This window comes from Lissotriton vulgaris, chromosome 4_1 (genome assembly GCF_964263255.1).
Source record: "Lissotriton vulgaris chromosome 4_1, aLisVul1.2, whole genome shotgun sequence".
NCBI classification, from domain to species: Eukaryota; Metazoa; Chordata; class Amphibia; order Caudata; family Salamandridae; genus Lissotriton; species Lissotriton vulgaris.
The window spans coordinates 1,541,788,393-1,541,932,571 of NC_141691.1; positions in this window are offsets into that span (position 1 = coordinate 1,541,788,393).

Genomic DNA, 144,179 nt, shown 5'->3' on the forward strand with positions numbered 1-144,179 from the left:
TGATGCAGCTGGTTTTGAACATGATGCAGCAATCAAGTGGAGCCAGTACCATGCCATCTGGGTGGAGTTGATGTGTTCACACTCCTAGAAGCCCTTGATGAAGCATACTGCATCAGGTAGTGAACTCATAAGGGGAACCAGTGTAGACTCTGGCAGACTGTGGAACAGGGATTTGTCACCATCCATATCTGAGAGTACCACATAGACAGTGCCGATTAAGCAATTATGAAGATGGGAGACAGTCAAGAATCTTTCAACAATTCAAGAGCAGGTCTCAGGAAAAACTATGGTTGCGCACAAATTTGCATATTTTGCTTTTGCATAGTTAAATAACATTTCAATAAACTCACACAAAACGATGCCTAATGGTGCAAAATGAAAACAAACATTTGGACCCATATTTTTTTCAAAAAATACATCCTCACATTAAACATGAGGATGCTCTTCACAGTAAGAAAAATAGTGCAAAAAATGATGGAACTGCGGGCAACAGCTGCTCACATTCTGTTGTTCACATTATTCTCAGGCATTCACTATGAATTTTGACCGTGATTGCAGCATGTTCAGTAATTTGTTTACAGGAATTCCAGTTAATTGCACAATGTGGTGTAATAGTAGAATTTAGTATAACATGAGAAATGCAAAGTTAACGGAATTACGCTAGGTAAACAAAAATGTAAACTGGACCTAATTAAGGACACACCAGTGGCAGGCATGAACAATATAAATATCATTTATTAGTCTAATAAAATGTAAATTTAGTATCAGCATGGAGAACCCAACATCAGACCGCATTTGATATCACCTATTAGTGATTATCCACTGCTGGTACTAATTGACCACCTCTAAACTGTTTGCATTTTTCAATGGTCTAATATTCTACTCCATCCAATAAATGCCCCTCTTATCAATAGAGAACTACAAGAGATACATATCCCTCAGATAATTTTGCATGAACAGAATATTTTCTTATACTAAGATTTTTTTCTTGAATCAGCATTGCTTGTGACCTGGAAGGTACTTCATAGAAGATAGTTTATGACTGAGAAGCTTAGCACAAGGCAGAATTCAGATTAGAACCTCACCTATAGCTGAACCATGTAAAAACATATCTGAAATGTAAAATAATTGATTATGTACCTTGGGTAGACTACATGGATAAGAACCTTACCTATTCACAGAGAATGACAGTAAAAGGACTTGAAGCAAATAACAACACCACAGTAAATCTACACACTGAGAATTGCATAATAGTGGTCATCACTAGGGATAAATACAAGAGAAGAATTCAGAGCACCTCAACAAAAAATAATAAAAAGAACTCAATGGTTAGCATACTACAGAGTAATATAAAAGATTGGAATAAAACACCAAGATCATGCCTAGAAATGTTATTTGGGAATACATTCTATATCTAATAGTGATTTAGCAATCAAACATCTGGAATGATCTGTATTCTCACAAAAAAGTGATAAGCTAAAATATTGTTAGTTCTTGTGTATTAAAGTTGACCATTGTTGAAGTTGAGCATCTTTTAAGTAGTATACCCCCAGATTTTTGCCTCCTTTTGCAGAGCGTGTTTTTGCTGCCGTAGGACTCTGGGCACTTTATTATTGCTAACCAGCTTAAAGTGATTATATTCACCTCTCTAAACATTTTAGAATTGGCATGTCCCTAATTGGCACATTTAATTTACTTATAGGTGAGTGGCATGACATGCACCCAGTGCCTATAACTTAAATGCTATTAGTGGGGTGCAGCATGTATTATGCCACCCACTAAAGTAGCACTGTGAAGCATGTCTTGAGGCCTGCCATTGCAGCCTGGGTGTGCGGTTGTAAAAAAAACTGCCATTTACTCCTGACAAAAAAAAATTTCTCATGCTGAAATTTACCTTTTCAATACTCATAAGTCATTCTTAAGAAATGCCTTAAAAGCCCATAGGGCAGGGTCCATGTTGTTTAAAAAGTAGAATATATTTTATGTTTTATATGCCCTAGCAGTGAAAAACCTCTAAAGTCTTTTTTCACTGTGGCAAGGGTGGCTTTCCCATTGGTTCACACTAGTTTACATGATTACCTTTAAGTACTAGATCTCACATTCGAAAGCACCTATCTGTGCAAACCTCCACTCTTTTGCTGTCATTGTTTTGCTCTGTCCAACAGTGATATGAGGATTGGCTTGTTTGGATCCATAAGCTTTTGTATTGTATGTGGGGACAATATAATTTCCTAATTACAGGACATTTGTTGAAAAGAATATGACTGTATTGTGTCAACATTCTGTAATTTACTCTTTTGCTTTTTGCAAAATGTTGAAAAGTGAACCTACATAGCCTTTCTTCAACTATGTATTATGTAATTGTCGTTCAACAATTATTTTTCACTATTGTACATGTACCTTTGGCATTTCACTTCCAGCTTCTCGTGGCAAAGTACCACCATGTTTCCATTCAAAATATATTGACAGTGCGGTGTCTGTCTAACTGAACTTCCACCGGCATTCTTTCTGCATGCCACTATTCTGCCATTTGTTTGTCATTCAGCATGTTTACACACTTTGAGATGGCCACCACTATCACTGAGCTGATCATTTGACCTTGTCCCTCTTCTGTCAGAGTCTTCTCGAAAAGTGCGCATCTGCATGTTGTTGATAGATTGCGCACAGGATGGCTGTTCACCAACTTGGCTGGCATCTTGATTCTGAGGAACCTGTTAGTATAGGAAGTATTAGTATAGACATTGATGAGGGGGAGCCAGAGAAAATGGCACTAAAATCTCATCTGCACCAGTACAGTAATGTACATGATTAGACTTCAGTACGTGCCCAATGCTTCAAGATAATGAATTACATTGGACGAGCTCAGAGAGAGAACAGCTGCAACCTATGATACATACTGATGGTAGCTGGAAATCAATAAAATAAACAAATCAAGAAGTCTCTTGTACATCAAACAAACCAGTATTGACAGTTTCTCCGGAGAATGATCGTGCGAGGTGGTGGTACAGGGGAGTGATGCAAGTAAACCAATCAGCTTTGAGGTCAATTCAGTAGGGAAAAATAAGACACAGCACTGATCAAAATAAGTTGCAACAAGAACAAGATCAAGCACTCTGTCAATGATGAGGTTGTAGAAATTAGACACGTAGTCATATTGCATAAATCAAATAACACGCAGTCAGATCATGCGTTCTGCTTGAGCCGAGGTTTTGGGACACATAAATTCCACAAGCCAAATAACATATAGGCAGATAGCACATAGAACATGTAGTCAGGAGAGTGGGAGTAATTGAACTAATGAACATAGGAGGGTGGGAGGCTTGGCTTTAGTTGTGTAATGTTGCTCAAATATGCCATATATGTCCATTGTCGGTCACATGATTAGTATGTATGATACAGCTAAAATACACTAAATAAAGAGCTACCTACTGTAACCAAAATGGGAGTTGGTCGGCAATTCTTCATGGGCTCATTACTCTCCAAGCCGCTGTAAAATAATGCATTTAAGCTTTATCACTTACTCTTGCGTGTTTTTCTACTTCAATTAAGGTCTAACCAACATTCTGTCGAGCCAGCCAGGAGAAGTCACAGAGGTCTGTAGGAAGGTATTGAGACGCCTGTTTGATAAAAAGTCTGTCTCTTCTCATGGGTAATTCCCCACCTGTGGTGGCGGCTACCATAAGGTGATGCTATTGCTGACTTCTTGAATTATAAAAATGTAAGTATAGTTGTGATAAAGGAAAAAAAAATTATGTTATTGTAAACATGCACAAGGCATCTAGGGAATGCATAAGTGAGCTGCACATCTCAGGCCGGTGGGCAAAGCAGGTCTTAGAGAATAATTGGGCCTAAAAGTGTAAACCAAAACCTCATTCTAGGGTTAGAGAGTCAACCCCAGATCAGGTCTGAAAGATCTGAAGAGAATGTAAATCTAAAAGAGTGAGTTGATTGAGGACCAGAAAACTCATGATACCACTATGCAGATATGGGTCATATCAAATGTAGTATAGAATAAATAAGCAAGTATATTGAAATGCATAAATAAAGGCTCATCTACCAAATACAAGATAAAAACATCTTAAACACACTACAGGTAGAATGTTACACATTTTACAGGTATGAAAAATGAATAGAAAAATTAATGATTCCTGCAATTCTATTAAAAACTGTATACATTCAGAGGTGAAAAAGGGTTCACAAGTAAACAAGTAAAGCCAAAAATGGTACAAGAATACAACACAAAATTCACATGCATGGCCAAAGGAAGGTTCATTTGATGAACAACTTGTAGTGTACACATTAACATTTATCAGGGCTAAATATAAAAGACAGAAATTAAATAAAAGAGAGTACATTCTTAGCTTATGGTCTATATTTAAAAACTGCTCTGGAAATAAAAAGGAGCTGTCAATTAAGATCCCCCTTGAAGATAGGAATAAAGACACAGAGACAGAGCACAGGGCAACACCCCACTCCCTCTGCATATGTAGGATTTTACCCACATATTTTGCCCCCAGCAGCAGGATATGGAAACCCACCAAAGGTACACAATCCTACAACAATTAAAGCCAAAACGGGGTACAGGCAAAAGGGACAGGGTTAGCTCAAGTAAATGTGGGGACTGGAACTAAAATTGGAAGGTAGAGAAAAGGGCACCTTTCCTTTAGAATAAATAAAAAAGGACATTACAAAATAAAAGATGCAGCACATAATTGGGTCCAGTATAAGGAACAAACAGATGATGCCTCAGAAGCAGAATGAGACACAGAGGAAGAAGAGGAAGAACTAGGAGACCTAATACAATACCAACTACAATATTCCTCTCTGCCCTCATCTGCACACACACTCATGTCAGGGAATATACATAAAAATAATATGCTACCACTACCACCAGTACAAATATCACATACGGGTACAGTAGGAGAGAAAACAGAGACAATACATCACCAAGGAAGACAACTGCAGAATTCAAAACAATAGCAGACCGGTTATTGGCACATTTAGTAGAGCAGGTAAAAAGACCAGGAATGACTATTAGAAGTATGAACGTAACTGCCGATGCTGCATTGATTGTGAGAAAAAAAGATAGAGTAAGAAGTAGAGATCTCATACTAAAACAGATAACATCTGAAAAAGAAGGAGATGTATATGCAACCTCTTTCTGTGATTATTTAGCCGGGTGGACAGAAGGACAACCCCACAGAGGAGACCATTTGACCCAAATGCCATGGCAATAGCATAACGATGCATCAGGAGTAAGGAGGGGGACCCAGACTTGGATTAGGATTATATGCAAAAATGTCTAACAGTTTAAGAAAAGTATTCAATACGACAATCAAGAAGCCAAATTCAACAAAGAATTCATGGCAGGAACCAATATAATGATATTGACACCCATGCAATTAATAGTAGAATAATGCAGTTACCACTAAATCAGAAAGGAGCAGGCCTGTTAAATATATCCCATGACCACAAATGGACAAACAAGGACTTAAAAATAATTTACCACCCCTGTCAGACTGGGCGGATAAGTGAATCAGTAGCTTTGAGGGACATACTGCTGGGATGGCCTTAACTATTGGAGATATAAAAAGTCAATGTAAGCAGGTTCATTGGGAGACAAACTGACAACATTTTCAAAACAGCTAGAATTCCAGGAGTAACACTTACAGAGGTTTGATGAATCTTAATTTAACAATTACAGAACAGAAATATGGAAAGCACTGAAGAAAAAACTATCCCAATTAACCAGATATAGGATGCAATAACTGATTATGTAAACAGAATGAAAGAGAGGGAGAGGAAAGAAACAGGCAAAGCCTGGGAGAATGAAGGAAACAACACTGTATTCTTTTATAACATAATAAAAAGGGGGTTACCAACAGGTGTACAGGCCAATTTAGAGAATACAGTGGGGTTCAAAAGAAAGTCCTGGATGGAATCCTGCTGCATATTGTACACGTTTACAAAAATATGGTGGAAAAGGAGAAAAAAAAGATGGAAAATGAAAGAGCAGCTGCCAGACTAGTACAACATATATTAGAAAGGCAGCAACGGAAAGGGCAGTATTGGCTGCAGCGGCAGCGCAAAATGTAACATCCCAACCACAGCAGCAATATTAAAGAGGGAACCAGTCAAGTGGTGGAAGGGGAAGAGAAAGTTTTATAAGAAATATGGGCAACCAAAAGGCAATAGATTGCTTCTACTGTTATAAAATGGGCAACAAGGCAAGAGAGTGCAGATACAAGAAAGAAGACATGCAGACAAAAGCAATGCAGATACAGGGCAGGGACAACAGATACAGAACACAACCCAGCCAAATAATTTGATACAAGGACAACACATTCTGAGCCCACCCCAGCAAAATAACTTCCAAGGTTATCAGAATCGAGGTCCACAAATCCAGCAGCAACATAGCAATCCCTTAAAACAGCAAAGAGAAGGAGGAATTGTGTTGATGGCAGGAACAAATCCATTCTATGGATATATGGTAGACAATGGCCAACAACAACAACAATACATACAATGAAGAAGCTCACAGAGCATTCCAATGTTTCCAGTTTTATCGCTAATGCATAGATCGGATGAGGCACCCACTGTGATAGTTGTCATAAACAAAATTCCATATACCTTCCTGGTAGATACGGGGCAACAAAATAATGTATCAAAGAAGGAAAAAACCTAATATCAAATACAGCTATGGGCACACAGGGATTCTCTGGGGCAGTAAATAGGGTTCCATTTACAGAAACAGTTGAAAGGGAGATATATAGGAGGAACTTTAGTAGATCGAAAACTGTTATACTTACCATCATTTCCAGCCAATCTCTAAGGAAGGGATTTGATTTCCAAATTAAATATGACAATACATTTCGCCCAGATGGCACAATGGTCTGCACAACTCCAGGCATTTTTTAAAAAAGAGCAATGATGTTACTTATGAGAGCAGAGATAGGAAACCAATACTTAGCCAGGCCCACTGATGAAAGAAGGTTTCTAAAGGCAGGATATGCTATAATAGCAAATGCACCCCAACTGAAGGGCAGATTAGTCGAAGTACCAACAGAATTTGTGTTCAGCTGCCAAGGAACACCCCAATCACAGCAGTTGCAGGACATCATAGCAGTTAAAGGATACACCACTCTTGATAATCATAGATGAAATTGAAATAACTCCCACACATCGTACAAAATTGGCGACTGACAAGCACCATACAACATGGGCATTTGTAATATACATGAACCCCAGATTAAGATTATGAAACCTACTTGATAAACAACTGTTTGAAGATAGTAAACTAGCAACTTCCACTGTGGTATTAGACATACAGTTATGATTCAGGTAGAATCAGAGATAGGATCTTCCAAACCCAAGCCATGTCCCAACTCTATGAAAGATCAAGGTTTAGCAAAAGTACCACCACAATTCTGGACAACAGGACCATATGATGAAGGTTTGATACAGAAAGCAGCGCCAGTAAAAATAACCATAAGGGCAGGAGCACTATTACCAAGAGTTAAGCAGTATACTTTGTCAAAAGAGGCAGATGAGGGGATAGCACCTACTATTGCAGCATTGGTGCAGCAGGGAGTACTATATCCAGGAGTTTCACCCTGTACTACTCCTATATACCCTTTACCAAAATCAAAGGGGTGAACTTGGAGAATGGTACAGGATTTTTGCCCACTCAATAATATAGTGGTTCCCAGTGGTCTCTGATCCATCAATGATATTGACAAACATCCCAGCTGATGCGACACATTTCTCAGTAACTGATTTGAAAAATTATTTCTATAGTGTCCCTCTGCACCCTGAATGTCAACACCTAACATCATTTTCCTACAGAGGAACCTGGAATCTGTATACTCGTCTGCCACAGGGCTACTGTGAGTTCCCTATTATATTTAACAGGGTAGTAAAAATGACCTCTCAAAACTATAGTGTAACAGTGTGCTGCTGCAATGTGTGGCTGATATCCTAAGTAACAGGTCAGAAGAGCAGTGCGGACAAGATACCTCTAATTTGTTAATCATCTTATTGCAAAGAGGATACAGAGTTGAAAAGGATAAAGTACAATACACAGTTCCTGAAGTGCATTATTTGGGAACAAATATTATCCGCCTCAGGACGAAGTGTTACACCAGAAAGAGCACAGTGTATCAGGGAAAAGACAGAGTCTAAAACAGTGAGATGCGACAATTTTTAGGCCTCTGTAACTATGTCAGACAGTGGGTGTTCAGTCAGTCAGTATAGCTTTATTCGATTTTGGTTTGAAATCATAAAAGCGTACAATTAAAATAGATAAAAACATACACACAATAACGCATAATATCTGAAGTTAAAAAACGTATTCCCGACCTTTGGGGATAAATATCTTAATTATAACAAATTTTTCGCAGGTTGAGCTTAAATCAAACAGTAATTAATAGGGATTCCAATAGTTAGGACTATAAAGCAATGATTCCTGTCTGGTATAGCTGGGAAAGCTACGGCTGCTTGGTACAAGGAGTCGTCTGCCCATTGACATGTTGCAGCCTACCTTTAGGCTAGATGTGGGGATGCACGGCATTCTAGAGTAAAAATCATGCAAATCCCAGACGGAGATTGGGCCGTTTCCCACTTGGGGTGCACAGGTACGCAGGTATGGGACAATGTGCCTCTGCTGAAATCTAACGAGTACTAGGTCACCATCGATGTCTTTTGGGAGGGAACCCAGCCAACCCATCCTTCTGACACTCAGGTTTGTACCCTCGAGGTTAGGTGGCAGGGGTCTATGTTTTGACAGCCAAAATTTAACCTTGTTCAACAGATCATGTGGTCTCCCGGTTTTCCCCGGTGTAAGTGATGGTACTCCCGCGAGGACACATACAAAAGGAGCTGCCTCCGGTGGGAGTTGGATAGGGGTAACTTTATTATACTGTGCTCTAGGAGCAGTTAGCTGCAGCAAGACGGCTTTAGAAGAAGTTTTGCGGGCTATTGGGGTGGGTGCATTAGCGACTATTGATTGGTTTGGAGCCCTTTTGTCTTGCGTAATTGGCTTGGGGTCTTTGGGAGTAGTTGATGGGTGGGAACAATTAGGTGTTATAAGGCATTAATTGGATAGCAGGTTCGACTTGATGGTTTCCTCCATTCCAGTCAGCCTGTCCCCTAGTGTGTTTATGTTTTCTATTAGTGGTGATATAATAGAGCTGACCAGTTGTTCAATAAGGGATAATAGATCCAGCTGTGTAGGAGATGCTAGGACGACTAACTTCTCTGCAGCCTCAGGAGTCGTGGAAGAATTACTGACTGGGACTGTGGGGCTTGAGCACAATTTTTAGAATTTTGGTTGGTTCCCAATGTGATTAGCCCCAGTACATTTCCTTTTAGCAGATAAGAACTGGGGAGATGCGATCCTTTGGGTGTTTTCAATGTTGGCATTTTTGGATGATGGGAGGAGTTGCAGGGGGCTAACAGAATCAGGTAATAGACAGGAGCTTTTGGCGGGAAGCAGTGATTCCACTAAAACGTGTATAGTTTTACACAGGCTGTTCAAGTCATCTAACCATGCAAAAGCGTGCTCTGTGTCTGCTGTTTGTATGGGCTGGGGGGATATGCTTTTAACGACTTCTCTAGTAATGGAAAATGTTGTACTATTAATATTATCCCCCTTGCGAGTCATGGTGTCATTTGGATGTAACAAATTAGTTATCGACAAATCGTACGCGTCGGAAGGAAAAATGTCCTTGGAGAAGGGCAAAGTCAGTAAGCGGAAAGCCAAAAAGGAAGCAGATGTCTTTTGTTACCTTCTCTTAACAAAGAACCAAGGGATGGTAGCCCCGTCCCATCCTCCTTAGGCCTCTGAGGGCCACAGAGGGCCCGCCCTTTGCCCGGACTTAGCCCGGTGCAGACCCGCACGCGATCCCGCGACGTGGCATCTATGCAGGGATTTATGCGCCTCCTGGCGCGCGATTTGAGGTCGGCGGCGTCTTCCGCCGCTAGGTAGTCTGGGGGTGTAGTTCCTGGCCTCCCTCCACACAGCGGCCGCTCGAGATTGAAGGAGCGGCGGCGGAAGGGAGACAGGCGGGACACGGAAAATTCAAGAGTTGCTGCTCCACAAGGTAACCCCCACTGAAAAGTTTGTCCCCCGGTGGGTGTTTGATTACAGCTCACTGATAGCACCATTATGGCAGTTAATGAAAGAAGCAAAACAAACAAAAGAAAAAGTACACTGGACGTAGAAAATGACAGCCATGTTCAAGAAACTAAAAAAACAGATAAGTGTCACTCCTGTGCTTGGTACAGAAGAGAACAATAAGGAATTCTACCTGTTCTGCCATAGTAATGGTACAATCATGACAGCAATACTAACACACACATATCCTTTGGGCCATAAACCAATCACCTACTGTAGTGCATTATTAGATCCAATAATGAAAGGACACTTTCCATGCAAACAAGCACTTGCAACCACTGCCTTTGCTGTTGAACAAAGCACACCTATTGTGATAAGCTCTTCTCTAACTTTGTATGTGGAATATGCAGTGTTTGCAAAGGCACATTAACCACACAATGATTTTCAGGATACAAAATAAGATTATTCTTACCTTCATTGAGAATAGTGAGATGTCACACCGTAAATCCCGCCACATTCATGGCACACCCAATACAGGAAGGAGATATACTTTGCTGATGGCTCATCCTTAATTGACCAAGAAACAGGAATATGACAAACTGGTGGAGCACTAGTGGAAGGATTAAATGCATAATGATATGTTCTGGAAAATAGAGCAAATAACACTGCCCTCCTGTTATTTGACACAGGCAGTGGAGCTCATTGCTCGGTTGGCTGCTCTGGAACATGGGAAGGGAGATAATATTACAGTGTATTCAGATTCAGCTTATGTCACCACCACAGTGCATTATAGTATCTCTAGGTGGAAAAGAAGCGGATTCCTAAAAAGTGATGGTACATCAGTAGCACATTGAGACATTTCAGAACTTATCATTGGAGCACTAGAATTACCTACTAGAGTGGTGTTAGTGAAATGTTCATCACACACAGCAGCACATGACTTTGTGTGCAAAGGAAATGAGTCAGCAGACCAAGCAACTACAGAAGCAGCTAGAGGCACACAACTAACACACCAAAATCTCTATGCAGGACCAAAAGAGGAAAATGAAGAAAATAAGACAGATTAGATAAATATATCCACAACAGCACCCTATGTTGAGACTTCCCAGCTACATCTCAGAGAACTGCAAGAGGCAGCACCTAAAAAGATCTCTGGGAACAGAGGGGATGTCAATAATCTTACATTGACAAGATATTGAGACAAAGTACTTCAGGTAAACCAGTGATGCCCCAACAGCTATTGATCATTGTTTTATGTTATGTTATATGTTATGTTATAAACATGTTTTAAGCGCTATCTGTTCCCGAAGGTGTCCTGGTGCTGTCTGAAGTCTTACCCAAAGCTCAGAGCAGGGAGTGGTCCGTTATCTTGTGAACAGCCAGGTTTTTAATGCCTTTCTGAAAGCCAACAATTTGGTTGTGCCTCTCAGGAGGGGTGGAAGATCATTCCATGCTTTCTCTGCACCAACTACAAAGCTTCGGCCACCCCAGTTGGCCTTTTTTACAAAGGGCACATGTACCAATTTAGCATCAGAAGAGCGCAATGATCTGTTTGGTATATACCAATACAGCGGCTCTTTTAGATAAGCTAGACCCGCCCCATAAAGGGCTTTAAGGGCCAGACACATGGCTTTGAACTGGGTCCACTTCCTAACTGGCAGCCAGTGAAGCTTCCGAATCTCATTGGAGATTGGAGTGTATTTTGGAATACCAGACAACAGTCTGGTCGCAGCGTTCTGCAAGAGTTGCAATTTATGCATGAGTACTTCCTGGATATTAAAATAAAGACTATTACAATAGTCAAGCCTAGCCATTTTGAAAGCTGTAATGACCGTATGTTGACAGTCTTTAGGTAAAAGAGGCATGATTTTCTTACAGCACCTGAGAGCATAGGATGTAGCAGAGGCCACTGTGTTTACTCGGTCCCTGAAACTGAGATCAATTAAAATCAAATCAAAAACATCACCATGCGTACACTGTCATTACTCCTATGTGCAATGAGATGCAATCTGAATGCTTTATACCAGCTTTACATGAGATGGTGACTATACATTCAAGTGAGTGCCAAACCTGTCATAAGTATTCCCTAAAACCAACTCTAAAAGTGATCACTTCAACAATACCATGCCACAGGGTCCTTTCTGAGCTTTGCACATTGACATTATAGATATGTTAGATAAGTGCAACAACTACAGGTATCTGTTAGTTGTAGTCTGTCTATTCTTAAGATGGATAGAGGCAGGACCATGTGTACTTAGTGATGCAAAATGAGCTGCTAATTTCCTCGTAAGAGAGGTTTATTGAGGTGGGGAGTCCCAGAAGCAATAACATCAGATAACGGTACTCATTTCTCAAATGATATCTTCAAGCATATCAGAGAAATGTTAGGAATAGAGCATAAATCGATTTCAACTTATCACCCACAAATTAATGGAATTGCAGAATGCCTTCTGAAAAACGAAATTAGCTAAATATCAGCAACCTTAAACAAGAAAGGGTTACACTGCTTTCCCATTGCATTATTATCCTTACAAAATCAGATCAAGTGCTGATCATCACCTCACACCCGATCAGATTGTGACAGCAAGGACTACTGAAATGCAACATCCTCCATCCAGCCAAAAAACTGATAATAAAGCAAGTAGTGAGGAAAAGAAATGTATGGCTATTTGTCTCTACTAACAGAGGCAACAGATTGGTTTTCTAAACAGGTTTTACGGTACCAACAAAAGAGCTCCAAGGATCTTTCAGAAGCAGACCCAGTCCCACAACCAGGAGACACAGTGTCCATCAAGAAGGTCATCAGGAAGTGGAACAACCCTAAGTTTGAAGGACCTTACACAGTCATTGACTCAACAGATACAGCGCTTAAAGTGAAAGACAGAACACCATGGATCCACCAGTCATATACAACTGACAAACAAAGCTGAATAATAGTAGATGTAAAGGAAATAAAATAGGGGAGTCTGAAGAAAGGAGAAGCAACCAGAGACATCCTCCCCTTCAATGTCGCATTTGGACTTTGTTTCACCACAAAGACCAATGTATTTTGTGAATTTTTCTGTTATGCACGGCTGGTTTGTGTATGTATATATATATATCATGTTCATTCACCTAAAGAATTAATGGGCAACAATGATAGAGGTAATAATAGCAATAGTGACAGTGATGGGGTAAACAAATACACACATGAGGATACTAGAGAAACTGATAGCGTACACATGGTATGCACATATGAAAAACATTGGTGAACAGACCACAAATACATCATGTTACGTGTGTTCATTAATATCTACCCCAATTTTATACTTAACAAAAGAGGAAGACCCATACATCACCTTCTACTTGATACATTTGCTTGCTGTAGAGTCAAATACAGCCCTAGTAATTCTAAGCAACAAACAGATTTGTGAACGCCTCTGCCTATGAAAGAAAGAACAATTTAAACAAAATCATAACTGACAGATCCATGATACGCAAAGAACCACAAGAAATGGAAAGAAGAGGATAGATTTTAGGATGTTATAAAAGACATGAATTCCTGAAAGAATATATGATACAGCAGGGAAAGCTAGCAGTATACAATCCCAATCTTAGATGAAATTGGATTTATAAATGAAATGAAATTGGATTTATAAAGCGCATGGCTGCCCGTAAGGTTCCCAGCGCTACCATGCGAAATTAAGAGGCTCTGAGGAGGGGCAAGGGAATTTTAAGAGGCTTTGGGAAAAAGAAAGAATTTAAGACATTTGCGGAATTTGCTAAGGGACGGTTCCGTGCGAATGTGTCTAGGGAGGGCGTTCCAGGTCTTTGCTGCATTTGCCGAGAAGCGACGGCCTCCCGAGCGAGCTTTTCTGACTCTGGGGACTATGACCAGGTTTTCAAGGTCCGATCTCAAGGCTCGTGAGGGTTTGTATGGGCGTATCAGGCTGCTCAGGGCTTGGGGACCTTTACCTTGAAGGGTTTTGTGGACGATACATAATGATTTGAAAGAGATGCGTTCACGCACTGGGAGCCAGTGCAAGGTTTTCAGCAATGGTTTTGCTGATGCTCTTCTTGGGGCACCCAAAAGCATCCTGGCAGCAGCATTTTGTACTCGTTGTAGCGTGTTGATAGTGGCTTCCGGGGCTGCCAGGAGCAAAGCATTACTATAGTCCAGTCTGGACAAGATCAGTCCCTGAATTAATAGTTTTCTGGATTGGAAGGGTAGTAGTGGCAGGACTTTCCGCACAGTTCGGAGCAAGCCGAAACATGTGCCTGCCACTTTCTGGGTATGTGCCCTGAAAGTTAGTTCGGGCTCAAACCATACCCCCAAGCTCTTGATTTTGTCTTTTGGTGAGGGCACCTCTCCCATACACGGGGGCCAAGATGTGGTAGGTAGAGAGGAGAGTTGGTGACCCAGCATTAAAATCTCGGTTTTTGCTCCGTTTAATTTAAGCTTGGAGTTGGTCATCCAGGAGAAAATTTCCGAGAGGCAAGCTGAAAGGTTGTCTGAGCATCCCGAGTTTTGCGTCAGCGAGACGACTAGATGCAATATTTACACAAACATTGATGAGACTCCCTAAGATGGGTGTGAAATAAGGCCACCGATGCTAATAAATGGATCCATTTAATCACAGGAGGGGTGGAGTCAAATTCCCTTAATTTCTTGCCAAGTAACATTTCTGTGGGAGGAGGGGCTCAACTGTACACACACTAAAGGGTGTAAGCCAATTTCAAATACATATGTCTCTAGCTACATCCCTGTTAGCTCTACTCCTAAAAATATAAAAGTGATTAAATAATACATTTGTTTTATGTCTTAAGGCAATGGTACAGTTCCAGGGGGGATCAACCATAACTGCAGCACCACTAATAATCTAGCAAGTTTACAACAAGACACCTCTGGACGAATGGATTACTACTGGCAGTGTGGAGAAAACGTCTATGCCCCACTGCCACCCGGATGGCACAGCGTCTGTTCCCTGGTGACTCTGCGTGCCCCTGTGCTAATAATTCTAGGGGAGGATATTTCAGCATTGATCAAACACCCACTGAGCAAAAAGATTGCCCTTCTTCACCAGAAAAGAACAAGAAGAGAAACAGAATATTTCGGATGGAACATATACAAAAATATCCCACACGACTTCCAACTTTTTAGTGAAATTTGAGAGAATGCAGGACTTTTATTACCATTCTTCACCTTGCATATTAAAGCAAATGCAAGGCTGTTGCAGATCACAAGGTGGGAACTTTTAGAAATGGTGAACAATACTAAAGACTGCTTCAATTCAATAAAAGAGAAACTAAGATCCATGAGAATGATGATAACACAAAACAGATATGCATTGGATTTTCTCATGGCTATCGACTGTGAATTTTGTGCAACAATAGGAGCTGCATGCTGTACATTTATACCAAGAAATTATGCTGAAATTGCTCTCTAACTAAAGGCATACCGATTTTAAATAGCTTACAACAGACCATGCATGAAGAAGGAGGTGCCCCAGATGAATGGTCTTCAAACTGGTTTAGTTGGCTTCCAAATTGGGTATCCAAACAATGTAAACCCTTACTTCCAACAATAGTGGAGCTGCTAGTTATCTGTTGTATCTTCCAATTAATATTACATTGCTGTAAAACACAGTAACAAAATTGGGAAAAGAAATGTATGTTAACAGACAGTTTTAGGTTCAAGATAAATGAAGATATGACAAACTCCTAGATAGTTGAAGAATCAAATAAAGGCTGAAATCTTATGGAAAGTATTGGTATAGACATTATGGAGGGGGACCCAGAGAAGATGCCACTTAAAACCCTCACCTGCACCAGTATAGAAATGCACATGATTAGACAGCAGTATGTGCCCAATGCATCAAAGAATGAATTACAGTGGACGAGCTAAGAAAGGGAACAGCGGCAACCTTTGATACATACTGATATTAGCTAGAAATCAATAAAACAAATAAATCAAGAAGTCTCTGGTACATCAAAGAAACCAGTATTGACAGTTCCTCAGGGAATGATCATGCAAGGAGGTGCTACAGGGGAGTGATGCAAGGAAACCAATCAGCTTTGAGGGCAATTTAGTAGGAAAAGTTAGGACACTGGGATGATCTCAATACATTTCAACAAGAGCAAGATCACGCACTCTGTTTATGCTGAGGTTGTGGAAATAGACATGTAGTCAGGTTGCACAAATCAAATAACACAGATCCCGCGTTTTGATTGTGCTGAGATTTTGGGACACGTAGATTGCAAACCAGAACCAAACGTAGAACCAAATAACACGTAGTCAGATAGCACAGAGAGCATGTAGTTAGGAGGTTGGGAGTGATTGCACCAATTAATGTAGGAGGGTGGGAGGCTGGCTTTTATTGTGTAATGTTGATCAAATATGGCATATATGTCCATTGTCGGTTACTTGATTAGTATGTATGATTCAGCAAAAATACACTATATAAATAATTACCTGTTGCAGACAATTTGAGAGTTGGGTGGCAATCCTACTAGGGTATATCACTCTCCCAGCCACTGTAAAATAAAACCTTTTTACTTTATCACTTACTCTTGCTTGTTTTTCTTCTTCAATTAAGGTCTAACCAACAAACCCAAGGACACTAAGTAAGTCTCTATGACCAGGGACGGCCTGTCACAGATCGTCCCCTGGTCTTTGATTAATCTTGTTGTTCCTCATGAAGAACATAGAAACCTTCTCAGGGGTCTCACTGATACTTGGTCCTTTTAAACCAACAAAGAAGAAATTGGCACAGAAGCTGAAATATAAAAAGAATGCATTTATTCACCTCAGATGAGGGAGACTACATCACACAGAAGCCTTAGCAACTAAATGAGGCAGTCCAAGGAGTACAGAAAACGGAGGCCGTATATATGCTTAGGGTTACATAGTCAGCAGAAGATCAAGGGGCAGTCCTGGCTCATGTAAGCATGCAAAATGACTAATATGGGCATACAAGATCTGCTTGCTCAACAAAGTGGGAGGAGCTAACAGTTGCTCATTCTGGTGAACACATCCTGACATTTACAGACTATGAACAGCTGCAAGGACAGCTGCAAGCTCAACTGAGCATGTGCGAAGGTGGAAGATGCTAAATATAGTTCGTTTCTAGGCAGATTACAAGAGCAGTCAACACTGAGGGACGACAGAGCACATGGCGAGCACGTGGCAGCACATGGCAAACAAGATGGCTGCCAGAAATACAACATGGCTTTCAGCTCATGATAACAAATCCCTCCAACCTTTAACAGATGGTCCTTTTAGCATGAGCTAAAGACATTCCTATGATCCAGTAAAAACACAGAAAATATTTGCACATTCATTTTCATAAATTTATCAATATCCTAATTCATTGCTAAGTGGCCATTTTCCATTCTAGATTAACAACAAAGGAGTGACTGTGACAAAAAGTGCTATCAAACTTAGATAGTGAGGTGTGATCTTACTTCGCTCTGTGCTGCAAATGTGATCAATACTCACACACGTGCATGTACAGAGCGAAATCCATCTTTCTCGATTTGAACGCCCCACAGGTTCTCCTCTAAGGATGAAACATAATGGGCTTAATGGTCACCCAGTGTTGAAAAGGGGAAAAGAACCTTGCTTATTAGAAGGACCCTCACTCACCACTAGTTGGTGACATGCTTCATCATTGGGTCCCCGCTGGGGTGACCGAATGTCCCCCCAGCGTGCTTCAACGCCTGATTACAGCGGAGCAGCATGTGGTGAGTGTAACAGTGCCCACATTAGGAGGTGACTATACGTGAATGTGTAAGTGTATTAAAAAATGCGAGAGTAGTGCCCCTACAAAAATCTTTAATAATGGCCAACCTGCAATGGATAAAAACAAAGTGGATGGACTACTCAAGGTTCTGAGTTATGGAACCGGAGTCCTAGTAAGAAAAAAAATTGGTCAACATGTTTCTGCTGTAAAATTGCGTTTTGCTCAGCATTCGTCAGGACCTACACAAAAGTCCTCCGGTGGTGTGCGCGCGCTAAGGCGTACCCTCCCGAGAGGCTCGAAATGTGAAAAATATATAAATAGTGATAAAGTACAGGATACTTTCCGTAGTTACCCACTACAATATTTAGTAGGGATACACCAAAAACCTGTAGGGAGAATAGAGACAAACAAAAACACACATGAGGGAACTTAAATGATTCCGTTCTTCAGTCAAATGCGTTAGTTTTCATTGGACTTTAGCAATGTGGGTTATGGCGAAATGCATGATTCACATCCCACCAACCATAAGGTGCTCCTCCAGGCTATGGGGTAGTTTACACCTAAATCAACCTGATAAACCAGCCTTAAAAAAGGACCGGCCTCAGGTAATTGCTCAGCTATTCAAATCAATTCATTGTAAGATTTGGCGAGCAATATGCTAATCGGTTCGCAGTTTAATTTATGCAGTGTTTGCAAAACATCATCATACATGTATGGTTAGGATCAAGACAAGGAACTAACACGGAAACTCCCCTCTTAGTGCAGGAGAAAGTTTAAGCAACAGTCGGGAAGGCCTGTAAACTCACTTCCTTTGAGGCATGGTCACGCCCCTTCGTTAAAGACAGCGCGGGACTCCTTCACGCGGGGTCTATCTATTGATAGAAAAAAGCACAAGGAGTAAGCACACGAAAATGAATCTAAAGATCGTGCTGAAGAGGGAAAGAGGGAGGAGGGAAGGAAGGACTTACTTCGGCACCCGCGACTCCCCGCTGAATAACTGGTCTCTCGGCTGCTGTCTTCTGGGAATACCGGAAAGCGCGAGGGATCAGTATAAGTAATGGGATGGAGTGATTGGCCTGACCAGCCCACATTGGTGGGTGGCCTCACACGGTCTCCGACGTGCCCAACGTCTTAAAGCTGTATGCGCCAGCAAAAATGATTGAAAGGTATGGGTTCGAAACCCGATACAATAAAAATCCAAAAAGGGGTTGGTCCAGGGAAAATATCAGACCATGAGTAGTAACCCTACTTGGGGAGTAGAAGTGATTTAATTAATTTAGAACCCTGTCGGAGTGCGATCTTTAAGAAATGACGGGCAGCCTGTGGTTGCTCACGCATAAAGCGTGTGGCATGCATACGGGGAAGAATAGACCATCCACAACAGTCGGAGGAGAAGGGCAAGGTGTAACTTATACCATAGTTTGCCCACAGCTGACAACAAATTCCAAGTCAGTGGATGGACAGGCGGTTCAAAACATCCGCGAATGGGTACTCAAGTGTAGGGTCCATATCAACCACTCTAACAGAGACTGTCTATCTATGCACGGGGAAGTGAACAGAAGTACTCAGAAGTAGAGGGTTTAGCAACAGGTCAGTAGGTGGCAAAGAAAGAAAGAATGCTAAGGAGCTATCTTCTGAGCACACTGCCCCACGGTATATCATCATTGAGGCCAGTTTTGTTGGTGCCAAGGCGATACACCCAGCGTTGTTCTTTCTCGAACAATGAGGATTCAGAACAGCTTTCCAAGTGCTCCAGAATTGTCCATTTCAGATCATTCGGTGTGTGATTAAGTTGTAGGAAATGGGATGTCAGTTTAGTTGTTGATTTCTTACAACGTATATTGCTACGGTGTTCGCATAACCTGATTTTAATGCATCTAGATGTCATCCCCACATACTGTAGACCGCATCTACAAGTTATCAAATACACAACATTCGAGGTGTTACAATTTGTGTGGCTGCGTTGTTCCCAACGTGTGCCGTCTATCAGATCCAGAAATTTACTATGTGAGGTAAGATGACAAATGTTACAATTCCCACATGGGTGGTGGCCTGTGACTGGTAGTAACCCCCGAGCGTTAAGAACACTTGGTGCTTGATTGTTGATTCTCTCTACCCTAGGTCGCGTATGGACCAGGGCGTCTTTAAGACTTGTAGCCCTTTTATAAGAAAAAAGAGGCTTCTGCCAGTGTGTCTTATTGCTGGTGATGATTCTCCAATTTTTGGAGATACATTTGCTCACTGCATTTGATAGCGGATTAAAAGTTGTCACACACGTTAAGGGGATCTCATCACTGTCTGTAGGGCAATTTTCTTCCAGAAGAACATCCCTTTGTTGGTTTCTAGCCCTCTTATGGCTCTTGTTTGAAATCCCCTTCGGGTACCCTCTATTTTCCAGTTTGACGGTCAATGCATTAGCTTGCTGTTTGTACTTGGACAGATTGCTGCAATTTCGCCGTATCCTGAGGTATTGCCCATACGGTAGGTTCTCCCGTAGGGCCCGGGGGTGGTAACTGGTGAAATGTAGTAGGTTGTTTTTTGCGGTGGGTTTGTAAAAAGTCATGGTCTCCAGACGGTTGCCTTCCCTCCTAATGCTGACATCCAGAAAAGTTAGTTCTTCACAAGAGTGTTCATGGGTGAATCTCAGATGGTCATTGCAAGTGTTAACCCACGCAAAAAAGTCAAGTAATGTGGACTCATCACCTTGCCAATTCATAAACATGTCGTCTATGTAGCGTCGTCATACGGCGATGTTGTTGCCGTATGGATTTGTGGGACTTAGGATATGTTTAGACTCAAAATCAAACACATAGAGACCCGCCACTGATGGGGCAAACGTGCTGCCCATCGAAGTCCCTGTTGCTTGCAAATAGATCTTTCCATCGTATTCGAAAAAATTGCGTTTCAAGGCAAAGGTGACGCAGTCAACTATGAAAGCACGGGTGGTGTTGAAATTCCAAACTGCTTGATCCAGTGCTTCCTTGACCACCTTAATGGTCTCATCCTGCGCAATGCAGGTGTAGAAGCTCTCGATGTCCATCGAGACAAGGAAACAAGGATCATTGGGTAAGGTGATTGTGCTGAGCAAGAAAAGGAAACTCTTTGTGTCCTTGAGATAGGTACTGGTGGATTGTTCAATAGGTCTTAGGAAAAAGTCACAATATTTGGAGAGGGACTCAAGGAGTGAGGCCAATCCGGAGACAATCGGTCTCCCGGGTGGAGGTAACACATTCTTATGTGTTTTCGGTAGTACGTAAAAGTACGGAACTCGTCCCTCCGAAGTTGTCAAAAAGTCTGCCTCCTTCTTTGTGATCCAACCATCTCTTTCTGCCGTTGACACCAGTTCACAGATTTCATCTCTCAGGTCGTCTGTTGGGTCCACTTCTAGGGGGATATAATTGACGACATTGCTCAAAAGTCGTCGACATTCAGTATCATAATCTATTTTGTTGAGAATCACGATGCCTCCCCCTTTATCCGCACTCTTTATGATAATATCCGTGTTCTTTTTTAAGATTGAATGGCCTTAAATACATCTGCGGTTAGATTCTTAAAAGGGGTGGGTTCTTGCAACTGTTCCACTTCCTTGAACACAGCCTGTTCAAAGGCCAAAATTTCCGGTGTGACTGTGTGTGGGGGGGGTGAAAGTCGATTTGAGTTTGAAATCGGTGTCACTTTCTGTCCCTTCTATTTGGTCATTCTCTGTGGATTCAAAGAAATTCTTCAAGCGAAGTTTCCTGAAGAATTGGCTCAACTCACAATGGAGTTTAAAGCGATCAAGCCGGGGGGTAGGGATAAAACCTAATCCTTTTTCCAAAACCTCTGTTTCTGGTTGAGAAAGGCTATGGGAGGATAAATTGACAACTAGGGTTTCACTGAATATTATTGAGCAGCGCACAGCTGTGAGAGTATTTTCTAGCTTTCTTTGCAAAACTTTAATTTGTCGTAGTTGTTGAGTATGTTCATCATAACATGGAGGATAAAGGTCTCTCCTTCACTAGGGAGGAAGCAGATGCAATACTAGGGGATGATTCCCTCTTTTCTGACCCACTACTAGCGCACGCCATCTCACAGACTGGGGACTGGGAAAAGTTGGGTGAACTCAAACGCAGGAGGATCAGGGCCATATTACATGGAACCATGATCAAAGAATACTTGAATAACAATGCAGCACCGAAGGGGTTGCTAGTTACGAATGCACAAGAATATTTCTTTAGGATGCAGTTTTTCGCAAGGAGTGGGCGCAGATTGCGTGGCACTGCACGCGGGATTGGGGCATTCTAATTATTAAGACCGCACTACGCCTTTCTGATGCCCTTATGGTGGAAATACAGACCACAGAAGCCCATTTTAAAACCACCATTACGGGGTACAATAAGAGACTCGATGAGCTCAACAAAGAGCAGAACGAGTTCAAAGAGAATCTGGCCCAATCTAAATTGCAGAAGCTACAGAAAGACCTGAAGAGATGGTTTTACGCTAAAGTTTATCCCTACTCTACTCCTGATTTCACCCCCTCTACGAGTGCAGGATATAATTCCGACAGCTCAGCAGATTCCAACACCAGTGGTTCTAGTACTGAGAGCACCGGGAGAAGAACTAGAGGAAGGGGCAGAGGTAAACGGCGAGGACGGAGTCAACAACCATTTTTCAATGAGTATCACACTCCAAATTGGAGAGCACCATTCCCCCAACAAGTGATGGGTCCATATCATCCTAATCTTTACCAGGCACCATACCCTTCTATGATGGGTTGGAACCCACATTTTATGCCATACCCACATTTCAACCCCCAAGGATACCCGCATCCTTTTCAGGACAGAGGCAGGCGGGGCAACCGGGGGAGGCAGAAAGAAACCAACCAAGTACACTGGGACATACAAGAGGGAACAGGGGATCTCATCAACACTTCAACAGGGGACCAAAGACCGGGCCCCAGCAATGTGAAACCCTAGTTGTCAATTTATCCTCCCATAGCCTTTCTCAACCAGAAACAGAGGTTTTGGAAAAAGGATTAGGTTTTATCCCTACACCCTGGCTTGATCGCTTTAAACTCCATTGTGAGTTGAGCCAATTCTTCAGGAAACTTCGCTTGAAGAATTTCTTTGAATTCACTGAGAATGACCAAATAGAAGGGACAGAAAGCAACACCGATTTCAAACTCAAATCGACTTTCACCCCCCCCCCACTCACAGTCACACCGTAAATTTTGGCCTTTGAACAGGCTGTGTTCAAGGAAGTGGAACAGTTGCAAGAACCCACCCCTTTTAAGAATCTAACCGCAGATGAATTTAAGGCCATGCAATCCTTAAAAAAGAACCGGATATTATCATAAAGAGTGCGGATAAAGGGGGAGGCATCGTGATTCTCAACAAAATAGATTATGATACTGAATGTCGACGACTTTTGAGCAATGTCGTCAATTATATCCCCCTAGAAGTGGACCCAACAGACGACCTGAGAGATGAAATCTGTGAACTGGTGTCAACTGCAGAAAGAGATGGTTGGATCACAAAGAAGGAGGCAGACTTTTTGACAACTTCGGAGGGACGAGTTCCGTACTTTTACGTACTACCGAAAACACATAAGAATGTGTTACCTCCCCCCGGGAGACCGATTGTCTCCAGATTGGGCTCACTCCTTGAGCCCCTCTCCAAATATTGTGACTTTTTCCTAAGACCTATTGTACAATCCACCAGTACCTATCTCAAGGACACAAAGAGTTTCCTTTTCTTGCTCAGCACAATCACCTTACCCAATGATCCTTGTTTCCTTGTCTCGATGGACATCGAGAGCTTGTATACCTGCATTCCGCAGGATGAGACCATTAAGGTGGTCAAGGAAGCACTGGATCGAGCAGTTTGGAATTTCAACACCACCCGTGCTTTCGTAGTTGACTGCACCACCCTTGCCTTGAAGCGCAATTTTTTCGAATACGATGGAAAGATCTATTTGCAAGCAACAGGGACTTCGATGGGCAGCACGTTTGCCCCATCAGTGGCGGGTCTCTATGTGTTTGATTTTGAGTCTAAACATATCCTAAGTCCCACGAAACCATACGGCAACAACATCGCCGTATGGCGACGCTACATAGACGATGTGTTTATGATTTGGCAAGGTGATGAGTCCACATTACTTGACTTTTTTGCGTGGGTTAACACTTGCAATGACCATCTGAGATTCACCCATGAACACTCTTGTGAAGAACTAACTTTTCTGGATGTCAGCATTAGGAGGGAAGGCAACCGGCTGGAGAGCGTGACTTTTTACAAAGCCACAGCAAAAAACAACCTACTACATTTCACCAGTTACCACCCCCGGGCCCTACGGGAGAACCTACCGTATGGGCAATACCTCAGGATACGGCGAAATTGCAGCAATCAGTCCAAGTACAAACAGCAAGCTAATGCATTGACCGTCAAACTGGAAAATAGAGGGTACCCGAAGGGGATTTTAAACAAGAGCCAGAAGAGGGCTAGAAACCAACAAAGGGATGTTCTTCTGGAAGAAAATTGCCCTACAGACAGTGGCGAGATCCCCGTAACGTGTATGACAACTTTCAATCCGCTATCAAATGCATTGAGCAAATGTATCTCCAAAAATTGGAGAATCATCACCAGCAATAAGACACACTGGCAGAAGCCTCTTTTTTCTTATAAAAGGGCTACAAGTCTTAAAGACGCCCTGGTCCATACGCGACCTAGGGAAGAGAGAATCAACAATCAAGCACAAAGTGTTCTTAACGCTTGGGGTTTACCACCAGTCACAGGCCACCACCCATGTGGGAATTGTAACATTTGTCATCTTACCTCACATAGTAAATTTCTGGATCTGATAGACGGCACACATTGGGAACAACGCAGCTACACAAATTGTAACACCTCGAATGTTGTGTATTTGATAACTTGCAGATGTGGTCTACAGTATGTGGGGATGACATCTAGACGCATTAAAATCAGGTTATGCGAACACCGTAGCAATATACGTTGTAAGAAATCAACAACTAAACTGACATCCCATTTCCTACAACTTAATCACACACCGAATGATCTGAAATGGACAATTCTGGAGCACTTGGAAAGCTGTTCTGAATCCTCATTGTTCAAGAAAGAACAACGCTGGGTGTATCGCCTTGGCACCAACAAAACTAGCCTCAATGATGATATACTGTAGGGCAGTGTGCTCAGAAGATATCTCCTTAACATTCTTTCTTTCTTTGCCACCTATTTATCTGTTGCTAAACCCTCTACTTCTGAGTACTTCTGTTCACTTCCCCGTGCATAGATAGACAGTCTCTGTTAGAGTGGTTGATATGGACCCTACACTTGAGTACCCATTCGTGGATGTTTTGAACCGCCTGTCCATCCACTGACTTGGAATTTGTTGTCAGCTGTGGGCAGACTATGGTATAAGTTACACCTTGCCCTTCTCCTCCGACTGTTGTGGATGGTCTATTCTTCCCCGTATGCATGTCACACGCTTTATGCGTGAGCAACCACAGGCTGCCAGTCATTTCTTAAAGATCGCACTCAGACAGGGTTCTAAATTAATTAAATCACTTCTACTCCCCAAGTAGGGTTACTACTCCTGGTCTGATATTTTCCCTGGACCAACCCCTTTTTGGATGTTTATTATATCGGGTTTCGAACCCATACCTTTCAATCATTTTTGCTGGCGCATACAGCTTTAAGACGTTGGGCACGTCGGAGACCGTGTGACGTCACCCACCCATGTGGGCTGGTCAGGCCAATCACTCCATCCCATTACTTATACTGATCCCTCACGCTTTCCGATATTCCCGGAAGACAGCAGCCGAGAGAGCAGGTATTCAGTGGGGAGTCGCGGGTGCCAAAGTAAGTCCTTCCTGCCCTCCTCCCTCTTTCCCCCTTCAGCACAATCTTTAGATTCATTTTCGTGTGCTTACTCCTTGTGCTTTTTTCTATCAATAGATAGACACCGCTTGAAGGAGTCCTGCGCTGTCTTTACCGAAGGGGCGTGACCATGCCTCAAAGGAAGTGAGTTTACAGGCCTTCCTGACTGTTGCTTAAACTTTCTCCTGCACTAAGAGGGGAGTTTCCCTGTTAGTTCCTTGTCTTGATCCTAACCATACATGTATGATGATGTTTTGCAAACACTGCATAAATTAAACGTTAAAGAACTGCGAACCAATTAGCATATTGCTCGCCAAATCTTACAATGAATTGATTTAAATAGTTGAGCAATTACCTGAGGCCGGTCCTTTTTTAAGGCCGGCTTATCAGGTTGATTTAGGTGTAAACTACCCCATAGCCTGGGCGAGCACCTTATGGTTGGTGGGATGTGAATCATGCATTTCGCCATAACCCACATTGCTAAAGTCCAATGAAAACTAACGCATTTGACTGAAGAACGGAATCATTTAAGTTCCCTCATGTGTGTTTTGTTTGTCTATTTTCTCCCTACAGGTTTTTGGTGTATCCCTACTAAATATTGTAGTGGGTAACTACGGAAAGTCTCTGATACTTTATCACTATTTATATATTTTTCACATTTCGAGCCTCTCGGGAGGGTACGCCTTAGCGCGCGCACACCACTGGAGGACTTTTGTGTAGGTCCTGACGAATGCTGAGCAAAACGCAATTTTACAGCAGAAACATGTTGACCAATTTTTTTTCTTACTAGGACTCCGGTTCCATAACTCAGAACCTTGAGTAGTCCGTCCACTTTGTTTTTATCCAATGCAGGTTGTCCATTATTAAAGATTTTTGTAGGGGCACAACTCTCGCATTTTTTAATACACTTACACATTCACGTACAGTCACCTCCTAAGTTGGGCACTGTTACACTCACCACATCCTGCTCCGCTGTAATCAGGTGTTGATGCACGCTGGGGGGACATTCGGTCACCCCAGCGGGGACCCAATGATGAAGCATGTCACCAACTAGTGGTGAGTGAGGGTCCTTCTAATAAGCAAGGTTATTTTTCCCTTTTCAACACTGGGTGACCATTAAGCCCATTAGGTTTCATCCTTAGAGGAAGACCTGTGGGGCGTTCATAGGGAGAAAGATGGATTTCGCTCTGTACATGCACGTGTGTGAGTATTGATCACATTTGCAGCACAGAGCGAAGTAACATCACACCTCACTATCTAAGTTTGATAGCACTTTTTGTCACAGTCACTCCTTTGTTGTTAATCTACAATTGATTGGGGTCCAGGAGTGCCTACTCATGCCCTTTCTCTCTTGTTGGTACTGAAAATTGTCCATTCTAAACATTTCATTAAGCGGGTACATATGAGGTATAAGCAAGAGTACAAAGGGAACAAAGCATTGGGTCATAATTAACATACAGATAGCAGGAGAGAGTAATGACCACTATTACTAAAAGAATCATCATTTTTCTAGTCCTAAGCAAAAGTAAATCCTAAAACCGTTTAGTAAAAACATTTTCAGGGCTACTTGTCCATTTTCCTTTTATGAGGGCTAGAACATCAATTATTTGGGTCCAGGAGGACCAGACAGGGCTATAGAATTAGAACGAAGAGCTGCAAAGGGCTACTCCTCAAAAAAACGGAACAACTAAAGGGGTACATTATTGAAAAAAAGGAAGAAGAAGTCCTTGGGAAAATTGAAGCCGCTGTACAACCAACCAGAGGGGAGTCTTCTCCCTGTGTCCGTTTGAGCCTCACAGGCAGGCTCTTGTTGTTTCCAGGGTGGAGCTGCACAACTCGCAACTCAAGAATCACAGCCCACTTTCAAGGAAAAAATCTCTTCTTTCAGGATAGGGCACTCACCCATCAGGGCAAATGCTCTTAGCAATCCTGTCCAGTGTCTCAGGCAGTGCACCAGTTTTCTTCACTTCAATCTAACAGGCACCAGAGACACAGCACCTGTACCCTAAACTCAAGTCCTTCCCTAACTCCTGTATTGCTCTGCTAGCGCACTGCTCATTCGTTGGGGCCACACATTGCATCCAGTGTATCCAGGTATCGCTTGACCAACAAACAAAGGAGCAAACTTGCATTCACTTTGGGACCAGGATTCAGAGGCCTGATGTTAGGATATCTGAAGCAACCTTTGTTTCAAAAGGGATTACCTCAAGCAAAGCCTCCTCGCCATTCTGGTCGATCTGTGACTCTCAGCTTGGCATTAAAACTTGATCCACAATTTCTCCTTTCTAATTTGTGACCCTGTCTTTCACCCAAGACTCTGGCAGGGGTACACACTTGATCACAGGGCTTCCACCTTCACTGAGGTCCTAGTTGCCAGCAATGCCTGTGCTGGTTACCTTCACTTTGGCTTCAAGCTGGACTGGTGCTGATTCCCCAAGCTGAATCTGATGTCCAGGCCCCTCTGGCACTGGTTGTAAGGCAGCAAATATCTATTGGTGGACAGAACAAAAGGTCTTTAGACAAGGCACAGAAACAGTCTATCAACAGAGAGGATAGTCTCAGAATATTTCCTAGTCTTGGGATGCCCCATATATTAGCAAGTCACCCAAGAACCACTTTCATCTATCTATGAGAGAGTAAAACAAAACAACAGCCTGGACCTATTGGCAAGTATAAAAGGAGCTCTATGGTGAACTGACAAGAGTAATACATCACCCAATCCCAAGCAGCCAAGGAAGTGTGTGTTCATTTACTAAATTCAGAGGAAAAGAGAAAAACAACACAGACATACCCTAAATCCTTACATTGGTGTATTCCTGTGTACTAATCTGAAAACCCTCAAAAAAAAGAAATGTTCTACACTTTTACTCATAAACTTTACATTTCTTGTATAGGACTGCAGACACTTCTAAAACGATTCTTCTCAATAAAAGCACCTACATTGTACGCTTAGGACCATGCTCTCATGTTATAGGAGCAACAGGACAATCTAAAACTGCTAATTTAACAGGGGTTCTTATCTATAAAACAACATTTCCTTCCCAAATTTTTTTTGCTAAGGATCACATGGGCATCTTCCCTGCGTTCTACTTTTCATGATCCAAACTATGCAACATCAGCTCTAATAAGGACTATCAGTTTATTTACACAGACTGGCTAATACAAAACTAGCAATGCCCTTGTAAAACTATGTAGCATGAGAATAACATACAGTAATGGTGTTATCACCTTAAGACTTTTAGAACAAAAACTACCCACATCTAGTTCCCCTTAAAGGTCCAAATAAGGGAACAACAATCTAGACTACTGATCCTGTCATAATTTCATCAAACAGGATGGGCAGTAACATAACATATATTTGTATTCATTTTATTAATGCTAACAATGTTTAAAACAGTATTACTGAATAGCTAATTAAATGTTTCATTGTTATTTCACAGACAGCTTAGACAGGCTAAAAAGAAATTGAGAAAAAGAGAGAGCAACATACATTTTACCTAGCCTTAATTTGCAGAGGAGCTAGCCTCCTTCCCCCATTTTGACAGTAGGAAACCTGAAACAGGTTTCACGTTTGTCAACACTATCAACCCCTATTTGTAGCAACTGGGCAAAAACAAAGTTATAGGAGGTACATAGCACTTTTGAGAGAGCTAAAAAAACATGAATACCCAAACCCCAATCCTATTAGTAAATGTACAAATGTAACATGAGGGCCAATTAATTCAAACTAAATTTCATTGCCTCAGCTTTTGAATCCTCAGACTAAAAGCATTAGTACTGTATATAGGTGGCAAAGTTTATCTGTTAATCAAAGTTCACATATACATTATATATTTTTCGATCATATGAGTACATAAAGTGCTTGCTTTTGCCAAAAAAAGTAAAACTTCTCCTTCTCTCCCCTGTAAAAGTTTGAGAGGTTAAAAAGTCAAAGCAGACCTTGCTCTAAGAGCCCAGCCAGGTTTCTAAATATAGAACTGACATTTAACCCTTCCCAGCTGTCCTATTCTGTGTGCAAAGGGGTTCCATGCAGCTGTCCCAATTCGAAGTCACCCTAGAGACAGAGCTGGAAAGCACTCCTCCCCCTATTTGTCAGTGTAGAGTTTAAGAGAATAACTTCTGCTGGTTTTATATACATATTTTCAATTATAAGCAGCGTGCAATAGATGTGTCTAACAATATAGAGGTCAGCTATTTGTATTATACCTAAATGTATGCATCTACTGAAGCCCAAGGCACTTTAAAAGCTGCTCTAAATGCAGAATTTGTTTTCAAGTTAGTGAATTTTGCCCATTTTCGACTTTGATATTTGGGGCACTTCAAAATGAATATCCTATCATTTTTTTGCATAATAGTCAGAATGCTCTCTAGATAGCCCAGGAGTGAGAAATCAGAAAGACATCATATATACCCTTATAAAAATGAGTTTATTACGCCTGCGCATAGTGATTTCATATGCAAATATCCTCATTTTGTGGTACAACACAACTTACATTTAATTTTAATGCTAGGAGGTCACAGTATGAGTATTAAGCTTTATAAATATTTAAAAACGAATTTAAAAGCGTTTATTTTTGTAATCATTTTTTTCATAATTAATAAAAAAAATTATAAAACCAATCATTTTGATAATTCCACATAGAAAAAGCAAGCTTCATTCCTTGCCTATCATATTTAGACACATTCATTCATAAGCCTAAGCACAGAAACCTAACTTGAAGCATGAAAAGTTTTGCACCACTTTTTTAAAAAGGACAATCATTATTTAACATCAGAACCAAGAATATGTTTATGTAAAAAACCCTTAAGAAAGGAAATCCCTACCTTAAATGTTTTCCTGTTATCTAAAATAATGAACCTCATTTTTGCAACTTTTTTAAAACAGTAGTCTGAAATGCAGGATTTTACACCATGTTTTGTACTGACAAAATCCTAGCTGAGTCAACATTCCGGTCTCTCTGTGGCCTACAAACAAAACAACAGCTGCTGCTCAGGGGCAGTTAAAACACAGCTGTTTTTAGTGTGGGAATGTAAGCATGGTGGCTATTTAAACTGAGGCATTTCAATGCATGTTCTATAATATGTGTTTAGTTCAGCAACATCCAACTTACTCAGATGATGTGTTTGCCTGTTTATATCTAACACAATGTATCTAAGGAAAATGTTGTAACATTTTATAATTGTTTATTTATTGCAAAACACACAATTTCGTTTTTGAGGCCTATTTTATTCCTACTCAATGTAAATTCTAATTTTATCTTTTAAGCATTAGCAGTTTGTACATGTGCATAGTTGCTTGCTCTATAAATTTAATAGTGACATGCAGTTATTGGGAATATCATATGGTTCATTTCTGGATTTTTTAAAATTTTTATTTAATATTAATCAAATGACATTTTGCATAACAGACTGATGACAGCAGGACAACACAAACAAACGCATTGAGCTCATTCCAGACATATACAGAAGGGGTTATACACTCAGAACACATGATACAACGTGCTTAAGGCTAGCCATTATTTCACAAATAGCGCAATCACTATTTACTCACAGAAGTATCATTAATAGGAAAACCACGAACCACATAGACATTTAAACACAAATTTAACCCACAGATCAACACTCAAGACAGAAACAAAGGACAGCACACAGACTATGCTTAAACCAAACCATTTGTAAATACTAGTTGTAAGTCATATTTACAAGAAGAGCTTCTAAATATTAATCCAAAAGAGTGCAAAAAACAGCCCAACAGACTGTTTCATTTTCAAGTGGCCAAAATACACTCAATTAACTAGCTTTGGCTGGCAGAACACCAACAAATCGCTCTGCATATCTCCATTTTTAAAGGTGCACAGAAAAGAATCCTTGTTTGTATTATTGTCATATTTTAATTCCACTTGGGGTACAGAGTCTCTCCTTGGGAGAGAGAAAGTTATAGATGGAGCAGTTAATATTTTTTTATTTACGTCATTTATAAGCGCCTGATCACCCCGAATGGGGTATCTCCGCGCTGAGGACAACTGTTGGGATGGGTAACAAAGTTAGAAAAGTAGCGTTTTGAGCTTCTTTCTGAAGCCTAAGTAATTAGTGGTGAGACGACTCTCAAGAGGAAGTATTCTCTTAATAGTGGAGTAAATTCTCATAGCTCACCTTTTAGCCTCCTTTGTGTGTCCAAGCATGTGCTGCTTCAGAGTGCACCCTCCAGTTTAGTGATCTGAAAGATAGTATAAAAAGTTAGTAATAGTATAGTCCATACAACTGTGTGTTTTTTTTCTTTATTTTTTTGTACAATCAGGATACTATATTACTACAAGTTCCACTGTAAGGAGGTGTCTGTCCGCTGTTTTTCTTCCAATGTAGTATATCCCATGTACTCCCAGTGTATAGCGGTGAGTTCTCAATATTACGTACCTAGACTGTTGCACCCCATTGAGTCACAGAATCTGTGGTGAGTGCTTTTCTTGAGAAGTCAGAGGCAGATTTACAAGCTCCTTGTGCCACTTTTCCCATGTTAAAAGTGACACAAAAGTGGTGCAAGGAGCTTCTAGATCTGTTCCTCAGACTGTTGTAACCTATCTATTCTCACTCCTGAGAGGTAATTGTATATTTCTACGCAGTCAAGCTGCTGCACACTACCCACTCTCCCCTTTCACAGATAACTTGTTGTTGTTTCGGAAAGAAGTTTCTTTGCTCACCTAGTGCCATTGGCGTGATTCAAGGAGGGTGCACTATGTGTTGAAGCAGGCTTCACTATGGCCAATCGAGCTCACCACTTGAACTCAGCTAAGGTTGTACATGGCAGAGTGGACAGCAGCTTCTATAACTTTAAAAGAGAAAGAGAAACAATGTGAGAGAGTGTGAGAAAGAGATAAAAAACAACATTAAAATGTGGGAGAGAGAAAGTTATAGGTGGAACCGTTAATAGTGGAGAAAATCTTCGTAGCTCACCTTATGTCTCCGTTGGGTTCCAAACGTGCTGGTTTGTTGTACACCCTTAAGTTTAGTGATCTGAAAGCTAGTATATAGAGTTAGTACATACAACTGCACACGTATAATTTTGCTTTATTTTTTTTACACTCAGGTAAATATATTTTATCAAGTTCCACTGTAAGGAGGTGTCTGTTGCTGTTTTTCTTCCAAAGTAGTATATCCCATTCACTCCCACTGCATAGCGACAAGTTTTCAATATTGCATACCTAGACTGTTGCACCCCATTGGCTCGCAGAGTCTGGAGGTGAGTGTTTTTCTTGAGAAGTCAGAGGCAGATTTACAAGCTCCTTGCACCACTTTTCCCATGTTAAAAGTGACAAAAAAGTGGCGCATGAAGCTTGTAGATCTGTTCCTCAGACTGCTGTAACCTATCTATTCTCACTGTCCGGAGGTAATTGTATATTTCTACGCAGTGAAGCTGCTGCACACCAGGCGGGCAACTAGAGCCAAATTTCAATGGGGGCTGCAAAATATTTAGGAGGGGGGCAAATTTTTGCAATCATGGACACAGTGGCTGTAAGAAGGAGTGAACATACAACAAAAGCCTCATTTACAAGTAAATAGTCTTTTAAAGACCTGTTAAGTACTCGGCTGCGGCTGCAATTAGATGCTCGACAGTCTTTGCTCACCTTGTGCTATTGGCTTGATTCAAAGAGGATGCACTACATTTCGAAGCAGTCTTTTCAGACGTTGTTACAATGGCCACGCATCATCGCAGAATACTAGAACATAGAGCTTTGTAGGTTTTTTTGGGGGGTGACGCCAATTTGTGAAACACAACCTGTAAGATAAAAAGGAAGTTAACATTGTGTGTAATTTTTTAATCAAAGGAGAGAAGAAGTGAGAGATTGACTCAAAAGAATACTCGTAGCTCAACCTTTTGTCACCAGTGTGTTTTTCAAAAGAATATTCGTAGCTCAACCTTTTGTCACCAGTGTGTTTTTCACTACGTGTCGGGACATAATGCACCCTGAAGCTCTATATCTGAAAGATAGTAAAAGAAAGATGTTATGATTGGTAATTGTAACTATCTTAATGTGGAGTTTCATAACATTGCCCTTTCACACACGTTGCTTCTCACATTTAAAATAACTATTTGTATAGTCTATTTTCCGGACGTTTGAGCGATTATAAAAACGTTCCTGCTATTGAAAAAAAAATATATATACATGTAATTTGATACACTATATAGGACTGCATTCCTCTAAATCGCTGCGTCGCTTTTTTGTATTCAGGCTGCTACATCCCTTCGACTCCCAGGCCTCACTACTCACCTTTTCGTGAACAGGACACCTTCTACATCAAGTAGTCCCAATCTGCCACCAAGAAATCTGACATATGGTGCAGAGTCTTGATATCAGTATGGCTAACGACATACTCGTGCTCCCATGATCATCATCGCAGGTTGTTTACCCGCTCAGTGCTTCGGTGCTTTGTTCGGTAGTTCGGGCCTGCATGAGGCGTCCGAACCACTAGGAAGGACCCTCACAGCGGTGCGGATGAGAGCAACTCTACAATGGTGTACAGCACGTGCGCCTCGTCTTTTTTATAGGTAGGGTCACATGTGTTGTGACGCATGTGCTGGATGGGTGTGGTGTCGGTGTATACCAGCCATGAGGGAGTGTGTGTGCCATTCTGACAACTATACCTGGAACTAAGAAATCACTACAATGGAAATCAGGGACATGTAGTGTTGTCATGTTTTCCTGGTAGTGTAATTGGAGTGGGCTGGCCTGACATACACTAGTACTGCGTAAGGCTCTGAAGCATGATTACGGAGCTATGGGCGTGATCCCATCATGAGCTACATGAAAAATCATGTGATTCAGGTGTCTGTTTTGTAGTGCTGAGGTCACCCGGGTCTTAAAAGTAAATGTGTCACTATATCTGTAAAGTTCTACAACTTGGCCAACATGGAAGGTATGTGGTATCACTGACTGTATATTCATTTATAGTAGCACACATAAAATATGGTAGACATGACATATTTCTGCCACCCCTGAGGCTTCTTTTTTTTATAATAATGGGGGGCTTAGAGGGGCCCCCCAGCCCCGGGGACCGCCACCCCCGGGGTACTAAATTATTAAATTGGGTAGTCCGTGAATGACCCCCCAGACTACCCCTCGTGGCTTTTAAATGTTGGGAGGGGGGCCGTGCGACCCCCACTCCTGGAGGTTTCTGGTGGCCCTGGGAAACTCTGGTGTGTATGCGTTGGGTATGCGTACTGTACCCCGTATGCTACCTGGTTTACAAGGCGTTCCGTACACGTATGGAAGCAACAAAGAGAAAAATATTTTTCAGATTTTTATCAAGTTTATGTGTTTAGAAGTTGGGTGGCTCTAAAAAGAGCCCTTGTATTTATTGAGAGATTTTAGTAGAGAGTAGAGAGTAAGTACCGATGCAGAGTCTAAAGTTCAAGAGGAAGACGCTGTTCCCTTCATCTGTAAAATGTATACCATCTCTCCTATGGATACCATGCATATTGAAACGCATATTGAATAGACAAAGGCAGTTTGGGTGAAAAGTGCCATTAATTCTCCAAAGGTGTCCTTCATAAGCCTTTCCAGACCTACCCCAGTCAAAGTGCCTAGGTCATTGCCACCACAGTGCACAATTATGAGGTCAGGGTGTTGGAGATGTTAAAAGGATTTATCGAAATGTCATTAATTTCTGCAATTTTAACCCTCTCTGTCCTATCCATTTAATGTCTACATTTGGTAAACCTAGGTCTTTGTGAATTCCTTTCTGTTCTGCGTACCTTTGGCTCTAGAAAATACACACTGTAAGCATGTTGAAGAGAGGTCTGGATGCACTCAGATGTTCTCTGAAAATGAAATGGCAGCTTGAAAACTAAGATTTTTCTAAAATGGTGGATAAGATGCAGTTTTGAAATAAGATAGGAAATTATTGGTTGTTTGAGAACATTCTACAGTGAAAATTAGGGTGCATGTTTCTGTTTTTTAAAAGCATGTTTCTTATTGGTTAGCAAAAACTGATTGAAAGGTACATTACATAAAATAAGCTGGTATGTTAAAAAGTCAAGCATACTTGCTGTTTTGATTAGTAACATTGTGTGATGAACTTTTGACCTGTGTGCTCAGTTAAGTCTTTCTATAGTAACAGGCAGAAGGCAGAATGGGGTAGGGTTCAAAGTTATCTCAGTTGGATAGGATTCAAAGTTTAACCAATATAAATGTGTGTTTGCTTTTGAATTAATGTGGAAAGAAATGTCATTTGTTATTTACATGTATATGTGAGTAGTATGAGAGGGAAATCTTGCCATTTGTTGGTTTTCTTAAGAACAGTGAAGTATAGAGATTTTGTATAAGAATATCTGCTGACTGACATTCTTCTTAATCTTCAAATCATTTTGAAAGGTGAGTTGTTAACTTGTAATGGGATGTATTAGGTGCATTTTGTTTTTAATATGAGTAATGTGTTTATCGTTCTAAATTGCAAGGAGTAATTTAGTTGTGTTGAATGACATTCTGAGTTTATCTGCATTTTGATAACCATTGTGATAAAAGCATTTGGTAAGTTAATGTGTTTGGTAAGTCACCTTAGTATAGTAAAGTGAAGTAGTAAAAAATGTAGAATATGTGCAGTTACTTTTCTTGTTGAAGGGTCATTCAGCACCCTGCATCTTCTGGCTGGGCTATGCACCCATGTGCTATGTTGGGCAGAGTGTTTCTAACTTAGATGTGTCGTTCAGCACCCTGCATCTTCTAGCTGAATCTGGTTTAAATAGTCTGGTTTGTTTTCTTTGACGTAAGGTTTTTGTTAGGGGTATAGTGTTACATTTCCTAAGTATTTTGGGCTATGCACCCATGTGCTTTGCTGGGTATAGTGTTTAATTGATGTTGTTACAGATCTGTGGTGAAGTGGCCCGGTTGGCGGCAGTTGAAGCACAGCCTAGCTTCTTCTTTTACTCTCCTCAGCAGTGTCTAAATATCTTTCTTTGGAGCCCCATTACAACACGTGACAGTAAGTGCTTGAGAATGATAGATGATGCTGAATACGGAATTTTACAGATGAAAGATGCAGTGTGGCTGAATGATGGATGAATGTGTGAAAAGGTGGATGAATAATGGATGGATGGATGGATGGATGGACAGATGTATGGATGGAAGGATGAAAGGGTGGATGGATGAAAGATGTATGTAAGGATGAAAGGGTGGATGAATGAAGGATGGATGGTTGGAAGGATGCAAGGGTGTATGGATGAAGGATGATGGATGTGTGAAAGGGTGGTGGATGAATGATGGATGAAAGGGTGGATAGATGAAGGATGTTTGTATGGAAGGAAGGATGAAAGGGTGTATGGATGAAGTATCGATGTATGGATGGAAGGATGAAAGGGTGGATTGATGAAGGATGGATGGATGGAAGGATGAAAGGGCGTATGGATGAAGTATCGATGTATGGGTGGAAGGATGAAAGGGTGGATGGACGAAGGATGGATGGATGGATGTGGGATAGGGTGGGTGGATGAATGATAGTTTCATGGATGGATAAAAGGGTAGATGGATGAAGGATGTATGCATGGAAGGATGAAAGGGAGGATGGATAAAGGATATATGGATGGAAGGATGAAAGGGTGGATGGATGAAGAATGGATGGATGTGTGAAAGAGTGGGTGGATGAATTATAGATGGATGGATGGATGAAAGGGTGGATGGATAAAGAATGTATGTATGGATTGAAGGATGAAAGGGTGGATGGATGAAGGATGGATGGAAGGATGCAAGGGTGGATGGATGAAGGATGGATGTATAGATGAGGCATTAGATGGATGTAGGGATGATTGATTGGCTATCTTAATGCACATTGAAATATTTTCACTGTGCGGGATAAGTTCCTCGTTGTCAGTTTATAAGAAAAATTAAGTATTCATATAATCATATATACTGCGATCTTTTAGCTTTTCTGTGCCTATACTCAATACGCTGTGTTTGAGTTTTGAGTACAGTTTTAGGGGCACGGACATAGGGGTTGTGCTCGTGCTGGGGCTAGTGTGTGTTATTTCGGGGGAAAAATGTGATATTAAAGTATGCAGGGTGTTTGTGTGCGTACTGGTTTTGTTTTGTATGCAATTTAATGGTGGAGAGAAGTAATGGGTTGCGTTGTGTCAGCATGCTTTGTGAATGTGTGTGCGATGGAAAGATGGCGATGTGAATGTTTGCGATGAAAATGTGTGTGGTGTAGCATTATAAATCCACAGTTTCTAGAGTAGTAAATGTGTTTTGGTAAAATGCAAAGTTTCATATTTTTTGTCTAGAATCACACTGTGCGTCATGTGCGTATTTATGAATTATTCTAAGAGAAGCATTTCTGTATGTTTTGTGTTTGCAGCCACGTAACTGCTTAAAAATCTATCCTTTTTTTCTAGTTTTGATAGAATTAGAAACCAGTTATTGCTTTTGTATTTGGAAAATGACTCATGGTGTACAGTAAAATGCTGTATTTATATTTCTGGAATGTGTGCAGTCATATTAGCCCTTCAAGAGTAATTAATAGTGTTGCTTGTCTAGAATGAGACTTGTGTTTAAAATCTACAATTCCCCAGTCAGTATACATACACTGCTGCAGACAGTCTGGGGCAGATTTACAAGCCCGTTGCGCCTCTTTGTGGTTGTAGTGTGTCACTTTTTTGATGTAATATTTGTGCAAATAGTGCAGCAAAATGCATTTGCAAAATGAGTTAGGATTATACAGTAAAATGCAGTAGTTAGATATATACTAGGCCTTAGGGCATGGACTGTTTTAAACCCCTATGCACTATGTATGCAGTCTTGTATCTACCTGCACACTTGTGTTTCACATCTTCAATTCTCCACTCCGTATCCTTACCCTTTCACCAAGCACTCTGTCACAGCTGTTGCACTATTGTAGTGACTCATTCAGCAGTATGTGCCTATCCATTCACTGTGTTAAAACTGAAGCACTTAAAAATTCAGTCAGGCTCTTTCCTTGCAGAACTGTAATCATTCAGTCAGTGTTCAAGTACTTGTGTAACAAAGTAGGTCTTAGGGCATGGACTCCTTCAAATAGCTATGCACTATGCATGCAGTGTTGTATCTACCTGCACACTTGTGTTTCACATTTTCAGTTCCCCAGTCTGTATATTTACACTTCCACAAAATACTCTGTCACTGCTGTTACACTATTGTAGTGATCTATGTAGCAGTATGTGCTTATCCATTCACTCTGTCACTGTCACGATTCCCCCGGCCGCTGGTAAATCACTGCCTGCTCTATCATGCTGAACGGAATGGGAAACTACATATCCCATGATCCTTTGCGCGGCGCGCTCCTATGACGCGGTGAGACTAGCGATTATTAGGAAGTCTCATGGTGAACGCGCCGCCGATTATTCCTGCTTGTGTTTGGGGCCGTGTACTTCGATTCTTCTCTTTAGGATACTTGGAGGTCGGCGGTGGCGAGTATCGGCTCGCGCTGAAAGGACACGCCGCTTCTTGCGCGTGGGTTCAGCGTTCCTTGGTTTTTGGAGTCAGTTTGGATTATCCTGGTGGGGCTTTGGAAGCGCCTACAGCAAAGCGGTCCTCACGAGCTGGCGCTCGAGTTTTGGATTAACCTGGTGGGGCTTAGGAAGCGCCCGTTCCATTCAACATCATTGCAGTAACAGGTTTTTCAGGATCGAGTGGGGCTCTAGCATTTGTAACTCTTTGATAGAACCTGTTGTTGGTATTTTGATACAGACTTTGGGGGAGCGTCTTGCTCCGGTTCGTGCAGGACACCTGGGCATAGGTGCCGCCTTACCATTCAGTGCACATTACTCACATTTGAGCGCTTACAGAGAAGGATCTGTAGAGACGCTATATTCATACTTTAAGCTGGGCATATGATTTAGTTTCCTGAATTATTTGATTTACACAATCTAGGGAATGTATGATATATCTTGGGGTTGACTCTACCTGCAGTACCCTGGGAATATTCTTTCATGCATTTCCTCGGAGGAGAAAGACCTTTTGTTGTGAACTACCGTGTACCAGGAATGTGATCATCGTTTCATTACTTTGTTTGGGCACCATTAGGTTATCTTTATCAATAAATCTGGGTAGGTGTTCTTACAACGTCTCTGTCCTAACTTCAGATTACAGGAGGGGAGGGAACATGGGGGTTTTCTAATGATCTCTGTATTATATTTTCTAGTAGCACAACCAGGGGATTTAGAAGCCGCCCTTTAGATCCTTCCTTCATGCAGGCACACCTGTAGGATATACAGGTGAGGTAACAGGTGTTTTGTTGATTTGTAGTTCTTCCAGCTTAGGATTCTATTGCACTTATCCCTTGCTTCTGTGATTACAGGTTACGGTTCCAGTTGCCCAGCTGTTCCCCTCCGGACACATTTTTTCCCCCGCTTGATCTCCTTAACAGTCTGTACACATTTACAGTCAGACTTGGGTTGATCTAGAGGTGGGCCCCCTTATAGCATCGATCCAATCCTGAGGAGCAACAAAGACAAACCTGACAGAATAATCGGCCTAAGAGTTTTGATCCTCCCGGTTGGGTCGATACAAGGAATGGCCACCTTAGAGGAGGTAATGACCGCCTTAGGCTTAGTACAGGCGGAGTTGGCCGCCTCCCGCCAGGAAACGGCTGCGTTGCAAGCACGGATGGATGCTATGCAGCGGAACCCGTTTGATGCAGGGAACCCTGCCCCTCAGCCTACCTCATTGGTAGTAGAAATGCCCTCCCCGGTTCCTTTGGCTCCTCCGGAAAGGTTTATGGGAGATAGAAAGAAAGTGCAGGTGTTTATGACCCAGGTGATGATGCACTTCACCTGTAAACCTAAATGTTTTTTGACCAATCAATCAAGGGTTTCCTTTCTGATCTCCTATTTAGGTGGAGAGGCAGCTCAGTGGGCTGTCCCTATAGTCAGGAATAATGATGGGATCCTGTATGATTGGGACCTGTTTCGTGCCGAATTTGAGAAAACCTTTGAAAGGAGAGCAGAAACTTTCTCCGCTGATAAGGAGTTGCTTGTTCTTAAGCAAGGCAATTCCGATATAGTGACATACCTGAATCATTTTAGGAGATTGATCGCTGAAACTGATTGGCCTGAAGCCAAACAGATGGTTCTGTTTTACCAAGGACTCACAGACAATCTCAAAGACGTAATAGCACAAGTTGAACCCCAGCCTACCACATGTGCAGCCTTTATTGATTTGGCCTTACGCTTGGATCACAGATTGAGAGAGAGAAAAGGAGAGACTGGAAGAAAAGACAGACCTTTGGTGTTCGGGGAGAAACCAACTAGCGGGGATAAAGCAGAAGGAAAATCAGAACCCATGGACATTGGAGTGGTGAGAGCATCCCTCACAGCAAGTGAAAGAGAACATCGCCGCAAATTTGGGCTGTGTCTTTACTGTGGAAAGAAAGGTCATTTTTTACCAGAATGTCCAGTGAAACCTAAAGGAGGACGCTATCGTGCAGGACAAGGAGTAGTATCCACAGTTGACAAGGGGTCGGAAAACTCCGAAGCTTGAGTTCTAAGGAAGGGAGGGACTCAAGTGCACATTTCATCCCTTCGATAACAGAAGAGGACCGAGTGGGAAACCAGCTGTTCTTTGTGGACATTGAATTATGGATTGATCAAGACCCTAAGCATGTACGTGCCATGGTAGACTCCGGAGCAACAGGTTGCTTTATGGATTTGACAGAAGCTCGGAAGTTGGGAGTAACTCCGGTGGATAAAACTGTCTTTGAAGAAGTGTTTGCAGTAGACGGTCATGTGTTGGAATCCGGTCCTATCACCCAACATACCCCGGAGTATGAGATGTGGTATGGGGGTTATCATAAGGAGCAGCTGTCGTTTAACCTCATCCAGGCCCCCAATTATGGAATAATATTGGGACTCCCTTGGCTAAAAAAGCCTTAACCCACTATAAAATGGAAGGAGCAGACTTTGGAATTCTCTTCCTCATATAGCCAAGACCAATGCATCCAGGAGAATCCACGGCCCTCAAGGGTACTGGCAGTTACTCACACAGTCTCTACAGCCACTGAAAAAGAGGTGGAATTACCACAGTGTTACCAGGAGTATGAAGAGGTCTTTAGTAAAGCAAAAGCGGAAGTTCTTCCTCCGCATAGAGAATACGACTGCCGCATAGATTTAACACCAGGGTCAGTGGTTCCATGTGGCCGAATCTATGCGTTGTCACAACCCGAAACAAAACATCTACGGGAATATTTGGACAACCTCCTTGCTTTGGGATTCATCCGACCATCAAGGTCCCCAGCAGCTTCCCCGCTTTTCTTTATTCCAAAGGCAAATTGGGAATTACGCTGCTGTATCGACTACAGGGCATTAAATGCCATAACCACCAAGAATCAATACCCACTTCCCTTGATACCGGTATTACTGGAACAAGTGAGATCGGCCAGGATTTATACGAAACTGGATCTGAGAGGAGCCTACCATTTAGTACGCATACGATCAGGCGATGAATGGAAAACCGCTTTTAAAACAAGGTATGGGCTCTTTGAGTATCTTGTGATGCCCTTTGGGCTATGCAATGCCCCGGCCTCATTCCAATTTTTCCTTAATGAGGTGTTGAGGGACTACTTGGATATCTTTGTAGTAGTCTACATAGATGACATTTTAATATACTCGAATGATGAACCAGAACATATACAACATGTGAGGCAGGTGCTTGAGGCTCTAAAGCAAAACCAACTGTACTGTAAGTTAACGAAATGTGAGTTTCATGTCACGACGGTGGAATTCCTGGGAGTCATGCTCACTCCATCAGGGCAGATAATGGCCGAAAGGAAGGTACGGGCTATTGTGGAGTGGCCATGACCCAACACTGTTAAGGATATCCAGAAACTCCTTGGTTTTGCCAATTTCTATCGGAGGTTTATCTCGCACTTTTCAGATCTGGTAACACCTCTCACACGATTAACCCGGAAGAACACCCCTTTTTTCTGGGGAATCGATGAGCAAGCAGCATTTGATCGGTTGAAAACCGCGTTCACATCGACTCCAATATTGGTTCATGCTGACCCAAATCTCCCCTTCGTGGTAGAGGCGGATGCGTCAGAACTAGCGGTGGGAGCAGTTCTCTCGCAAAGGAGTGAGGATACCGGTCATCTACATCCCATCGCCTACATGTCTCGCAAGTTAAATCCTGCAGAACGCAACAATACTATTGCGGAGAAGGAATTGCTAGCAATTAAAGACGCCTTCACGGAGTGGAGGCATTGGCTGATGGGTGCCTCGCACCGAATCACAGTTTATACCGACCACCGTAATCTGCAGTTTCTGCGAGCTGCACGCCATCTCACCCCCAGACAACTGAGATGGATGCTCTTCTTTTCTGAATTCCATTTTGTGGTTACCTTCCGTCCGGGATGTGACAACCGGAAGGCTGATGCTCTCACCCGTCAAGAAAGTCACCCAGCATTGATGGAGTCTCCCGAAACCAGCATCATCGAACCTCGACAGGTGATAGGGGTGATCCACATGGAAGAATTTCTCCACAAGGTCAAGAGAGGCATCCAGACCTTTGCTTGGAAGACATGGATTCGTTTACACCCGGAATGGAGAATCCGTCAAGGGTTGCCAAGAAAGGGGTCTCAGTTGCTTCTCCCCACACTTGCATTGAGACAACAAGTCTTTAAGTGGTGCCACAATCTACCATGTGCGGGACACACTGGAGGGAAGAAAACTTTGGAAAAATTGCTACGCACCTACTGGTGGCCCACTATCCGGCCGGATGTGTTTGCTTGGGTTCAACGATGTGACGTCTGTTCGCAGGCTAAAAGCGATCATCGACCAGTGCAAGGGCTGTTACAAACGATGCCCACGCCTGTGAGTCCTTGGGAGAGCTTTTCAGTCGATTTTGTGGTGGGTCTCCCTAAAGATCATGGGATGACAGCTATTGTAGTAGTCGTGGACTACTTAACCAAGATGGGCCACTTCATTGCCTGTAAAGGGGTTCCCACAGCTAGTCAATTAGCCCATTTGCTGCTCATTCATGCCATTCGGTTGCATGGCCTGCCCAAGGTTATAGTTTCCGATAGAGGGGCACAATTCACCGCAAACTTTTGGAGGGTCTGGTGTGATCGATTGGGTATTGCCTCCTCTTTGTCCACCAGCTTTCATCCGCAAATGGATGGGCAGACCGAAAGGTTAAACCAGACCCTCAAACAATACCTGAGGTGTTTTGTCGATACCACTACAGAGGCATGGGTGGAATGGTTATGGTCTGCTGAGGTGGCGTATAATGACGCAGTTCATTCCTCTACTTTGTGTACCCCATTTTTCTGTACGTATGGGTTTCATCCCAGATTTGCCCCCTTGAGTGTGCCGGGTGTTGAAGCACCGATTCCGCAGTTACAGTCCAGATTAGTGCAGTTGCGGAAGACTGTTTTGCAGGCCAGACAGAATCTTGAAAAGGCTAAACTCAGGTACAAAACTCAGGCTGATAGACACCGTAGGCCTTGTCCTGGGTTCAAGAAAGGGGATTGGGTGTGGCTGTCCACTCGGAACATCCGTTTCAAAAGGTACAGCATTTTCAACCCTGGGTTCATTGGTCCTTACCAGGTGATTCGCCAAGTCAACCCCGTAGCAGTAAAACTGAAGCTCCCCTCACATTTCCGGATACACCCGGTGTTCCATGTCTCGCTGCTCAAGCCCGCTCGGGGTCCGGGTCCTGCAGCTCCTGCGCCTGTGAGGGTGGAGCAGGATGTGGAGTACGAGGTGCGGTGCATTTTGGACGCTCGTAGGGTGAGAGGAAAACTACAGTACCTGGTGTCTTGGAAAGGTTATGGTCCTGAGGAGGACTCTTGGGAACCTGTGGGTGCTATTCATGCTCCTAAACTGGTGCGGAGGGTCCATTGGTCACATCCCGGTAAACCTGGTGGCAGTCAGTGAGTGTTGTGAGAGGGGGTGTACTGTCACGATTCCCCCGGCCGCTGGTAAATCACTGCCTGCTCTATCATGCTGAACGGAATGGGAAACTACATATCCCATGATCCTTTGCGCGGCGCGCTCCTATGACGCGGTGAGACTAGCGATTATTAGGAAGTCTCATGGTGAACGCGCCGCCGATTATTCCTGCTTGTGTTTGGGGCCGTGTACTTCGATTCTTCTCTTTAGGATACTTGGAGGTCGGCGGTGGCTAGTATCGGCTCGCGCTGAAAGGACACGCCGCTTCTTGCGCGTGGGTTCAGCGTTCCTTGGTTTTGGAGTCCGTTTGGATTATCCTGGTGGGGCTTTGGAAGCGCCTACAGCAAAGCGGTCATCACGAGCTGGCGCTCGAGTTTTGGATTACTGGTGGGGCTTAGGAAGCGCCCGTTCCATTCAACATCATTGCAGTAACAGGTTTTTCAGGATCGAGTGGGGCTCTAGCATTTGTAACTCTTTGATAGAACCTGTTGTTGGTATTTTGATACAGACTTTCAGGGAGCGTCTTGCTCCGGTTCGTGCAGGACACCTGGGCATAGGTGCCGCCTTACCATTCAGTGCACATTACTCACATTTGAGCGCTTACAGAGAAGGATCTGTAGAGACGCTATATTCATACTTTAAGCTGGGCATATGATTTAGTTTCCTGAATTATTTGATTTACACAATCTAGGGAATGTATGATATATCTTGGGGTTGACTCTACCTGCAGTACCCTGGGAATATTCTTTCATGCATTTCCTCGGAGGAGAAAGACCTTTTGTTGTGAACTACCGTGTACCAGGAATGTGATCATCGTTTCATTACTTTGTTTTGGGCACCATTAGGTTATCTTTATCCCTAAATCTGGGTAGGTGTTCTTACAACGTCTCTGTCCTAACTTCAGATTACAGGAGGGGAGGGAACATGGGGGTTTTCTAATGATCTCTGTATTATATTTTCTAGTAGCACAACCAGGGGATTTAGAAGCCGCTCTTTAGATCCTTCCTTCATGCAGGCACACCTGTAGGATATACAGGTGAGGTAACAGGTGTTTTGTTGATTTGTAGTTCTTCCAGCTTAGGGTTCTATTGCACTTATCCCTTGCTTCTGTGATTACAGGTTACGGTTCCAGTTGCCCAGCTGTTCCCCTCCGGACACATTTTTTCCCCCGCTTGATCTCCTTAACAGTCTGTCCACATTTACAGTCAGACTTGGGTTGATCTAGAGGTGGGCCCCCTTATAGCATCGATCCAATCCTGAGGAGCAACAAAGACAAACCTGACAGTCACAGCTGTTGCACTATTGTACTGACCCATTCAGCAGTATGTGCCTGTCCATTCACTGTCTTAAACCTGAAGCACTTATAAATTCAGTCAGGCACTCTCCTTGCAGAACTGTAATCATTCAGTCAGTATCCAAGTACTCATGCAGCAAAGTAGACCTTAGGGGATGGACTGGTTGAAATCCCTATGCATGCAGTCTTCTATCCACTTGCAAATTTGTCTTTTATACCTTCAATACCCCAGTCTGTATCCTTACACTTTCACCAAATACTCTGTCAATGCTGTTGCACTGTTGTAGTGACCCATTCAGCAGTATGTGCTTATCTATTCACTGTGTTAAAAGTTAAGCACTTATAAATTTAGTCAGGCACTCTCCTTGCAGAACTGTAATCATTTAGTCAGTATCCAAGTACTCATGCAGCAAAGTAGGCCTTAGGGCATGACGTGCTTTAAATCCTTATGCACTATGCCTGCAGTTGTGTATCTATCTGCACACTTGTGTTTTACATCTTCAATTCCCCAGTCTCTATCCTTACACTTCCAGTAAACGTTCTGTCATTGCTCTTGCACTGTTGTAGTGACCCATTTAGCGGTAGGTACTGATTATTCAGTGCACTAGAACTCAAACACTTATAGATTCACTCAGACACTCTCCTTACAGTACTGTAATTATTCATTCAGTACCCAAGTACTCTTGTAGCGAAGTAGGCCTCAGGACAAGGACTACTTCAAACCTGTATGCTGTATGCATGCACTTTTCTATCCACGTGCACATTTGTCTTTCATACCTTCAATTCCCCAGTTAGTTACCATGATGTTGCAACAAATGCTCTGTGTGTCACCTTGTATTGTTCTAGTAATGCATTGAGTACCATGTACTAATCCATTCACAGTTCCAAAATCCAACCATTTATAAATTCATTCAGGTACTCTTCTTGCAGATGTAGTTCTTGAAACTCATATGCAGCATGTATTCACTTCTGTTATCAGTTACACATTTGTTTTTTTAAACTTAGTCATTGTAGATTGTATTTGTTTAGTAATAGAATAGTATATTTTATAGATTTATTTTTATAACATTATATATTTTTTTATAACAGACTCTATTTATCAACACTAATAGAAATTATTCATGCCTAGAAAAAGTGAAAAGAGGAAAACACGTAATAAAGCTTATTATTTCAAGAGAAGTCATCCACAAGATTTACCTGAACAACAGTCTGTGGTGAAAAACAAAAAAATCTCCTGGTAAGAGAACTAAAGTTTTTGTAAAGAAGCTATCAAACACTAGTAATAGTGTGGAGAATGTGAAAAGTATTAATAATGTATCTGCAACAAAAAAGAAGAGAAAAACATAAATGATGGGAAATCATGTTCTAAAGAAACAATGTATAGTAAAAGGAGGAAGAATCAATTTCAGGAAATTAGAAAAAGAATATTTTACAATAGAGTTGTCTTAAACTTATTAAAGGATGCAAAGAAATGTAAAAGAAAATCAGCATTTTACAAGAAAAAGAAACATATTGAAAGTATTGTTGAGAAGACTTTTGAATTAAAGAAAAAATTATTTATTTTAGTAATCAATAGAATTCGATCACTAGATAAACCAATCGATTTAATGAAGGCCAAAAGTAAGTGGAGAAGACTAATTAACAGAACTAATTTTTCTGATGTTTCTTTGGGTGAATGGAAGCACAGTTCAAGTCCTGAGCCTTTTTCTAATGAAGAGAGTTATCTTCAGAGAAATGATTTGTTGCATGCAGTTGACACCGGTGGTCGAGCTAATGAGGTCAGAAATGGTTGTCCTATTGAGAAAGAGAAAATTGTTTCTAGAAATACAGAAGAGGTGTTAGCTGGTGAAGTTTTAGGGAGATGTCCTAAAGCTCCAGTGTACACTTGGAATTGCAGTAGTATTTGTAGTGTACGGCAGGAATCTATTGATTTTTTACGCAATTTCTTACGTGAGTATACTAAGAAAAGTGTTAAACAAAAGATTAAGATGTTGCAAGGACTGGACCCTTGCAGAGTGAGAGAAAATACTGGTTTGCAAGGTCATTCTCTGGCTTGTCTTTCTAAAAAAGTATGTCGAAGTGTTTTTCACCATTTCAGGATGTTAGCAGTACATCATACTTAAATAAGGAAATTAGTCAGAACATTGTATTATGCAAAAAGTCCAGCACTAATGTTAAAAAAGTTGAACAGTGCTCTTTTGCGTGGATTTGTATCAGTTGTAATGAATGTTTGTGAAGAAATTGAGGTTAGTTACTTTGGTCCTGAGTGCAGAAACTGATACATTAATAGAAGGAAATGTGGAAGAGAATGTACAACATTTTAGTAAAAAAAAGAATTTGAGCAAGAAATTATGAAGTTTAAGGTGATTTCAGATGAAAGGACAAAATATTCTTGTATTTGTTGTCGACAAACTCATTATAAAAAAATCAGACCAGGACTGTTGATCTCTATTTAAAAAAGTGAAAGAGAAAATAATAATGAGTGGAAGGAATTTGCAACTTGTTTGTTGGTAGAGAATTGTTTTGATTTGGGTGCTGATCAACATATTTGTAAACATTGTTATAAGAAATTAGATGAGAACAAAATGCCTGCTAGAGCTGTGCAGAATAATTTTGAGTTGGTTTAAATTCCTTCTGAACTGATAGATTTAAATACCTATGAGTCCATTCTTATTCAATGTGTGCATCCCTTTCAGGCTATTGTTTGTATGGAGCCTAAGACAGGGAAATTGCCTCCTTCAGATTTACAGAGAGGATTAAAGGGAAGAGGTGTATATTTGCCTCTAGATTTAAAGAAAAATATTGAAACAATTGGTGTAGAAAATGTTGAAGATAAACCTCTAGTCATTCTAGTTAATGGCGTTTCTACTAAGAGTAAGAAAATCTGGCAAGAATTGGTGGATGTTAGGAAAGTGAAAAAGGCAACATTGTATCTAGTGAAAAATAATCAGTACTATAAAAATGTGTATGTGGGAGAAGAAGATGTAACTTTAGAAGAAGATACTGAATCGTCGACTGGACAAATTGAAAAAGTGGATATGTCCAGAACTGAAGAAATCTATGAACATTACCGCGTTCATCCACTTCATTCCAAAGAAGTGATGGGGAATACTATTGATTTATTACAAATGAAGGAAGCAAAAGGAAGTCCCATGAGTGTATAGGAAGAAAGCTTGGAAGCTCGTTGTTTCCCTCAGTTGTTTCCAACAGGAAAAGGAGGACGATATGATGAACGACCTGTGCAGATTCCTGCATCTGAATACCGGACATCAAGATTGTATGTAGAAGATCCAAGATTTTGACAATATATTCCATATTTGTTTCATCTTTTGTTTGAAAGTGACTTGTCTGGACATTCTTATGCAGTCAACCATATATTGAAAACAGGTGTACATCTGCAAAATGTTTCGGCAAAGGAATTTATGGATAAAGTACACCAGAAAGATAATGTTTTGGAATCTCAGCTGATTAATCTCATGGCATGTCAGTGTGGTACTAATGAGTACTGGTACCGTCGTCATGGAGAACTTAAATGTATGCTAAGGTACTTAGGAACTCCTACATGGTTCCTTACTCTAAGCTGTGCTGAATATGCTTGGGATGATTTACTTGAATTTCTTCGAGAAGAAAATCCAAATATAGTCAATATTGAATATAAGACAACTGGAGAATTGTGCTCTTTGGATCCAGTTAATGTATGCAGATATTTCAATCATAGATTTGAAGCTATGATGTCTTTTATCACCAATAAAAAAATCCTCTTCTTGGAGAGGTTGTGGATTTCTTTTGGAAAAAGGAGTATCAAGCAAGAGGTGCTCCTCACATACATATGCTAATATGGATCAAAGATGCTCCCAAATTTGGAAGAGATTCGGATGATACTGTGTTGTCTTTTATTGAAGAATATGCTACAAGTGCTATACCCAAAAGCACAGAAGAAAAAAACTTAAGACAACAAGTCTTACGATTCCAAAGCTATCGTTGTGGAAAATACTGTCATCGAAAGTTTAAGTCAAAGGAAAAGTTTTATATCAAATGTCGTTTTGGTTTTCCAAATCCTGTAATATCCAAAGGAAGAGTAAACAGTTTTATGTCAGCTATGAGACATTCCATCAGAAGAAAGTCTCCAAAGAATAAATATAATTTGAGAAGTGCAGAGTCAAAATACATAAATGATTATAATCCAGTTATTCTGTCCATGAGGAATGCTAACATGGATTTTCAATATGTTGCAGACAATTCCATTGCTGTTGCTCGATATGTAACATCCTACATGACAAAATCAAAAAAGACGGAATTGACGGAAATGTGGGAAGAGATTTCCCACGAGAAGAGTCTAAGTAAGAAATTATACAGTTACAGTTTGAAGATGTTATGTCATTGAGAAATCGGAACGTATGATGCTCAGATCGCTTATCATCTGCAAGTCTATACTCCAAATCTAGAAGAATCATTTGGGTGAGTCTAGGTCTTGCTGCAACTCGAAATCGAGTACTTAAATCTGTACAAGAAATTGAATATTTAGCTGAAAAAGAGCCAGAAAGTACAGATATTGTGAAAACAAATATGTTGGATACATACTATCCAAATAGAAGTAATCAACATGAGAACATTTGTCTGTATGAAGTGCTGCAAAACTATACTTTTAAACTGAATATTACAGAAAAAATAAATCAGTAATGGAATATGTGCTGTGATTGGTTCTGAGGGATGTTTGGTGAAACAAAGAAAAGGACATTTGACTAATCTTCGAAAACTGAGTTGCGATACTCCTGACTAAAGGGAATTTTTACTATTTAGCTCTTTTGCAACTCTTCAAGCCGTGGCGTTAAGAATTGGAATTACTTGGAGATTTTCAGAGTTACGAACATTCGTTCAACCCTACTAAAGATACTATAGAATGTCCTGTTTTAACTAATTATGTGAAAATGTTGAACGACGAAATTGAGCAAGAAGCTACAATTGCAGCTGAGATTGCTAGAGGCAGTTCTCAAGACAGTCAAACTTCTGATCTGTTGAGTCAGGATCCACTAGGAGAACCCATTGTTCAAAATGAATCAGCAATTGCCATAGGTGAGGTGGAAACGGCAATGTATCAAGCTCAAGAAGATGTAACAAACTTAGGAAACTTGGAAGAACAACTAAATGTTGAGCAAAACCAAATATATGAACAAGTCAGAGAACAGATTGACCATGGATTACTTCATAAAAAGAAAGAGTGCTCATGCACGTCATTTTAACCTATTAAAATGTACATGATTGGACAAGCTGGAATAGGAAAAAGTTTTTTAATTAAAGTAATTACAACTTTTCTACAGAAAAGAACTGAGTCGCATTTGTCTTGTGTTGTCACTGCTCCAACTGGGTTGGCAGCTCACAATATTAAAGGAATTACTTTACATTGTTTACTAATGCTACCAGTAGAGCATGAAAACAAATTGGAATACCACAAGCTATCTGGAGAAGCTTGTTGTGAAGTTTCAAGAGTCTTAAAGAAAATGAAACTTCTCTCTATTGATGAGGTAAGCATGGTATCAAACTTAATGCTTTCCTTTGTGCATTTAAGAATGCAGCAAATTCTTAAAACAGAGTACGACATGTTAGTTGGAGGAAAACATCGTTTTTGGAGATCTACTACAGCGTACTCCTGTAAAAGGACAATCAGTATTTAAAACACTTAGCACATGAAGATACGAGAAATTGCTTGGGTAGCATTAGAATTGTTAACATTTGGTCATATTTTGAATATAAGGAACCTATTACAAATATGCGACAGGCAAGTGATGCTGATTATGGAACTATTCTACAAGATATAAGAATTGGAAAGGTGACTGAACATGGCAAACAAGCTTTACAGAGACGCTTACTTTCCAATTTATTTCCAAATGAAAATATTGTTCCTGAGAAAATATATATGAGAATTGCAGAAAACAAATCTGTAATCTGCTTAATACCAACACTGCATGAATGTTCGATATTTCATGAAGGAATTTTAAAGTTGGAAAATGAAGAAATTATAAAATTGGAAGCTATTGATAAAATAAAGCATGAAGGAATCTCTATTATTTTGACAGAAAAGTTGAAGACAAAATTGGATTCTTTAGAGAAATTGATATCTAAAACTGCTGGTTTAGAAATGATTCTATATGCATATATAAACTGTCGGGTAATTTTACGACGTAATTTGAATGTGGAAAAAGGTTTAGTATATGGAGCAATGGGTAAAGTTGTTGATTTCGTTAATTATCCAAATAGAGATGGTATTGAATTTTTGAAAATCAAATTTTATCAAATTGAAGAAGTACAACATTTTAGTCGTTGTTCAGCTCGGTTTTTGCTTGTAAAAGATTTATATGTTCGCAGAAAACAGTTTCCTGTTTCTTTGGCATATGCAGTGACCATTTATAAATCCCAAGGTTTAAGTGCAGATAGTGCTTTGGTGAATATTGGAAGTACCGTGTTTAAAGAAGGTATGGCATATGTTGCTTTGTCTCGGGTCAGAACTTTATCTGGATTGCACTTGATTGATTTTGATGAGAGAAAGATTAGTGCAGATGCAAATTGTGTGAAAGAGTATAATAGGTTAAGAAGAGAATATGCTCCCAATTTAGGTCAATATCCAGTATTTGAAAAGCGTGTGGTAGGTCGAAAAAGAAGATATGAGAATATCTGTAGTGAAGGTATAGAGAAAGGAAAAAAAACAAGATAAAGTTGTGATTGCAAGAAAAAAAGACACTGTTTAAGAGATTGTTGGTTATGAATTTGGAAATAGCTCTGGTGTCAACTGCTATACTAATGTAGTTGTTAATGTTGTTTATTTCTTGAAAGTTTGCAACAGCAAATTGTTGAAAATCGGGAAAAAAGATTTTGTTTGTTGTTGTATTCTGTTTATGAGAAATGTAGTAGTGATAAAAGTGAAATACAAAGTGTTTCTGATATTCGAAATCCATTGTACATTTGTTCTGGTTGTGCTCAATTTACACAGAATATTCAGCATGATTGGCAAGTATTTTTAATATATATGCTTGTTGTATTGGAAAATGAAGGTATAGATATTGAAAATCTTTTTGGCCTTTCTTATAAATGGGAACATTATTGTGAAAATTGTTTGTTTACATGTAGCACTAACATAGACACTGAAAGATTCATTTATTTGACTTTACCAGACTGTAAATCAGTTTCTTTTAACAACCTAGTTAGAGGAGCAACTCAAAACATGGAGTATAGCCAATGTAAGTCAGAAATGTCATCAAGATTATTTATACAAAGCTATGGACAGTATATATTTTAAGGATGCAACATTGTACAGCTGATGGAAGAAAATTGGAAACTTTAATTAAAAATGTTGTAGCTACTCAAGTATCAATATCAGAAAGAACGTTTGTAGCTGTAGCAATTATTTTTCATGATGGTCCTTCTACAACAACTGGACATTACACTGCCTATTTAAAATGTGAGAAAGGCTGGATACATTGCAATGATAGTCAATTGGTTTTTACACAATGTTTGCCTAAAGAATTAACAAATTGGTACCTAATATTCCTAAAGCCAAAGTTTTAGGAACAACATTTGGCCTTTCAGGATTACTATTGGACAACTTCCAAACAAAGGATTTGAAGCATATTATTTGGCCTTGAGGAAAAGTATCTAAAACAATTAAGGACTTTTTGTTGTATATTTTGTCAGCATTTATTTCTAAAGATCATTATTTACAGTGTACAAAAATTAATAATTATGTTTTATTCTTTTATCATTGTTTGAGTTGTTTCATATTTATGTAAGAAATTGCTCTTAGAAAAAAACATTTAACATATGTTTTATTTCTATTTTATAGATTGTTATTGAGAATGTTGAATGTTTTTTTAAAGATAATCTTATTGATTGTTTTTTTTTGCCCACTGTTATGTGATGAGTACAATTTAAACCACTGTTTCTAGTGAAATTCAATATATTCTAAGAACAGCAAAAAAGGCAAATGAAATGTTTTGCAAATTATTTTGTGTTGTAAAATATATATTGTAACGGTTTTTTTTCTTGTCTTCCACAGATGCTTATTTTATAATATACTAGCAGCCCGCCCCAGCGTTGCCTGGGGCAGAAGGGGGCTGGGGGCTGCATTTTTAGGCCGGGGCCAGAAGGTGGCTGGGGGCAGCATGTTGTCGAGCAGTGCACCCGCCGACTCCCTCCCGCACCCCCCCCGCCTCCAGCCTCCTGCCTCCCGCCTCCCCTACCTCCAGCCTCCCAACCCCCGCCTCCAGCCTCCCGCCCCCCCCACCTCCAGCCTCCTGACCCCCCGCCTCCAGCCTCCCGACCCCCCAATTCCAGCCTCCCGAGTACCGCCCGACTCCCTCCCGCCCCCGACTATTTACTTCCCTCCATGACACCGCCGCTCCTCCATGACGCCGCAGCTCCTCCATGACGCCGTAGCTCCTCCATGATGCCGCCGCCGCTCCTCCTTCGTCATGACGCACGCCGCGTCCCAGCCAGCACTAGGTCCCGGCCGGCGCTACTTTCAGGGGACTACTTTGTTTTGTAAATTAATTTTTTTGTTTTGCTTTTTTTTTATATATATCCTATGTCCATCTACACACCCTGACATTTTCAAAGATGTATCGGGTGTGTAGATTGGCGCTGTGGTTCCTGAGATTACCTTGCCAAAAGGTGCAAGTTCTCTCTTTATAATAGTAGTATGGATAGTTTTTTTTATTATTTATTATTTTTAAGGTAAGTATGAGTAACTATACAAAATGGGCAATGTGTTGTCCTTGTACACAGCTGAAGAAACAAGAGTTGGACAGAGTACATATCTGTGCAAAGATGGTTTGTTTATTTTAAAGATATATCATAAAGTTGAAATGCATATCAAGTGTCCCTGGGGACCCACTATCTTAGAAAAGATGTTAAAAAAGTGCCAGAGAGTTTTATTACAGAGATGTGTAAAATGGGACATGGCTTGAGAACAGCTCTCTCCAACACACCTGTATGGTATTAAATATGAAGATATGCTTGGCTAGTAGAGATCAGGGACTTTCAGGATTAAAAGAGATCAAATTGGTCAACATAAAATACTTCACAGAGTGTGTTTTCAAATCCTTTTTCATGTTTAGAAGGACACAAAAAGTTCCTGTGTGTAGCTTTTCTTCTCTCTGTAAATATGTCCTCATCATTCATAATACTTTGTGTTGAAGGGGCGTTCTATAGAAGTTGCTGTGAGTATTTTTGACTTATTTAATTATTACTAGTTTCTAATAATGTTTAAAGGTGAGTACTGGATAGGTTTTTAAGGATTGTTGTGTTGTTTTGTATTATGTACTAATAAAACTGAGAAAGTGAAGTATTTATGTTTTTGTGCAAGGACCTAGAACATAACGGATTTGTAATGGATGAAGAGGCGAATATTACCGAACACATATTGAAAATGACCAACAGTTTAATTGAAGTACAAAATCTACCTATAACAGGCAGCAAGACTGAATCAGAGGACATCAATACTGCAGTTTTTACTTGTGATTTTGAAAATGAAAGCAATGAAGCTGATTTTTTTGAGTAACTTACTATGGGGTAACCCAGTATCCCTCAGAACCTGGGCAAAGCTTTTTCAATATAAAATGGGTAAAAGTGAGTAATTCAAACTTAAGGAATTCACAGAATGATTGCAGGTTACAATGCTAATTACTCTATATAGGCTTCATGCAAATCCAAGAGAGAAACAAAACCAAATGTTGGGGTAAAAATAAACTATTTTATGAATTTAAGTTGCATTCATAAGTGCCCCATTTCAATACCTACTTTACAAATTTTGTATTATCACATAACGGCGCATCAAAGCAAGGTGATATTGTGAAGTTGGGTGCAGTGATCAATCGTGCAGTTGTGATCAGTGACTTATATACAAGTGAGAGAACGAGGGAAGGGGGTAGGATGCTTGGCCAAAAAAATGTTCAATTGAAGTAATTCCTTTGAGTCACAATGTTTGGCAGGTTCTCTGGAATACTCTCTGTTGGTCCAAGGGTTTGTCGACGTTTCGACCCTAGTACAGCCCCATTCACGGGTCAGAGCGGATCTTCATCAGGACGGGGAGGTGCTGGAGGGGTGATGTCGCCTGTAGGGTTAATTAAAAGGCATCAGGTCTGGATTTGCATTATCTCTAGGTAACAGGAATTAGCGGTTGGTGATTCAGAACTTACCTCTGGGGACCCAAAGGGGTCGCACCCAGACTTGACTTGTGCTGAATAGTGTGCAAATTGCTCGAATTTCCAACGGGGACCGGATTCCTGAAATATATGTATGTACAAGGGCATATCAATAATAGCCCATTAGAAATGCTAGTAGAGCCCAGTGCCCAAATTAGGCTTCATTTTCCCTAGTGCAAGGGTAGATAGCTCATACAATTCCTTCCAGAGCGTCTCCTATATGAGATAAAGGGAGGAAATGGGGGATCAAATTAGTGCAGTCCATCCCATCTGGTTACACATAAAATGTTACCCATTTCATTTGTTTTTTCTTTAACCTCCAGCAGTTGGTCTCTTGGTTGGTACCATGCTCGTTTTTTGGCTCGCTTCAGAAGTCCTGTTGGGTAACCCCGGGCTTTCAATTGTGTCATCAAATTGTCAGCTTCTTTGAAGAAGTCTTTCCTCTTGGAGAAGTTTCTTCTTATCCTCAGGTATTGCCCGTATGGTAAGTTATCTCTCAGGTTTCTGGGGTGATGAGATCCATACATCGGTAGCGTGTTACATTCCATGGGTTTGCGATAGAGATAGCAATATAATTGGCCATCATCAGTCTTGAAGGTGAGGTCTAGTAAATCAATAGCCTCCCTTCTGTGGTTCATAGTGAATTGAATGTCTTCACTCCTGTTATTCAGCCAAGTAAAAAACTCTAAAAGGTCATTCAGTGCTGATTTTTTGGAAGCACTGAATGACGTAGAGTTACTGGAAGCTATAAAATCTGAAATGGCAAACCAGCAGTATGATCTGGAAGAAGTACCAGATGAACTTCTTTTAGAAGCTGTGTTAAAATATGAGATGTCTGAAGAATAATTGTATTGTTTAATAATAATAAAGCATTCTCCACTATGTACTAATCCATTAACTGTAGTAAAACTGAAGCACTTATAGATTCGCTCAGACACTCTCTTTACAGTATTCTATTGATTTAGTCAGTACCCAGTACTTATGCTGCAAAGTAGGCCTTAGGACACAGACTGCTTCAAACACTTATACAGTATGCTTGCAGTCTTGTATCTACCTGCTCACTTGTCTTTCACATCTTCAATTCCGCAGTCTGTATCCTTACACTTTTATCAAGCACTCTGTCACTGCTATTGCCTCACTTGTGAGGGAGGCCCAAGTACCTGCGACAGGCCCAAAACATTTTTTGATAAGCAATGTTGATGTTGCCTCAAAATATTTTGGGACTTTGCCTGTCGCGGGGGATCCACACAAAGCCATACCTCCTTGGAAGCCCCTGGGTGTCTACTTTTCAGAAATGTGTCGGTTTGGTGGGTTTCCCTAGATGGCCGTCGAGCACAGGGCCAAAAACCCAAGTGACACCCCTTGCAAAAGCAGGTGGTTTTTACATAGGCAATTTTGAAGGCACCTCACTACGTTTTGGGCCCTTGCCTGACGCTGGTACTTGGGCCTTCCACAAAGTGAGGCACCATTTTTATTGGGAGACTTGGGGGAACGCTGGGTGGTAGGAAATTTGTGTGAGCCCGGTGATGCCACACTTTCCCACACAAAAATGTGTGAAAAAACTGTTAGTTTTTTTCAGCTAAAATTGAGGTTTCCAAGGGATTCTGAGGAATAGAACGTTGGGGGATCCACACAAGCCATCCCTCGTTGTAAGCCCCCGGGTGTCTACTTTTCAGAATTGTGTGGGTTTGGTGGGTTTCCCTAGATGGCCGTCGAGCACGGGGCCAAAAACCCAGGTGACCCCCCCCTTGCAAAAGCAGGTGGTTTTGACATAGGCAATTTTGAAATCGCCTCACTACGTTTTGGGCCCTTGCCTGTCGCGGGTACTTGGACGTCCCACACAAGTGAGGCACCATTTTTATCGGGAGACTTGGGAGAACACTGGGTGGTAGGAAATTTGTGTGAGCCCGGTGATGCCAAACTTTCCCACACAGAAAATGTGTGAAAAACAGCTTTTTTCAGCTAAAACTGAGGTTTGCAAGGGATTCTGGGTAATGGAACTTTGGAGGATCTGCGCAAGCCACACCTCCTTGGAAGCCCCCGGGTATCTACTTTCCAAAAATGTGTGGGTTTGGCAGGTTTCCCTAGGTGCCGGCAGAGCTAAGGTTCACAAACTGCAGCTAGGCACTTTGCAAGATTAGGGTAATTTTTCACTGTGAAATTGAGGTATGACCACATTGCGTTTTGCACCGTTTCCTGTCACAGGAACTAGGCCGACCCACACAAGTGAGGTACCATTTTTCTTGGAAGACTTTGGGGAACGCAGGGTGGGTGGAAATTTGTGGATCCACGCAGATTCCAGAACTTTCCACCACAGAAATGTGGGAAAAATTTGTTTTTTGGTCAATTTTTTAGATTTGCAAGGGTTTCTGGGTAACAGAACCTGGTGGAAGGCAGACAAGTGACCCCATCGTGGATTTCCCTTGGTGTCTAGTTTTTAAAAATGTATAGGTTTTCTAGGTTTCCCTAGGTGCCGGCAGAGCTAAGGTTCAAAACCTACAGCTAGGCACTTTGCAAAACAAGGGTCATTTTTCACTGCAAAATTGAGGAGCGACCACGTTGCGTTTTGCGCCGTTTTCTGTTGCAGGCAGTAGGTCGACCCACACAAGTGAGGTACCATTTGTCTCGAAAGACTTTGAGAAACGGGAGGTGGAAGGAAATTTGTGGATCCCCGCAGATTCCAGTACTTTCCATCACAGAAATGTAGGAAAAATATGTTTTTTTTTACAGTTGTTTAGGTTTGCAAGGGATTCTGGGTAACAGAACCTAGTGGGAACGAGTCAAGTCACCCCATCCTGGTTTTACCAGGGTGTCTACTTTTAAAAAATGTATAGGTTTGCTAGGTTTCCGTAGGTGCCGGCAGAGCTAGGGTACAAAAACTACAGCTAAGCACTCTGCCAAAAAAGGATCATTTTTCACTGCAAGATCGAGGTGTGATCACGTTGAGTTTTGTGCCGTTTCCTGTCGCGGGCACTAGGCCGACACACACAAGTGAGGTACAGTTTTTCTCATAAGACTTTGGGGAATGCAGGGTGGGTAGAAATGTGTGGATCCGTGCAGATTCCAAAACTTTCCACCACAGAAATGTGGGGAAAATGTGGCGTTTTTTTACCTTTTTTTGGTTTGCAAGGGATTCTGAGTATGGTGGCAGGCAGTCAAATCACCCCATCCTGGTTTTCCCTGGGTGTCTAGTTTAAAAAATGTATGGGTTTGCTAGGTTTCCCTAGGTGCCAGCAGAGCTATGGTTAAAAAACGACAGCTACACACTTCGCAAAAAAAGGGTACATTTTCATTGTGAAAATGCGGTGTGTTCACGTTGGGTTTTGAGCCCTTTCCGGTCGTGGACACTATGCCTACCCACACAAGTGAGGTACCATTTCTATCGGGAGACTTAGGGAAATTCAGATTTGTAAAGCAACTGTTATTACTATTGAGTTTTCATGCATTTCTGCCTTTCAAATGAAAGACATTGTGTAAAAAATAAGTCGTTTTGAAAAATGACCAATAATTCTCATGCTAGTATGAGTATTCTCAATTTTGAAAATGTGCAAATATGTACTATTTCTAAACTCTATAATTTGTACCCATTTCAGAAATACATAGGTGTCTTTCATACCAATTTTTCCATGCATACCCAGAATAATTGTTCTATACCGGAACATAATAAAATACCATTGCAAGTTGCTGCTCAGTTTTTGGCTCTTGGTTCGTCTGGTTCTTGCTGAACCTACAGTTTCTATATACCCCCACAACCAGGAAGGTCCAGCAGATGTAACAGTTTATTGCTTTCAGAGAGCTGTCGTAATTACAAGAAGTTACAGGGGAAAACGTTGACACAAAAGGCTGGTTTTTTCAACATATTTTCAATTTTTCCAATATTTAACTGTTAGTTTCCATAAAGAAACCTTGATAGATCTACACAAATGACCCCTTTGTGAATTCAGAAAATTGATTACGTTTTTAAAATGTATAGCTTTCCAGGATCTATTATTGCTTTCAAACTCATTTTTACCATTCACTAGAAGGAGGTTGAAAGCACTAAAAATAGCAAAAATAGGCTATGTCCCAGAAAAATGCCAAAACTGTGTGAAAAATGTTGGTTCTCTGACAAAAGACTGTCATTTCCTAAAAGCTGGGAAAATGGTGATTTCAGACCCACAAACCCTTTTTTGATAACTTTTGCAGGGAAAAACACAGAGGCTTTCATTTGCAGCCGGTTTTTCCCATTTGTCTGAGAAAAACTAATATTTTACTGTATTTTGCTTAATTTCTGGGACCCCTCCAAGGGAATCCAGAAACCTTGGGTACCTTTAGAATCTTCATGATGTTGGAAGAAAAGGACGCAAAATTGGTTTGGATACCTTATGTGGTCAAAAGTTACAGGGGCCTAAGCGCGCACTACCCCAAAAAGCCAAAAAAAGGCTTAGCACAGGAGGGGAAAAGGCCTACCAGTGAAGGGGTTAAACTTGCTCCTTGTACCTGAACATTTACGCAGCTATGAAACATGCCCATAACTTGGTCAGGGAGTCAGTTTCACTAATTGTGACCACCAATGTATTTTTTTTCAAGTTCTTTATAGTTTAACATTCTAGGGTTTTGAAAAATATACATATTTATTTGGATTTTTTAATGAAATGTCATATAACATTAAACACGCTCTTTCTCCGGCATGCACAAACTAACACCAAACTGCGAACAGTGGGTCCAAGCTGTCATGGAACTTAAATGGCCGGGGGGGGGAGGGTTAGCCAATTGTATGCTCACTTTGCTGTAAAGATTTTAACTAATCAAACTTACTTACACTGGACAGGTATTGCAGTGATGAGGTGGAATCAAAACACAGGAGAATAAAGGGGAAATTAATGTTGGTCCAAATGCGTAATGCCCAAAAAGGACAGCAGGCAATGATGGGACCTGTCACATACAGTCAGGAAAATGCCCCAGGAGATGTACAAGTACAACTAATTGCAGGGGCAATGAGCCAGGGAAGAGGGAAAGGTATTCCTATAGATCTGAAGACAGGGATAGATGTCCCGACCCTGAAGAAGACCTCTGCCTATCATTTTTGTCATAAGATCAGCTTTGGAAGCTCTAGCGTTGCTTAATCCTTTGATGCAGGAGGGAAACAGAACCAGTTAGTGCAAGTGCCTCAGCCTTCAAGAATTTCACAGGGCACTCAAACATATCATCAGATGCCCTTAATGGAAGCTCAAGATGGAATTGATTTGGACCCTTCCTTATGACGGTGCCTGAGGTGGGAGGAAGACTGTACTCTTGGAGCAGCCTTAGAGGTAGACCAGAGTGGACCATACGCAAAAACAGACGTGGATGGTCATCCCATTACATTCTTGTTTGATTCTGGCGCTTCCCATTCTACTGTGAGATCTGCAGTATCCCCAAACCTGCCCCTCTCAGGAAAAATGATCCAACTTGTAGAAAATAATGTCAAACCCTTTGACAGAAGAGGTGCTGTTTATAATCGAAACCTATCAGGATCCCCATCAGCTCGTGGTGTGTGATTTGTGTCCAGTGTGTTTACTAGGGCATGACTTGTTGTACAAATTGAATTGTACTATCTATTGCCAACCAAAGGGAATCGAATTGCAGACTAATGATGAGGACATTGCTTTCAAATTGGGTAACCAGAACCTAGGTACTGCCATGTTTCCTTTACTGACAGTGAAAGAAATGCCACTGGACCTTAGAGACACTGTCTCTCCAGTGGTGTGGGACTTCTCAGAAGAGGAGATCAAACTGATTCAAAGAGTCAAGCCAGTCCACATACAGGTCATGCCAAATGCAGAGTTTCAGAGAACTCTCTAGTACAATCTGACCCCAGAAACAGTGGCAGGGATTATACCTGTATGAGATGAATCCATGATTGTGCAGGGCATCCTAAAGAAGATTATGGGAAGTCCATGTAGTTCTCCTCTTATGGGGCAGCAGAGATAAGTGGGAAATATCGTATTGTTCAGGACACTAGGAAGATCAATAGCGTACTGAGCCCATGTTGTCCCATGGTACCGAATCCATCTGTAATCTTATTTCAGATTCTTTGCAAAGCTGAATGATTCACGGTGATTGACCTCTGCCAAACATTTTTTTTCATTCCATTGCATGAGGAGAGGCAATTTTATTTGCTTTCCATCTGGAGAATCATATATTAACGTGGAGTTGTGTCTCTCAAGGTTATACTGAAAGTCCGACCATATTCAACCAGGTCTTGAAAAAACCTTGATAGTCTTAGTCTGCTCTGGAACTCTGTGTTGCTCCAGTACATTGACGACCTTCTCATTGCATCAGAAACGCGAGATGCTTGCAGGGATGATACTATTGCCTTACTGAACCATCTGGCTGAAAATGGGCATAAGGTGTGTCTGAGTAAGCTTCAGTCCTGTCTGAATGAAGTAGAGTACTAGGCCATCGAATCAAAAAGGGCAAAAGAAAGGTGTCATCAAAGAGAGTGGTTAGTAATCATGAAAATGAATCTGCCTGGTATGCAAAAAGAGGTCAGAAGGTTCTAGGGAATGGTTGGTTACTATTGACGTTGGATTCCCAATTTTTCTCTGATGGCAAAGCCTTTGCAGATGCTGAATTGCAAGAATGTGTGTGATCCCGTATTGTGGGATATTGATTGTCTGCTTGCCTTCCTGGAGTTGAGAGAGTGTCTGTGTTGCGCTCAAGCTTTAAGAATGCCTGAATACAGCAAAGTATTTTTGCTATTCTGCCACAAATGAGAGGGATGTGCTCTATCTGTACTCACCTAGACACATGGTCGTACCCATAGACCAGTGCCCCATTTCTCAGATACTCTAGATCCTGTTGCTTCGGCATTGCCAGGATGTCTTACATCCATTGTCGCAACAGATGTCAGTATTGAACGATGTGAGAGCATTATGATAAGTCATCCTCTTACAGTATATGTACCACACTCAGTTGAGCTTTTGATGACGAGAACCAAAACACAGCATTTGACCAATAATTGGCTCACAAGGTATGATCATGTGCTTCTGGCAGATGAAAACACTACTCTGAAGCAGTGCTCTGTGTTAAACCCTGCTACCTTGTTACCTATTCCAAGTGCAGATGGAGAAGAATGTGAAACCCATGACTGTCTGAATGTTGCTGAGCTTTGTACGAAACCAAGACCTGACATTGTCGATGAGCCATTGTCTGATCCCAATCAAGTCTTTTTTGTTGATGGTTCATGCTTAAGAGACAATGAAGGTAATTTGAGAGCAGCGTTCTCTGTCTGTACCATCTCTGGAGTTGTGGAATCTGCTTTGTTACAGGTAGTACACTCCGCACTAGTGGCTGAAATCATTGCTTTGACCTGTGCATGCCTAGTTTCTGAACAAAACAGAGTCAGAATCTATATCGAAAGCCAGTATGGTTTCAGTGTAGTTCATTACTTTAGACTGCTATGGTCACAGCAAAGGTCCCTAACGTCATCTGGGTCCCAGATACGAAATGGGGAGTATGAGACAACTTCTGGAAGCCTTACAATTGCGAATAGAAGTGGCTGTCCTTAAATGCGCAGCCCATGGAAGGGGAAATTACTTTGTAACCAACGGAAATAGGTACGCTGATGAAGTTGCACACTACTGTGCTCTCCATGCGTGTGTTTTCAATTTGGAATATACTGGCTAGAGTACAGAGAAGACTGAACTCAACATGACGCTAGCACCACCTGACACATTGGATGAAGTGAGGCATTTGCAAATGGAAGTCGGAACGATGGGTGAGATAGGATTCAAGTTAGGATAGGGTGGAAGATAGGAAATGGGATCCCTTCTTGAGTGTGCCTTTTCAAGACACTTTGGTCCTTATTAAAACCCTGCTTATTCACAGGTAGGAATTACGAGTTTGAAGGTATTTAATGCCTTCATTGAAAACCATAGTGTATTTATCGTATCATGCAGATTTTGGTGTTTTAAACACCAAAATCCTCATGTTATTTCCCACAAACTCATAATTTGTGTTATTTATCGCACCCAAAAGTAACTCGTCTCGTTGTATCATTATTTTTCAGGTGCGTTTACTGACACCTCAACTGTAGGAAGCTAGAACCCATCCTTCTCAATAGCCTTGTCAGTGGTTCTTGTTGTGCAGCATGAGAGGTAAAAACTACTTTCACAATGTCTAAATCACGAAGTATCCAAACTGCTGTAAGAACTCAGGTCAGCAACTAAACTCAAGTTATTCTGTTTATTGCAAACTCTGAAACCAGTCTAAGCATAATTGTATAAAAGTAAATAGGATGAAACTAAATCTCCAGTATCGGTTCACCCTACATAACAAAAATAAATTAAAAAGTTCTAATTTCACCATATAGGTTATCAGGAGACAAAAAATGCGCATTGTGCCACATCAAAACTCAATTCAGAAATCCCTACTAATCCCTAACTGTCCCTACATTATCCTAAAAAGAAACTCTAAGTTTAACGCAAGGTTTCAGGAAAGATAGAAAAGGGTGTCAGCCTTCAGAACTTTCCAAAGAAGAAACTTCAACCGGGGTCATGTTGCATACATTCACAAACCAGCAGCCAGGAAAACCATGGTGCATGACCTGGTTACATCGCGTCTCGATTATGGGAACGTACTGCACCTGGGAGCGAATGTTAAATGCATTCAGAGACTCCAACGTATCCAGAATGCAGAGGCACGTCTGGCCTTGATGCTTCCACAGAGAGCCTCCTCTAAGAGGGCTTTAGCCTCTCTTCACTGGCTGCGATCAGGGAGAGAGTTCTGTTTAAAGGCTCTATGCTCTATGGGGCAGGTGAGTATCCCTACAATCAGGAGAGCAAGGATGGGCGGTCGCACCTACAGCTATCTGGCAGTGCAGCAGTGGAACAAACTCCCTCAGTGCCTCCGCTTGGATGTCTCTGAGACTATTTTCCGCAAAGAGCTGAAAACTCACCTCTTCCATCTGATAAGACTCCCTTTGCTTATGGCCAGTTTTGTAAGTTCCCCCCTGGAGACGCTTGTTTTAGTTTGCACCGCAGCGCGGGACACACTAGTCTAGTGTAACCATGCGCTTTACAAATGTGACTATTATTAATAATATTATTAAACCCAAAGAAGAGCTCTGTACCTCCAGGTATCCTAATCAGAAGTGTCAGCTGTCCCTAACTATGTTATAACTTAAGCAATTGCCAAATTAGGGCACCTCCCACAGCTCTACTAGTATTGTTCCATCATTACAGCATCCTCCACCTTCCTTCCGCCGCCTCCATGGTCACATGCTGAAATATTTCATGTGTCCTTGATACCGTCTACTGCTCCCACAAGAACTCGACCCCCATTTGTTATGGCATTTATTCTTCCCAGGCCCTTCTTCCTACTAGGAACAACAGTTTCTCTCAACTAGTGAAGCCTTGTCCCCCTACAGTATGAATACAAGATACATGCAACATTCCAGAGCGCAAGGAAAATACGAAATCAAGCGTTAGCTGAGAAAAAAATAATTTCAGGCCGATAGGTAAGCTAATTTACCAACACACAGGTTATATTATGTGCCTGTTCTACAAAGAAATAAGCCATACTTTTGAAACATACCTTAACAGTAATAAATGGTAAATCGTAATATTTTAGTGTCATGACTGTAACATTAAATAACATTTCCAAACTCTTTTTGTTTGTTATCCTTGACTAAGTATTAATGCACAATCCCGCCAGTTACACTTCTAAGTTCACATCTGATTTGCATTAATTCACGAGGATACTTCAATATCTTGTATTACTCTTTCTTCTTCCCATACATTAGTCATACAGAATATATATGAGTGCAGACTACCTGTGATTATAATGCACTCCTACTGTGAACTCAAAAAGGGATCCAAACTACTCTCCTCCCCTCTTAATCAGGTCCTTGGGCCTGATTCCGAGAGGGCCCCTGACCCATGCCATAATTACACTGAAGTGTTTGGAATTTAACAGATGCAATAAGTATCCCCTCCCAATTTTTGAGAGTGTAGGATATGTATATTGGTGTTTCGTGAACAAAAATCTGCATGCCCTTTTAAATTCCAGCAGTTTGCAAAATTTAATTTAAGGCTGCAAACTTCGTCTACATTGTAATTACAGGGTGCGATAAACATTTCACCTTTTATAATTCTGATCCTTGCACAGGGTCACGAAACAATGGGCCACCAGTAATCAGGCCCTTAAAAAGACTTTAAAAGCTGTAATTAAAGACGCAGCTTCTTGTTACAACGCTGCGCTACACAAAACACTTGACTAAATAATAAATGGGTCTATGCAACACACTCAAGTACTCTGTTCCTAAATGTATTGCACTGTGCTGTTTACCTTTCCTTCTCTAACACTGAATCTAAACTATTCTGCTAATCGCTCCATACCTCATAGGGTGATTCGGAGAGATTAAACAACCAATTTGTGTACAATTTCCCTGTTAGTAAGTGCGACATATGTGTTTTCTTGTACTAATTTAATTATGACAATTTAGTAAATACTCAAGTACGTCTCGTCTCACTTACGATATTTAGATCGTATGTTTTGCAGCATTATAATATTTGTTCTTTATCTATCGTTCATTGTATTTACTATACAGGAGCACATTATTACTCGACACAAGCGAAATATAGTCACTACTACAACTTGCTTTCATGTTAAGTTTCTAGCGCCGAGCAGGACACTTTGGTTTAAATATGTACTAATAAACATATACGACATCCCTGGCAAAGTTTTGGAGCTAAATTGCATCGTCTATAGTTTCTCATATTATTAGAGCATGTAACATTGCCTGTTGCTGGGCGCATCCTATTACCTCATGAGGAAGTGACAATGAAACATCTGTTTTCTGAACAGTGTTTCTTCTATTAAATTCATAGTTTTACTTGGTCGGCAGATTAATTGTATTATATTGGCTGATAATTGGATATTCACGTTGCTTTCCCAAGTATTACTAAGTAAGTTTTATTTTTTTTAACTGAGGAACATTTTGTCATAATTTCACATTTCAAATTTATTATGGGAATCTTTGCCTCGGAATATTACTCTTCTAGAGTTTTAAAACTAAAAGTGATTATGTCCACTCGTATTTCTTCTTTTGTCTTTATATATAGTATTTATGTTTTTTCAAATGTCATATCAAATCAAATCAAATAAGCTTTATTCGATTTATCAATAAATCATAAAAGCATACAAATACAATTTATAGAGACAATTTAAGAACAGTTTTCATATGAAGAAAGTTACAAAAATAGATAAAACATTTCTCCAAAAGTTAAAATGTACAGCAGTCATATGGATGAAGGGCCTCGTTTTACACTAATCAGTAAATATTAACATGTGTTAGTTAACTCATTTTGGGCCCGATTCACAGAATGAACTTACTACTTTTGGCATTCACAGAATGCACTTACTACTTTTGGTATTCACAGAATGAACTTACTCATTTCGGTATTCACAGAAGTTAGGACTACTAACTTTAGGACTCCTAAATGCCTTCTGTGAATACCGAAAGCCTTAAAATTAGGATTTTTCTCAATTTAGTAGTAGTAAAGTTAGGACTACTAACTTTAGGACGCCTAAATCCCTTCTGTGAATACCGAAAGTCTTAAAATTAGGATTTTTCTCAATTTAGTAGTAGTAAAGTTAGGACTACTAACTTTAGGATGCCTAAATGACTTCTGTGAATGCTGAAAGGCTTAAAATTAGGATTTTTCTAAATTTAGTAGTAGTAAAGTTAGGACTACTAACTTTAGGATGCCTAACTTTACTACTACTAAATTGAGAAAAATCCTTATTTTAAGACTTTTGGTTTCACAGAAGGCATTTAGGCGTCCTAAAGTTAGTAGTCCTAACTTTACTACTACTAAATTGAGAAAAATCCTAATTTTAAGACTTTCGGTATTCACAGAAGGCATTTAGGAGTCCTAAAGTTAGTAGTCCTAACTTCTGTGAATACCGAAATGAGTAAGTTCATTCTGTGAATACCAAAAGTAGTAAGTGCATTCTGTGAATGCCAAAAGTAGTAAGTTCATTCTGTGAATCGGGCCCTGAGTTTCTAAATTTCATCACTGACATTAAGAAGCGAGAAACAGCAAAGATGACATCCACATCTTCTAAAAGCAATAATTTTAAATATGCAGGTTTACATGTTCTTATCCCCCAGCGTTTAAGTAAGGGTAGGAGAAATAATTTCCTCGGGCTGGTATATAGATTACAAAAGAACATGATGTGAATGTTACTTTGTGTTGAATGGTCGACGTATGGACATATTAATTTCAATGAGGCCCAGTCATTCTGTTTCGGCAAAGTGACCAAGCGGTAGAAAATCCCTAGGCGCAGCCTAGTTAAGAGCATGCGAGGATAGGGTGCTTTTTCAATCCCAAGATAAAATTGTAGGCCTTCAGTAGGGGTAATTTGCTGATAGCTCAGGGTTGTGCCTTTAAGTTTCTCAGTGTCCCATCTAGCACTCTCTAAGTGTATAGATAATAGTTTTTAAGGGCCGGTCTAGTCAAGGTTTGTAGGGTCTCTGGTTCATCGTAAAATTCAGAGTGTCCAATGTTAGAAAACATCGTTTGTACGTATCGCAGCCACTTGACTTTTGCTGCACCGTCCAAAGCCATGCAGTCTTTTATGAGGTTTCTATTCCATTTGCACTCCTCTGTGGTCCAGATCTTATGCCAGAGCAAACAGGGTGATATTTTTATGATGTCGCTAAGGTATTTAACGCCGGTCTCAATGTGAGTCATAAAAGTCGACGTGGTTTTGGACACACCTAGTAAGTAACAAATGAAAATGTTCTCGCAAGTTTGTAATGAGGACACATTCTCTAAACCCCAGAGACCTGCGCCATATGTGGCCGTAGCTATACACTTTGCCCGGTAGATCTGTAACATTTCTTGAGTGGGTTTACCGCCAATTTTGGCTGCAAAGGTTCTTAAAGCACCTATGGCACGGGTAAAGGCGAGTTTCCTAGCTGACACTGCGTGTTTCCACCTTCCCACCTGTCGAACACAATGCCCAAATAGCAAAAAGTGTCTGTAATGGCAATCTTTTGCTGGTCTAAATATATTGAGCATGATGGTCTATTGTTCATTTGGGAACAGGGCATGGAGAAAGTTTTGGAAGTGTTCACCTTTAAGTTTCTTTTACCCATGTAGGATGAAAATTCATTTACTGCTCTCTGCAAACCTACTTTTGTCCTAGACATGATTGCCGCGTCATCGGCATATAAAAGAATGGGTACAGGCCTACCATTAACAGCCGGATAATCGCATGACAGAGTTATTAATCTCTCAGCGATAGAGTTTATGTAAAATGTGAAGAGCAAGGGCGCAAGTATGCAGCCTTGCCTCACCCCTCTGTTTATGGCGAATTTTTGTGAACATTGCCCCTGGGTCCCAAATTCTACTCTGGCCCCTGCTTCTCTATATAGTTCTTTAATAAATGTGAGGATAGTTGAGTCCACCCCGATGTCTTCCAGCGCATGGTCCACGCAATCGAATGCGGAGCTAAGGTCGACAAAGGTAACAAATAGGTCCCCTTTTTTGGCCTGCGTGTATTTAGAGACTAATAGGGACAAGTTTAGACATTGCTCCAATGTCCCTAGTCCCTTTCGGAACCCATATTGGAACTCCGAGATAACCTTCTTCTCTTCTTCCCAATGTTGTATCCTCTTAAGGACAATCCTGCCAGCAACTTTCATGAGTCCGTCCAATAGCGATATTGGACGGTAGCAAGCCGGGTCGTCCCTATTCCCTTTTTTAAATATGGGGACTACGATTGCGTCCGACCATGTGGTAATGAAGCCGCATTTGTTTCCCATATTTAATACATTGGTTAACAAGGGAACCCAAAAGTCTGGTTCTGATTTATATAGATCCACTGGGGTGTGGTCAGGGCCGGGGGCTTTACCTAGAGGACTTTCTCTAAGGGCATCTTCCACTTCTAATGTGGTAAATGCCAGTTCAATAGGGTAAGGAGGTGCTGGAGAGACAGTTAGGTGGTTATCCTGAATTATGCTATCTGTGGGTGAAGTCACCTTGCAGGGTTTCGGGGCATTACCCTGTGTGTTGTTGGAGTAAAGATTACCATAATGTTCTACCCAGAGCTCAGCCGTTATGGCCACTTCTACAGAATTATCTCTATCTTTTGAGTTATAAACAGATCTTATGACTTTCCAGAAGGCATTGCTGTCCTTATTCCTGGCGGCTTCCCCCAAAGCTTCCCAGGCCTCCTGCTTCAATTTCGCCCTCCGCTGTTTAATTGCCAGCTTATAATCGTGTCTCGCTTGGCGAATTTGAACCCTATCTTTTGGGTCGGCAGACAAAGCTTTCTTTAAGATTTTCAGTGTAGATGTGCATCTAGAGTCAAACCACCCACGAGTATGCCTCCCATTGTCTTTGCAGTTCCTAGTCAGTGCATTTTTTATATGGCGCTGAATGTTAGAAAAAGCAACCATGATGCTCTTTGGATCAGTATCTTCCTCTAAGCAAGCAAGTATATCCGTGGAGCAAGAGGATAGGAAGTTTTGAAAGAAGGATGTTGGGTTCATTTTCTCCCATTTAATTACATACCCATTGGTCTTAGTTAGGGTAACCTCAAATGGATATAGAGCCCTACTAGGTTCCTTTACTTTATCCTCCATGAGATTTACCCCGAAGGTGACGGGATAATGATCGCTCATGGGGTCATCCCCAGTTTCCCAGTAGGTTATAAAGTCAGGATAGGTGGGTGATATCAAGGCAAAATCGATTGTGGATTTACAACCTCTTCCATTGTACGTTGGGGCAAAGGGAACCGGGGGGGAGCATGCCTGGTTGATAAAAGTGAGGTCAAAGGTAAATATAACATTGTTAAGAAGGGACCCCATGTTGGTGTGGGAGAAGTGCAGAGGACCGTCCTCCCCGAGATCCGACAGGCCGCACAAACCTAGCTCGGAAGACGGACAGACGGAACAATTGAAATCACCCACCCACAACATTATGTGATCCCCCGAGCCTTGATCTCTCAGTTTGTGAATGTAATGGATCATAATGTTCAAATTTGATTCCATTTCACTAATTGGCAAATTATTATAAAAATTCACAAGAATCACATTTTTGCGAAGTGCCCCATTTAAGTAGTATGATTTGGAAGTACTGATTGGATTGGAAGTCGCAAACTTTTACATCCCCTACGTTCGAGATATATATACACAAGCCCCCCTTGTTGCGACCCTGGGGTGATGGCACAGCTGGGGAATGGAAGGTTTGGTAACCCAACATGTGCGCTTCCTCTATAAGCCAGGTTTCTTGTAGGCATAGGATGCCATACTTCTGCACAATCTCTAGCCAAGGTTTGTGGGTGATCTTGCTAGCGAGGCCTGCTACATTCCAAGAAAGGAGAGAGTGCATTGGGTTTCTAATTTCCTGTGGATGATGCCCTGCATTCCCCATTGTGCCTATCCGAACTTGCGGGTGTGCAAGGTCTGCCTGTAGTTTGACCTGTGCGGTAAGAGCGTGCTGTTCAGGTGTGTTTAAGACTATCCCAATGTGGCTTGGAACTTGGGGTATGGGCATTAATTTTTCACTCGGGACAGTCTCCATTAGGGGATTTAGGGCATTGGTAAGGATTGGAGCAACACTAATTCCCAGTCAATCCACCTGATCCAGGCACTCAAACCTGTTCATAGTGGGCGCTCCTTCCCACCAGTTATTTATGGGTTGCCAGCCATCCCCATGTCCTTTCCATCTACGATTGTGGGCTATTGACCAAGCCCCAGGTGGCTCAACAGTCTGTTTTGGAGGATAGAAAAAAGTGAGGGGTCTGGTGACAATAGATTGGTCAGTATCCTGTGAGTCCCATATAGTGATGTGTTGGGCTGTGTGGGGGTCTGCAAATGAAACCACTATGCAGTCTCCAGGGATGAATTTATGGGTACGACCCACCCATGGCACTCTCCTAACCATTAGAACCCTAGTCCTAACAGTATTGGGAAGCTGTCTATTGATGTTGAGCCAGTGAATCACCTTATTCTTTAGGGACCACTGGGTCTCCATAGAATGCGGGTCAAGTGGTGGTACACCAGCCAGTATGACGACATAGGGCCCGGCGTCGGGAGGGAGATCAATGTAGCCCCCACGAAAGTTCTGGCGACCATGGTACTGGTTGGTTATGCGCGCAGTAGGGGGGATATTAGTCTTATTGGGCTTGTGGGCAGCCTTAGGGATACGGTTGGGTAAGGTATGGTTCTCGGGGCCTTTTGCCACTGGTATTGGGAGTTTTGATATTAGGGGAAAGGGAACGTTTTGCTTAGATCGGGGTTTGGGTATTGGGGTCGGTTTTGGTGGGGGTAGGGGCAAGACCGGGGGCAGCATTTCAGGGGCAAGGGGACTAACGTTAGTTTCTGGAGCCGGGTGAATACCATTGTCATCATCCTGAGGAGTACCCTCAGCGATGTGAGGATAAGTTGCTTCCAGTTGTATTAGGCTAAGGGTGGCCAGGGAGACTAAGGTCTTATCCATCTCGAGAAGATTGTTCTCGATACGTGAAAGTCTGAGTTCCAAAGGTGACAGTAATTGTTTTAATGTAACCCAGACTGTCTTAAGAAAATCTTCGTCATCTCCCCCCTTGTCTCTATCCCTCCCTGGCTCACTTTGCCCTCCCTCTTTGGATTTCTCACCGTATGTAGGGAGAGGCCCTTGAATAGGGTCAAGGACCACATTAAGATTACTGTGTTCCCTGTCCCCCCTGTTAGGTGGTTATCCATGTTTGGCGGTTGTATGGTCTCCCCCGTGGTGGGTAGTGTTCGCCTATTGTTAAAGAACTGCAACCTTGCAATTTTTGCTTTTTTGCGGGCATAAGCAGATCTTGCATTGTTCTTCTTTTTTAGAGTTGGGCCATCTTTGTTTTTATTTTTTTCTACAGGGGGAGAAAGGTCAGGGGGGTCCGGACTGACCGGCAAGATAATGGCAGTTCCAGGTCCAGTGGGCGCGATTCCCTCGAAAGTTTTAGGGGGCACAATGGTTAAGGTGGGTATAGACTCTAATGGAAGGGAAAGAGGTGGGGAAGCATGGTGAACATCGGCATGGATTATCAGTGGGGGAGGGCAAGAAGCATGCTGTGGAGATGCAGCAGACGCGATTTTTCCTAGGGAAGATTTTTTAGAATTGGCAAAGGTCTGAGAAAGCCTACGTGCCGCGTCAAGCTCAAGTGACACCCTCTTCTGCATTTTAGTAATTTCAGCATCAATTGCTAAATTAGTCTTCACAAGGAAATCATCCAGTGTCCCGCTGGGCTTACTCAGCCCCATTGCAGTTTTACTGCGACTGCCCCGTGTACTCATGATATATTTGAATTGCAGTACCCACAATGTACTTACTGGAGGAGAAGGGACAAGTCAGATAACAAGAACCAAGGGGGGTGGGCCAGGCCAGTCCTCTATGTCCTCGAACGGCCTCAAACGGCCCGCTATTTGCCCGGTCTTAGCCCCGGACGCTCCCGCGCGCTCCCGCGCAGCGTAGGGCTCCTGTATTGTAGGCCTGAGGCAAATGGGCCGAGGTGTTGGAGGTGGGGCGGGGCGGTCAGGGAGAGCGGGGCCAGGTGACTCGGCCACTGACACCGGGACTCCCGGGAAGGTGAGTCCCGGTTCGCGCTCGCAGCCCTGCAGCCTCACACAAACCCCACAGGAACAGCTGGGGCAGGAAAATCAGGAGCAACAGGCAAGTGGAATCCGAAGCGGGACCCGCGGAGCTGGTACCGCAAGGCGTGAGGTCAAGAGCCTTGTAAGTTGCAGCAGCGCCGGTTCCAGGTTCAGCAAAAGAGTGTCCCACGAAGGAAAAAATCCTTGCCCCTTTTCAGGTGTTGGAGGTGGGGTGGGGCGGTCAGGGAGAGCGGGGCCAGGTGACTCGGCCACTGACACCGGGACTCCTGGGAAGGCGAGTCCCGGTTCGCGCTCGCAGCCCTGCAGCCTCACACAAACCCCACAGGAACAGCTGGGGCAGGAAAATCAGGAGCAACAGGCAAGTGGAATCCGAAGCGGGACCCGCGGAGCGGTTACCGCGAGGCGTGAGGTCAAGAGCCTTGTAAGTTGCAGCAGCGCCGGTTCCAGGTTCAGCAAAAGAGTGTCCCACGAAGGAAAAAATCCTTGCCCCTTTTCAGGTGTTGGAGGTGGGGCGGGGCGATCAGGGAGAGCGGGGCCAGGTGACTCGGCCACTGACACCGGGACTCCTGGGAAGGCGAGTCCCGGTTCGCGCTCGCAGCCCTGCAGCCTCACACAAACCCCACAGGAACAGCTGGGGCAGGAAAATCAGGAGCAACAGGCAAGTGGAATCCGAAGCGGGACCCGCGGAGCGGGTACCGCGAGGCGTGAGGTCAAGAGCCTTGTAAGTTGCAGCAGCGCCGGTTCCAGGTTCAGCAAAAGAGTGTCCCACGAAGGAAAAAATCCTTGCCCCTTTTCAGGTGTTGGAGGTGGGGCGGGGCGGTCAGGGAGAGCGGGGCCAGGTGACTCGGCCACTGACACCGGGACTCCTGGGAAGGCGAGTCCCGGTTCGCGCTCGCAGCCCTGCAGCCTCACACAAACCCCACAGGAACAGCTGGGGCAGGAAAATCAGGAGCAACAGGCAAGTGGAATCCGAAGCAGGACCCGCGGAGCGGGTACCGCGAGGCGTGAGGTCAAGAGCCTTGTAAGTTGCAGCAGCGCCGGTTCCAGGTTCAGCAAAAGAGTGTGGGAATTGACTATTAACAATGACTATGGGAATTTATAGTGATTTTCTTCAGCAGTCTCCAATATTACAGAAGTTCAAGGGCCTAAGGAGCAAAGCAGACATTGATTCAAAATACATTTATTTTTTTGATAGACTTGGTTTGTGAAAGAAAAATGTGTGAAAAATAAAAAGGATCTCCAATTATCTCTCAAAACATTTAAATAGGTACTTATATTATAACTACGTTGAGTTGTTTAGTCAACCCCATAAATGGCCTCGGGCATTATTAGTTGATTCCTCTTCCACGTCTCAGTCCACACCTAAAGGGTGCACCTGAAATAAGTTCCTTGTTTCATCTTTTTATATATATATATCCTCATTTTCCTAAGGGAGATGGCAAGGGATACATCCTCCTATCAACCATCCTGATTTTCCTGTATCATTCAAGATTGGTAGCTAGTTGAGGAATCATTTATCTTGACCTTGAGGTGGGCAAAGGCATGTTGATTCTATTTTGTAGTTTCCCTTTTCTCTTCTTGGTTTCTTATATTCCTATCAGATAAATGCCCAATTGTGGCCCAGTTTCTTTCTAATGACAAAGTAAAAATGGCATTAGTTTTGTCATATGCAACAGAGACGTGACAGTTACTTGGGTCCCTAATTCCGCACATATCTTATGTCATTTTCACTTCCCCATCAACATCAGCTAGGCCTCTGAAATCTGCTCCACTGTCATTAGCGATGGAGCCCCTGGTATAAGGTGTGATGCTAGAACCAGTGGCCAGGTCCACTTATTAGTGAAAATCAGGCAAGCAACCAAACTTAAAATGTCCCACACGTGGGCATAAATCTGATGGCAGATGAACACCAGGCACAGCATGTTACACTGATGCTGCCTTTCTTCGTGAGAACATATGGAAAGATGCAAGCAAGGCCAGCACTCTCTTTTTATTATGTGCTGGTGGAGAGAGCATCTTGTTGCACATTTTTGGTGTGTGTGTGGACTCAGGTGATCATAGTGCTTGCAAGGTCATTATGATAATCGTCAAAAGGAAGACTCAGAAAACTAAACATCCCTCAAGTGAAAGTTCTGTGTCTATTGCTGGGCTAATGACAAGTGTCACAACAAAAGCAAACATGACAAAAACCTTATATAATATTCCACTGTACACACATGTCGATGACCCTGTGTTAGACCTGCACTGTTTCCAGCTCATTCAATTGCTATGAATCTGCTCCTTTCTAGCTGTCACCCCCATCCCATCCTCCTTGATCAGCGCCCATGCTCCACTTCCAGACATCACATTTCAAGACTGCTAGTTGATGAGATAGTCACAGCTGTCTTCAGCAAGTGTCCAATCAGGGAGTATGCAAAGTGTTGTGTTGCAAGCTGGGTACAAGGTACTCAAGGGGGTTTTGTTAGAGGTAAAGGTGTCTCGTTGATCTGAATACGGGTATGGATGTTGCAACACTAAAAAGAATGACTCCTTTTCACCTTTTTAACAGGATCGGACATTGGAAGAGGGACTTTTCAGGCAGAGTAAATGGAAATGTACATACAAATGCAAGTAGGAAATTAAATGCAGATGGAAAATGTGCCAGTTTACAAATGCAAGTACCAAAGCAGAAACAGCTTTCAATGACGCAAGTCCCACAAGCCCAGATGGTGCCACAGAATATGGTAAATCCTAGATTTCATTTAAATAAGTTTCCCAAAGTAAATGTAAACACATTCCAGAAACAAAACCCATTTCAACAGTTTCCTTTGTTTGGAAATGATGGTTTTGGCTCCGACAATTCCTATTGACTGTGCCTGAGGAGGGAGTGAGATTTGCGTGCTTGGCGCCGGCTTGGAGGTAGACCAGAGTGGACCATTTGTAGTAAATGGACACCCAGTGTCCTTTCTTACTGATATCAGTGCTATTCGATCCCCTGTTAGAGCAGCAGATGTCCCTGACCTAAGTCTCCTGGGAAAGAAAATCCAAGTTGTAGGAGTTTCAAATAAACAGCCAATTAATTCAGTCTCAGAGAAAGTCCCTGCAAAAATTGGATTATTTAGGGAATAACATCAATTTGTTATTTGTGATTTAAGTCCAGTAAACCTGTTAGCAAGAGATTTGTTGTGCAAGTTAAATTTCAAGTTACTGTACTCCATATTGAATAGAATTTCGAACACATGATAAAGACGTTTAGTTTAAAATGTCTCGAAAAGAGACAGCTATAGGTCTGTTTCCAGTGAGAACAATTGAAGGATTACCTCCACTTTAAAACAGATGAACCCAGAAGAATGGGATATAATAGGAAAAGATATTGAATAGATTGACGGTGTAGAACCTGTCCACGTCCCACAGGAACAAAATGCGCTGTATCCAAAAACACCACCATATGATTTGACCCAGAAACTATTGCTGGATTAACAACCGTAATTGACGATATCCTGAGTAAAAGTATACTAAACAAACTTGTTGGAAGTCCATGCAGCTCTCAGATCATGGGTTTGCAGAAGTCCAATAGTAAAGATTCGATTGTGAAGGATCTCCAAAAGATTAACAGCATTGTTGTTCCATGTTGTACCATGGTACGGAATACAGTACCATACTTTTTCAAATTCTGTGCATTGAAGAATAGTTCACAGTTGTAGACCTTTGTCAAGCCTTTCTCAGTGCCATTGCTTTAGGATTCACCGTTCTTATTTTCCTTTGTGCTTCAACACAGAGTTTTTGCCTGGTGCTGAGTCACACAAGGGTATACAAAGAGTATTTTCAACTAGATCTTGAAAAATAATTTGGAGTCACTAAAGATGCCCTGCATTTCAGTTCTTGTGCAGTACATTGATGACCTACTTGTAGCATCAGAGACAACAGGATACAATTGCTTTGTTGAATCACCTCGCCCAAAATAGACACTTAGGGCCTAATTCCAATGCAGGTTGGAAAGCCCCTGACCACAGGTAGAAGGTTTTCCTACCAACATTGTTGGTTTAAAGCTCGACTGCTGTATTATATTGACAAAGTTTGGGATTTAAACCAGCTGGGGAATCCAACTCTGTTCTGATGGGCTCAAAAAGCCTGTCGGCCAGACGGAAAGGCCTCATAATCCTTTAAGAATGGCGTTTCTGCCATTAGGATTATGATGGCACTTTCTGACAGCAATTCCGTGCCAGCCTTTCTGAAAAGGAACTGCTGTCGGAAAGTGTCTTTTGGGGGCCCTCGGCAGGGCGTCCTTGCCCCTGACTCTCAACATGTGGCCCTGGGGTCATCTATGGTGCCCCCTTCACATCCCTGCACCGTGTGGCAGGCACGTCATTTTGGCCTGCGGCACAAGCTCCCATTGAAAAATGAAAGTTTGTGACTGCAGCATGTTCGTTCATATCCCAATTGGGCTGTTGGCACCGCTGACTTGAGGTCGGTCAGTTGCCAACCTTCAGCGATGTTGGTCTGAGGCAAATCTGACCGACATCGTAATCAGAGCCAAAGTGTCTCCAGGTAAATTGCAATACTGTCAAAAAGAAGTTCATTACTTGGGATATACCATTGAGAAAGGTTCGACATAAGTGCTACCAGAGATGGTAGAGGTGATTCTGCAAATTAATCCACCACACACACTGAGACATACAAAAATGTGCCTGATCTGCTTCCATGGTACAATGATTGCTTGAAATCAATCAATCAATCAATCAATCACGACATTTGTAAAGCACACTACATACCCGTGAGGGTCTCTAGGCGCTGGTGGAGAGGTTGCTGCTACTGATCGAAGAGCCAGGTCTTGAGGAGTCTTCTGAAGGCCAGTAGGTCTTGGGTCTGCTGTAGGTCGGTGGGGAGGGTGTTCCAGGTCTTGGCAGCGAGGTGGGAGAAGGATATGCCGTCGGCGGTCGGTCTTCAGATGTGGGGGACTGTGGCGAGGGAGAGGCTGGCGAGTGGGGGTGTAGAAGCTGAGTCATCTGTTGAGGTATGCTGGGCTGGTGTTGTGGAGAGCTATGTGTGCGTGGATGAGGAGCTTGAAGGTTATCGTCTTGTTGACGGGAAGCCAGTGCAGGTCTCTCAGGTGGGGTGTGATGTGGCTGCAGCGGGGGATGTCGAGGATCAGACGTGGCGAGGCGTTCTGGATGCGTTGCATTTGTCTCAGGAGCTTGGCTGACGTTCCTGCGAAGAGGGCATTTCCGTAGACCAGCCTGCTGGTGACAAGGGCCTGGGTGACTGTTTTTCTCTTCTCAGTGGGGATCCACTTGAGGATCCTGTGGAGCTTTCGGAGGGTGTTGAAGCAGGATGAGGAGACGGCGTTGACTAGTCATGGAGAGGGTGGAGTTGAGGATGACCCCTAGGTTGCGTGCCTGGTCAGTGGGCGTCGGGCTGTTCCTAGTGTTGTCCGCCACCAGGAGTCATCCCAGGCTGAGGGGGTGGAGCTGAGGATGAGGATCTCCGTCTTGTCCGAGTTCAGCTTCAGTCGGCTGTTCCTCATCCATTCGGTGATGGCCTTCATTCCTTCGTGGAGGTTGGTTTTGGCAGTGTGAGGGTCTTTGGCGAGGGAGAGGATCAACTGGGTGTCGTCAGCATAGGAGATGATGTTGAGGTCGTGCTGTCGGGTGACGTGGGCCATGTAGATGTTGAACAGCGTCGGGTTGAGGGAAGAGCCCTGGGGTACACCGCAGATGATTTTGGTGGCATTGGAATGGAAAGGGGGGAGGCGGATGCTCTGAGTTCTGCCGGAGAGGAAGGATGTGGTCCAGTCCAGGGCCTTCTCTTGGATCCCGGCGTTGTGTAGGCGTGTTCGTAGTGTGTGGTGGCTGTCTGTGTCGAAGACGGCTGACAGGTCCAGGAGGATGAGGGCCGCTGTTTCTCCGTTGTCGAGCAGGGTCCTGATTTCATCGGTGGCGGCGATGAGAGAGGTTTCGGTGCTGTGGTTGCTGCTGAACCCGGACAGGGATGGGTGCAGGATGCTGTTCTCCTCAAGGAAGCAGGTCAGTTGTTTGTTGATGATTTTCTCTGTAACCTTCACCAGGAACGGGAGCAGGGAGATGGGTCGGAAGTTCTTGAGGTCCTCGGGGTCAGCCTTGGGTTTCTTGAGGAAGGCGTTGATCTTGGTGTGCTTCCAGCTTTCCGGGAAGGTTGCTGTCTTGAAGATGATATTTATTACTTTCCAGAGATGGGGTGCGATGGATGTGCCGGCTTTGTTGAAGATGTGGGGAGGGCATGGGTCTAACGGAGATCCGGAGTGGTTGGTGTTCTTGATCTCGCTGGTGTCCTCGTCGTTGATGCTGTTCCAGGAGAGCAGGTGGTTGGTATAGGTGGTGGTCGTGGGGGCGGTCGTTGTTGGGTGGTCATGGGGTTGAAGCTGTCATGGATGTCGGCGATCTTGAGGTGTTAGAAGGTGGCCAGCGAGTCGCATAGGTCTTGTGAAGGCGGGATGTCGTTGGTGTTGGAGCTGGGGTTGGAGAGTTCCTTCACAATGTTGAAGAGCTCTTTGCTGTTGTGTGCGTTGTTATCTAAGCGGTCTTTGAATGAGGCCCTCTTGGCAGTTCTGATGAGTTGATGGTGTCTGCTGATGGCGTTCTTGTGGGCTGCGTAGCTGTCGGCTGTTCGTTCGCAGAGCCAGTTCTTCTCCAGTTTTCGGCATGTTCATTTGGAGGCCTGGAGGTCTTGGGTGTACCAGGTGGCTTTCTTGCTGGTGTGGCTGTTGGAGGGTGTCTTGAGAGGGGTGGGGGTTTTGGGGCAGTCGTCGATCAATTGTCTGAGGTTGCGGGTGGAGGTGTCAGGGTCAGTGGAGTCGACAGGTGGGCTCTGGGTGAGGGTGGTGGTTAGCTGGTCTTCGGTGACTTTGCTCCAGAAGCTTCGAGGCATCTGTTGGGTGCAGTGGTGTGTGATGGGCTTCCCTGAAGGTGAAGTGGTTGCAGCGATGGTCGGTCCAGTGGAGTTCGGTAGTGTGGTTGAAGGAGACGTAGGGGCTTGCGTAGAAGATGGGGTTGAGCTTGCGGCCGGCGGCGTGGGTGGGTGTTGTCATGAGCTATCGGAGTCCGAGGTTGGTGAGGTTGGCAATCAGGGTGATGGAGTTGATGTTTTTGTTGTTCTTGAGGTGGAAATTCAGGTCCCTGAGGAGGATAAAGTCAGTGGAGGCGAGGGCGTGTGTGCTGTTGAAGTTATCGATCCAGTCGCTGAACTGTGGTCGGGTCCGGGGGGTCTGTAGACGAAGGTTCCTCTGAGGGTGGTGTTGGGATCGGTGTGGATCTGAAAGTGCATGTGTTCGGCGGTGCTTAGGGTGTCGGTGTTGGTTGAGACTTTGAGGGTATTCCTGTGGATGATGGCGATTCCTCCTCCTATGCCGTTAGTATGGTCCATGCTGGTGATCTTTTAGCCTTCCGGGATGGCTATGGCGATGTCAGGAGCTGAGGTGGGGTTCAGCCAGGTCTCCGTCAGGAAGGCGACATCTGGGGAGGTAGAGTCGAGAAGGTCCCAGAGTTCCACAGCATGTTTGCGGGTGGGGCGGGTGTTGAGGAGGATGCATCTGAGGTAGTTGTGTTCTTCGGTTGGTGGTTTGGCGGCGGAGTGCTGGTGAAGCTGCAGTTCTGGCAGGTGAAGGGTCCTTGGGTGCGCTTTGGGGTGGCCGGTAGAAGGTGTGTTCTCGTCCGGGTTGAGTGCATTGAGGGTACTGGCATTGTAGCGGAGTTGGGCATTGTGTTGTTCTTGGGGGCCAGGAGTTCTGGCCCTGGGCACAGTCCAGGCACGGATGGGCGCAGACGGGCTTGCCTTAGGAGCGTCCACCATATGAAAGGGGGGTGGGAGGTAGGAGCAGCTGGTAGGGGATCAATGAATGGGCGAGCGGGGGGCGGGTCGCAGGGACGCAGTGGCAGGAACCGGCAAGGAACAGAAGGCAAAACGGGCATAGAAAGAGGTGGAGACAAGCACAATAAGCAAAATGCAAACAGGCAGAAGGGCAGAAAATAGTCACAGCAAAACAATGTCAATACTGGCAGAGGCACAAAACAAGAGGTGGAAACAAGCACAATAACATAATGACAATAGGCAGAGGGGCAAAAAAAAGCACAGCAAAACAATGTCAATAAGGGCAGAAGCGCAGAATAGAGCACAACAAGCACAGTGAAAGCGGCAGAAAAAACAAACCCAAAACAAACCTGCCACTGGCTGCCAGGGATGAGGCGCAGGTTGTAAGCTGTGGGTGGAAGTGGGCCTTTGAACTTGCAGCAGCTGGGCTGGAGCATGGATGCAGTCAGGTGCAGCTACGCGGTGTGGGTGCGATCTGTCCAGAAGCAGGGGCAAGGGACGCTAAAGTTTCTAGAGCTGAGAGAAAGTCGCTGTCATGCCCCAGCACTAGGAATGTCTGATTACAGTAATATGGCAGTGAGATGCTCGACTACCTGTTGCTTGTTTCTCAACTATCATTGACCCTGCAACCGCAGGACTGTCTGGCTGCCTTAAAGTGGTTGCAGCTGTCGGTGTCAATACTGAAAGAAGTGAGAGCATATTGATTAACTGGGCATAGTGGGGATAGCAGGGCTACGTGGAGCTCCACGGAGTTGAGAACAAACTTCGTGTCACATTTGAACCCCTCAACACTGTTACCTGGAAATGAAAATATTTGTGACAAAGTTGAATATGATTGTGTAAATGTCACAGATTTATGCGCCAAAGCCAGACATTAAAGATGAACCTCTGAAAGAGCTTGATTACATAGCCTTTGTCGATGGCTCATGTCTGATAAACAATGGAGGCACCCCGAGAGAAGCTTACAATGTTTGCACCGTTAACGGTATTGGGGAAGCTTCATGGGTTACATGAAAGTAACTGTAATTAAAGATAGTCAGTATGGCTTTGGTGAGGTCCATATTTTGGACAGTTATGGTCACAAAGGGTTTCATGCCATGTTCTGGAATGTCAATAAGGAACGTTGAGCACATGAACAACTTCCCCAAGGCTCTCCGGTTGCCCACAGAAGTTGCTGTTGTTAAATGTGCAGCTCACGGAAATGGCGATGGTTGTATTGCATTCGTAAACGGATATGCTGATGAATTTGCAATATATTTACATATAATGGAGCTTGTGTTTTCACAGGTGAATCTGAAGTGGATACCATCAATTCAATGTTGATGTCAGTATCTGACAGATGGAAAGAGCTCAAAAGAGCACAGGAAGATGTTTTGGAAGCAAAGATGCAGGGTTTTGATTAAAGTAGGCTGTGAGAAAAATTCAATTGATATTTGAATGTCAGCTGACATGACATTTCCATAGACACACGCATCTAGGGAGGGATGCATGGTGAGGTTCTTGTGATAAAATTGGTTTATTCCCAGATTCAGGATGCTTGCAGAAGAATTTGTCATTGTTGTGTGACATGTCAAGAAATGAATGTAAGGAAAAGAACACCTGCCACACCGAGTCACAAAGGGATGCAAGGTGGTCCCTCAACAGGATGTAAAAGGACTTTATTGAGATGCCTGTTTGAAACAGTTTGAGATATGTCCTGGCTATAGTGTGCATTTTCCTAGATTGGTGGAAAGCTACCCAAAAAGGAGAAATAACAATCTCACTGTAGCACGATTGTTATTAAGAGAGTTAGAACCTCCATGACATCACTCTAAAACAGAAGATTTGGATAAAACTGTTTGAAAAGTTTTCTGAAAAGTATAGTATGAAAGACTTTTGAGTTATTTTTGATTAAAAAAAGTGCAAAAGACTGTCGTAAAATATTACCTTTTTTTGTTTTAAGAAGTTTTACCTAGGCCCAAAGCTGCAGTAGAAGAATAAGGATGACATTTTAGAAGAACACAAAGTGAAGTTAAGGTTGACTATACGAATATGTCTGCAAAGTAAGAAACTGTATAAAAGAAACTGCTTAGGAAAACTTTTTGAGAAAATTGGAACTGAACTGCTGACTTTATGCTGTATATTTTTGCTTAAAAGGAACTGAAAGAAGAAAAACACGTGTTACCTTAGTTGTAGATGCAAACTTATTATATGTATTGTCTTTTTAGTAACAGTATTTGTAATTACAAAAGTATAAGTAGAGCTCTATTTTACACCTGATAAGGAGATTAGATTTCCACCTGTACCTTTGACATCAACACACACAATGGATGAGGTGCAATTAAATGTAACCCTGGGCAGTGAAATCTGCTCCGCTCGCGGAGTTTGCTGAGTTTTCTGCACTCCGCGTTACGCAAAGCTCTCAAGTTTTTTTCCTTGCTCGCATTCGTCAACGTCAAGTTGGCTACAGCAAGTGATTACATAGTGCGGACAAGCATCCGACACTGTGCCATCAACGCAAACTGCATTTTTCTATGGAACTCCGCTGCTTGCGGAGCTCCGCGTAGTGCGGCTGAGGTTTTTTGCCACTTCGGGGTTAATTGAAAGCATCATTTGCAAATGACAAGCTAGAGGATTGCACAACTACTTTTTATTCTAGATTAGTGCAAGAATAGACACAGGCTATGAACAGAAAAGGCTGTTATGTCTGCACCCACTTACCTTTATCAGCTCCAGAAGAAGTTACTCATCACCACATCCCACTGCCATATGCAACCCCACATAGTATTTTGCTCACATTAGCATATAGGTGAGAATATATTGAATATTTGTTTTGCAAATTATGAAACAATGCTTTCTAGAATTCGTTGCAACAAAGCATGAATTTAAACCCACAAGCAAAATAAATGGACACAGCTTGGTATTATGACCAACCATGCCTATATATAGTGTTAAAGCTTATGAGAAAATGTTACCTGCTGAATGAGACCTTTAGAGTAAGTATTCATTATGGCATTAGAGGGAAGAAACACTAACATTTCACAAAGTAATACAAGGGAGGACATTTCTTTTCAAATTTGGAAGTAAGAAGAAAATGAGTTTAAAAACAAAATGGTTTACACAAAGTTAAAAGGAGGTAAGAGACAAAATAGGTAGACAATTTTGGTGCAATTATACCACAGGTAGGAGTACTAATGAATGAAGAAAAGATTAGAAAACTTTCAACAGATGTTGACATGCTGGCAACCAACACTTCTTGAGCTTTATTAGTTGTGAACATAGAATTAGTGGCTGTTAGATCCATGGTTTTGCAAAATCGCTTAGCATTATATATTTTGCTCAGAGAATAAGGCAGAGCATTCTATATTTTGCTCGGAGAGCAAGGCAGAGTCTGCAAGATGTATACAGTTCAGCATTGCTATTTACATATTCTAGATAAAAGTAAGAAAATAGAAGAATTTTCCAAGAACATTTCTGTTTTGAAATTTGAATTAGAACAATCAGAGACATATAGCCCCAATTATGAGTTTTTGGCGGAGTGGTGGCGTGGTGGTGCAAACTGCCACACCACTGCTCTGATGAAACATGTGCCACCGACCCGCCCTATTACACAGTCAGGCAGGAGCGGGCGGCATGGCGGTCCCATGGTGGTGCCTCTGGTAAAGACAGTGCCGCCATTAAAAGAGGCACTGCAATGGGACCCCACTACGAGGTTCCTGCAGGGCATGGACTCGTAAGTCCATGCCGTGCAGTAACCTATGTGCATGTGCACAGGGGGAACATGTTGTGCCCCCCTGTGTGCATCTACATATGTTTGAGGCACAGGGGGGCCCGGTAGGCCCCCCTTTGTTTCCTCTCTGCCAGGCTTTTCATTGCAGTGGAACTGTCATGAAAAGCATGGCGGAGAGGACACTTGAAATATGCTTGTCCGGCCAAGCATATTGCAGCCTCCCACAGCTGCTCCTAAGCCAGCGAATGGTGTTTCCCGGCGGAGCTGGAGGTCCCCTGGCAGGACGAGTATGAGTTGGAATCAGATGGTCAGACCACCGGTGTGGGTTTGGCTGGATATGCCACCACTGCGCCACCATGAGTCTGGTTGTCCTCGGAGAGGAGCCATAGATTTTTGAAAACTTTGGAAAGAGAATTAAAGCAATTGACAATTGGTGTGCCACTGCAGGAGGATGAATTCTGAGAGCTATTTTTATGCAAATATTAATAATAGGGTTTTGCTTATTTTCCTTTTTTGCTTGATTTAAAGGTTATAGATATTGCATTAACAAATGAAAGAGTAGGGAAATGAGTTAAAGAATAGAGATAGAAATAGCATTAATTGATTGCATAAATGAAGAATACAGAAATCAAAACAATTTAAAAGTTTGAAAAGAAAAAGAGAAGACTCAACTGAAGATGAAAGTGAGCTTTAAAGGATTCACATGTGTAAATGGGACTGTTAAGTTAACCACCAGATGGCGAATTGATGAGGCGTTTTTAGCAAAACACCAAACAATATATTTAAAAAAATATGCTCAAAATTAAAGAGCAGACTTAAATTAATGAAATGCGTTTCAAATGTGTTCAATTGTAGTAGGGAGCAACACTTACTCGCACTAGGCCTCAAAATGTTAAAAGCAGCATTGCTTAGCCATTAGGTTGACTAAAATATGCTGAAGAATGTCTAATAGGTTTAATTCTTGACTTTTCCATGATCATGTTTTTATTAAATAAATGTTTCACATACCTCTGCAAAATGTTTCTACTTATACAAAGAAAGCTTTGAATGCTTGTCTAAAATGTATCATGCAGTAGAATTATGAAACATAACCACGAATAGAATGCAGCACATAAACTGACTTTGACCTCTTTTAAGAAAGTTTTTTTATTTTTAAATGATGAAGTTGTTTAAATAATATTCTCTTTTTACTTCATATGTTTTGATTCCTACTTGGCACAATATTAGAAGGTTAGTGATGTAGTCCCATTTGTGGGAAAGGATGTTTTCGAATTTAAAAAGCCATGTGTAGTTTATACTAAAAATGATAAAGTTGTATACTCGAAGATTAATGTCTGTGAATTTCTATATTCGCATGAGAAGGAGAGTAGTGAACCTGTTGCCAGGAAAAGTCCTGAGGGGTGATTGGACGAGAGGAGGAGAAAATGTAACATCAAGCTGCAACATAATATTTGACTGTTTATATTAGTATGTGTTCCTAGAGTAGGTTAATATTCCTTTCCTTTAGGCCATTTATCCTCACCATGCCATTTCTCTCTCTTCTAAGTACTGGGCAATTGTAAAACCTACATGTTGATAACCCTAACTCCAAAGCTGCGGAACAAGTAATTAAAGCCCTTTCTGATCTCAATATAGTTCAAAGGGTAGAAGGACCCATGCATTAGGGTGGCCACATTCTAGATGTCATATTTTCTTTTTACCTTCTTTAGAAATTGGGTATTCGTTCTTTTAGCCTGGTCAGATATTAGTTCCTTTCCGTCTATAGCAGTCTCTCACATAGGACCCTAAATGAAGAAGGCCTCTTTATACGTTCTTGGTACTCTATCGCCAATATAACTTTAAGTATGGCTTACTCACAAGTAATGGTCAACTAGTTAGTAGACATTGATATGGACGTCTCTTCATTCAATTCTCACCTCAAAGTAAGTCTTGATAAAAGAGCACCCTTGAAAAAAATATATTTGCAAAAGGACATCCATCTCAGCTCCATGGTTCTCTACCACGCTGAAAGCGAAAATATTGTAATGTAAAAAAATAGACAGAAAATGGCAATGTAATAACAGCAAACTTTCTTATAAACTTGCTCCTAAACAAATATGAAAAATATGAAAAACATCTAAAGCCGGTCTGATCACTAAACAAATTGATGATGCAAAAAATGCCTATTGAATATTTTTTTTTAATGCTAACTGCTTTTTAAATCCTTAGGCATCAAATCAATATGTCCTGTGGGCACAGGAGTTTGTTAGCAATTTGTCAGAATCTTTTCATGATAAAGTTTTTAATAACTTTCCCACATTCATAAATGAAAAGGATGTTCCCACTACACATCCTTCTCATTTTCAGATTTAGCACCCTCAACTGATCTCTTTTGTGAAGTTCTCCCTGAAGAACTCTGAAATCTTGCTTTACATAACCTAATCTGTCTCCTCTTTGGACAATTGCCCACCGCATAATCTCAAATGGGCAGCTCAGTCCATTAACCTGCAGATCATCTCCATTTTTAATCTTTCACTCGACTCAGGCTCAGTTCCATCATGATGGAAAAGGTGCTTGTTCTTCTTATAAAAAAAGCAACCTGAACCAGTCATGCCCAGTAAACTAAAGACCTATTTCTCTTCTCCCAGTTTTTGGGAAGAGGCTAGAGACTCTGGCCAACCAACAGATTACCAGATAAAATGAGGAGACTAACATTTTGCATCTTTCACAATCTGGTTCCATGCTGGCTTCAGTACAGAGTTAGCACTCTTAACAAAAAAATTGATTTTATTAAACCTGGACTTGACCTGGGTGGAAATTCTATAGTAATTTTGTTTCACTTATCTGCCACTTTTAAAATATTGAGAAATTTGTGTTATCCCCATGCACTCGTTTTGCTCCTAAGTTATTTCGAATAGTTAAATATGCTCGGGTTGGCGCCTCATTAGTCACACGTCGTCTAGCCGTGCCTTTAAATATCAAAGCTTGGTGTGGGGAGGATCATCTGCCCACCAAAATGTGCACACAATATATCATGAAACTCTCCGGTTTCTTCACAAAGTTCAATTTTATTCAATTCAAAACTTTGTAATCCATTCAAGGTTCTTGATAATATTCATCGTTCAAATTCAGCGGAATTTGCAGACATAATCATCATCTTATGGTGCAATTATCAATGTTGTTCACAGTTTTTAGAAGATACCCAATGCATTTCGGGTCAACACAAGAGGATCCTTTATCAGGGGTCAGTAAAGAAATGAAACAGGACCGGATAAAGTACTCCACTAAATCATAAATAACAATAAAATCAGTGAGATAATACGGTACCCGTGCCCAAAGAAAATTGTGTGACGGACCTGCCAAAACTGTAAAGAGTGCACACGGAGTGAATCTTCTCATAGAAAGAGTGAGAAAACATTCAGAGGTGGTTTACTCTGCTGGTTCGGTGAATCGCCTATAAACACGAAAAATCTGCTGGGAAGGCACGGTGTGCGGTGAGCAACATGCAAATTCTTAAGCGTTAAATCAAAAACATGCAGGGTTCAAAGGTTTGCAAGCGAGCGCTGGGGTGTGATTAGGCAGACTCAACCTAACTGTGACGCGCTATATACCAAAATGGCATGAAAAATCAGATACGCTGGCTTCGATAACTTACATAGGACTGGAACAATATCAAAGCTTGGTGTGGGGAGGATCATCTGCCCACCAAAATGTGCACACAATATATCATGAAACTCTCCGGTTTCTTCACAAAGTTCAATTTTATTCAATTCAAAACTTTGTAATCCATTCAAGGTTCTTGATAATATTCATCGTTCAAATTCAGCGGAATTTGCAGACATAATCATCATCTTATGGTGCAATTATCAATGTTGTTCACAGTTTTTAGAAGATACCCAATGCATTTCGGGTCAACACAAGAGGATCCTTTATCAGGGGTCAGTAAAGAAATGAAACCGGACCGGATAAAGTACTCCACTAAATCATAAATAACAATAAAATCAGTGAGATAATACGGTACCCGTGCCCAAAGAAAATTGTGTGACGGACCTGCCAAAACTGTAAAGAGTGCACACGGAGTGAATCTTCTCATAGAAAGAGTGAGAAAACATTCAGAGGTGGTTTACTCTGCTGGTTCGGTGAATCGCCTATAAACACGAAAAATCTGCTGGGAAGGCACGGTGTGCGGTGAGCAACATGCAAATTCTTAAGCGTTAAATAAAAAACATGCAGGGTTCAAAGGTTTGCAAGCGAGCGCTGGGGTGTGATTAGGCAGACTCAACCTAACTGTGACGCGCTATATACCAAAATGGCATGAAAAATCAGATACGCTGGCTTCGATAACTTACATAGGACTGGAACAAGCCATGTCTCCACTCCTTTCGTGAACCATAGTATTCAGGAAATGAAATTACGCACAAGATAAAAAGTGATGAAAAACGGACCAAACCGATCACATGACCGGAGTGACTGCCAATGGATAAGCGATAAACGCGTGATGCATATGTCATGTGATGGGAGTATAACGACTTCAAGAGGAAATGTGCAGCGATTCATAGATAATAAAGTTGTGTTGAAGCTAAACAACGTGATATCAATAAACAAAACAAAAACGTATTAAAGCAAGGAGAAACATGTGACACGAATGTGTTGGTAACAAACAAGAAATATTGCAGACTGCAAGTAGATAAACAGTATGGTATGGATGCGGCTGGAGTTGAGTAAAAATAAAGTCGATAAAGTTGCAGTTGGTTATGACTTTTGATAAGGAACACAGAATAAGTCTTTAGTCAATGTGGGGTTCAAGTGACCATATGTTATAGAATGCAAGAAATGTCTCATGCCTGCCACTGCGGTGCGTGTGCAGAGTTTGTTAACTGACATGTTGACTTGGCAAGTGCAACAACTTGCCAGGCACTAACCTTACCTTTTCTTACATATAGGGCACCCCTTTGGTAGGCCCATGGTACCCCCCCTGAGCAGGGTGCTGTGTATGTGAAAGGTAGGTCATGTACTTGAGTGTGTAACATGTCCTAATAGTGAAATACTGCCAATTTTGTTTTTCACTATTGACAGGCTAACTTGTCCCATTGGACAGCATGGGGAATGCTTTGTAACATTTTACAAGCATATTTTCCCATAGGGATTAGATGGAAAAATGGAGTTTGATATCCCTGAACTCATGATTTAATAACACATCTTTAGTAAAGATGGTTTTTAAATTGTGTGTTTGAAAATACCACTTTTAGAAAGTGGCTATTTTCTTGTTCAACCATCCTGTGTGCCTCTACCTGTTTGAGGATTGACTGTCTACGTTGGAGTGACAGGGGCTGGGGAGGTGCAGAAGCTCCAAGAGTCTGGATGAATCAGCACTAGGCTGAATGGCCTGATCTGCATTTGGAGTGGTGGAAGGAGTCACAACTGTACCTCAATAGGGCTGTGCCTGCCTTCCACAATGCTGGCTCCGCCCACCTGTGGTGTGTCTGGAGCCAAGGTTCACAATGACAATGGATGTTGTTGTGCACTTGCAGAGTACCCCCCAGAATTGGTTTGAACTGAGCTAAGAGCCCCTTGTGTCGTAATTGGCATGGCTGCGTTAGCGATTAGCTGAAACTACACGTGTTCCTGTTAACTTGGCTATACATGAAAACGCCATTTTGAATGTTACGGCGGCCATCTTAGATCATAAGCGGCCTCGTGGCTAGCGTGCCCTTTAGTCCGTCGTCCGTACCATTGACCACTTCAGTCTGCCCAGCAACAGGCTATTTTTAGTACTGGTCAAGCTCGTACATGCGCAGTCCCCACTGACCAGTCACCCCTTAGGAATGTGCTGCCAAACTGACCAGCGGAGTTGTACCCCCTCCAATGAGCTGGCTGTGTTCCAAAACATGACCATATATGTACATAATGTGTTGTAACTTTGTGCCGCCTATCTTTATTACCTGAAAACTGTATAAAAGACGGGGTCACACCGATGTTCAGTGTGATACCTCTTGCATTACCGAAGGGTGCTGTATGAGTGTACCACCACCCCATGGGGTCTTAATAAACTTGTTCTTTGACTTTTACAGTTTCCGTGCCAACAGTTCTTGAGTGTAAGTGGGTTATCTACGGAGCATGTAGGCCTTGGGAACCCTGATTACTTCAAATTGGCGACCACGAAGGGACTCATCGGCGACTCGGATGCCCGAAGGAGAGGTCGTGACGAAGGCTTGGAAACTCGCCATGGACGCGCGCTGTCACTGAGTGACCCGAGTCTTGGCACCCACGGTGTTTCTTCCTTTCCTTCTGATCTGACCTTCCAGGTGGCGCCGGTCTCCGACTGAGTTTTCGATCGTCTGCGTTGCTGGGAAAGTGCCGTTTGGCTGATTTGATCACAAGACCTTGGCAGTTGGAATCTGGACATTTGAGATTTTGGGTAAGATTTGTGTTCGGCAAGGTAGTCTTCGGACGCTTGCTGAAGTTCTATGATTTGTGTTCGGCAAGGTAGTCTTCGGACGCTTGCTGAAGTTCTATGATTTGTGTTCGGTAAGGTAGTCTTCGGACGCTTGCCGGAGTCCTATGACCTATGATTTTGATTTGAGTTAGCTAACGTTTGTGAATTTGTGAACTTTGAATCTATATGTGTAGTGCACTTCACATAGGCAGGCATGTAGAGATGTTTCTCTAACCTCGTTTTTTTCCTCTGAGCGGCACATTTGTGTGAAGTACTGTAAGTGCCATTTTATACGGTGTCACGCTTTCGTGATACTTTTTGAACATGCCTGTTTTAAGCACACTCCGAGGGAAGTGCTGTTTTGGAAATGGTACCACAATTAGGTTAGCAGAAGCACAGCCGGCTCCCCCAGAAGGTACACCGAAAAGGGATATGTACATCAAATTTGGTCTTCCCCCTATAATGTACAGCAAATTATGGCATAAATATTCTAAATCTGATCCTGAATTGCAATGGCCTCTACATGGGTCGTTCGATTTACGTAAAGTACAGTTTGTGGAACAGTGTTTGTTCCAACGCAGGTCTAGACAAAATATGTTTGATTGTGTGCGAATGTGGGAGAAAGCGGTGCGTGAACGAATGAAGCGTGAAGTTGCCTTGGCGGACAAAGAGCAGCGCAAGGCTGCTCGGGATAAGGCTTTACAGCTTGAGGAAAAGGAGGCTCAGGAGAAGAAAGAGAGGGAGGAACGGGAACGCAAATTGCAAACGACTGGTCAATTTCCTATCCGTCGACCGCTTTATCCTGTCCTTAATAATGAAATTGATGATTTTTCATTACTAGATCGGTCACCGCCTCCGTATGTTTCGCCTACGGCTCCAGACGCAGATTCGGAAGATGATGGACAGGATAAGCTGGAAAAGAAGGGTGTATCTGCTCTCAGGTTTACTGCGGAGAGGTCCGCACATTTACGTAGTTGGGCTCGTAAAGTGAATAAGAACTGTGTTTCTCAGTCTGAGGTGATTGCGGAAAGGGGTACTTGGACGGATCAGGAATTGTTGTATTTTCTGTCTACTTTGGCGGATGAAGTTGTTACTGCGTATCGTCAACTTTCAGATACGTTAGAATCTAAAGCTGTGTCAGTTCATCGTGAGAATCTGGATAAAGGTTTATTTGCTCTTACAGATGTTGATGACCTTTTCAAGCAACTGGTCCAGCTGCGAGATGAGACCACCAGATTGCGGGAGGAGCGGAGAAGGAGACAAAAGGAGTCCGGGTCGGAGTCTAACGTGCAGACTATGGAGTGTTCTCTCCGGGGTTCAGATAAGAGTTCTGCGTTGCATGTTATGCCTATGCGTGAAGCCGCACCTTTGTATATCCCTCCTAAAGGGCAAGGTACAGATGATGATAAATTATCTAAGGATGCGAAGGGATATTTTATATATAACTGGGTGTATACTCCGTGGAATAGAGCAGATGTTATGGCATTGAAAAACTCTTTACCTGATTTACGGAAAAATCCGGCGGCATTTTATGAAGGGGTGGAAGGGGCCATTTCGTCTTGTGTGATGACTCTTGTCGATATAGATCTGTTCTTTGGGTTAATTCTTCCACCTGATATGTGGAGACAGATTCGTAAAAATAATGATGAAACAATACTGGGGGGGACATGGAAAGAAATAAACCAAGCAGATTTAGATAGGGAACCTGCATGTAAGCCATGTGATTTGATTTTAGACCTCCCGGCGGCTATCCTGACTAAACTAAAAACGCTTGTTCCTTCTAAAAAGATTGATTGGACCATGTTAGCTTCGTGCAAACAAAAGCCTGATGAGACGGTTTCTGATTTCTTTACACGCTTCGAGGAGGCGTTTCATGATTATAGTGGTCAATCTTTAACAGATGATACGGGTAGGCATTTGTTTGTAGATAAGTATGTGGCTAATCTCCTACCGGAGATTGCAAAGCGATTGAAATCGAGTGAAAGTTCCTGGGCCACGGCGACCCCTGCGTCTTTGTTAACTATGGCTCAGTATTATGAGCGGCAGGAGTTGGAGGCTAAAGAAAGTGTTGATAAGAAGGCGAAAGAATTGAAAACGAAGGTGATGTTGGCACAGGTTCGGGGAACACAGGGCAGAGGGTATGATAGAGGTAGACGTGGTGGAGGAAATGCGTCGTATGGTCGTACGGATATAGCGGAGGATCAATGTGCCTATTGTAAGGAGTTTGGGCATTGGGCTGACGATTGTCCGGTACTTCGTGAACAGCGTAGCCAGCGTGGTCGAGGAGGTGGTAGGTCGAGAGGCAGCTATGCGGGGGCGAGAGGTGGTGGTGGTGATCGTGGAAGGGTTGAGGAAAGGGGCCGTGGCCAGGACGAACGAAACACGTTTGATAGACGAAACCAATATCAGATATCGGAGGGTGAGAATGTGGAACACCAGGATTATGTGCATGCATAGGACTGCGTAGGATGGGGTACGGAATCAATTGAAGTGCCGGTAGATCAGAAGGGGCCATATGTAACAGCGGGTATTCTGGGTTCTACTGATCAATTTCTAGTCGACACAGGAGCTACTCGTAGCGCTTTGTCAAAACACTTGGTTCCGAGGGCTCCCCTGTCTGGCGAAATGATAACATGTGTAGGGTTCGATGGCACACCCTCCCCTAGCCCATTGTCAAAACCCCTTGCACTTTGTCCTGACAAATTTTTCAGTTTTGGTCAATTTTTGTTATCACCCCATACACCAGATAATATCCTGGGCATTGACTTGCTTAAATATTTTCGAGCAACGATACGGTGCGCTCCTGAGGGAGTGCGGGTTATCCTCAATGACAATTATCCTGACTCAGATAGGTTTTGCACTATATTAGACATTCCAGCCTTGGCCTCTCTACCGCACACGTTATGGGCGACCTCAGATACGGATGTGGGAGAGATGCGTATTCCACCTATTCACATTACTGTTAAGGAAGGGGCCTCTCTACCACGGGTACCACAGTATAAGATTTCGAGAGAAGGTGAAATTGCCTTGACACATATTGTTCAGGATTTGATCATTGCAGGAGTAGTGGAAGAGGTTCCTTATAATGTCTGTAACAGTCCGATTCTTCCGATCCTTAAGAGAGATACTGACGACAAAGTCTATCGGTTTATTATTGACTTGAGAGAGATTAACAAAATTGTCATTCCCCAATACCCGGTGGTGTCCGACATTACGACCTTCCTTACATTGGTGCCACCAACGGCCACGACCTTTAGTGTAATTGATTTGAAAAACGCGTTCTTTTCCATCCCTGTCCATCCTGATAGCAGATATCTGTTTGGCTTCACGTTAAATAATAAATCGTATAGATTTTGTCGTGTTCCCCAAGGTTACACTGAGAGCCCGAGTATATATAGCCAGGCTCTGAAAAGACAGCTTGATTCCTTTGAGTTACAGACTGGCGTTGTCCTCATCCAGTACGTGGATGACCTTCTGCTCGCTGCAGACTCTTATGCACAATGTGAAGAAAGTACAATTGCGTTGCTTTCTTTTCTGGCCCAGAACAATCATAAAGTTTCGAAGAAAAAGCTCCAATACTGTAGACCCAAGGTCACCTACCTCGGTCATCTTTTGTCTAAGGAGGGGCGTGCATTAACATCTGATCGAATTCAAGCGATTTTAGACACACCAGTCCCCCGTACACAGAGAGATGTACGTGCTTTTATAGGATTAACGTCCTTTTGTAGACAGTGGATCATGGGGTTTTCACACATTATAAAACCTTTGTTAGCGTTGCTGTCCAAAGCTACACCAATGCCCCTTGAATGGACAGATGAATGTCAGAATGCTTTCGAACAATTGAGACAGGCCCTTTGTTCTGCACCCGTGTTAGGTACACCAGATTATACAAAACTTTTTACATTATACGTGCACGAGAATGATGGGTGCGCATTGTCAGTGTTAGTGCAAGTACACGGGGATAAGTAGAGACCATGTGCGTATTTTTCTGCCATTCTTGATCCTGTAGCACGAGGGTTGCCTGGGTGTTTTCGAGCAGTGGCAGCAACAGCAGTAGCCATACGACAGAGTGAGGGAATTGTGTTATCACACATACTGTTGGTCCTAGTTCCCCATGCAGTAGATGCTCTGTTGAATCAAACAAAGACCCAATATCTTACGAGTGCACGGCTAACAGGATATGAGCTTACACTTTTGGCGCCACATATTACACTGAAAAGATGCGCTACCCTGAACCCTGCCACTTTATTGCCCTATCCGGTCGAGGAGGGTCAGGAAGAAAAACATCATGACTGTGTTTTCCTGACCGAGGAACAGACAAAGGGTCGTGTTGACTTACAGGATATGCCACTTCCAGATGTGGATGGGGAACTGTGGGTTGATGGATCGTGTTTGAGGCTGCCAGATGGTACGACTTCCGCAGCCTATGCGATCACGACACTTAAGACAGTGGTAGAAACAGCACGAATACCACAGAAATCGGCTCAGGCAGCAGAGCTGATAGCTTTAACAAGAGCCTGCGAATTGAGTGCTGGCCTATGTGTGAACATATACACAGACAGCCGGTACGCCTTCGGAGTAGCACATGACTTCGGGCTACTCTGGAGAGAGCGTGGGTTTTTAACTTCTCACGGAGTACATATCATGCATGGAGAACTGGTGCGTGATCTCTTAAACGCGTTGCTTTGCCCAAAGAAAGTAGCGATAATAAAATGTAGCGCCCATAAAAAGATTACTGATAAAGTGGGCCAAGGAAATGCCTTCGCAGACAGTATAGCGAGACAAACGGCTATGTCTCGGACTGACTCCTCCATGTACGTGACACAATCACAGGCTGAGCGATGGAGCGATGCTAGAGCAGAAATTTTGGACATTCAGAAATCAGCCACTGAATCAGAACTTGCGGCATGGGCAGCAGATGGGGTACTGGATGATGAGGGTTGTTGGAGAAGTAAGGACATGGAAAAATGGAAATTGCCTGCAGCTTACTTGCAGGCGATGGTTCAGATGACACATGGATTGGCACATGTCGGAGCCCTTGCAATCACTCGACTGTTAACACGAGTTTGGGAACATCCCGAGATTGCTAATACTGCTAAGAGAGTAGTGCAGACCTGCCTGGTGTGTTTACAACACAATCCTGGGAAGGGGACCCATACTCCGAAAGGAGGGTTCGTTCCACCCTCGGCACCATTTGAGGTACTCCAAATGGATTATATCCAACTCGAGCGCTGCAACAACCTGAAGTACGTCCTAGTGGTGGTATGTGCCTTTAGCAAATGGGTTGAGGCCTTCCCCACGAAAGACAATACAGCCCTAACAACGGCTAAGGTGTTGCTTAAGGAATTCTTTCCTCGCTTTGGAGTTTGCAAATTTTTGTGGAGCGATAATGGGCCTCATTTTGTTGGGAATATTGTGGAGTATGTACTGAAGGGGTTAGGGATTCAGCAGAAGTTCCACGCTGTGTTCCACCCTCAGTCGGCAGGTCTGGTTGAGCGGTACAATGCTACGTTAAAACTCAAATTGGCCAAGATTGTGGCATCCACGTCGTTGAAGTGGCCTGATGCTTTGCCGTTAGCACTGCTCTCTCTTAGATCAGTACCCCATTCACGAACTGGCCTCACACCATATGAGGTGGTGTTTGGTCGCCCTATGAATATCTGGGGGGTGCCCAAGCCGCGATTGATACATGATGTGCCTTGTATAATGATGAATGATTATTTGGCACGATTAACAAATGATTTGCTTTCTATTCATCAACAGGTTCGAGAAGCGCTCCCCGACAACTCTACTGGAGAGGGCCATGATCTTCGCCCCGGCGACCATGTCATGATTCGGTCGTTTGAGAGAGCGAGCAGTTTGGAGCCAAGGTGGAAGGGCCCCGAGCAGGTCCTCCTGGCGACCCGGACCGCTGTACGAGTGACCAACAGGAAGCGGTGGGTGCACTCGACACACTGCCGTCGTGTCTCTCCTAATCTGGTGAATCCTGCTGTGTTGACTGACTACAAAGAGATTCTGGAGAAAGAAAAGAGCCCAGCTGTGACGTCGGCCGAAGTAGAGGGAGCCTTCCCGGACCACGCCGTTGCTGGACGAGAGCGCTACAATTTGCGGCCACGATAAGAAGATTTTTGTTTTTTCCATGACTGGTTGGTTACCGCTCCAGGTTTGTGAAACGGAGACCGGGAATTCCAAGGGTGGGGGATCAGTTCTGTCCAGTGTAGCGACACCCGTCTTGGCCCGGAGAAGAAAACAACGGCTACCTCGGAGCTCAGCACCGTATTTTTCTTTTTTTTAGGTATACACACATGTGTATTTGAAACTTTGTGAACAATTTGAACTATTTGAGACTTTGTAAGAACTCTTCTGGACTATGGCGTCATCTGCCTCACGAGACAAACGAATACTAGGTGCCATTCTCTTTGTCTTGACTATTGTGGTGATAGCTGTAATAGCCTGGGTAGTTGAACTTGTGGTACCTGTACGTGAACATTTGCTGCCGACTACCCCGGCTCCATCTGAACATTTTCACTTTACCCTACCCTACCATGAAGAACGGCATCGGCAAACGTATCTGAATAACAGTTTTATTCACATTCTCCACCACACGCATAATATGACTAATACTTCCAATTGCTGGGTATGTGGGATGTTGCCAGGGCACCAGAAGAAAGGGGGCACCCCACTTATTCCACTCCCGTTCTCACATAATGGATCTTGCAATGCCTGGTACACTCTCCTCTTTACTCTGAGATGGCCAACGAAGGGGGGGGGGTGCTTTTCCGTTTGAATAAAATATGTTTCCATGACAAGGATGGGTTTCCACGGGCTGCGGGTACTCGATTTGAATGGGAGGAGTACTGGCCCGATAACATATCTGCCCCGCGTGTGTACAGCAATCAACGAAATATTAATGTATCAAGCTCACATGTTATCACTGTTATTGCTACTAAAGCCGATTTGTGTATAAGAAATAAAGGTTCGATTCCAGTAGGGAAAAGTGAATGCAATACCACACTTACCTTTGATAGCCCGAATGGCATCTCGTTTGTAGCATCTCGAAATACGTATTTCATTTGTGGAACGAAGGGTTATCATCAGCTTCCATTGGGATGGTTAGGCACGTGTTATGTATCGTTTGTATTACCCCCTGTGTTCATTGCCCCGCCGATGTATCACAATGACTATGTCTTATATCACGACTTTGTCCTGAATAGAGTCAAGCGAACTGTTGTTCTGGATGACATCGACCAGACTGATACTGCCTTACAGCAGTATGTGGACTTCAATTTGGGACTGTTTTCCTTTGTGGGGGCTGCACTGAACAGTCGGAAAATAAGACGATTGACACGTGTTGTTGAGGCTGTAGCAAATGATACTGCAACTGCACTTGGGAATATTACTGAGGAACTTCAGATTTCTAGGATTGTTACGCTCCAAAACAGGATGGTGTTGGATGTAGTTCTAGCTGACCGTGGGGGGGCATGTAGAATTATCGGAAGTAGCTGCTGTGTGTACATACCTGACAATTCACCATCTGTTTATGATGCCATATCGAAGCTGCATAAAATAGCAGCCGAAATACACCCGGACAATGGAACTTGGACACTTTCAGGATGGTTCTGGTCAATACTTACTGCTTGGGGCTGGAAACTGTTAACGATTCTATGTATTATTGTAGGGGTACTGTTCTTTGTGTGCTTATGTATCCAATGTGGCCCGGCTCTGTGTTCTATGTGTTTATCAGCTTGTGTGCCATCAAGACGAGCTCTTGCCCATGACAAAATGATGCTTCATAAAGAAGTGACGCAAATAATGTTAATAGACATTGAGGACGAACATCCTGATTATGTTCATTATGAGGTAGCTTCAGCTAAACGCTAAAAGGGTCGTCTGTCGTATTTGGCATGGCTGCGTTAGCGATTAGCTGAAACTACACGTGTTCCTGTTAACTTGGCTATACATGAAAACGCCATTTTGAATGTTACGGCGGCCATCTTAGATCATAAGCGGCCTCGTGGCTAGCGTGCCCTTTAGTCCGTCGTCCGTACCATTGACCACTTCAGTCTGCCCAGCAACAGGCTATTTTTAGTACTGGTCAAGCTCGTACATGCGCAGTCCCCACTGACCAGTCACCCCTTAGGAATGTGCCGCCAAACTGACCAGCGGAGTTGTACCCCCTCCAATGAGCTGGCTGTGTTCCAAAACATGACCATATATGTACATAATGTGTTGTAACTTTGTGCCGCCTATCTTTATTACCTGAAAACTGTATAAAAGACGGGGTCACACCGATGTTCGGTGTGATACCTCTTGCATTACCGAAGGGTGCTGTATGAGTGTACCGCCACCCCATGGGGTCTTAATAAACTTGTTCTTTGACTTTTACAGTTTCCGTGCCAACAGTTCTTGAGTGTAAGTGGGTTATCTACGGAGCATGTAGGCCTTGGGAACCCTGATTACTTCACTTGCACAATGAGAACAAAGACATTTTGGCGTATAAGTATCAGACCCAAAATCCCAGACTTTAGATCATTCCTGGAATTCAAGAGGAACCTTTGCCAAGGAGAAGAGCTGGAGAGACTGAGAAGTACGGGCCTTGCTATGTGTCTGGGGTTGGCCTTCATTTGCTGTTTCTGCTAAGGAAAAGAGAAGACTTTGCTGTGTGCTGTGTCCCCTGCTTGAAGGAGATCTCCAAGGGTCTGAAGTGGGCTGAGCTCCTGTTCTGAAGTCTCAGTGACACAAAAGACTTCCTGCAAATCTGCTGGCACTGTTGGATTCCGTCATCTGTGAGTCCTACCCTTACCTGAGGTGCCTCCTTCCAGTTACAGTGCTTCGGAGGTGGGTTTTGCAGCTAATCTCTGCAAGAACTGACGCAAAGCATCGCAAAGCCGTGCAAATTCTCTCTGAACCGGCACCGGACAACGTGAAGCCTCGCTGAGTCTCGCCGGGCGACGCAAAGCCTCGCTGTAAATTCACCAGCACTGACGCCGGAAAGCGTGAAGCCTCGCTAAGTGACACATCACCACCAGTGTGCCACACATTGTACCTGTGTACCTAGTTTTTCCACGCATCACCCAGAGACCAGAATCATCTTGTATTTTTACGCCTCACTTCCCCCCACAGTCCGGATTTGAAGCATCACTGCTTCTGTGTGCAGCATAACTGTTGCCTCACCTCCTCAAGGACTCCGGAACTGATGCATCACTGTGTTTTCCAACACTTCCTTTCTCTGTGGCTGTTTGACCTTGTGAATTTCGATGCATATTCAGGTACTTTGTGTTAAAGTCATACTACATAGTTTTCTACTGGTACAAGCTCTCGAAACCTTCTGAAAGTCATATTTTTAACTTTGTAGGTTGGATTGTTGTCATTTTGGTCTTGTTTAGTTAAGACATAGGTATTTTATTTTTCTAAACTGGTGTGTTGTCCTTTTGTGTTGTTTTCACTATGTTATTGTCAGTGTTTGTACAAATAATTTACACATTGCCTTTGGGATAACCCTCTCCGTTTGTTCCAAACTACCAAGGGGGTGAGCAGGGGTTATCTAAAGTGTGTATCCCCCTTACCCTGACTAGAAGCAAGGTTCACTATTTGGACAAAGGTACCTACCTCTGTCAACTAGAGACCCCCAATTCTAACATTGTCTATCTCATTTAAACAGCCTCCTTCTGACTGTTATTCTTCTTTCCTCACATTCCCTTCTAAATCACTGTAGACCATTAGAAAGGTCTGTTTGAAGGCCACAAAGTACAAGTCTGGAAAATAGATTTAAGGCCTGAGTGGGTGACAGTCATTGCATGAAAAAGATACTAATTGGAATATGTTTTTGTTCTACCAGATACTGGAGTAATGATCCCTTAGTGGCCGAAAGGTACTGGGAAAATGTAGATCTTCAAGAGAGGTACCTGATTGCTTTTAAAGATAAAAAATATCACCCCCCCTTCTGCCGAAGAAATTGGAGACAAGTATCTTATCTATCATTTAGCTTGTCCTTAAGATTCTGTAGAAGTTTAGACCCCACAAAAAGTGCATAAATTTGCCCTTGATGTTCAAATTGATACCCCTCCACAGCATCATCCTTATTTTATCTACTGGTCTGTTGTCACCCCAAGAGGTAGTCTGCTGCACTGGGTGGAGGGAAATATTGAAAATTTTAGAGCCTTTCCCTCTTCGGCCGTGCACTAAAGAGAAGACCCTTTAGCATCAGGACTACTAACATTATGACAAAGACTTACATGAGTAGACAAGGGAGATATGAAGTAGCACTCTATGGTACAAGTGGCAAAGGATTTAATACACTGGTAGGAGATTTATCCTCATCGAGTCTCAAAAACAAAAATTCAGGGAGTGAGGAATGTCGTTGTAGATACCCTTAGCAGAGTTGTCGGCAGTTCACAGTCTCTGGATGTGCTTATAATGATGTGCAGTGCCATTTGAGTCTCAGGCCCTAGAACTGTTCTCATGCTAGAGAAATGCATTTCTACCAGTCTTTTTTCCCAGGATGCCAGACCACCTGGAGAAAACAGTATCCTGAATTCCAGGCTTCCATTTTCTCAACTGTATATTTTCTTGATCAGAGAACTCTTGTATAACATAAGGTGAAGAATATAAATTACTTAATTGCTCCATCGTGAATGATGAAATGTTGGTTTCCAAGTGCCATATGTAAAAAGCATTTTCCCAACCAGAAATGGGCCAATTCACAGAATCATTCTGTTTTCCACTGCAAATATTCTTTTACATATATACAAAGCACAAATGGCAATTTGGTAGCATTTTACTGAATCGCAATTTGTGTTTGCGATGTGATATTTGAAAAGGGCATGTTTAGGGCTTCCCTTCCAAGTACCGAATCTGAATGGAAAGTATTAATGTTTTGCTGACTTATTGAAGGAGGTGGTAACCCATTCGCAAATGGGGACTTCCCCTTTGAGAATGGGAAAAATATATATTGTTCGAGCAGGCAGTGATTGCACTTACCACTGCCTACTCTTAAAAAATGAAACTTCAAAGTTTCATTTTTTCTTTATAAACTCATCCTGTTTTCCTTCAAGTAAAATGGGGGACACCTAAAAAAAAAGATTGCTTTATTAATAAGCAATCACAGACATAGTGATTTGCTGACCTCAGCAAGCCATCATACATGTGATGGCTGCAATTCCTAAAATGTCACAAATTCTGACCTGCTTCATTAATACTCATGAGATGGGTCACTTTGCGACCCTCTAGGAAGCGCGGTCTCAAAGATGTAAGTTTTCTTACATCAAGAATTGCGATTTCCTAATTGGGATTCAGTAAGAATTGCAACTAGAAAATATCAATTCTAGATTTTTTTACATCAGGGACCTAACTACTAAGATTTAACAACAAGGGAGTTAATCCTCAAGAACTAAGAGGAGAGGGTCCAATAAAACCAGCCAAAACAAAAGGCTTCCTCAAGAAAAAAAACATGTTTTGCAATACAGGGAGCCTGATTCGTAAAAGTAACTTAGACATGAAGTCTAAGTTTAGACCTGAAGTCTATCAGCCATATTCATCAACATGAATTGCGCTCGCAAATGGCCAGATTCTGAGAATCTGGCCGTTTGCGAGTGCGATTTTTGCATTTGGGATTCATCATCCCAAATGCAAAAATCGCTATTACCGAAATCGCATATTTGCCAGGAATTGGATTTAAGGAATCTCTAATAGAGATTCCTTAAATCCAATTCATCACCCAATTTGAAATTGCGAATTCGCAATATTTGGTCGCAATTTACCACAAAATCTGACTTTGTGGTAAATTGCGAAAAAAGAGTAAAAAGCACTTTAGTGCATTTTTTTCTTTTGCATGTTACACACACACATGTCCTTGGCCTATAGGAATGAATGGGGAGATTTTCCTTATTAGCGATTAGCAATTTGCTAATCGCAAATAAGGAATCAGTAGGAATCGCAATAAATTCTGCTAATCCTACATGAATCCCGTTTTGCGAGTCCTTAATAGCGAATCGCTATAATTCGCTATTAGGGCCTCGCAAAACGGGAGATTGATGAATATGGCTGTAAGGCCCAGATTCACAAAGGTAAACTTCAGGTCTAACCTTAGACTTCAGGTCTAAAGTTAGACTTTAGGTCTAACCTTAGACTTCAGATCTAAGTTTATCTTTGTAAATTAAGCCCATTATGTCTAACATTCAGCAATACACTGATAAGTAAAAGATAATAAACACAAAGATCAAATTATTCCCTGCTGTGAAATAACACGTATAACATAATTAGATTGTTCATTACAAACATCACATGTATTATATAATAACCTCTTAAAACAGTACACAATTATTACACATCATCATTAATATTAGACCATGGTATTTTCAGTCATGAAATAAGTAATGTGGCTAAAGGCTACTTGTTATATGGCTGAAGATATTATGGTGATACATCCTACACTTTACTTTTTTCCCAGCATCACTTTATAGTTTCACCTGATCCACTATATTCTCCCTTTTAATGTTCAGTTGATTGGTTGCTGGATATGGATCAAGCCATTGAGGTTAGCAAACAAAATATTTGTTGCTTTTCAACTTACAGGCTCCTCTTTATAACTTATTAAATGGCTGCTAAATCGGTTACTTGCAGTGCATAGAAAATGGTCATTTTTTACTAACACCTTAAAGGTGGTTGTAACCATTCGCAAATGTGAAGGGGTCTCCTAGGCATCCCTTCCCGCTTTGAGGTTGTGACCTCAGCAGGCCATCATACCTGTGATGACTGTGATTGCTAATGGGTCAAAATGTGATATTCTTCATTAATATTCATGATGTAGGTTGATTTGCAAACCCATGAGGAATTGCTATTTAGGAAAATAATATTTTGTACATTAGAAATGGCGATTTCCTATTTGCGATTCGATTTGGTAAGCATCGCAATTAAGAAATTGCAATTCCCATATTGTTCATATGGCCCTATCTGCTTTAATCATCCATAACCCTGAAGGTTATAAATAGGCCAAACACCACATGTCAACACTTGAGAAAATTAACAAATAAATACATGAATTAATTAAATAAACCTGTTGCAGGTAAAATCAAGAAAGGGTAATGACTGGGGACAATACCAAGATCTTCACAGAAGATTGCGCAGCCCTGCATTGGTCGCAACAATGCAGAGCAATGTCTAAGGCAATGCGACTGGTGCCACTGCATCGGGTGCTGTCTTTGCGTGGGGGCACCTCATTTAAAGTATGTTATGGTTTTAAAAGCACCTGCTGCCATGTTCCTTGCATTTAGCAATTTCCAGGCAGCAATACAAATGTCAATATAACTCCATTGATTAATAATTTTCCTGGACAGAGATTGGAGTTTTGTCTAGTGAAAGTTTTGACAAGCACGCCTGCTTTAAAGAATATGTACCATGCAGATCACAGGGTGCATATAATGTAAATATATCAGTGGGTTACGGCTTCTGTCAGAGAGATCCTTTTGTCACTTGCAGTTTATAAGTTACAATCCTAACATAGAACAGCAAGCTGTTGGCTGTCATCAAAGATCTGTTGTCTTTTATTATCCTAATGTTGCAAAAAGGGATAGTTTGGGTAGAAATCAATTCTTATTATTAACGAGAACTTCCAACCATGGTGGTACGTTTTAAATTCTGAGTTTGTTATTCTCCAGACCAAGCACTCTAAACCATACTGCCTACCAGTATGGATGACATGTGATTCCTACAACTTGCATTCCTCTGTCTAATGTAACATTTCCTGTACACCAATTTACACACATATGATTGATTGTCTCTGTGCAATTGTGTGTAATGTGAAGTGCTCTGAAACTCTACACTGGTATGAGGGGTGCTATAAAACTAATTAAATGTATCTGAGAGAGAGAGTGGTTATGGATACTTACTTGCAAGTTTTCGCGCCTACAACACCCCGCGTCTTCCTTAACTGATGCGATCTGTGGGACACCGAGGCGCACTGCTGGAATCCGCCGACATGCAGGTTATTGTTATGCAGCCTGAACTTTCCCAACCTGCAGGCCCCGTGCACTCCTGAAACCTTAGCACTCTAGCAACCCCGCGGGGCAGCTCCAGGGTGTCCGCCCCTGCCAGTGGGACTCAATCTCCATGATGTGCACCGCGCCCAGCAGTCCAGGATATTAAAGAGGGTCTACAAGAAGGCGCGAGGCGGCCCGTCTGTGCCCTCCGGCGGCACCAGGGGCACCGGCCGGCGGGGGTCCGAGCTCAGAGCAGCAGTCATGGAACCCCCGAGACAGGGGACTTGCTCTCTTCTGACCCCAGAGATGCCGCCTGCGTCTGTAGAGGGCGAGGAGGCGCTGCTACATGATGCTCCAAGGAAGATGCACAGCCTTCCACCCGGGGCAACTTTCTTCCCACGCTCTGGTGAGAAGCCCCCCTCCTCCTTCCCTTTATACTTTGTTTTTGCCTTTGCTGCCTCCCGTTCTGCGAACAGCTGCCTTGGCGCCTGAGGTCTTCCTTCCCTGACCCCTGGTCTCCAGATCGAACTCCTCAGCCCCAGCTCCTCATGGACGATGAGGCTGTGACTTTGCTGCGGACTGCCTTTCTCCCCCCGGACTTGCTGGCTATGGCAGCTCTCTTCCTGGACTTTCAGACTTGGACCTTTGCACTCCCCGCCATTTTCTTTTTATGACTCGCTTCTTCTGCTACCTCTCTCCTCCGCCAATGTAGCGTTCTCTGACCTCCCTTCTCTGTCCTAACAACCTTTCTATTGTCTCTCCTGTTGCATCTGAGACACTCCTTGCTGTCCTACTCGTTACCATCTGCTTCCCTCTCTCATTTCTCTCACTTTCCTGACCTTCTCGGTCCCTCCCCTGGTGCTGTGACTGCATCCCCCCTCCGACTGCATCCCCCCTCCAACCCCACTTAATGGAACTCTGCTTTTCTGTATATAGAGATTATTATTATTATTATTATTATTATTAGAAAGGTTTTTGTAGCGCGCTCAATTACTAAGAAAATAGTATCCTGGCGCGGAAGGGAGAGAGGGCAGAGCAGAAAGGTTCCAAAGAAAAGAAAGGAAGGAGAGCCCTACACAATGATGTTAAACAGGTGGGTCTTCAGTCCTTTCTTAAAGACAGTGATGGTCGGGCTGTTTTCAAGTGGAGAGGAAGAGTGTTCCAGGCTCTCGCCGCTCTGACTGAGATGGATTGGCCACCAAGTCTGCTGTATTTGAATTTAGGTACCGTCATTTGGCACAAATTGGCCGACCTAAGTGGTCGGTTGGGAACATAGAGAGAAATCTTTTTCTCAGATAAACTGGACGAGTTTGATGGACAGCGCGGTAAGAGAGGACAAGGATTTTAAACAAAATCCTGTGTGCTACTGGGAGCCAATGGAGGGCACGAAGAGGGTGGCGGACACTGGAACTTTTGGGTATGTTAAACAAAAGTCGGACAGCAGCATTTTGAATAACCTGGAGGCGGTGTATCAGATAAGCCGGAAGGCCACAGAAAAGGCCATTCGCATAATCTAGTCTAGATAGTATAAGGGCTCGAATGACGGTCTCTTTGGCCTCTCTCGGAAGAAGAGGAAAAAATCTGCGTAGCGTTTTGAGTGTGGAGAAGCAGACCCCTGTAAGTTTTTTTAGATGATCCTCAAATTTGAGGTCATTGTTAAACCAGACTCCTAAATTTTTTGCAGGGCCGCCGATAGATTTAGGACATGGCAGGTCGGCAGGCATGAGAAGATCACTAAAGTTGTTTGGAAAGGAACCATACAGCAGAATCTCTGATTTGCTTTTGTTGCATTTTAGTTGGGCGAGGGCAAGCCAACGAAAGACAGCTGATAGGCAAGATTGGGCTGCCGACGTATCCAAGTTATTTTTTGGCCATGTGAACAGAAGTTGTGTATCGCCGGCGTAAGCCATAATTTTTGCTCCTAACTGTTCTGCAAGATAGATGAGAGGGGTGAGGTAAATATTAAAAACCAGGGGGCTGAGGGTAGAGCCCTGAGGGACGCCAGTTGTAAGTTTCTTAGGGGAGGAAGCAAAAGGTGGCATCCAGACTTGTTGCGTTCTGTTTTCTAGAAATGATGTCAACCAGTCGAGGGCAGGGCCTGTGATGCCTATGGCCGCTAGTCTGGTGAGCAGGAGGGAATGTGGGACAGTATCGAAGGCGGCAGAGAGGTCCAATAAGATCAGAGCAGCTCTGCCACCTCTGTCCAAACATTCCCGAATAGCCTCGGATATTTCAACTAGTGCAGTCTCCGTACTGTAGGCTGCTCTGAAACCTGATTGCGCTGGATGGAGTGCCTGAGAGGTTTTGACAAATTTATCCAGTTGTGTAAAAGCAACCTTTTCACATATTTTAACAAGCGCTGGCAGTAGTGATATAGGCCGGAAATTGGCAGGGACAGCGGGATCTAGGCCATTTTTTTTAAGAGTGGGAGCAATTTCGCTTGTTTCCAGCAGGCCGGGACAGTTGCAGTAAGAAAAGAGCGGTTAATAATATGGGTCACCTCATTACCAACTGTACCTGCAAGTCCCACAAATACTCTAGCAGGACAGGGGTCAGAGGGAGATCCAGATTTTAAGGCCGCAAGGATTGTAACGATGTCCATATTTTCTACCGGGGCAAAGTTAACAAACTGTTCAGTGTGGACAGGCAACATAAGGGAGGGGGTGGCCAGTGGAGATGGAAGACTCTTGCAGACAGTGAGCAAATCATCCTGGATTTTGGTGATTTTGTCAACAAAGAACACAGAAGGTTTATTTATTTATTTTATTTATTGACATTTGTAGAGCGCGGCGAATACCCGTGGGCGTCTCGGCGCTAGTTAAGGGATGGATCAGCAACTGGGGTAAAGAAGATATACAAGACTATTGGTCAAATAACCACGTCTTTAGCTGTTTGCGGAATGTGAACAGGGAGGGACTTGCTCGGATATGTGCAGGAAGGGTGTTCCAGAGTCTAGGGGCGGCAACCAGGAAACGCCTGTCGCCCCAGGTGACTGTTCTAGTGCAAGGCACAGCCAAGAAGTTCTGAATAGAGGAACGAAGAGATCGGGTTGGGACATGATGGAGAAGATTCTGTTTGAGAAAGTGGGGACCTTGATTATTGAGTGACTTGTAAATAATACACAGCGATTTGAATTTGATACGGCTGCGTATCGGGAGCCAAAGGAGATCCCTAATGATGTTTGTAACTGGTGCGAACTTGGGGATCCCAGCCAGCATTCGTGCGGCTGCATTTTGGATTGACTGCATCTTATTTGTCACTCGGACTTGGGCATTTAAGAATAGAGCGTTACAATAGTCCAAGGAGGACAGGACTAGTGAGCTGACCAGTGTTTTCCCGGCCGTGTTCGGTAGGAAAGGTAGTATTTTCCTAATCATTCTCAATTTCATATGAGCTGAAGCCGCAGTTTTATTCGAATGTGCCATAAAATTGAGGCCAGCATCGAAGATGACGCCTAGATTTCTCACTTTGCTAGCTGGACTCGGCGGGGGACCGAAAGATGGTGGCCACCAGACAGGTGACCAGCCCGGGGAGAGGTGACCGAAGATGACCACTTCAGTTTTTTCTGAATTGAGTTTCAGACAATTCGTGGCCATCCAGTCACCTATTGCCATCATTCCTCTCGTGAATCGATTGGCCACTTCCTCCCCGTCCCCTTTGATAGCCAGTACCAATTGGGTGTCATCGGCGTAGGAGGTCAGGCTCATCCCAAATGCTTTGATGACATTTGCAAGGTCCGACACGTAGATATTAAATAGTGTCGGACTCAGGGATGAGCCTTGAGGGACCCCACATGGCAGAGACACCTTCGATGATTGGTAGGGTCCTAGAGATACTGCTTGTGATCTATTGGCCAGAAACGATACAAGCAGGTCCAGAGCAGTTTTCTGGACCCCCAGTCGTTCGACACGGTCGACTAAGATCTTGTGGTCGACCGTGTCGAAGGCCGCCGAAAGATCCAGCAGTACCAGGAGTGCTGTCCCCCCCTGGTCTCGTATGGCTCTGATGTCATCCGCAGCCTTTAGAAGGGCAGTTTCCGTGCCATGACATTTGCGGAATCCGAACTGGGTGTTATCGAGCAACTGGTGCTGCTCCACAAATTCCGACAGTTGCTGATTCATGGCTTTTTCTATTACCTTAGCCAGGAAAGGAAGACTGGCTATCAGACGATAGTTTTTCAGGTCATCTTTATTCAAATTGGCTTTCTTTAAGAGGGGTTTGACCAACGTATGTTTCAGAGAAGCCGGGAAAATTCCGGAGCTAAACATAGTGTTGCAAACATGAGTTATAGCCGGTATCAACGTGTCCATAACTGGCATAAGAACTTTGAGCGGACACGGGTCTAATGCAGAACCTGATTTGATTCTTGAAATAATACTCCTTGTCTGATCCATAGTGAGCTCGACAAAGCAGGTCAGTGTGTTATCCCGTGAGGTGGAGGACAAGGATAGTGGTGTAGAGTCCGTGTTTAGAGAAAAAGCCTGATAGATGTCGTTAACTTTTTTGAAGAAAAAATCAGATAAGGCGTCGCAAAGATGTTGTGAGGGAGGTGGTGTGAGGTCGTGCGTGCCACCCGACAAGCGTTTAGTGATGTCGAATAACTCTTTGCACGAGTTTTTGGCAGTCTCAATTTGTGCGGCATAATAGGCTCTTTTCGCCTCTGCGATCATCTGTTTGTACCGGGCAAGTGAGTCTTTATATAATGATTTACTTTCTGGGTCATAGCGCTTCCGCCAAAGTCTTTCTCTTTGTTTATTTAATTGTTTCTGTTTTTTAAGTTCATCCGAGAACCAGGGAGCACTGGGGGAGGCTCGATTCTGGGAGATAGATTTTACGGGCGCTAGCTCAAGTGTGGCCTGATTGATCCAGGTATTGAACTGATTTATGGCAGCGGTGGGGTCATCTGACAGCAATGGCGATGTTCTAGCCAGGAATGTGTTCAATGTCCCCGCCTTTATGTCCTTCCATGCTCTCACCTGTTTGGGGCTATTGTTAACAGCCCTCCTCTTAGAGGCATCGGGGATAGCTAAATGACTTAAAATGGCGTGGTGATTGGTCCATGCCAGGGGGAGGACATCTGCAATATGTAGCGACTCAATATACATTTCTCCGAGGAGGCCAGTATAGGTTGAGCTGCACAGGGTGATACAAAGCTTTTTACAATAGTAAAAATGTCCTTGCTGTTGTTGTTAGCTTTAGTGATACGCCCTGCATAGTAGTGGCTTTTGGCAGATCTAATAGCTGCATAGTACTTTTTTTGTGCCACCCTCAATTCCTTCTTAGCCGCAGGTAGATATGCTTGTCGCCAGATTCGTTCAAGTTTTTTACAGCCTGATTTGAGGTCACGGAGGGAGTGGGTAAACCAGGGTTTGGAAGGGGTAGAGCGTAATCTGCAAACCCGACTTGTTTTTATAGATGCCGCAGTCCCCTGTTCAATCCATGAATTGAAGGAGCTGACAGCTGACTCTATTTCGAGAGGAAGAACTGGGCGGGAGGTGGCTAAACAGTCAGACAAGATATCAGGGTTGATTTTCTGTGTATGAGCAGCTGGGGGGCTGTTCTCGGCTGGGAGGGTCAAAGTCCAGGCAAACCTGATCAACATGTGGTCTGACCATGTCACTATCTCAGGGCGGGCCATGTCAATGTTAAAATTAGTACAAACCAGATCAAGGACATGTCCACCTGAGTGAGTGGGCACCTCGACCCATTGTTTCAGCTGGGCCATGGCAAGAGCTTCATTTAAGCGGACCGTCTCGGGGGAGTCCGGATTATCCACATGGATAATAAAATCCCCCAGGAGAAGATATCTGGAATATCTTAGAACCTGTGGGACTACAATATCCTCCAAAGCCCCCAGAAAGTTACCTGCATGGCCTGGTGGTCGGTAGACCAGAGTGCCTCCTAAGGTGAGATGAGCCCCAAGTGTTAATGAAAAATGAAACATCTCTGCATCAGCTGGAGGGCCCTGGAGGTCATGAGAGAAGGCCCATTGTTCTCTGAAAATAGCAGCAATGCCGCCTCCTCTGCCTAGAGGGCGACAGCTGGGCCGCATGTCTCATTAAGCCAGGTTTCCGTAATAAAAAGGAGATCAAGCTGATTATCGCTCAGTAGTTCATAAATATCAGCAGTGTGCTTGACCAGTGACCGAGCATTGTTCAAGCCTGCTCGGATGCACAAGGAATGATTAGGGTTGAGAGCAGGATACTTTAAGATGGGCTGAAAGCAGAATTTGCAAACATGACACACCAGTGAGGGAATGTCTGCTACCTCCCATTTATCACTGCATGGACAGGAGTGGGCTTTTAATGCCATGAGGTACTCACGGGAATAGCGAGTAATGGTCCTATAGGGCTTTTGCGGGGCACCAACAGGGGGGCTGGCGCTAGCCACGTCCGGGACACGGACGGGCACAGACGGGCCCTCCTTTGGCGCTCCTTCGGCGCGTAGACGGCGCGCCCGCTGCGCGTCTCAGAGTGCATGACTACTTGTAGGCCAAGCCCCACCCTCCGCTGGACCGCTAACTCGGGTCCCGCAGGGTCTGGCCCTAACTCAAGATGGCGCCCGACCTAGCCCTCCACAACAATCGACACTTGAATCTGCGGTGGAACGGGGCTCAGGGGGACCTGATTAATGCAATGCTTTGAAGCGGTGAGTTTTAAAAGGTACACAGAATATTAACACAGCAATTATTAAAATCAATTCGAAGTGTTAAAAAAACGAGATTCGATGCATCAGTGGGAAACAGGTAGGAGCAGAGGAGAGCCCTCGCAATCTGCTCGCCTTCTCGAGCGCTGTAATGAGGTGCTGCCACCACCCCCAAACAAACTCTAATCAGCATATGCCAGTTTAATGGAACTCTACCTGAGGAAATCTACTATGTATGTATATATATAGAGATAACTCTAATCACTAGTATATGCAGTAGACCGCTGTGCTCTCTACCATTCCAAATGTAAATGTAAATGTACATGTATTTCTATAGCGCAAATCACCGACCCGGTATCTAAGCACTTGCTTAGGGAACCCGTCCTGGTATTCCCCTGTGAGACACCCCAGCAGGGTATCCACAAGGTGAAAGCCAGGCATCCCACCGCGAGGGGCCATTGTGGAGATTAAGCAAGCTATTGCCCAGAGTCGCAGAGTGTGAACCCATGAATCAAGTAGGCACCGGAGCGAGAATTGTCAAGTCCGTGGACATTTTCGGACTCAAGACACACCAAGCCGGGAATTGAACCCTGGTCCCAGGCTGACCTCTGCTTACAGGTCTGCCTCCTCTAACCAGTGAGCCACTCTTCTCCACAATGTGACCCTTAGAGTATATCCAGTCATATCCCTTCCCTATGTATATAGAGATAACTCTAATCACTAGTATATGCAGTAGACCTTTGTACTATCTACCATTCCTATGTGACTCTTAGAGTATATCCAGTCATATCCCTTTCATATGTATATAGAGATAACTCTAATCACTAGTATATGCAGTAGACCTTTGTACTCTCTACCATTCCTATGTGACTCTTAGAGTATATCCATGTGTATCCCTTCCCTATGTATATAGAAATAACTCTAATCACTAGTATATGCAGTAGACCTTTGTACTATCTACCATTTCTATGTGACTCTTAGGGTATATCCATTTGTACCTCCTCCTTGTGTGACTTTACATCTTGTACATTTGCAATTTTTTCTGTTTGTATCCTTTATGTAACGCATGAAATCCTAAGTCCTTATGTTTTTCAACTGGTTCTTATGTAAAGCGCTCTGACACCTTCTGGTAAAGTTCGAGCTCTATAAAATCGCATAAATAAATAAATAAATAAATAAAAGGTTGGCAGTGAGGGTACCCGTGGGGGGCGCTAACAAATATTACCGCGCTAGGCGCCACCAGTGCTAAAGCCGGCCCTGATGCAGGGGAGCACATATACAAACTCAAACAGCTGTGTAAGTATGAGGAAACAGCACAACCCCACAGCAATATGTTACTTTGCTGCTTCTAAATTACCAAGGAGGCCGTGTGGCTTCTCAACAAATGTGCACATAAGTTCAGGTTAATGTTTGAGTCATCAAAAGAACCACTTGCCAATTAATACTTAAAACAGAGTGACACGTTGCTAGATACGTGTGACGTCTTACATGCACTTATATGTGTACTGAGCGTTTAGTAATCTCACATTGCAATAATCATTGAGCATTAAAATGCAATCTTCTGGTGATTAATGTCACAGTGCTCTCAGGATCTGTTCCATTGCCAAATACTTTTCAAGCACACTCACTGATCACTCCTTATCAACATGGACGGTCGCCACGACTAATCAACCATCAAGACATTCTGATTGTTCATGGTCTAGTTTCTGAGCGGGTCTAACTCTGGCTCTGTCTATTTTGTGCAGGAGCATCATATTCCGAGAATAGGGAGGAGTGCTATTTTAAGGCTTTAAATCTGCAGTTGCTCCCATGGCCTTATGCACAGAAATGTCTAAAATGTGAATGTTGAATTTAATCCAGTCATTTATCTTCCTGCCGGAGACTATTTCTGTCACATTACAATTTCTGTGAGGTTAGTTGTGTTAAGTGACATGAGCAGCGAAGGAGTGGTGCTGCCCTATTCTTTGAGTTTCTAAAATTCCTGGCAATTACTGGACAGTAGCCAGCCACTCAGCCTGCCAGTGTCAGATATGGCATGCTGAGCTAGTTTACAATAAGCCCGCTACAGAGGGCATCTAATCCGTGATGGCATAACAATTAGAAGACTATCACACTTGTGCTTTTGACAAAATAAAAACTAAAAAGAAAAAACTTATTGTATAGTCATTTAACAAAAACGACTTTCTATACGCTTACTGCTAATGTTTCAAAATCGTAAACAATTAAAAACACATTAATACCATCTATTACCTAGAATAATAGGCTCCGTCACCTATCATCTGTTTGTGATGGGCTGTTTGTGATCAATTGTAAATAATGATTGGTAAAGGCATTTGGTCTGTTTTTTATTAGTAGAAGTGCAAGATAGTGGATGGGTGATTCTGTATGAAACTGAAACTAAAATTCTTTATTGTTTAAGTTAATTAAAACCATAACAATTTTGATAAAATTCAACAATCCGTAGAGAAAAATATAATATACATATTAAAGTCATTAATTGCCATTAATAGTGTTTATTGCTTTTGATAAAATCATATCAAGACGGTATTGTCAGCAATGTTATATACATGTTAGATTTGCTGATGATCCGCCAGAAAACTAATTACCAGTAAATAAAACGTTATTAAACAGTGCATCAAGAATATTCCTCTCTTTCATAAAAGACATTTAAAATACATTTCAAGTTTATTTCTCATATAAAAGTAATTTGTTTCCAATTTACAGTTAAGTTGCGGGTCATTTGGATCAAGACACCTTAGTATGGCAGATCCACAAGTGCAATTGCTCCTGGCATTAAAAGGATTTTTTAACAGTAAAAGACAATTTAATTTTAAAACGGGACATATTTAGATCAGATGAACAAAATCCTGCTTCAGAGCACCACATAGGGTGCATAACGTCGGGCCACTATATTTCCATAGTGGTTCATCAGCATTAGACGGTAGTGGCCCAAGAAGTATTACTAGAAGTTTCTATTTTTAAATATATAAAGTACGTTACGTTCAAGTATGCCGCAGGTCATAAGATCATATAAGATTGTTGAGCCAACCAGGCATGAGAGCGCTTACTGAATTTAATTTTGTCCTCTGTTAATGAGTGTCTTTTTGCTGCTTTATTTATTATTTGTCGAATGTTGTAAATGGTAGGTTCTGATTCCATAAATCCGACACCTTCGTTAACTTTCTTGATAGCTGCAAGTACTTATGATAGGCAGATCATGGATTATTCTTCTGTGCTTCCCAGATGGCACTATTTAGCGAGTTCTTGCAGGTTTACCGGATTTTGTATCAAAGTTTTATAGTCGCATACATTCTTAACCCAAAAACTGTTTTGTATGTCTTAATTTGCATTCTTTCAAGGACTGCTGTTTCCTTGCCATATTGAACTTCAGTAGCATAAGCTAGAGTCGACAAGAGCTTTGCTTTTGATTAAACGATCATTATGTGTTCTAAAATTAAATCGAGGTCGATATTTAAACCGAAATATTAAGAATTTGTGACTCCCTCCAAATTCACACTGCCTAGTTTAAATTTTTGTAGTACCTTCAAGCGGTGGCTTATTGTCATGACTTTTGTTTTCGCTATATTTATTTCTAATAAGTTGTCCCTCGTAAAATCCCTCAATATGTTAATCCCTCTTTGAAGCCCCACTTTCGTTTGACTCAACAAAACTATATCATCTGCATAGGATAAGTGTGTTAGTTGTAAGGGGCCTAGGCGTGGCGGGTGTAAATTCGCCTGGTCCAACTTAGGGGAAAGATCGGCAATAAACAAGTTAAATAGATGAGGTGCTAACACGCAACCTTGTTTCAGGCCATTTTCTGTTTGTATTTTCTTTGTAAGTCTAGAATCATCTGCCACTTTGACTTGCATCCAGGTATTTGTGTATAGCTGCATTATGGCTCGGAGGATATGTGCTGGAACCCCAAAATGCGTTAATTTATTCCATAGAATACCTCTGTCTACACGGTCAAATGGCACTTTTAAAACTGCAAAGCATACATATAGGCTTTTCTTCTGTTGCATGATCTTGTCCACCATTGAGCCTAATGCTAGGATATTCTTAATTGTGCCTGAACCCCTACGAAATCCAGACTGATTAATGGGAATTATGTTATTAGTTTCTGACCAATGTACTAAGTCTTTAAGAACCAGGGAGGCATAATATTTAGCTTCTGAGTCCATTAGCAAGATCAGTCTATTATTTGCTGGTTCCTCCAAATTGCCACCTTCATACACAGGATTGATTATGGTGCCTCTCTAGCTTTCAGGTAAAATACCAGAGCTGCTCACCTCGTTGTATAAATGTGACAAAGGAGAGGCCCAAAAATCAGCGTCCAATTTAAAAATTGCCTGTGGGATGCCATTTGGTCCTGGAGCACCATCCATTCTGCCTGATCTTATTATTTTGTAAACATTATCTTATGTATATTGTATTAGTGGCTCTTCAGTTGTGCTGTTTGCGATTGCTTTTACATTCTGAAATGTTACCAATGTCTTACCAGTGTTATAAGGTGGATTATTCTATCTGGTTGGCTATATGAAATTGGATAGATAGTGTCCTTTATTACTAGTTCTGAAGTTGCTTTGTCATGCTTAATTGGCAAATATTTAATGATGTTTATAACTTCATTTCTCTTGTTTTCTGTTTTCCCAAAGATGTTTATCAAATGATCTACCCAAACTTGCTCTGAGAGACATGGAGTGTTGATTATCTTTTTTGGTCTCATTAGGCAGTTGATCTGTTCCCAGAAAGCTTTGGCATTTGATTGGTTTGTGCTGAAAAGCAGCTCGGACCAGAAGTTGTCTGTTTGCATCTTTGTATCCTCCCAAATATCCTTTTTCTACAGTTTTTTAAGAGATTTTATTTTTCCCCAGGTATTATTAGAGACAGATTTTGCCTTTGTAGATTTTACCAGTGCTCTCAGTTCTTTCCTTGTATTCCAAGTGTTGTTCCCCATACGTTTTGAGAGGTGTCTGCCACACCGATTTCTTAGAAATATTTCCCAGTGGGCTGTCAAGGACCCCTCCCTGGAATAGTGCGCTGTTACCAGCTCCTGTGCTTTAGCAGCTATCTCTGGGAGGGTGTTGGCCGTCCATCTTATACACTTTAGATTAATTGTTGATATTTCTCCCATGGACTGTAGGGCTTCCATAAACCTTGGTGGGGCGATTAGTAGTTCAAGGCGCCGATGTGAGTGTGTGAGTGATCACTTTTGATGGTATATTTAATGGAAAAGTCCTTTACTAGCTCGAGCAGTGGCAGGGTGAGTACTGTGTAGTCTATGGTGGACCATGCCTTCATCCCATAGTATGTAAAGTTTGGAGGGGTATCACTCTGGGTCCTTCCATTCATTACTCTAAGTTTGTGACTAAATTCTGCCATTGCCGGTCGCTTTGTTCAAGGTATGATGCTGCTTGTGTTTTCACTGCCCAGATTACATTTTCCACATTTAAGTGACCATCTTCCTCTGGTGTGAATATTAAGTTAGAATTGAAGACACCTGTTATGTTTATTTCCCATGAGGGGTTCTCGAACCTTATTTCAGTTATTACATTAACTAATTTGTTAAATAGTGCCTTCTTCCTCTTGCTGCTTGGATGTGCATACAAGTTAATAAGGACGATGGTATCTGCTACATTGCCGTGCCCCAACCTAATGCTGATCAACTGCATATCAGATGTTGTTGCTGTCAACTGCACAGATGCAATGTTTAATGCTGCAGGGATGTAAACGGCAAGGCCACCCTTTGGCCTGCTGCATCGTTGAGTTCTTGTTGCCTCTACATAATATAAGATGTAGCCTGCTATCTGTACTGGCATGATAAGCCAGGTTTCTTGAAGGGAAATTAGATCAAAATTGTCCCAATCATCCGGTGCCACGTTATGCTGTAGTTCTTGTTATGCACCTGCAATATTCCACGATAGAGGTTTTAACAACGGCTGGAATTCGTGACTGCTGTCATTATAATGTCAGTCTCTTAGTTTAGCCGTTCTCGATCTGTCATTTACCACATCAAATTTTCTCTGTGTTTGTAACTCAATGCATCTCAAGTCGCCTTTTACATTTTTTAGTACAGAATAAACTGAATTATGCTTTGCCTATGTCTCTGATTATTAGGTGGACATAGCAGAGGAAAAGGATAACATCGCTTTGCAGGTTTAAAATGTGTTATGCCCCAGTCCTTGAACTGTTGATCTGCTTTTAAGATCAATGAGACTAATTTGGATGACTTACAAGTAGATAGAGTTTGCTCTTTTTGGTTCATAGTTCCCTGGTTAATATGCGCAATAGAAAGAAGATCAGTCGTATTGAGGTGGCTAAGAGACGGTGTGGCTGTCATTAAACTTAAGATGTTACATCTGTTCAAACAATCCTGAGGAACTTGTGATATATATTGTGGGGTTAATATAATCTGATTGTTTACATTCTGTGTTTGCTCCTGATTTTTTAACTGAGTTAATGGTTGTGGGGTCAAGACCGTCTTCATTGGTTGTTTTCCTGGTAAGTGTTGCATCGTGGTGCTATCAGATGTATTTATTTTGATTAGTAACTGTTCCTTTAGATTCCAGCTTGGTTGGGGTACATTCTTTAATACCACTTCTCATTGTTTTGCATAGAATGTATTGTTTAGTTTATGGATTTGGACTACGTCCAATTTATTTTTTTGTTTAATTTCTTCAGCTACTGTGGGCACTATGTTTTGTCTAATTTCAGATAAGCCTGTATGTGTTCTAAATTGGTTACTATATTCAGTATTCCCAGCCATTGTAAGGATCTGCTTCCTTTGATCAGGACCGGTCTTAATTCCTACTGAATTACTCTTTATTGTGAATCTTGAGGAATTATCTTGCGATTTGCATGCCTTTTTCTCAGTCTTGATTTCACTAACTGGTTGTTCAAATTGCAGAGTGTACCTTAGGTTTTAGGGCAAATATTCGGTAGAATATATTCGCCAGTTGTATCAAAATTCCTTCATATTCGAGATTTTTCCTAGCACGTTTTTTTTGCCTTTTAGTCTGATGAAAATTTTGGATTTTTCCTGAGTCATCTTGTAGCTTTATCCTTTTCTCTGCTGAATCTATGTTACTAATGGCTAAGATACTTGATGTTGATGAATGATTTGGTAACTTTAAGGATTTCTGATCAATCTCACTAGGATCATTTAATGAGGTAAATCTCTTTGGTTCCTGCTTATTTGTTAATACATTTCCTGTGGCATTGTTCTACTGGTTCTTGTTATCTCCTGCTGCAGAATTCTAGATGCCGCAGTCAACCTTTTGGTCAGTTTGTTTCCATTCAACATACTAGGTCTGCTGGTACAGTGCTTAGTTTGTCCACTATTGGCCCACATGCACAACAACCCTCTGTTATATTCACGGCAACTTTGTCTTGCTGCATTATAAAGTCCATTAGCATTTCAATCTTTGACTTTATGTCCGCTATATGGACTGCAATTATGCCCATTAAATTAATCTAGATATCCAGTTTGTCCGAATGCATGTTGGGTGCATTGACAGTACTTTGCAAAGAGTTTAACAGTACTGTGTGTATTTTTAGAAAGTCTTCCATTTTTATTTTTGAAATATCCGCTTTATAATCTTTTACTTTTGTGTTGTTGGGGTAGTTACTTCATTTTTCCTTCTAATCACTTTCGGTGGTGTTCTACTACCCAGGACGTACTCGCTATCCTACATGTTGGCCAAGTTTATTAAATGAACGTTTACTATTTGAACAAATTGTTATCATCACTGAATGCTTGCTCTGATAGGCTTGAAATTTCAATTATTCCTTGTTTTTCCTTTTGCATTCGATCTTTGAGTGGCTTAAAGAGGTATTTTGTGTCCGGATTTTTTATTGAAGTTCCTGATACTTGTATTATATGTACATTGTTTGTAGTAAAAATAGATTCAAGACATAAATCATTTGTTTCATTTGCTTTATCCAAACTCGACACCAAATGCAACTTACTTTTCCTGTGGTACACTACTTCTCGAGTGCTGCCCTCATGGGGTAGAATGAGTTATGTTTGTGGAATGTACTTGAGCATGTAGAACATGGCTGTTTTTTGCAGGATTTATTGCGGAGTTTGTTACTTTTAAATCTCCACTCTGGTTAACTGCTCCTTTTGAGTGTTGACTGTTGTTGAGGATTGGTGCTATATGTCTTGTAATTGGTCTTAGCTCTGTATTTATAGTTAGAGCCTCTTCTGTAGGCGAACGAAGCTTTTGTGGCATCAATGGATTTGAATTCTCCATCACTCTCTCTGTTGTTGAATAGACAACCATTGCTGGGTCCTTAAGAAAGGTAAACTTGCCAGTAGGATTCATTACCCCAAATATTGGGTAGTTGAGAACACTGAACCTGTTTGTTGAGGGGATTTTATAATAATAACAATAATAATAAGCGTATTTATAAAGCGTAATGCTTACATTATGGCGAGTGTGTCCCTGCGCTGCGGTAAACGTGCCAAGATTTTGCTGCCATCCACTTATGAGATTTTTTGGAAAAGTTTTCATACTTTTTGTTTCTGTATGTTTGTATAGGCTCTTACGTGTCACTGAATTGCTGGCTACTAGATTGAGTGAATGTTTGCATCATTGGGCAAATGGATGCACAAATGGATAAGGGCATTGGGATAAGAGGAACTGCATTGGTCATGTAGAAAAGCCATCAATATGACTGTACCCATCCATGCACTTAATACTTAATTTACTCACTCGCTCATTCATCCTTGCATTTGCTCATCTATTCAGACATCTGCCCATGCATGCACTCACCCATTCGTATATGCACTCAGTTATTCATTCATACATCCATGCACTCACTCACCCATCCAAACATCTATCTTTTGACTCATATTCCCAGTTCCCAACTCAACAATTTACAGAACCTCTCACCCAAAATTGCGTCTGAATATTGAAGCATTTTTGGGCATATGCATCAAAAATCGGTAAAACGAGTCCTTATTAGCGAAAAATAAGGACTCGCTAATAAGGACTTGCATACCACGATGCATTAACAGATTCGGTAATAAATACCCCCAAAAATCGCTAAATAAATCGGAAACCACGATTGCGAGACTCCAAATTAAAGAATAGCAAATACCGAATTAGCAAATACCGAATCGGTATTTGCGATTTCGGTATTAGGGAATTCGCAAAAAAATAAAGTCGCATCAGAAGCAGGTTGATGACATCACAAGCACGAAGTAACACAGCCCATGCTTCGTTAGGTGCCCTGAGGAGCTCGGAGGAGGAGGCAGAGCACAGGAGCTGAGGAGTGAGACAGTGACAGCACAAACCAGCACAAACCAGCTATTCACAGCCATGCAGGATGGAGAAGGATGCACCCCAGGACAAGGACACGCCCAGGAAGAGAAAGCAAACGTTTTCTGATAAAGAACTTGAAATACTCATCGAGGGGGTTAGCAGCAAACATGACAGGGTGTTTGGCAAGCTGTCCCTAAATGTGCCTGAGGCAGAAAAGCGCAAAATCTGGCTGCGCATCAAGGAGAGGGTAAATGCTGTAGGAGTCACCCACCACAGCATAGACGATCTGAAGAAGAGGTGGTATGACCTCAGGAAAAGGGCAAAGGAGAGGATTGCAGAAAGGGCGAAGGATGCAGCTGGAACAGGAGGGGGCACATCCAATGTCACACCAAACACAGCCCTCGAGGACCTTGTTGAGGCTACCATTTAGCCTGAAGCTGTTGTGGGGGTCACCCAATTGGACACTTTTGGTGCTGCAGCAGGAGGACAAGGTAAGATGCATGCCAGTGCAGATACACAGCGTGTTGACTACCCTAGTCCATTCCCCCAGGCCAAACACAGTGCACATGTAGCCGTGCCTAAAGCATATACCCTCACCAGAGTGTTGCATCATGGTAGTTGTAGTCATATCATGAAAGTGGGCATGTCTGATCCCTGATGTTAATGAAATGAGACCAGCAGCACAGAGCAAATTGTCAGTCCAAATATGTCCTTTATGTAGATGAAAGTATGCAACACACATACATCCTGACAAAATAATTACAATGTACTGTTTCACACAGAGATGCATCACCCCTGGATTCAGATGACAGCGGACGCCTCATCATCTCTGAAACCCCAGTAGTGACCGATGCTGAGACTCCGCAGGGACCTCAAACCACAACACCACCAACACCATCACCACCGAGGACAACTCCCACCACCACCCAGGACAACACCACCACCACCACTGCGGATAACAACACCAACACCACCACCACCGTGGACTACAACACCAAGCCGCAGGGCAAATGTCCCCTCCCTGCTGGTGATGGAGGCGGAGCAGAGGCCAGCAGCCACAAATGGCCCATGGTAGTCAGTCGTCACTCCGCCAGCTCCAACACCAGCACGTTTCCGAGTCCGACAGCGGGGCAGGCCCCTGGGAAGAGCTGCAGAGAGATCTGAGGATCCAACACATGGCTACAGTGTGGTTGAGACATAATGCTGCGTGTCCAGCGCCTGCAGGGGAGACACATGGGTGCCATAAACATTAATATATCAAAATTGGCAAACAAAATTGGAACCATGACTGACGCAGTGCGTGAGATCACCTCAGTCGTTGCTGATGATAACAGAGACATGAAACTGTGCCTGCAGGATCTCACACGTGCTGTCATAGCAGGGCAACAGACCGAGCGCTGGAGGCATCGGCAGAACATGCTCCGTTCCAATGCCTCCATTAGGGCCATCACTAAGCTGTGCAACAGCACAGCTGTACTATCACGCAGATCTGTGTCCCTGCAAGGTCGACTTGGGCCATTACTGTTGGAGATGTGGGAAAGTCCTTAGAAAGAGTGACCACTGCAGTGGAGCATCTGCAGTCTGGGACTTTTAGTGCCAGCAGTTTGGGAGTGGAGGAGGGGAGTGAGGCTGCTTCAAGCATTAGCAGCGTCTCTGTGCCGGAGGCCAGCGAGAGGAGGCACAGTGAGCACAGCTCCACAGCCACTGACACACATTGCGGTGATGTGGAGGAGTCACGTGACAGGAGGCTGGGGGTACGTGGGAAGCGCAAATAGCCATGTTCAATTGGCTCCCTGGCCATGGTGGCCATGGTGACGTAACCATGGGCCACCTATACTAGCACAAGATACTCCTGTGATGACAACGGACATGTATGCCATCCTATTATTTTGAATCTGCGTCATGTTGGCGTTTCATTTATATGCACCTGACAAGGGCTCATGTGCATTAAACATTTGCAAACAAGATCGTGTTGTGATGGCTCATTCATACCTGTCTCAGAAGTGATGTTGTGTGATGTATGTCAGCCTCCTTTGGCCTTCAGCTGTGTTAGGCATGTGTGCCTCTTGGTGTTGTGGGGGGGTTGCTGTGCATGTAAGTTGTCCTCTCTGTCCACCTCTATTGGTATACCCCTTCTTGTGGCAATGTTGTGCAGCATGGCACAGACCGCTATTATCCGGCAGCAGGTCACTGGGTCATACTGCAAGGCACCTCCTGTCTTGTGTAGTATCCTGAAGCGACTCTTGAGGATGCCAAAGGTTCGCTCTACCACATTCCTGGTGCTGGTGTGTGCTGTGTTGTAGCGCTGCTCCTGAAGTGTTGCTGGGTTGAGGTAGGGAGTGAGGAGATATTCCCACAAGGCGTAGGCGCTGTCACCTGCAGGGTGGGGGGCAAAGGGTTAGCAGCATGAATACAATTACATATGTGAGGATGGAGTTAATGATGAGGCATTAGTATGTACCTAGTAAGTGTCCCTCTCCAAATTCACCGTTGATCAGACGCCTGTGGATGCCACTGTGTCGGAATATGTATGCGTTGTGTGTGCTTCCTGGAAATTGGGCTACAATGTCCATTATGATGTGCTTGGCATTGCACACGACCTGCACGTTGATGGAATGATATGACTTCCGGTTGTGGAAGATGTATTCGTTGGCTGAGGGGAACAGATGGGGACATGCGTGCAGTCAACGCATCCTATCACATGGGGAAATTGTGCCACCTGGTAGAACTCCTGTTTTGTGCGATTCAACTGCTGTGGGGTTGTGGGGAAGTTGATGTGGTGATGTATCAATGTCAGCATGGCATCTAGGAATTTCTGGAAGAAGTGTGAGAGTGCGCTTTGCGACACGCCTCCGGCTTCTGCTATGACCCCCTGAAAGCTTCCAGACGCCAGCAGGTGCAGGCTGCATAGGACCTGGACATGGGCTGGGATGGCGTTGGTCCTATGGGTCTGGTGCTGCAGTAGGGGTTCCAGGTCAGCAATGAGGCACATGATCATAGCCCGGTTCAGTCTGTACTTGTCGTAGATCAGTTCCTCTGTCTGGCCCAGCAATGTGATGCACACCCTGAATACCCTGTACTGGATCATCCTCCTGCGCTGTACAAAAGCGTTGATTCTCCTCCTCCTAGCAAGCACGTAGGGGGCTGCCATTTTGGTACATGCAAGGTCTCCAGAGGCATATTTGAAGGGTTTCTGATTGTCTGCACCTGAATTTTTTTTTTCTTTTTCTTTTCTTTCTTCCAACAACTTTACCTCCAGTTTGAGATTCCCCTTATTTTGCTCATACAAAATAGCGATTTTGGGCATTTTCGGTATTTGCGACTTTTGATGCATTTCGTTGCGATTTTTTAATAACGAGTCGGTATTTACGGGGGCTGATTTCTTTCTGTGTATTACTGATTGGCTAATTTGTGATTCGGTAAGTTACTGCGGTGCTTATTTTGCGATTCTTTATTTTTTTAGGAATTGGGGTTGATGCCTTGGATTTTCAGGTTTTGCGTTCGGTAAAGGCCTGTTTTACCAAATCGCTACTTTACCGGGAGCTATTTTGTTTGATGCATCTGCCAGCTTGCCTTTAAAAAAATGCAAGAGCTGTTGGTTTTTTCCTTGACTATTATCTAATTGCAATCTGACTGCTTTCAACATGCTAGGAATGTCATAACATTAAAAAGACACATTTTTGCAGGGCCTCCATAGTAAGGGGTTGCATATATGCTGTCTACCGTTTCCTGTTAAAAGTTAACTTCTAAACTGCTCAGAGAGCAAATTAAAAATCTAAACCCATAAACATCTCAAAGAGTAAATGTAAATGCTATGCACACAACATACGATAAGGTCTCTTATTGTAAATAATCCTTATTATTAATCTTATTAATTTATGTAATGATATTCATTTGTGCAAGTTCAGAAGGATGAAAGGCTTGGCCACACTACTAGCATTCAAGCATTAATGTTCACATTATAAATTGAGCTCTGTGTCATCACTCAATCCATTGAGCTTCAGTGTTACAATAAATTGTGTATTTTATTGTGTCATAAAAATAACGCTCTAGTTTCACTTTAAAGAACCCTTTCAATGCAAATATTATAGCCACACACATTGTAGAGCCCGGCAGCTATATCCAACCCAGTACCCAGGAAGAAACAATATGGGCCTGAATCACAAGGATTTTGATAGGGGTAGGAGTGACCTTCTCTTAAATTATTCAAAGATTACTACTGAAAATTTGCAGTAATCCAATACTACAACTGGTTTACTCCTGGCTTGCTTCTTGCTCCAGGAGTAAGTCGCAGCAAAAACATTGTGAATTGGTCCGTATATCTGACTTCAGCAGTAGTCAAGGAGCAATAGATCAAAACATGATCTAAAGACAGATACATTTAGTCACAGTCGTAACTACATAAAAATAAACCCCCCAAAATGTATTTTTAAAATGGTCCAAGATCACAGGTAGTATCAGAGTGATGGAAGAGATCGAGATTCAAACTCCTGCACTAATTGCCTAGAGTGAAATGGTAACACTGGAGGGATCTGAGCTGCTACCACAGAGCTTGTGGTACAGAAACATGTCACATCCATCCGCATGGACAGGACTGCAAAGATCAAGAGCAACAGAAAGGGGCATGTTGAGGATGTGTTTGCTTCTGGGAAAGGCAAAGGAAAGAGATGGCTGAAGGGCATGTCATGACGGACAGTGCCTCTCTACTACAGTGTACCTGACAGGAGTACAGTTGAAAGACACTCTGAAGGGCAGTTACACCTCTCTTTTGCAAACTGCGCCCATTCTTCAAAGCCATTCTGCTACTCTGCCCCCCACTAGCATGCAATGAGTCTGAGCATAGCACTGATTCCTGTCAGTGTACTGCGAGAGAACAACCTGTGCGTTTGGAGTGCTTCATGATGGGCACACCAACCTACAGTAGATCAACTTCATGCATTTCTAAGCCAAATTGTGGTCCTCCCTTATTGTAAATCTGTTGTAACAGATCACTCTTCATGAATCACACTTTTATAACACTTAGCCATGATACTTTCATAGGTTCAACCTTATACTTTTTTATGAAAAAAAGGTTCAATCTATCACTTTACCTAAACACCCAGCATTCACAGGCCTTAAATACCCTACGCTGACAGCACCCTTTTCTGATTCCCCACAGTACATGCTTGAGTCTTACCTAATACGTGCCCAACTGCATGGCCTTTGCTCCTTCATCATCATCACTGTTCCTGCTCCTTGAATAGTTAATTGTTTTCTTCAAATTCTTCGGTTAATCTTGTGTAGATGACTATGGATTAAGCTGATATATTTCGTATCCTTAGATCCACCACTATGACAGAGTGGATGAGGTGACCAAGTAGAAATCCATTGGCGTTTTCCTGTACAGACTTTATCTTGTTGACTATGCAATATGTTTATATATCTCATATTAAACAGTTTGGACCTCTCCTGAGGCTCTTATTGAATGGATACTCTTGAAAGTTACCGTTTATGGTATTCTTCTTCTGGCGGGGGCCTTGTTCACCCTTTTGGTGATTCCCCCCAAAGATCTTCCCTTGGACCCTGGTGTTGAGCTAGCAGTTTGCCTCCTTGACAAACTCCCTAGGGACAGTGATTTTGCTTTCTACCAAGTGTTAGCGCAGCTCTTGAAAACAACTACTGAACATGTGCTCTCTCGCAATCAAATTGACATCTCATTGTAATCACTCAGATCACTTCCTTTCAAACAACCATCCAGTGCCTTCCAAACTTAATCCAAAATAAATATTTCGACAGACCTATACCTTCCTTTTTGTTACTTATAGGTTACCCCTAAGGGACGTTTTTTGAAATCCATTGCTGCACAAATCTGCTGCCACCGGGGAGCTCACTTGCCTGTCACAAGAGCGAAGAGGTGGAATCTTTGGCCTCACTCCTACTGCGATTGACTGCGGTTCTAGGAGTCCTTGCTAAGCACAGGGGACTTCAATTCCCAGGCACCCCTGAGCGGCCCGCACTTCCTGCGTCACTCCAAAGCGCCTGGAGGCGCTTAAATCATCCTTTTGCCTCCCGCAGCGCGGGACGTTTCTGAAAGCCATTGCTGCACAAATCTGCCGCCAACAGGGAGCTGACTTACCTGTCACGAGTGCGAAGAGGTGGAATCTTTGGCCTCACTCTTGCCGCGATTGACGGCGGTCTAGGAGTCCTTGCTGGACACAGGGGACTTTAATTCCCAGGCACCCCTGAGAGGCGTGCACTTCCTGCGTCACTCCAAAACGCCCTGAGGCCCTTAAATCATCCTTGGGCCTCCCGCAGCACGGGACATGCGCGGGCGCTGCCCGGTCAAAGCCCGGGCCAAGGGCAGGCCCATCCAAGCCCGTCGAAGCCAGGAGGAGGCAGGGCAAGGCCACCCCCCTTTACATCGGAACACTCGCCTTTCAGCATATGAACTTGGTTAGTGACTCTTTGAACTTTATATTTACGCTGAGTGCACCCTACTGTTTTAGTTCTCAATTGTACTAATTGTTTTTAGTAAGAGTGTGAGTAAGGGCACTCACAAAGGGGCAGGGGCCAAGGGGTTGTGGGTACTCTCGATGCCTTCCTTATTAGGGCAGAGTCGGTTTTGATTCACGAAATAGAACTCACGCAAAGAAGACTTTCCCTGTACACACGCCGAGTTTCCATGGAAGCCAACACAGGCGGGCCCCTTCTTAATTTAGTTAGTCCGGTTGAACACAACTCAGATAGTACGCCCATATTTGTCCCTGAGCCTTTGATAGCAATCTCAGAAGAGTCGTCTTTGATAGTTATAGAATCAACTGCTACAGCACTATCACCTCCACGGTTGTGACTCGATTGACATGTCAATCGCAGTCAAAAGTTAGGGGGGGCACGGTTCTGGTTGCTGCAAGGAAAAGAAAGGCAGGGGTGTACCTCTTACCGTGCAACAAACTAGTAAAGTGGCAAAAACAAAAGGTTCTGTTCGCGGTATGAAAGGCCCCTCAGAAGAGGTAGCTGCTTTTAACCTCATCAGTCCAAGCGCCCTCCAGAAGCCAATGTCCCACTGTACACTCCCAATTTGATTTGGAAGATGGTATATTGGCCAAATTGGAGAGAAAGTTAATGGTGTTGCTAAAGCCCTTGCCAAACAATTTTGTAGACATTGACACCCGCTTAAGTAGCATTGAGCAAAAACTCCTTTCCTCAATTACTCAACTACCGAATGGAGGCCCAATAGTTCAGGGTGATCTAGGAACACGTCTGGTTTGTGATTTAAATTGGCCCCCGATAGCCAATGATGTCATCACTAATGTAGGTACATAGGCCCGCACACTAAACACTGCCAATGTTTAATCAGTACAAACTAATCCTGCCGGGGAAGGAGTAACACCTGGGGGAATCTACAAGGGTTTGAACAGGGGTGGCCTGGCCACAGCACATGGTAAGGGACACCTTTAACTTACCTCCTGAGTCCACACCTTACACCGTTGTGCTTTCAAATGTACCACATACAGCACCTAACTCTGAGGAACATTGGACTACCTAAAGAAATAGGGCACTTCACCAGCTGGACACTAAAACAGGGCTGGGTAGATACCTCTTCCAGGAGTTCAAAATGATTCTCAGAGTTCCCTGGATAGGGAAATCAAACAAAACTAGCAGGGGCGACTGCATAGTTTTGAACTTTGGGTCCCCCGACCTAGAAAAACAATCTTAGAAAGAGCAGGGACCAGGCAAATGGGCAGGGAGGGATTCACATTCTACCCCTGGGTTTTTTCTACCGTAACCGCCTGACCCTACCTGCACACAGACGTAACTATCCAGCCATTTCCCACCCAGGGGGGGTATAATATAATGTCCCGACCTATAACCATTTTGACCAGGCTTTTTCAGACCTAGACGCACAGGACTGACAATTAGATAGGTTGGTTAGTGCTAATGAATGTAAGGGAAACCAATCAAGGGACACATCAGTTCTTCGATCAACTATTACAGCGAAGGCGCAAGAAGCACAGGAACCAATAACTGCCCACCTGGCTGCTTTAGTTGACTGCCAAATACAGGTAGTGGGTGGCAAAGAACCTGTGTCAGATACCAATGCTGTAACATCTAAGACTCTCTACAATCCCAAGAGAAGTAAAAACGATTCTGATCTCAATATTTTGAGTTGGAATGTTGCAGGCCTTGAGCCCAGGCTAGCTGCATATAATATCTGGCCAAGACATCATAATGCTCCAGGAAAAATGGGCCACACATGATTTGCATATAGAAGGGTTCCATTGTTTTAGTCTAACAGCGTCCAAGCCTGACTTTGGTCGCGCATCCGGGGGTTTATTCATTGGGATCAGTACAGCCTCTGGAGGGAGTATCAAGGAGATACCAACTAATAGTCCCAATATACAAATATTGGAATACAAAAGACGGGTCCCTTTCTACCTAATTAATTTTTACAATAATGATTTCTATTCTGTCCCAAATAGGAATTTTATTGAGCTTTTTAAAATTATCTCAAATTTAGACACACACCAAGGTGCAGACGATTGTATTCGGATCCTTTCAGGGGGATTTTAATGCTAAAGTCCCGACGGAACTTCAGGGTATGGATATATTACATGCAGACCCAGCTGTGCAAAGGGGATCGGAACTAGACACTTTTCTTAGTGAGCATATCCTTACCAATGTAATGGATTTGGTCCAACCTCCCATAAATCAGCAGGCACCGACATTTAGAGGAAGGGATTGTTCGTCAACTATTGATTTTATTTTTGTTTCCCCTTGCCTTGCTGATCGTTTAATAACTGCTGAGGTTCATGCAACAGATTTTGGTTATCATAACCCCTTGACAGTGGTACTAAGACTAGCATCCCGCCCCGTGTATACCATCTTTCATGGGGCTAGGGACGTCACCCCTCAACAGACAAATTAAGATTGAAGGCGAGGGGGGTTGACTGCGGCAAAATAGTTGAGTTCCTGATAAGAGGGCATTCACACCTAATTACCTCATGCCTATCAACTAAAAGTGACCATCTAAGGGTGATTGAGGATTTCACTAAACTTTGCTCTGCGATTAGATTCCTCCTGTCATTGCCATTTCCTCAGGTAGATAAAGAACCGAGATGGTTCGATCTTAACTGCTCAGAGGCTAATAAGAACCTACGCAAGGCCCAAACCTCTAAACCTAGGTGCCCCGCAGACGTAAGGACAGCAAGCAAGACGTAAAAAACTGCAATAAGAGAGCGGAAGGATATTCTCCTGGTTGAACGTTGGGAAGTGCTAGCGGACTCAGCCGGGGGAAAGAATGGTAATTTATTCTGGTCCGCAGTTAGGGATTTGCGCAATATGGGCCAACTACTAACACCAGTTAGCTGCGCTATTTCCAGCAATTCATGGGAGAATCATTTCTCTAAAATCTATGCCACACCACAACACGGCTCAGATTACTATGTGCAGGGTCATCTTTGCTGTCTACAGATTACGCTGTCGGAGGTAGAAGAGGCGATTGCACAGAGCCTTGGTAATAAGGCCCCCGGCCCCGACGGGTTACCCATAGATATCATAAAGTGGAAACCAGAACTCTGGGCCCCACTCCTTTTGAATGTTTTTAACAGTTTACCCCAAGCCCCCATGCCTGACACCTGGGCCACAAGTATCATCGTCCCAATTTATAAAAACAGGGATAGATCAGTTCCAATTAATTATAGACCAATTTCCCTGCTCGATAATACATTGAAGATCTTGGGTCGAGTATTATACAATAGGGTTCTTGACTGGACAGAGGAAAGCGATATGTTAGACCCATGTCAATTGGGTTTTAGAAGTCAGGTGGGCACAATAGAACAGTGTTTAAACCTTAATTTGGTTATCAGTAAATATAATATCGCCTGATCTTCCCCTGTTTATTTAGCATTTATGGATCTATTGTCTGCTTTTGATTTAGTCAATAGGTCCAAACTTTGGTCTATTCTGTTGCACTATGGATTGGAGGAATCCCTGGTACATTTCCTGGCATTTTTACACACTGATCTTAAAGCACAAGTCAGGATCGGCATGGGTGGGGAGATTTCTGGTGCAATTAGGGTAGGAAGGGGAGTCAGACAGGGGTGCGTTTTAGCACCCCTGCTCTTTAATATTTATATCAATGGGCTGAGCAGTTCCCTGAAACAGTCAACTCCAGATGTCCCAAAAATTAACGGCAAATGGCTACCGGTACTCTTTTACATGGACGATGCGGTCCTTATGGGCCGCACACCAAATTCTCTGCGTATCCTTGTTAAAAAAAATTTGAAGTACCTGGACGGTCTGGACTTATGTGTGAACTGCAAAAAATCTTTAATTATGTCATGCGGACCAGGGAAACGCCAGCTCAATTCTATACTAGTGGGGAATGACAGATACATTTCCACCACACCTTTCCATATCTGGGGATGGTCTTGTGAACTGGGCACATGGCCCACTCCACAAGCAAGTTCTCAAAGGCCCTCAATTCAATTTTAAGTCTTCCCCATCCGAAGCAAACAGGCACTATTGAAGCTCTTTTAAAGATTTTTAAGTTGCAATGCGTTCCAGTGGCCAGGTATGGGGCTGAGATATGGGGTTTGGCAAAAAATCGGTGCATCCAACACGAAGAAAATCATTTTTGTAGAAAGCTACTGGGTGTACCGATCTCCACCTCTGAGTATATTTGCCAAAAGGAACTCAATTTACATTTTATCTGTGATTTTATTAGCGCTCGACCAGCGCTATTTTGGCTCGCAGTTTGGAGGAATAAATCTGCCACTCTGACGCAAGAAATCATAAGTGATTGCCTTAAGTGCGCAAGAGGAATGGATATTCCTTGGCTCTCGGGGGTCTATCAGAGCTGATGTAGTGTTGATAAAGGTAACCTCTTTTTAGACCCAACCAGAGCCGACTCACTCCACAAGAATGATTTGAAAAAAGCACTCTACGCACTTTATAACCTAGACAGGATCATCAAGGAATCTAATAAATCTACAGTTTCTACCTACAAGGGTAAGGAGCTGTATAGGTATCCCTTACCAATATATCTCACTCTACCAATGGCAAACTGGGAAAGAAGCCTCCTATTTCGATTAAGGGCGGGAACCGTAAGATTCTTGTTGAGCTTTCCTTTAGGTTATTGGAAAAATCTAGAAAACACACCATGTCCCTGCAATGGAGTGAGCGCACAAACTGATTTGCACTTATCCTTCTTTTGTAAATATTACTCAAAATATGTAAAATGGTTCTTAACTCCTTTTTTTTAAAACACAGACCCCTCTCTCTGGGGGAATCTTATCAGATGCTGTTTTCTTTGGACAATGAAGAAATAGTCTTTCGCACTCGCACTTTCTTGAGAATAACCACCCGAGCTCGTAAAATGATGTATAACCTTTGATTTTTCATTTTTATAGTAATCCCTACAATTGTCTGATGTTTAATACGATTTAACAAAGTTTTTTTTTATAAGGATTTTAGGATATCATTGTAAAATTGTGATGTGCTTTTATGAATTCTTGGAATTCGTATAAAGATTTATGAACTGAACTGAACTGAATGGATACTCTTGAAAGTTACTGTTTATGGTATTCTTCTTCTGGTGGGGTCCTTGTTCACCCTTTTGGTGATTCCCCCCAGAGATCTTCTTGTGGACCCTGGTGCTGAGCTAGCAGTTTGCCTCCTTGACAAACTCCCTAGGGTCAGTGATTTTTATTTCTACCAAGTTTTAGCGCAGCTCTTGAAAACAACTACCGAAAATGTGCACTCTTGCAATCAAATTAATATCTCATTGTAATCACTCACATCACTTCCTTTCAAACAACCATCCAGTGCCTTCCAAACTAAATCCAAAATAAATATTTTGACAGACCTATACCTTCCTTTTTGTTACTTATAAGTTACCCCTAAGATAAGCTTTAAAGGCTCCTAGAGCAGGGTTCATTGTGTACAGAAAGTAGACAATACGTGCTTACATTTTACATGTCTAGGCAGTGAAAAGTAATAGTCATTTTTTACTGTCGCAAGACCCATCTCTGTCTTTCACTAACACTGGGTTACCTTACTACATTTAATAAGTGATAACTTAGAATCGGTAGGAGGTAGAAATATGCTGTTTGCTCTCAAATTAATAATAATGTAAAATCCCCCTTCATGGTAAAAATCAGATTTTAATTCACAAGTCTGAAAATGCCCCCTTGAAAAAGTTGCATCACAAAATAGAATGATACAGTGTTGAAACTTCTCAAACACTCACCCCCAGTCACAGATCTGTGTTTAATCCATTGTTATTTTGCTCATCATGTCACACCAGTTTAGACCCAGTCATATGCAAATCAGTCTTGACCCTGCCCCAATGCTAACAGTCCAGCCTGAACTGCCACCCCAGATCCTCCCTCGACCAGAAACAATCTTCCTGGGAATGGAAAGTTGCCATTTTCTTGTCTTAACCATTTATGTCTTCTACTAGGTTTCGTTTATTTGCATAGTTAATAAAAACCATTGCAATGAGATAAAACAACAAGTTCATATTATTAAAACTATAGCAACTGTGAAGTAATTAATTGTAACCTGTCTGTTTTTGGTATGGCGCATGTTTTGAGGGAGCAAAGTTCTCAGTTCCAGTCCGCTACTTCTCATCACGCCTGGTGCCAGGCTTAAACAAAGTGCTTCTTAGTGTAAAAGGTGCATAAGTCTTTAATAAAGTGCTGATCTCATATTTCAACCCAGTATAATGTATTCGTTGTAGGTGGCTTGCATCAGGACTGATGTGATAAGTGGAAGTTGCCCTCATCCGAAAGCCCGATAAGCGCAATTAAAATGAACTTGTTCCAAAGGGAATGCCCTAGGTCAGGTTAATGTCTTTTGTACTGGTATTTTTTCCCACCAGACTCAGGGACTTCACTAGTCTGCAAATCAACTGTGGATCACCAGGTGCAAAACAGGCCAGCACTGCTTGCCTCCGAGTGTGTATCCCTTGCTGATTGAAGTGGTGTTTTAATAGTGTTTTACGTTCTTCCAACTGGTGTTTACGTGTACATAGCAGGGCTGCAGGTTTCTTGGTGCTGAGTCGCATAGGCGGCAGGTATAACCCGCTTCTTCTTTTATCCAGTGTAGGAAATGCTGTATGCAGGGTAGCAGAACAAGTTGGTGCTTCAAGAACTTAATTTTGGCGGCTTTGGCATACCCAAGGCCAAAATAATTCTGAGCAGCTGGAGCTGTATAGGTATTCGAGGTCATTCATCCATGTGCCCTTTTTGAAAGAGAAACCTTATCCTCAATCCATGAAAGATACTTGACCGTTTTCCAAACCAATTTTTTTAATATGATGCTGTTGTAGGAGTGTCTCAGAGCAGGTTTAGCCCCATATTAGTCAGGCTACTTCTAAGGTATTTAAAAGCGGGTAAGGAGGCTTGTTGTTGTAATTCTTTCCACAGGTATTGATAGGAGTTCCTGGTGCAATTTCTGGACTTTGTCCCAGGTGATAATAATCGCCCCCTGTCTTGCCAAAGACTGTTTCTGTGTACTTAATTCTAGTCTGATTTGCACTGATGCGGTATATTTGGGCAGACCAAGAGTAACCCTAGGCACTGTTGTTAATGTGTTATCAAGCACCTTCGTATCCCTTCCCCTCTGTGCTTCGCTGCCATAGGCAATTGTTGGTAAGAGCTTGGCGCTGATCACTTGTGCAAGGGGCAGAATCGGCGGCCCGCTTATTTTGGAATTGAGGTCTTTTAATGAGACTGCCCAGGCGGGCCTGTGCACCAGATGCTGTCTTTCTGGACAGTGAAATGGCCACCTTTGTCTATAGTCACAGCAAGATATTTGTATTCCGATGTAACTTCAATGTGGGTACGGTCCCAGAACCAAACTGCAGGTTTATTTTGGTTTTTGCTGATCGCCATGGTCTTTGTTTTCTCAAGGTTCATTGTAAGTCCGTTGACTTTGGAATAGTTCCGCACGGTGTTTAAGAGGTGCTGTAGGCTCACTTGTGTGTGGCTGATCAGGACTATATTGTCCATGTAAAATTGGCATGGTAGTGTTAAGCCTCTTAATTGAAAGAACAGGCAATTAGGAACACCCTTTTTCTTCCGCTCCAGACTTCCGAACCCTGCTCTGTATAGCAACTATGCCTGTATCCACAGGTATATTTCTTTTTCGACTAATTTTCCCCATTACATCCCTAATGTCTGCTCGCATATCTACTCTGCTCTCAGATAACCCTGCTAAAGAAATTTCAACCTCATTCAAAACGTAGATCTAAATACCAGATGCAGATTGAAGAACCCGACCAACAGACCCCATTATAGAAACACCCGGCGGACCGCTCTAGCAGGTATTACACCCTTTTTCTTCCGCTCCAGACTTCCAACCCTGCTCTGTATAGCAACCATGCCTGTATTCACGGGTGTATTTCTTTTTCGACCATTTTTCCCAATTACATCCCTAATGTCTGCTCGCATATCTACTTTGCTCTCAGATAACCCTGCTACAGAAATTGCAACCTCATTCAAAACGTAGATCTAAATACCAGTCAAACAGATCCCAATATTGGAAAACGCGGCGGACCATGTGAACAGGTACTGATTCCTTCATGGTTTTTCCCAGACTCCCTGTCCCCCGCTCAGTAAAGTAACTATGACCACATACCCCGGTGTGTTCCATATTTCGAACAAACTTTTTTCTCCTTCCCCAGAATTATACTCAAGTCAATCGCTTTTGGAACATCAATACTTATGGTTCCTGAGACACCGAATTTCACAGAATAAGGTACTTGGGTTTCCTATAAACCATAACATTCTGTTCTTTTACATTTTGGAATTCCAACCTAATCACTGGCTACTATTGGAATCCATTGTTATCTCCCTCTGCAGCCTACATTACACAGCAACGGATTATCCTTTACAAGACTAGTCTCAATTTCACGACTCACCCCTCAGGTACCTTCAAACCTCCTTTCATTTAATTTCTTCTTTTTTTAACCACTACTACCTACCTTTATCCAGCCTCAGGCCCCCGGTTTAATTTGGGTTTTCCGAGTCTTCATTCCATACAATTTCTTCAACATGTCAGGATAGGATGTATATCTATTTATCTCCATGAAACTCTTACACTCTGCAACAAACCCCAGCTCATGTAAATAGTCAGTTAGGATGCGCACAAAGTTGTATATATATATATGCATATAGTAGGGTAGTTTTGTGTATCTTCAGGGCAATTTTGCTCTTGTTTTTAACCACAACTCTGTAAAAATTGAAACACTCATGTTTTTGTGAAACGTATATGATTAGGACAATACACTGACACTGATATGTATTTTTATGTATTTTTTGTCTGCATAGGTTCATTTGGAAAATTCATGGCTTCCTGATGAAGGCTCACAGCCGAAACGCGCGTAGTAACCTTTAGCCATGTTTTTAGATTGAAGTGATTAGTTGGATCAATATCCAAAACAAAGTCTCCGTACAATGAATTGTAATGCAATGTACTGCAAATTGAAATGAACAAATTTGTACATCATTCCATATTTGTAGATTGTCTATCACATATATATAGGAGACAAAAAACGTTTGCTTTTTAAACCATAACTGAATAACATAAAATAAAATAAACATATATTTTTGTACCATGCACATTGTTTAGATTTAGTTATTACTGTCTGATGTCAGTTTATGTCCACCAATTATCTTTGTTCCTAGTTACCTGTTCTTTCAATTGATTTGTATATCCCGAATTAGGAACTATAGTCGGGGGTACCCCCTTCTTTCTTGCATACAGTGTTAAGCCTCTTAGTCTTGGGGCATGTGAATTACAGATGTTTAATACCAGGACGAGGTCTGCTAAAAACAAGTTGAGCAGTGTGGGTGCTAAGACACATCCCTGTTTGAGCCCTTTTTCAGTTGGTATGCACCTTGATAGGAGTGACCCATACCCAGCTTTATCTGAACCCATGCCATGTATCAGTATGCAGGTTGATTAACAGGTTTAGCAGAGGCTGTGGAATGCCCCAGCTTCTCAGTTTGTACCACAAGCTGTTGCGATCTACATGATCGAAATCGGCCTTATAGATGATAAAACATAGGTGTAGGGGCATTTTTTTTATTCCGCCTTGTCTATTAGCATTGTCATGGCTAGGATGTTTGTAGTTGTTCTGACTGTTTTAGCAAAGCCAGTCTGGTGCCACTAGCCGGTAGTTTTTTGGCAAAGACTTGCCACTTGACTTAAACATTGGAAAAATCATTGATCCTCTCTAGGAGCCTGGAAGAATGTTCAGTAACCTTATTTCTGTGAAAAGTGGTTCACGAGCGTAGGCCCAGACGTTTGCATCTTGCTGGTAAAGAGCCAGTGGAATTCCATTAGGGCCTGGGGCCCCCTTATCCTTTCCATCCCTATTTACCGCTTAATGGCACTGAATATTCTATTTAACTGTACATCCGTTGGTAAGTGTCACTCTGCGTTTTCAAGGTCTATAGAGTTACATGCCACCCTGGCAGTGTCAGTTGACGCACATCCTGAATCAATTTTAGTTTTTGGTTACAAAGTCACAGATTCAATGTCATGAAGGACATGAATCGTGAGGTAATTTACCCAAACTTCTTCTGAGATATTGGAAGAAATTCCCTCTTGTGAAGGACGAATGAGCCGGTTTATTGTTCCCCAGAATCTTGCGCTGTTACTATGTTTGGTGTTGGCGTGTATGTTTCGCTCAGAGCTCATCCTCCAAGGATCTGTTGACTTCCCCATTTTTGTTTCCTGAATAGCACCTTTTGCTTTTATAACAATGCTAGTTGCGTTTTGTCAGTTGCAATATATTGAAGATCTCTCAACGTAGGATAAATTTAGTTTTTATTAAGCTTAATTTTCTTTTCGGCAGTTTTTGACATATGCTTCATACTGCTGTGTCTCTGTTGGATCATTGGTCTGTTCGAAGTGGCATAAGCTGCCATTGTTGTAATAAAAGTCCCCCATTTCCCAACTTCACTTGATCCAACCTGTGACTCAAAGTGCTGTATTGCATTTCCAACAGGCTACTGTCCTCAGCTTGTTCAAACTTAATTCTTCTAAAATGTATTGTAAATACTGATCCTTGATGGGCCAGAGACGATTGAACATAGGCATGTTTGTTCTAAGCATGATTTCTTGAGGCCGATGGTCACTATCAGCTTTGTCACCCAGCTGAAAAGAAGAGATTTGATGAAATGGGGTTAAATAAATAATTGTATAATCTAGTATTGTGTTAGCTATAGATGAGCAATGAGTTATTTCAGAGGGGTTATCCCCGGCAAATCTTCAGTTGATTGATCTCTGGTTAACATATTCATATGCAAATCAGTCTTGACCCTGCCCCCAATGGAAACAACCCAGCCTGAACTGCCAGGCTAGGTCCTCCCTGGACCAGAAACAAGCATCCTGGGAATGGAAAGATGGCATTTTCTTGTCTTAACCATTTTTGCCTTCTACTAGTGTCATTGCTCACTTGACTGTGAATGGCTCTGCTATTGGGCTTGTGTATTTCTTCCCGACAGTAACACAAAGGGGACTTCGGAGGTGACAGGATGGGCCATCCTGGCAGGATGACAGGGAGGTGCTGCAAGCAGTCCTACTTATACTTCAAATGGCTTTGCCTCTTGTACACACAAACGGATCTGACACTAGGCCTGCCCCGAATTTTGTCACCCCAGACAGTGTGGAGACTTGACAGGGGAAGAGGAAGAACATTCCAGAGCTGGATCTGGGGGTAGGGCAGGGAGTCACATCAACCAAAAACTAGCACCAGGTATACATTTGAAACCACCAGAGCCATCTTCAGGACACTCCTGAACTGGTGGAAGCTACAGAAGAGTGACTGTCCTGCTGCCAAAGGAGTTTCACAGTGTTTGAAGACAAAATCCTTACTTAAGCCTGTCTTAAGTATGTCTTAAGTTTGTCTTAAGTCTGTCTTAAGTCTGTCTTAAGTTTGTCTTAAGTCAAACTTAAGACAAAATCCTAACTTTAATACTACTAAATGCCTTTTGTAAATACCGAAGTCATAAGTGTAGGATTTTGTCTTAAGTTAGTTCTGTGAATCGGCCCAAGGTGTCCAGATAACATGAACTTTGTGCAAATTGTTCCTTTTCAATTTCATCCTTTGAGCCTAGTGACATTGAAGTGGAGTTTTAGGAGTTAAAGCAGCCAGCAACTTGAATCCTATTAGCAGGACACTCTGGGGCAGATTTATGAGGCCCTTGCGCCACGTTTACGCCGCTGTTGCGTCACGCAAGGCGGCGTAAACGTGGCGCATCCCTACGAACGATTTACAACGTGACGCATCTAGGTAGATGCGTCACGTTGTAAAGCCCTGCGCCTCTTGTGGGCGTTCCGGCGCAGGGTGGGCGTTCCGGGGCAGGTGCGCCTCGCAAAAGTGGCTGAGTGAAATCTATGAGATTTCACTCAGTCACTTTTAAGCCAATGCTGCGTCAAAAGCCTGCGCCTGCTTGAAGCAGGCGTAGGTCTTGACGCAGCATTGTTAAAATGGGGCACCCCCGGGCCTTGCTGGAGCTGCGTCGCGCTTGCAACGCAACTCCAGCAATGCGACACATTTCCGGCACAGATGCGTCACGCATCTGTGCCGTTTTTGCACCATGGTGCGCCGCATTATAAATGCGGCGCACCATGGCTGGCGGAGCTGTGGCGCACTGTGGCGCATGTTAACTGGCGCATCCCTGGGGATGCGCCAGTTAACATAAATCTGCCCCTCTGTCTCTTTGGTGACAGGCACAGGTAGACCAAGCCCATACCCAGTCTATCAATTAACATATTTGGCTCAGTCACATTTTTCCCTATCATATTTGTTACTTTTTGTCATGGATGGACCATAGATTTTTAGAACATCCTTCTCTATAAGAAAGGAGTCCAATTTTGTTTATCGCAAGGCTACCTGCTCCCATAGGACAGAATGGGTAGTTTGTTTATAACATTCTTATAAATATAACTACCCCTGGGAATAAGGTAGGAAATTAAGGGTAAGTATGCCTGAACTCAGAATGTTAAAAGGAATGGGCCTGGTCTGCCTTCCACAATGCTGTCTCTACCTCCTGTCAGGAAGCTGCACCGGAGAGCACAGAACCAGTTTTGACCAAGCACAGGGCTTTTCTGCCACCAGAGAACAAAGGATTTTGCAGTATAAATAGTGTGGCCCAGATCCCAGAACTTAAGATAATTTCTGGGTATCAAGAGGAACCTTTGCCAAGGAGGAGAGCCGTAGAAGCTGAGGAAGAATACTGACCTTGTGCTGTTTGCTGTGTGGGATTGGCCTGCAGTGCTTCCTTGCTGCCAAGGAATGGAGAAAAGGACTTTGCTGTTTGCTGTGTCCCCCTGCTTGAGGAAGATCTCCAAAGGCTTGAAACTGAGCTTGCCTCCTGTTCTGAAGTCTCAGGTACACAAGGACTTCACCACCAACTCCCCTGAACTTCCTTGCTGTGAGTTCTGACCTACAAAGAGGTGCCTGCTGTTGTTTTGGACCTCTAGAGACTGTTTTTCGCTGGGAGCTGGAAAAATTGACACAAAACTGATAAGTGTAACACATCCGTATCTGTTTCCGACGCATCGCAGAAGAAACAGTCGCAGTGCCTGCCGTGACTCTAGAAATCACTGCACACCTCATTGAGTGCAACGATCTTCAAAGTCTGAGATCATTGCACTGATTCCAAAGCAAGCCCGGCTGTGCGGCTGCAAGACTCCATGCATCGTCCCAGATTGTCGCATCGCATTGAGGTGCCAAGTTTGTCGCATCTTTGAGGGACGCAGTAGGAAACTGATGCATCACTGCCTAACAACGGTAAGAAACCGACGCATCACCTCTTTTCCGGTAAGGAACCGGCGCACCACCTCACCTGCGCAGCAGTAAGGAACTAACGCATCACCTTCCCTGAGTGTAAGGAACCAAAGCATCACCTTCCCTGCGGCCCGTTTTGTTTGTTTGAGTGACTCTTCCAAGGTACTTTGTGTGAAAAAGTGTTGAATCTAAAATTTTCTTTGAACTGAACTATTTCTACCATCTGAAAGTCATATTTTTATTATGGTATTGTGGATTTTTGCTGTTTAGTGTTGTTTTGGTTTAGATAAATATTACTTATTATTCTAAACTGGTGTAGGGTCCATTTGTAGTGTTTTCACTGTTTTACTGTATGTGTACACAAAGGCTTTACACACTGCCTCTGAGATAAGCCTGTCTGCTCATGCCAAGCAACCAAGGGGGTGAGCAGGGGTTATTTTAGAAGTGTATCCCCCTTACCCTGACTGGAAGCAAGGGCCCTTATTTGAACAAAGGTACCTACCTCTGCCAACTAGGGACCCCCATTTCTTACAATGTCATTCATGGGAACTTTGAAAAATAGTTCTCGGCATCACATGATTCCAGAGAAATGTGTGTTTTGTAGCCACTGCTGCTTTATACAATAACAATACTTCAATTGGAAATGCGGGAACTTCACTCATTGTATTGTCTGAAATTTTTGGGGAGTTTAGCTGATTCGGGCACAGAATTCAAAAGAGTGTTCAAAGAAAATGATTCTTTCATTTGGGTTCAAGGTTTACTCATATGCAAGGATATTCAGATCAGAGTCCACCTCAATCAGCAATTTAATTCCTCCCTTGCAACACTCTCAGATTGTCATTGAGTGTCATTTAACCTTTTATAACACAATTCTAGCAAAACAGAACAAGTGCTTCTAGGAAAGCACAAATGTTGCTGAGACGAGGCACACTTACCTACAGGCATGAGTCCTTCCCACCCCAGTAAAAGGCAAATCACCGAGTGTTCTGCTTGATAATGGCCTCACTCTTTCCATTCTCAGATAATTTTTACCTGTGTGTCTTCTAAGCAATACAAATGTCACATCCTTTATTCGTATCTATTTTCTGAACTCCAAGGGGTACCACATGGAATTCTAAATGCATCTGTTCACCTTGTCTTCCCGTTCAGGAAATACCGATCTCATATCTGAAGCATGGAGGGAACCTTAGTGGCTGTCTGTGGACCAGGCAATCCAGTTGAAATGTCTGCCTCTTCTTCATAAGGTGGTTCATTCTCTTTCGAACGTGTGCCTGACTGAATTAATCAAACCGTATACACCTTGCCGTTCACTACGATCTGATAATCTTGTATTCCTCCAAGTAGCGAGAATAACATCAAGGGCGGCCCCTTCTTTACATTACTTGGATTTAAACTTTGGAACATCTGTTGTTTAATGTAAGACAGTTCTCATAACTTCCATAAATGCTATTAAGATCAACCTTTTCCCTGCCCTACTTCCTTGTTTATTAGATTCTGTTTTCTTAGCACCAGGAAGCCAGTGGTGTCAGTGCGCTTCATTTGAATAAAATTACAAGTCAAAATATCAAAGAAGGGGGTGTAAAACTGTGGAGACGCTAGAAGGGGAGAGATTAAATATCTCTGCACAATATGAGGATATGATGCAGAGGGTCAAACATCTGACAGCAGAAGCTCTGTTTGTAAGAGGAGACATGGTAGTTTCCTAAAGTGGTACAGAGTGTGATGTTGGTTCAGTTTTTTAGGTCTCGGCTTGCGTTGGATGCGCTTGCGCAGTCTCGCCGGTGAGATCTTATGTTTTAGAGTAGGGGGCTTGAACCCGCCCCTCTTCCTAAACAGAGGCCAGCCATTGGAGGGGAGGGGCGTCTGTCCGTTTAAGCCCCGTGTTTTTGGGATTGAGGGGCGTGTTTCTTTAGGTTATTTCTCTCCTCTTCACATTGGCTGGAATTTTACATTCCAGCCAATGGGAAGAGGAGAGAACGAAAAACACGCCCCTCAATCACGAAAATGACAGTGGTTTCTCCGAGGCATTTCTGCTTCGCCTCGGAGAAACATGGTGGTGTTTCCATGCTTTATTGTAATTACATTTACCACGGAATCGGAATGTAGCCTATCCTTACATACACCCCAACCTGCCAGCGGTTCTTCTATTTTCATTTTATCGTGGCATACACATAGCGCCAGCAAATGCTGTACCGTGCCCGTGTGTGTCCGATATGCTCAGCTCAAGCATGCCCCCGCCTTCCCATTGCTGCCTGCGTCTTGAATCTCCCAATTGTTGCCTGCGTCTACCGTCTTGAATCTCCCCATTGCTCCCTTCATCCTACATCTACCTAGGCGTTATCCTGGATTCTTCACTTTCAATGAACAGACAAGTCAACGCCGTATCCTCATCCTGCTTCAACATTCTTCGCATGCTCAAAAAAACATTTCGCTGGATCCCCACCGAAACCAGAAAAACAGTCACCCATGCTCTGGTCACGAGCCGACTGGACTACGGAAACACCCTCTACGCAGGTACTACCGCTAAACTCCAAAAGAAACTCCAACGAATCCAAAACGCCTCAGCCAGGATCATATTAGACATCCCGCGTAACGAACACATCTCTGGTCACCTGAAAGACCTCCACTGGCTACCCGTCAATAAGAGGATCACTTTCCGACTGCTAACCCACGCACACAAATCACTCTACGACATCGGACCAGAATGCCTCAACTCACGACTGTCCTTCTACACCCCCTCCCGCCAACTACGTTCTTCCAGCCAAGCCCTCGCCACTGTACCTCGCATCAACAAGACCACCATGGGAGGCAGATCCTTCTCATACCTGGCAGCTA